Here is a 144,179-nt window from a genome sequence, read left to right on the forward strand (position 1 = left end):
TTGATTCTGAGCATAGCATAGGAATATACAACCCTTTGCCCTAGGTTCAAACTTTCCCCTGTTGTGAGATAAAGTTGACACATAGCATAAACAACCAAAACTTTTGAGGGAATCATAGCTGGGCTGTTTACCAAGCAACTTCTCATAGGGTGTTAAACCATGCAGAACCTTAGAGGGGATTCTGTTGATTAGATATGTAGCTGTCAGAACACACTCTCCCCAGTACTGGAGAGGCACCTTAGAATGAAATAAGAGAGATCTTGCTACTTCCAAAAGGTGTCTATGCTTCCTCTCAACCACTCCATTCTGTTGAGGGGTAGCAACAGAAGAATTTTCATGTAAAATCCCTTGAGATTCAAGAAAAATTGCCTCTAGTGATCCTTTTCCTAGTTCCATGGCATTGTCAGATCTGATCTTCTTGACTTTCAAGTTAAACTGTCTATCTACCATGGATAGAAATGACTTCAAGACTGAAAAAGCATTTCCTTTAGAACTTAAAAGAAAAGTCCAAGTTGCCCTACTATAGTCATCCACAATAGTTAAGAAATATGTGTAGCCATTGTAAGTTACAGTCTTGAAGGGCCTCCAAGTATCAATATGAATTAAATCAAAGATAGCAAAACTCTTAATATGACTTAAAGGAAAAGGCAGTCTGGTCTGCCTAGCTTGAGGACAAATATGACACACACAATCAAAATTGGAGGGAAAAATTAATGAAACTAAAATTTCTCATTACTGAAAAGGGCAAATGCTCGAGCCTGACATACCATTGTTTTACATTAGATGTAACAGTAGTAACTAAAGATACTGGAAAAGAAATAGAAGTAGAAATAACACTGAAATTTCTTCCTTTTTGAATGGAAACTACATCTTTTCTAAATGAAGAAACATACTCTATTCTAGGTGGCTGGAACAGGTACAATCCATCTCTAACTTCACCAAAAACTTGTCCCCTCCTCATTAAAGGGACCTGCAATAGACATCCACTAGAAGTTAGATTTAAGGAGCAACTGAATTAAAGACATAACTTATGAACAGATAGTAAGTTATATTTGAAAGAAGGGACATGAAGTACCCTATCAAGAATCATATCAGGCTGAATAGACACATTACCTATGTGTGTAACACATAACTGAAATGAATTAGTTAAACTAATATGCAAAGGTGCAGGTAGAGGGGTAAGAGTTAAGAAAGAACTAGTATCAAAACACATGTGTTCAGAGACCCCCGAGTCAATAATCCAAGTTTTAGTGTTAAAAATAGCAAGACAAGTTCCTGTGTATTTGAGTATGGTACCAGCTACAACATTAGCATTGATTTCTGATGTTGTGGTCCCTACACTCCCAATCTGCACTTGCTTGATTATGTTTACCAATTCTGACACTTGCTCCTTACTAAAGAATTGGTTTTGATTGCTCATGGTTGCTTCACTGCAAGTGTTGGACTTCTCTTCATTGTCCTGCCTTGCCACCACTGCATTTCCCTTTATTGTAGGCTGATAATTAGTTGATTTTGTGAATTGAAAATCATCAGAAAACCCTATTAGTCTGTAGCAATCTGCTCTCACATGACCTGTTCTCATACAATGACTACAACTCATGTTTGGATTGTACTTTGTTTTCTTTCTGATTTTTTGTTGTATGTTCTGATTGTTCCCCTGTTTCTGAGAGGTTCCCTAGGATTTCTGAATGTTATTCCTTTGATTGAACTTCCCTTGAGATCCTACCATGAAGGATGCACCATCTGATGGATATTGTGGGCTAACATATATTTCCCTCTGACTTTCATCTTGCAGAAGGAAAGAATAGGCATGGTCCATGTTTGGAAGTGGGCTCATCATGAGGATGTTTCCTCTTGTATGTGCATACACATCATTCAAGCCCATCAAGAATTGTATGACTCTCTGATCCTCTAGGAACTTGGCCACCTTTTTTTTCCCTTCACACACACAAGTACATGTGCAACCTAGATGTGAGTTCAGGGAATCTAACTCATCACATAACCTTTTTAGAGTTGTAAAATATCCTACAATACTGCCGTTTCCCTAAACTGTTTTAGCAATTTTCTTTTGTAGGTGATAGAGTTTGTCTCCATTGGATTGTCCAAACCTATGCTCAAGACTGTTCCAGAGTTCCTTTGCAGATTTGGAATAAATCACACTGTCTTCTATCTCTTTAGTTAGAGAGTTTAAGAGCCACGAGGTGACCATGTCATTGTATCTACTCCACTGTGCATGATCCTTTGAATCCAGGGCAGGTTCATCACAAACCCCATTGATGAACACCAGCTTGTTTTTGGCTGATAATGCAATTAGGATCGATCTTCTCCACCCTGAGAATCCTCTTCCATCAAAGGGTGAGGTGACAAGAGTCATTCCAGGTGCATCTGAAGAGTGAAGAAAGTAGGGGTGGTTGACATCATGATTGACAGCTTGACTAGTTAAACCAGAAAGAGAAAGAGTGGGAGCAGAATCTGTTCCAGTCATGATGATAGATGAAGTTGAGAAAGAAGGAGGAAGTTTAGACGAAAAGGTTGAAGGATCGAGCAGAAATCTGCTCTGATACCATGAAAGAATGAAGATGCAGAAATTTTCTTTGTGTATGTCATTAATCAACTTTACATGTATTTATACAAATAAAAGAAATAAAATCTGTTAAGGTACTGTACAGGTGTCCTATTCTTATTTGTCTATTTCTAACTAACTATCCAAATGTGTTAGAATATAAAAATAGAAATCTGTATTTGTCATGTGCCTATATTTACAAAGAATACTCTAGAATGAGTATCCTAAGTAATCAGCTGTAATAATCAATGGTGTTGATTAAATAAATTCTTATGAGATGAACAATTGAGATGAAACATCTTACTTCCTATTTGAACGACTGAGATCTGCTGATGAGTGTGAGAATAAAGGACTTTGGTTATTCCGACCAAAGTCACTTTCATTTGGTCCAAGACCTAATTCCTCTTCTCTTTCATTTTCTCTCTTGTTCTTGTTTGCATGACTGAAAACTCATGGGGTTTCTTCTTCTCATCAAGTTCAAATCTCATTAAATTGTAAACCCAAACGGAATCTCTGTTTACGTCGGTAGAATATTTTACGGTTTGACACATTAATTGCAAAACAACTATTTGGGATCTTATGTCGAAAGCAATAAATTAGAATAATTCAAGTTTCCATGTTTAAACACACATAATAATTAACATAAGGTAAGTTTTTTTAATTTCACGTTCTATGCCTTTTTTAGTTTTTAAATTTTTTTAGTTGGTTTTAAAGGTCTAAATAATACAAATAAGGAAATATTTAATAAACTAAATTTTATTGATTTCAAAGTCTTAAATATTAGGAAAATTATTAAATGACAATGTTGTCCGTTGTAAAATTTAGTTTTAAGGGGTATAAAAGGCGAACAACATTTTGCTAAGGGCATTCGTGCTTTTAATATATATATATATATATATATTATTTAAATCATTATTTGTTTGGTAGCGTAAACGGATAATTGAACAAAACATAATAATGGGCTCGTTGGCTTTCTATTTGGTTGGAACATGATGTCTCTTCATCAATCAAGTTTTGTCTAAACAGGAAAATATATAAAGTATTACGATTGTTTTTTTTCTTCTTTTTAATTGGCTTTTTCTCGACAATCTCTAGTTAGTTATTATTCATAACTTGGCTCAAATTGCACGTTTTGTTCCAATATTAATAAACATGAAAAGAATGCTCATAACTAATCTACTTAACGTCTTTCAAAATTATCAGGACAAGAAACTAAGATAAGACCTGACGATTAAAGAATCTTCGAATTTTCAGATTTATTAACAGTAAGAGGATTAGATTATGTCCAAATGGTTTTGGATTTTATCTTATCATGTTTCTTTTCCTTTAAATTTTGTAAAAATTTCACGGGGCGTCCTATTTGGTCGCCCCCATTTAACCTATACTCATTTTTTTTAAATATTTTAGTTTGTACCCACTTTTTAAATAACTTCAGCCCCCTTTCTCCTCCTTCGTTTTCTTTTTTTCTTCTTCTTTCTTCTGCTGCTGTTGGTGCTGCTATGAAACTTCAGTTCTTGGGATGATTGCCATAAATATGTTTATCAGATTATTTTTAAAAAATTATTACAAAATTAGTAGACAATAATTTGTGAATATTTCCACGTACGTAAGTTAGTAGACAATGATAATTCTGTTCTTTTCACGTTTATTGTTCCAAAATTTATGATTTAGATACTATTGGCAACCTGATTATTTATCTAGTATGTTAGAAAGCTTTTTCAAAAACTTCAGCTTATAGCTGAAGTTTTTACAAATGAACTAAATTACTTCAGCATCTTCTGCTGAAGTTTTTGAAAAAGCTTTATGACAAAACTAATGAATCCAGGACAAAAAATCTTCAGCTTTTAGTGCTCTGCTGAAGTTTTTGAAAAAGCTTATCCAGGACAAAAAAAACTTCAGCTTATTTAGTGCTGAAATTTTTATAAATGAATTAAATAACTTCAACATTTTCTGCTGAAATTTTTGAAAAAGCTTAATGACAAAACTATTGAATCCAGGACAAAAAAAACTTCAGCTTATTTAGTGCAATTACAAACAAAAACTTCAACAAATAGAGAACAAAACTTCAGCTACTATGCTTAAGTTCAGCAATTACAAACAAAAACTTCAGCACACTTGCTACTTCAGGCCCGTCTACTAAAATGCTGAAGTTTTGCGTGATTGCCTTTGCTACTTCAGCCCCGTATGTTGAAGTTACGCGAAAAAGTGGGTACACTTGTAAATTTTTTTTTTTTGCAAAGCGGGCACAAGTTAAAACGTGACCCAAAAGGCGGGTATAGATGCAAATGCCCCTTAAATTTTTAGGGAAATTTTCATAAAGCACTATCTTTTAGTAGTAATTAGCCATCTATAGATACCATTTGCTATATTACGGATTATAGATACCTTTTATGTGGTTATAAGATGTATTTGATGTATTTAAGCTATTGTATTCATGAATACAATAGCAAAAATAGGCGTGAATTAGGGAAGTCCAGCTAATCGGTTGTTGTATTCGAGTGTATTCGACTGTATTCATGGAGTGAAGCATGGGATTACAGCTGGACAAATTATTGTATTCGACTATATTCACAGCGTGAAATAGGGGATGACACTGTTATTAAAACAGAAAGTGAATCAATTAACATAATAGACTCCTAATATAACTCAACAAACTCAATTATAACACACAAATTTTGTATTTTCAGTTATAAAAAAGATTCTCAACCAAAAATACCCCAAAAATATAGCAATCTTCAGAGAAATTATTTAATACATCTGAATAAATAAATTATATCAATTAAAAAAACTTATGAATACATTCATGGCATATAGCGAGACAGTGAATACAATGAAATACATAGAATACAGCGAGATACATTGAAATACAATGAAAAAAAAGACATGAATACAATGAAATACATGAAAATACATTGAAATATATTAACAGAAAATCAAGTTGCTCAGCCGCAACCTCCATCGTCTTTGTTCAAGAACAAACCAACCGAATTATATGTCGGCGACTGCTGTCTTTGCATTCTTTAAGTTGCCAATGCTATTTAGTATAAAAAAATTATCAGGTCTACCATTCTCAGAACAACGAAAGCCTTCATCCAAGAACTTACAATCCTTTGATTTATACAGTGGATAAATCTCATCCCAAACCCAATTCCCATATAAAAGATCACAACTTTCTGCTCCCTTTTCCAAAAAATCCAACTTTTCAATCTTGTTATATGGGACAGACGATCCATTGAGCCCAATCAACGTAGCAAACATCTTGCTGATACAAATGAGGCCCTTTGTTTACTTTTATGTAATCCAACAAAAACAGACACAAGAATAAGCAAACAGTGAAGAAAAAGCAGGCAAGTACACCTGGTGATGGCTCAAAAAGCTTCAAGCGTTTGAATTTCTTGAAAATTTTAAATTGGGTCATTGTGTTGAAGAATCTAGGAGATGGGCTTTGCACAAATCCGGTGGGAGGAGGAGGAGATCGAAAATTTTAATGGGATGGGGGAAGAGAATGAGATGTATCAAAGTAGAGAGAGAAAGAAAATAGTGTAATTGATTAGCGTATTTAGTGGCTTAGGGCTAGGAGGTAACCAAAATTAAATATTTTGCTATAAACCTTAAAAGGTGGTATTTATTTAAAATAAATAAGGTGTTAACCTTTGCTACAGGAGGTAAAAATTCCAAATTTTTTATGCCTTTTGGGCCAAACACAATGTGTACACTCTATGTAGGTCCGTTATTTGCTTATGTTTCGACAGAATTATCGAGTAGCTTGATATCGTATTTGTGTTGAATCTTTTGTTTAATATATACAAATAATTCAAAATACAGTAAGCTTCCTTCTTTGAAATTCAGAATTTACAAACTCAAAATCCTAATTCCGCTACTAAATTAAGGAGAACCAAAAACATTCATCACATTCATACAAAAATGTTGTCTGGTGGTAGTCTCCTCTAAACTCTAATAAATGGTTTACGCTACGATTAAACTAGCAAACTATCCAAAGCCAATTTTCATAATAAGGGCCTGTTTGGCCATATATATATATATATATATATATATATATATATATATATATATATATATATATATATATTTTATTTTATTTTTATCCGAATTAATGTTTTGTCATGAAATTTCATATTCCACTTGAAGTTGAATTTTCGAGTTTCTTGAAAATTTGGAAAACTTCAAAACGTTGTTTTTCAAAATTTTCACTTCAAATCTCTAACAAAAATTCAAAAACAACTCCAAATTGTATTCGTATCAAAACACAACTCCAATTTTCACTTAATTTTTTTATGGAATTTCTCAATTCTTGTGTTCAAAAACCCACTTAGATTAGTCCCGAAAGCGTATACATAACATTTATGAGATGTTTAAAAAAATGTACGTATATTTACCCCCCCCCCCGAAAAAAGAAGCTTAGGTCACCAGAACCAAGGGAACATACAAATCATCCTATTTCTTTCATGGCAAAAACAAAAAGTGTAACCAACCATGAAAGAATCCTAGCCTGTCAAAAACTACAATAAAATAACTTACTTTCACATAAGTAATAAAAAAAAAATCGATTAATTATTCATTCACTCTTTCAAGAAAGTTTATCAGAAACAACATTTTTACCTGCATATAGTAGGGCTAACGCTACGCCATCACTACCCTCCCTAAACTCCACTTGATATGTTGTTGTTGTTGTTGTCGTTGTCGTCTCTCGAGAAAACGGAGGAGGAAACAAAATGACATAGCTTCATTACTTATTTCATATTTGGCAGCTGAAAATCTCCCATTTCATAGTACTCTTCCCTCTGAGAAGCATGCATTTGATAAGAAGCTGCAGCATTTGGCAACATGGGATGATACTGATGAAAGTAGTTATTAGGTGTCACCATTGGTACAAAATAACATAATGGTTGAGGTTGTTGATCAACATTACTTAACATCATATTATTATCTCGAGCCAAATCCCTGTGACACACCTGCTGATTTTCGATAATATTTCCACTAGTATTTAACATCGCTAGATGTGGCTCATAACCGGTAGCGGTGCAGTGAGGTATTCCAGAACTTTGATGATTATCTCGTCGGATCATCTGATGCTGCCCAAATTGCATAATTTCTGTCTCCGTGAAATTTATCGGTGGCACAAATTGCTGCTGCTGCTGCTGCTCAATAATTTCCAATTGCAAACTGCTTTTTCTAACCAAACTTTGCATTACACATTGAGTATTTGGTTGAGTTATTTGCTTTCCAAGAAAACTCATTGCATGCATGTCGTCTAATGATATTGTCTGTGTTCCTTTCAAGAATTCTAACCTGCGGTTAGAAAAATAATAGAAAAAAATAATTGTAAGATGCCTAAGCGCGAAAAATCACTATCTTTAAATAGATCCCAGCCATATATAGTAATCTTTCAGATTAAAACAAAGTCACTGCATAGTGAAAGTTAATTAATTTCGTTCAAAGGGTGTTGGCTAAAATATAAAACTAAAACATACATTTATATTAAAATCAAGTTTTAAATAAAACTAAAAATACCAGTTCTTTTACAATTAAAAAAGACTTCAAAGTCATTTTAAACATGACCCCTCCCACCCAAAAAAAATAAATAAAAGAATTAACCCAAATAGCCGTCCACCCTACCACTTAAACTAAAAATAGCGGTCAAGGTATAATATATGCATAATCTAAGTATTATATGTGTATAATCTATGTATATGGCTAAAAAAATAAATAGTTTATATGGCTGACTATTTGTGTAAAGATAAGATTGTTTTATATTTTGTACAAATCACTCTTTCTGTCACAATTTATATTATGTATTGTTTATTTCGAGAGTAAACGAGTTTTGTATGTCTTAATTTCTTATATGACTATTAAATATTTTAAATATTATTTATTGTGACTTCTAATACGTTTTATGTGTAGTTTTCAAACATTAATTTTATTTTTAAAAATTCAAAATTTTCATGTCCGATTTATAGTCAAAATTAAGAAGTTTGACTCTTAAAATTCAAACATTGTTGCATAAATTGGGACTGAGGGAGTATTTAACAATACCTTTGCTTCATAAACTCGATTTTTGCCCCCAATAAAGCAGAAAGTTGCTTGAGTTGATCAGAAGATAAATTATCATAGAGTTGATCCCAAGTTGGATATTTAGCCTCAAAATTCTTTTTGCGTAATTTTGAAGACTCGATCTCGACTTTTCTCGTTAAGTCTCTGAAGTAAAAAGATAAATCATGAGTTCTCAATCTCTGATCATCGTCTGATCGGGCTCTGTACGAGTCGATTAAGCTCTGAATTGTGTCTTTATCGGGCCAGATTGTTGGTTCGCTATCTTTTGGACCGTATATAATCATGCATAATTTGACTTGACACAAAGTTGATAATTCATTGGCCTTTTTCTCCAAACCTTTTTTTCTCTTTTGATACGTCGAATTTCGAGATCTTTCGTTTTTAATCAGTTCCATGCCAATTTTTCTTCGGCCCATCTGTGGAAGTCACAACAATTTCAGAAAAAAATTGTTAGTTTGGATAATAAAAGAGAAAATGGCTAAGTTAAAGTAGCAATGGGGTGTTCATGATTCGGTTTGGGTCGGTTTTTCCCTAAAAAGAAACCAAATCAAGTAGGCCGGTTTTTCAAATATTGGAACCAAACCAAACCAATTAAGTCAGTTTTTTATCGATTCGGTTTTTGTCGTTTTTTCGGTGTAATAATAAATTTAAATAGCTACTTTTATAGTCGGTTTGGTTCGATTTTTTTCGATTATTTTTTTATTAAAACCAAAACCAAACCAAATTTAATTGATTTTTAAAATTTAAAACCAAAACCAAACCTAAAAAGTATCGAATTTTTTGGTCGGTTTGGTTTGGGTTTCGGTTTAGTTCGATTTTTCGAATTTTTATGAACACCCCTATAGCATGCTTTATATTCAAAGTAATGTATAGAGTTTTAATAAATTTTCCTACTACTACATATAATTAAATTGGTCTTATACGAAGGTATAACATTGTTTTCCTTAAAAAAGAAACCTTTGGGCAAGAACAATTAATTACTCCCTCAGGTCCACTTTAATTATTTTTTTAACTATTTACACACATATTAAAAATTTATCTTTTAACATTAATTAACAATGAAATTGACCATACTAACCTTAATTTGTTCCTTAGAAATATAACAACTACTCCTAGGCTTTTTTCTCCAAGGCAATTTTGAAAAACATAAATTAATTCCTTCCTGATATCTAAAATAAATAAATATTGTGGACCATGAAAAAATAGCAAAAAAAAAAAAAAAAATTAAAGTGAACGAGAGGGAGTCTCATTTACATGCTAGAGGAGGAAAAAAAGCATGTAACTTTAACACATGTTTGTCTCTCGAAATTCAAAGTTTATCACATAAATTAGAACAGATGGAATATTTATGATTAAAAAAAGGGATTATATACATAAACTATTTAACATTTAAGTGCTTGAGTCGGTGGCTATTTAAATTAATTCTTCAAAATTGAAACCATCAATACATCTTGAAGAAATTTCAGTTGATTGTCTTTATGTGACAGAACAATAATAAGAAACTCATAAGTATTTGCAAACATAAAACACATCAAAATAAAGAAACTTTGTACGTAATTGTTCAGAATAATTGTTCGGTAAAGCCAAGAAATTAACAATTACCTCTTTGTAATTAACCTTAAATCTTCAAAATTAAACCCTTTGTTTCTGAAACACCAATGTGGCTGAAAAACGATTAGTAGTCAGCCTAAAAGAAAAGTATGCAAAAGTTTAGTAACTCAAATCTCAAAAAAAAGAAAAATTAATAAGAACACCATTAATTAATACAACTGCTTGAATTAATTAAACCCAATTTCAGGAATAATTGTTAAAGTAATTGGATAAAACAGAGCTAAAAACAGCAAGAAAGAGAGAAATTGAAGAAGGAATACCAAATTAGTCTCTGAGTTAAATCAAAGAAGAAGACTTCAATCTCCTTTTAAGGTATTTTTATACTTACCATTTTTTGTTCTTCGTATGTATTTAGTCTAAATTGTAGTACTAATACGTTTTGAGTAAGAATATTTTTCTTTCCTTTTTGGTTTACTTCGTATATTTTCTTTGTCCTAATTTTGCTTTGTTACCTTTTATTTCATTTTTTAGGTTCTTATATTGATTTTCTTTCCTGTAATAGAAGTTGTACTCAATTTACCTTTTACTCTTTATTTAATTTTCTAGGAACACCGCCCAATTCTAATAGATTTCCACGAAAATACATGGGCTTTTCTTTTAAATATGGTAAAACACAATGTTTATGTCAAATCAACAATAACTTTCGCATACTCCGTTCACATAGGGTCCAGTATTTCAAGAGGTATTTGGTGTAGACAGCCTACCTTAATACAAACATTAGTGACTGCTTTCACGGTTCAAACTCGTGACTTATAAATCACAACTTTCCGTTGTTCCAAGATTTCTCTTCTTTTATCATCTAACTATTGTTAATTAATATATATTTTCACCTCATTTATTATTTAACTGTGATAAAATATATTGATATTTAATGTAAATACGATGCTCACAAGTCTTAACCAAGAGTCACACAATGACTTCTTTTTGCTTTGTTTTGTTGGTGACTTCAGAACTAAATATCATGTGTCACGAAATACATGGTTTGCCGACGTGTTTAATAAAATGTTGTAATAAATTTTATATTATCAGGTTACCTTAATAGTTATTACATCAATCATATAATAAATGGAGACTAATTATAAAATAAGATGAGTAATCTGGTGCAATAAATTAAACTGCTTTTGTACCGTAGAAAGAGGTGTTACGTTGCTATTATATTTATGTCAAAATCTTTGTAAGAATATTACCAACCAAAAAAAAAAAACTTTTTGGGATAACTAGTTCGATTTAACTAGTTCATATTTGGGTCAGCCTAATTTAAGTCTGTACATGGTCATTGGACTTCAGCATTGATACGGGTGGAAATGACACTAGGTAGCCACTTTTGAATATGATAGTTTAAAATATTCATAGTTTATAATATATTTACAAATTAGCTAATTCACCCAAACTTCAGGATACGGTGTCCTGATGTTTGAACTTCATAACATTGTGTTGTAAAGTTCGAAAATTGTGTCCAGAAATTCGAATCTTATGTCCTTAATTTTAAATTAGCAGTTCAAAAATTCAGGACACTTAGTCTTGAATTTCAAATTAGCAACTTATAAATTTAGGATACTAAGTTTTGAATTTCAAATTAGCAGCTCAAAAATTTAAGATACTTATAGTCCGTTTGGCCAAGCTGCAAAAATCAGCTTATTTTGAGAAATGTTTTTTTTTCAAAAGTACTTTTGGTGAGAAGCAGTTTGTGTTTGATTAATTAGTTTGAAAAGAACTTCTGAGCAGCAATTAGTGTTTGGCCAAGCTTTAAAAAACTGCTTCTGAGTGTATTTTTCTCAAAAGAGCTTCTTAAAAAAGTGCTTTTAGAGAAAAGCTACTTTTTTCTGCTTCTCCAAAACTGCTTCTGCTTCTCCTCAAAAGCACTTTTTTTCTTTCAAGAAACTTGGCCAATTGCCTCAATTTTTGGCCAAAAGTGCTTTTGGCAAAAAAAAAAAAGCACTTTTGGCTAAAAATAAGCTTGGCCAAACAGGCTATTAATCCTATATTATAAATTCTGGATATATTTTAAATAGCAGGGTTAAAAGTGGCTACTAGCAACAGGAAAAAGAAGCAGGACAGTAAGAACATAGAAGGCCGATTTACGCAAATATCTCTTTTTAAGTTATTCTTTAGACTTTGTCCCTACTTTCAAAAGTTGTGCAAATATAACCCTCTAGAAATCACCCCTTGCGGAAAACATTAATGTTTACTCATATATTTTTGCTCATAAAGTATTAGATTGTGGTACAATAAAAAGGTCATTTGCTAAACAACAACTAATACAAAAAGAGAATTGGCGAAACAAGATTGAACTGCATTGCTTCTGCAAAATGAAATGTAATAACTAAGTACAGTACTATTTTTCTGGCATTATATACAACATAAGAAGACATCTTTCAAATTTGTGTTGCAACATTGTATTAAGACAATCAATCTCTAAACTGTCAAAAAGAGCTTTTACTTGCAATTGCAACATCTCAGACAACTTACACAGAATAATTCCCATAGCTCTGCCCCAAAAAAGATGAGTCACTATGGAACTTTCTACTCAAAAATAATTAGCTTACAATATTAAATGAACCATCTTGCAGAAATGCTGGGCAAGACTGCGTACAATAGACCTTCGTGGTCCGGCCCTTCCTCTGACCCCGCGCATAACGGACGCTTAGTGCACTGGACTGCCCTTTTCATTAAATGAACCATCTCCCATAGCAAGCATAGCTCTACTTGATAGAAAAACTACATAAATAGTCATAAGTCCCAACCCTAACAACTTGCTCGGGCGCATATCGTTTCGAGGTAGCACGACTAGTGCCCAAACTAGTGCCAACACTAGAAATCCCATTGTGTAATACAAGCTATCATCTCTTGGAAACATATACGATTGTGGCTTCTTTGACAAAGATCCAAGGAGCATTGAGATGCCTAAACCAATAAGTGTGTTGAACATAGGCCCGGCGTAACATCCTGACATAGCAATCTGCACACCATCTGCACTATTCACTGCTATCGCGACATTTGACATTAAGTCACCCATTGAGTTGCCCCATGCCAATACAGTTAATGCTAGAATCGATGGTTTGATACCAAAGATAACACCAAATGCCACTAGCAACGCCACTAGCTCGTTAGCCACGATGTAAAACCAAATGATACTCATAAAGAATCCACCGAAAAGCCATGGAAATAAGCATCTACGAGGCGGATGATCAACATTTGTGTAGATAAATGCAATACCTCCAAGTATACCACCAACTATAGCACCAACAACATATGCAGCGCTAGCAGGGTAGTGCAAATCGTCCTGAGTGTTCCAAAGGAACGCTAAAAGCAGGGGCGCCAACGTAGCACTGGAAACAGCATATACTTTTGACCATCTTTCCTCATCGACAATGGGAATTGTTAACCTTCTTGGAAGTGTCAATGGTATTTCTAGCAGTGAAAACAACTTGGAACACGAAAAGGAAGACGACTGATAATTCACATCGTCCTGTTCATTCCAACCCCACAAAGCCATTGGACTTTCTCCGCGATTGTCCTTCACAACTTCATCAGAGAAAATTGCCACATTCGAAAGCCACATCCAATGTGGCATCTGACCCTGTAGATGCACCAATCCATCTATAGATTCCGACTTAATAAGAGGCACACGTAAAGAATCGTGCTCTCCATCTACACTACTAGACAACATACTTGCTGTAACCGGTAACAATGGAGCAACCGAATCCAACTTCAAACTACTACTACTACTACTACCACGACGATTCCTCAACATCTCATTTACAGCAACAAAAACAGCATACACCAAATAAATAGAGACAAAGGCAACAGCACCTAAAACAGTCACCTTGCCTATAATCAAAAGAGCTAGAAGCGAAACGAGCGCTACAATAAAGAAACACAAATCCCTAATAAAAGATTTCTTATCAATCCTAATACATTGCTCAGCAACACACAAGGACACAGTACCAACTACAACACAGGTAACAAAAACAGCTCCACCAAGAACACTATTCAACCCCACTTCCCCAGAATCACTGCCCATAAAAGCAGCAATACTCGCAAAAACATCAGGTGCTCCATTCCCTAAAGGGAGAAGAGTAACACCAGCTACAGTTGGTGGCAGTTTTAACAAATTAGACAACTTTTCAAGACAACAACAGAAGTAATCAGCAGCGGTATTTCCCAATAAATAGAACAAACCAATCAACCAAATGGCAAGTGTCACATACCCTAAAAAACTCAAACTTTCACAGTCACAGTAAAAGAACATAAGATAATTAAAGAAACCCCCTGAATTACATTGAGGATTAACCTTTAAATACTCACATTTAGTACTGTAACCTTTATGTTTATACAACCCTGCACAGAATTTGAGATTACTAGTTGACACCCCAACACCTTGAATTTCAACAATTTCCCTTCTAACAGTACTAATTTTGAAGCTCCTAATAAAGGAATAAGATTTCTTAGAAAATGGACTTTGAAGAACATTTTGTCTATGGAAGAAGAAAAGAACCAAAACAGACAAACAAAGTCCATTGAAAATTCCACGAAACCTGGACCTTTTCCTACAGTAAAAACGGTTCAAAGCTTCCATTTTTTTTTCAATTCTTGAAAAAGATTAATTCTACAAGAAAGTGACTGGTGAAGAAAAAACCAAAATTTGGGTCTTTCAAGATTTTGAATTCTATTAACCAAGGTTGGAAAATTCAAAGGAAAATTCCTAGAAATTTAGCTGAGACAAAAATTGTCAACTGAGGATGTTATAAAGCAAAAGAAAGAGAAATTTCTAGCTGGTTTGCTACTTTTCTTGTTGAAATTTTGGATATTTTCTTGGGGTAAATTTTGAAGAGAGAAATGGTAAGAAAGGAGGAGGAGAAGAAACTGGGGAGTTAAGGTAAAGGCGCAAAATAATAGGGAGAGGGAGCCATGAAAAATTGACGCGTAGGACAAAGGAACAGAAGATTTAGCATAGGAGACAAGTGGTCGCTTTCTAGGATGAGTCGAATGTTCTTTTCGATAATTTGGGCTCTTTTGAGCCCCCACTTTCTTTTAAAATTGTTAGGTAATACTTACCCAATCATAGTGTCCATAATATTTAAATGATAAAATTTTCTATTATTTTCGTTTATATTGTTATAAATTCTGTGTCTTCTTTTATTTTTTTGGTTTTCTCTTTTGTTTTTAACGGTAAACAATTTAAATTTGTTATACTATTTGATTTAGAGAGTGTCTCGATTACTTTTAAGCTGGTCAAATCAGCTTTTAAGACCTTTTTAGCTTTTTCAATGGTTGGCAAAATTAAAAAGTGCTTAAAATAAATTTAAAACTACATAAAACAAGCAAAAAGCAGTAAGTTGGGCAACCTCAACTTATTGCTTTTTAGCTTAAAAGTTATTTCTGCTGAGAAGCTACTTTTTTAAGTCAATCCAAACGGACTCTTAATTTGACTTTTTAAATAGATTTTTAGTCGAATCATAACATTGTTGTTAGCAAATCGGAAGAGAAATATTTAGAAAACTCGATTTCTTATCTTAAGAACCTGACTCCAAAGAGAGAGAAAAATCGGACTAAAAGAGATTTCTCTTTCGACGATTGAACTTACTTTTATATCCAAATTGAAATGAATTTAAACGTCTTTGGATCCTACTTAAGGACGACTTTCACTTCTCTTTCACTTTCATATCAGGAACGTTGAGTTACACATGCAATATTTAATTTGGTATTTGTTCTGATTATTAATGAAATTCCAGTATGAAATGGATGAATTTCGCACATCAAAATTTTTTGAGAAAAGAGTTCCTATTTACACCTCAATTTTTAGTTATGATTTAAAATTACTCTTGTCAAGACAAAAATTAAAAAAAAAATCTTTAAAACGAGATGAGACAGCAACTTAAAAAATGGCAAAATTGTTAATTTTGAACACATTTTTCCTTTTTATATTTATGTTAGCGTGTCGGTTTAGCAAATAAATGGGAAAGGAGCCAGCTGGTTCTTTTATAAAGTGACTTCTCGTCTAGACCGACATATATCAGAATATTATTTCTGAAAAAAGTAATATTTATACCTGAAAAAAGTCGTTCAGATTTGTTAGGATTACGTATTTAATTAATAATAATAGCATGAATGTTGTCACGTGGATTTGTTTTATGTCGATTAATTTGATGGAACAAGCTCAAAAAGATTGAAAAAATGATACTGTATAGTTACTCTCAAAATATTAGTCGAAAAAAAGTTTTATATATATATATTCAATATATTATATATAAAAATTATATAAATTTTATATTTTTTTCTACTACCGAATATAAATAATTTTTAAACGTAATAATACCCAAAAAGATATATGAATTCTTGAAATGTGTAAAGTCGTCGGGACACTACTATAATAAGGATATTAATTAGCTTCGAGGCTAAGTTGTTGACAATATACATAGGAAAGCACAGAACTTTTCACACTTGCACGAAACAGATAAGAAAAGTTTTAACGTCTTTTTGGCTTTAACTCAGTAGGGTACATCTTCATTAACCTCTTAAACTACCAAAGTTTTCGATGAGAATTTAGCTCCCGTTAGGTAATACTAGATTTTGGCTTTATTTTTTAAAAAAAAATTAAAATATTTATTTGTTTATGAAATATAATCATGTTTTTGGGGAAAAAATTCAAAAAATTTTAAGTTCCCAAAACCTGGTTTAGGGCAGTTTTTGGGCGAATTTTTTTCTTCCACTCACAAAAATTAAAGTTTTTTTTTCAAATAAAATACATGTCTAAACACAACTTCAATTTTCAAAATTTATTTTTCAACACAATTAAAAAAAAATCAAGTTTCAACCAAATTTATGTCCAAACGCTAACTTAACAACAACAACAACAACAACAACGACCCAGTATAATCCCACAAGTGGGGTCTGGGGAGGGTTGTATGTACGCAGACCTTACCCCTACTCCGAAAGGTAGAGAGGCTGTTTCCAGGAGACCCTCGGCTCAAAAGAAGCAATAGGAGATGATACATTAGTTATGTAAAAATGCGTAATAAAACAGCAACAATATATAAGTACCTTCTTCTTCTTGTTGTTGTTGTTACTGTTTGTTGCCACTGGTTTATTTTATCTTTTCTTGAGCCGAGGGTCTATCGGAAACAACCTCTTGCCCTTTCAGGGTATGGGTAAGGTCTGTGTAGACATTACCCTTTCCATACCCCACTTGTGAGATTTAACTGAGTTTGTTGTTGTAATTTGATTGGACGAAACGTATAATTTCGTGAAAACGAACTAATAAGAAAATAATCCCTCCGTTCACTTTTACGTGGCACGTTTTGACTTTTCACGTCCTTTAGAAATAATAAATGAAGTGCATAATTTACCATGATACCCATATTAATTGATGCATATTTTATTGATTTTGAGAAAATGATTTGAAATGAGTAATAAATACTATAGGTATAAAAGGAAAAAAAATTATCTTCTTTTGATATGCGTAAAGTAACAAGTTAAAATAAAAATATATTTTTAGCATACATACCAAGTAAACATGAACGGAGGGAATATAAGTCATATACATTTCTTACGCAAAATCTTTTAATACTTCACCCGACAAGGTTAGTTAAAGTTAGAGATACCAAACTTTGGAATTAGGCAAAATGCGGGAAGTGAAAGGACACCCTTTCTCATTTTTGGAATCCTCCTTTAATTAATTTTGGAGCGGCTAAGATCGACAAGGAATATATTATAAGTAATTTTGCAGCATACGTAATACGAATGATTATAAACTATATTGTTGAAAGGTTTAAAGATAAGATGGAAAGTGACTAGAGGTGGATTTATAGTGTAATTTAGGAATTAATTAAAACTCGATTGCTTTTATCAAATCTTGTATATATACTAAAAAAATTATTAAATATTTATATTATTTGATAATAAATCTAATCATCATATGTTAACTTGATATTTGTTTATTCGTAAAATGGTACAGTTGAATTTATACGTGGTTTCTAGACAAGTAGATTAATTTGATTCTGAAATAATTCAAGAATTAAAGAAATATGTGATATTTAGCCTTGAGATGAAGACGAAATAGCAGAAACATCAACTCGGGGAGGGAAATTTCCGGGCGCAACAGTAATAAAATAAAAAAGTAGGAAGATAAAATTATATAAAGCTTTGAATAGATTATAGCGTCAGTTTGCCAGAAAGTTTGTCCCTTTACAATAATAACATAGCTCACTATTTATAGATGTGCCTAGGGAATACGGTCCTAGACCATGCCCTTCTTTAATGTCAATTATGAAGACCATTGAAGAATGCGTAACGACGAGCATAAATGACAAATTCTTTGTAACGGACAATGTACTACATACTATAGAATATTCCCCATTAAATGCTATCAGGTGGCAGGTATTTGTTGTATCTTTATAAGCGTCATTCTTTCCGGTAACAGATGGAACAATTGTCTTCGATTTTAGCTATCCTCTGCCTTCAGCTCCACGTGTCACTCTCTTATGCAATTACTTAGCATAACATATTTTTACCTTATACAGATAGTCCCTCTACTTTCTGGTAACATAACTTTGTGTCACCGGGAATTTGGTAGAAACGTTCCTTTTGGTGGGAATTTCACTGACCCACTCTTAGAGACTTCTGACGGTTGATTAGATGTGCATCTCTCCGCATTGAATGCCCGAACACGCATCATCCCGCGATTCAACATAACTTTTGCAGGTTATCGAGGTAATTATGGCCACGAGTTTAGCCACCTAAACCTTTACTTATACGCATCTAGTTCCTTTATTTTACACTTCATAACACTCTGAATTTTCTAAGACTTTCTTTACCCAGCTTTAACCTTTCTTTAGCTTCCTTCTTAGTGTTGGAGAAGAAGAAGAGAGGGTGGGAGCGGACGGTTTAGTTTTAGGGTTTGGTTTTTTGTTTTGTTTTTTGTTTTTTGTTTTTTTTTTTTTGAAAAAATGAAGAGGGGTTATGGGGCGGACCGGGTCGACCCGTGTTGAGATGGACCGGGTCATGGGGAAGGTTGGGTATTTTTTGGGCCTGTGGTTTGAAATTGAAGAAGAGGCCCAATTCCGATTTTTTTATATTTTTGCTCTCTTTTCTTCTTTTATTTTCTAAAACTAAATTCTAAAAATCCTTAAATTATTATATAGAACTAAATTAATTTATAAAAGCGCAAATTAACTCCCAATAACAATTAACACACAATTAAGTAATAATTAAGCATAAAATTGTACAATTGGACATTAAATGCTAAAAATGCAAACGATGCATATTTTTGTAATTTTCATTCTTGTAAAACAAACCTAATTATTCCTAATTAAATCCTAAATACAAATGCAATATATTTTTTGTATTTTTTATTAATTTAACAAATAAACATACACAGACAAATACAAACAATACAAGAAAAATAACATAAAAATTCTCAAAATTGCACACCAAGGAAAATCTTTTTATTTTGAATTTTTTGGGAGTAATTCTTTCATAGGGCAAAAATCACGTGCTTACACCAACAACTAAAAATGATGCTTAAACTGTGTGCAATTTTCTCAAGAAAAATATTTTTACCAGGTTTGGTACACCACGAGTCATCATTAGCGACCAAGGGTTTCATTTAGACAATTTTCAGCATTATTATCAAAATATGGCGTGACTCACAAAACAGGAACACTATACAATGCTCAAGCACAAGGGCAAGTTGAGGTTTCTAACCGTGAACTAAAAAGAATACTAAAAAATAGTTGGAATCTCCAAAAAAGACTGTTTCAAAATTAGATGACACACTGTGGGCATATCGAACGGTATTTAAAACGCCAATTGGTACGTCTCCATATCGATTAGTCTTTGAAAAAGCTTGTCATCTTCCGGTTGAATTAGAACACAAAGCTTTTTTGGCATTGAAAGCATTGAACTTTGATTTAACCCATGCTGGTAAAAATAGATTTTCTCAGGTGAATGAATTGGAAGAATTCAGATTAAAAGCCTATGAAAATGCCAAAAATTTTAAAGAAAAAACAAAAAAATGGCACAACAATTTAATCCGATAGAAAAATTTTAAAATTGGAGATCAGGCACTTCTATACAATAGTAGACTCAGGTTATTTCCAGGAAAATTAAAATCCAGATGGACGGGTCCTTATAATGTTATAGATGTTACTCCATACGGAGCAATTGAAATTCAACAAACCAATGGAGGAGACAAATTTAAGGTAAATAGTCACAGGTTAAAATTATATTTTGGAGGGAATTTTGAGCAACAACCATCTGTCACTTTGATAGATTGATGAAGTCTACAATTAATAAGTCGATCTGACGATGTTAAACTCAAAACTATGGTTCCTTACCCGTAGCCATTGAGGGAGAAGCAATGGAGTCTCATAAGTCCAACATAGATTTAAATAATTAAGTGTTTAATCAATTTATCTGGTTAATATCCAGGTTATTGTACAACCAGAACATCTCATGAAGGCCTCTACAAAAACAGAGTCACCTATATAAGAGTAACTCCATGGTGATCGGTATGCCTAATTAACTGGTTGGTTAACCATTTAATAATGCAATTCATATATTGGCACAAGTAATTTTCTAGTTTATATACAAACTAGACTTATTATTTGTATGCAAAAGATGCGTGACTACAGTTTCTTTCAAGCTTTCTTTTGCAGTTGTATATTTGAAAGCCAAAAAGATTTTTACCTATCTATCTATCTATATCTATATCTCTTTCTTTATATATATATATATATATATATAATAGATCTTTTTTTATAATTATGCCTTTTGTAAAGTATTAATTTATCAAAATAAAACTCTTATTATTCTATATCAAATATATATTTTTTATATTTACCACATAACTTTCTTGTTTTAAAGTTTATTTTTATGAAGGCAAGAATAAATATCTTCAATACTTGGCAAGACATTCTGAGATTGAGAAGCATTATGATCAAAAGCAAGCAGAACTTATAATCTATATTAGAACTTGCCCCAAATGTCTTTCGAGGCGAAATACTGGACAACACTAATTTTTGAAATATGAATTTAGGCTTTCTTTGTTTACCTCAGTCTTTTATAGATATTGCACAAAATATTACTACAAAAAAAAATTCCTAACACCTATTTTGAAGCTTGAAGACCTATTTTTTTTCTTTTGATGCCTAAATATGCCCAAATTTAGATATCACATTCATGCTTATGATTTGAAAAGCCCTTTTTCAGAAAATAGGTTTGGAGCTCATTTTGAAAAAGAATCAGAACTAAAGAAAAAGAAAAAGAAAAAAAGAGATTGATCTTATGTACAAGCATTATAAGTACACCAAAAAAAAATCAATAGCTAATATTTGGAAAGTCTAATCTTAGAAATATTTTGCTCCAAAACTAGAAAAAGGCAAGTCACTACAAATATAACCTTTAACCTACCAGCCTGAAGCCAACATTACAGGCCAGAAAAAGTAAAAGATTTTAGAAATCAGTGTTTAGTCTACATTAGTGGAGATGGACATAAAGGGCAAGCCCATGGATAAAAGATGAAGAATACTCAATGCAAGTGATCATAAGGTTATCAATTTCAGAGAAGTCTCAAAAAGAAAGAAGGTACAATTTTTGTTGAATAAAAATAAAAGTAAAACAAGGTAAAGATTTGATGAATAAAGAAAATTTATAAAGTTTGAAAGCATGATAGATTTTATTTGATTACATTTTCATTTTACAAGAGTAGCCATAATTTTAAACAAAAAAATAGTAATATATTTTTCAAAAAAAAATTCCTCGAGGACGAGCAAAAATTCAAATGTGGGGTTATTTGATGGATATAAATTATTCATATATTTTAATATAAAAATATAATATTTTAGATATAAAACATGACCAATTTATATCCTATTCTTGCACTTTTTTAACAATTCTTGCAGGAAAAAGAATACATGAAAACAGAGAAAAAGAAAGAACCTACAGTTCAAGGAAGAAGGATACATCTGTGACAACTTCATCTAAGACTACATTAAGTCAAGAGATACAAAAGTTATGGCAAAATCTCACCAAAATTTCATGACAAATTGCCATATCAATTTCTCATCAATGCCATATGATATAGTGATATTATCTTGCAAATTTTCACCAAGGTCTTGGAGAAATTTTCCTATAAATAGGCATATATTTGTAGAAGAAAGATCATCCCACTTTGTATCCAATTTCCTATCTAGTTTTTTCTAAGTTTCTAAAGAGAAAGAGAAGAGTAATCTTGGTCTCTTCCTCTAGTCTTTCTCTTTGTAGTAAAAATATTCTTATTCTTTTGAAAGTATTTTTTAGCTTTTCTTACTTCATAATAGAGTAATTTTTTTTGTTGGGATTGTTGATGAAGCTTGATATAATTATAATACTATCTCAGTTTCAATACATTCTTGACCTGAAACTCAATTTACATTTCATAATGTGCTGGAATGATGATTTGTTTAGTCATTATTATCACATCTACATATTTTATAACTAAGTTATTCTTATATTAATTTTATAATTTTCACGGAGCAAAATTAATATATAATAACTGATGAATAGAATATTAGAGTAAAAGTAATTTTTGGTAAGATTATTATTTCAAGTCTATAATCTTTCTTTCCTCAGATTTAATTCTCACGGAGGAATTGTTGAAGGCAAGATTATTGATTTTCTAGTAAAAATATTCTCACAGAGTTTTTACTACACTTGAGCACAAAATATTAGAGTGAAAGCAATTTTCAGTAAGATTATTATTTCGAGGCTGTAATCTTGTTTTCCTCAGTTTTAATTCTCACGGAGGAATTATTGAAGGCAAGATTATTGATTTTCTAGTAAAAATATTCTCACAAAGTTTTTACTACGCTTGAGCACAATTCAGGCAAGATATTTCAGTTTAATCGTCACTAGTTTTAAATCAATTAATTGACATAACCTCACGGAGTGTTAATTATTTATTTATTTCTTAGTGTAAAAATATAATTGTATTAGCAATAAGATATTATTCTTTATATAAATACGTATGAAGTTGAGATTTTATTGTAATGATATATCAAGTGAATTCAATGATTCCCAACTCTTTTTAAATATAAACTTTTCGGAAGAAATTTGTGTTACTTTATAATTCCAAACACACCTTTCATCAATTTGGTTCTCTCAAATAGTAGTCAAAATATTACAAGTCTGTAGCTTAGATTGTCCAATCTCTGTGGGACGATATCATAAATATACTAGAATTTGACAGAGTACGAGTAGAAAATCCTATACACACAAGCTTCGTCAGCTTCTTCTTTAAATTCTGGATGTAGAAGACATCCGGTGCATTCTCCGTATTGAACCTGAACCGGTCCATAAATTCTGATGCCATGCTCACCCAATTGGCCCACTTCTTTGGGTTCTGGCTTATGTACCAGGACAGGGCATCTCCGGTAAGACTTCTCATGAAGATCTTCATTCGGATCCTTTCATCTTTTCAGACCCTCTCGAGCTTGTCACAGTAAGTTCTCAAATGAACCTTGGGATCACCCGTTCCGTCAAACATTTCGAACTTGGAGGTTTGTAACCCTCCGGCAGTTCCACGTCTGGTTGTATGCACAAATCCTCATAATTCAAACTTTCTACCTCTTTGCCTCCTTCGACACCCTGAACTCGACTTGTCAATTTCTTGAGTTCCTCGGCCATGTTCTTGATGAGCAGGTCTTTCTCAACGAATTTTGGTGCATAGGAGATTGGTTGAGTAGAGTGAGGTACAATTTCCACATATATAGGGCTATTTTTCTGAGTACCAGGGACTTGGGTGTAGTGGTGGTCGTTGGTTGAGTCTTGAGGATCGGGAATGGGTTGTGGTGTATTCTGAGGAGTGTGATAGGTAGTGGCTTGTGGGTACTGGATTGGTTGATGATGGTGTTGTGGTGGAGTTGGTATTGGCAAATGATTGGGATTTTGAGGTGGAGTTGCATATTGATGCGGTGCGGGAGGAGGCTGGTTTGGTGTGTTTTAGGGAGGTGCTGGATTTTTGGTATTTTGTTGGTTGATGTCAGGGACGTTGAGGTGAGGGAGAGGTTTGCTAAGTTGCGGACCTTCTCAAGTTCTCCCTGTAACTCCAGCATCTTTTGTTCCAACCGCAAAACCAAGTCATTTCGTGCCGGAGTACTCCAACCATCTGAAGTTTCTGCATTCTCAGTATTTTCCTTTCGAATACCACTTAAGTCATCCATCTTAGCATTTCCTCTGCTTTTCGGATCACTCAGAGAAGGGTGTGATATGCTGATGATGCCAGTATGTGCAAACCAACCTTAGGGGATGGGAATAATAAAGAACAAAGAAAAACAAAAAGGTAAATAAGTTAGTAAAGGTTCTGAAATGTTTGTGGCATTTAAATACATATTGTGGGAATGTAAATTCGCGTCCTAATTTGGGAGCCCCGTTGTGCCCGAGGTAGGCCTAGCAACAAATAGATTTGGAGAAATTTAGTGCCAGTAATTGCCTCATTTCATTAATGTAAAAAATAGACGACCCAAAACGACACTAAATAAGATAATGTCACTAATGGCACTTGGCCTTATTACATTTTGAAACCAAAAAAACAAGTAAACCTAATCTATTTGGTCCCATAAAGACCCTATCCAGACTGGATGCTTTTGTCGATCAGTTCCCCCAGTTTGCGCAGGTTCAACAATAAGAATGCCTTTGCCAAATGTCCTTCTTCGTTTCCCTCGGCGTTTTGGCAATCAGTGACTCTCTTTCTCATTTTCCCTTCCAATTCCATCAGACTGTACTCCAGCTATTCCAACCCTTCGCTGGATTTAACAGTCCTCTCCTTTTACTCATTGATCATTTCCATGTCGGCCTTATGCTGCTCCATATGCTCAGCTTCAGACTCGCGAATTCTTTTGCACAATTTGTTGTACTTCACCTGTGCTTCGGCAACTTCGTCTATGACCCTGTTTCCTGGACCAACCCTGGGCTCAAAGATTCCTGCTATGTTATCATCCAACCATAAGGGGTAGAAGTATGTATGACCCGCACGATATCGATCTAGCTCGATGGTATCCTTTTTCAAGATAATCTTCAAGTGCCATATGTGTTGTGCTTCATTCTTATATGGGATGGCGTCACCCTGAAAATTGGCTATGAAGTGACTCAATTTAGCGACTCGCAGTATGACCTGTCTCCTACCTGCTTGTCTCATAACCCAGAGGGGAGCATAAGGGTATATGCCCCTTAACCCAATCAACACCAAGTGTGGAACATCCCTGGATCTGATGATGAACTCGTCGGTGGGGAATCACTCGAACATCTATTGAACCTTGTCCTCAGTTAACTTGTTAAAAAATAACACCCATCCTACAGCATCCTTAGGTTGAGCAAACATGTCTAGAATATAAGTGCATTCTCTTGGGATGATGGAAGGCTATGTGATCATTCCACGGCCTTCGTGGAAATTCCTGACAGTATTGACCCTTTTGGAGATGTTTTAGCAGCCAAACTTGCAGCAGCAAATTGCAACCCTCGAAGAATATGAACCCCTTCTGACAACGTTCCAAGGCCCGGTACATATCTGCAATGATCATAGGGACAACGGTATATGTTTGCCCCTCGATCTTGTCCATCAAATTTTTGGCCATCATGGCCAGCCTGATGTGGATTCTGTCCCCTTGGATCGGGAACACTAGCATACCCAAGAAACACACAATGAACACAAAGACCCTATGATAAATCCAACCCAAGGAGATGATGGAGAATTCATTATCAAAAATAGGGTAAGATCTGTTGTAACCACATCATTCATAGAGGAAGTCGAAAGGTATGTAGGAGTTTTTCAGGCACTCCAAGTCATCATTCTTCTTTAACCCCATCATCTTCAGAAACCACCTAGTGGTGCGGTTTTTATGTTCCAATAAACTAGGGTTGTCCCAAGGCAACCCAGCGAATCCCCCTATTTCTTCCAAGAGATGGGTCATTTTTATGTTTTCAAAGCGGAACACAGTCCTTTCTTTGTCCCAGAACATGGTGGCAGCTTCGATCAACATTTTGTTTGGCTGAAGATCCAACAAATAAGGCAAATTTCCTAAGACCCTTTTCACATGATTTTGGTCACTTGAAGGAAGATCCCTCCACCAATCTAGCAAAAGTGAAGGTATGCTACCGACCATGGCGAACCTGGGGACTTCATACCTCATTTTTTCTGCAAAAGAAATATGGTTAGGCCCTTTCCCCCCTCCAGGTTCGTCTATTTATACAACAGTGATTAGTACATTGGTACTTATTTCTCCAAAATTAATGTATACAGTCGTGGTTGAGTCCGTTGGGATTATGAAAAAACCAATGGATTTTTGGACGAGGCTTGTCTTAAAGGGTTATTATGTGGACAACATATTAACTCGGCTAGGTTTGACCATGATGCATGTACAATTAATTAGAGTAAGGTTGTTATAGAGGTCTAGACTAGGACCCTCAAGCGGACAACTTGAGAGGGAAAGGCACGGAACCGTCGAATGTACCGCTGATCGACTAGTTTTACCTAAAATACGCCTTTCCAAATTTAAAAGGGTAATATATAGGAAGAACGCAAAACTTCATCAAGTGTTGCTATAGGATTGATACACACGAGTGGAATATGATGTTGAGCATGATTTATGCAACAATAAATAACATTTTGTCAAGTATTTGTACGTTTAAAATGATAAATACAGTAGTTAAATAATTAAATACAGTTACAAAAAGAAAAAAGGAGACAAGTCAGCTTCAGTAAATAAAGGAAATCGTAAATGCTTGAGAAATAGCAATTAAATCCAAATAAAGGGCAAAGGGAAAGGGTGCACATGTATTAACAAAATAAAGCATGCTTAAGACTAATTCACAAAATAAGTTCGTTATGGTAAGAGCCTAAAATATCCCGAGTAGAGTCATCATGCTGTCACGCCCCTTTTTTCCTCGCGGAGTCCAGGTTTCGATATTCGTTGGAAACAACTCATTTCCTTTTGGGAATTGGATATTTTAATTTTGAAGAGTCGCCACCTAACGGATTAAGGTGCATTAGGGCACCTAAAGCAAGTAACCCATAAAACCGGTTTGCATTACCAGAGAATGGGTAAGGGCTCGAAATAACCTTGAGGGGAAGATGTTAGGAACCCCTCATGGTCTACAATGGTAGGTCCCGACCAAACTCAAATTATGTGAATTAGTCTTATAAACAGATAAAGCAATTTAGATAAATAGGTATAACATTTAAAACAAGGGGTAAAAGGGGTCCTAGGTTTTTTAGCCTAAAGGATCACATATGTACAATACCCGGTAAACCTTCCTCAACTAGAGGGGTTACACGTGGCATTAGCGCACAGGTCATCGTATCCTTTTACTACCCAATTACCCCCCCCCCTTAGTGGTTATATAAGCGCTTTTAATTGAACGAACTCTATGCGTGCATTACCCGTACCTTCCTAGTGGCCCCAGAGGTATTTAGGACCTCTAATTTAGGCGGTTCTAGACTTTTCTAAGGCACTTAAAGGAGAAAATCTAGGTAACAATCAGAACAATTAAGGGTCTCATGTTTACCTCCACAAATAAGCAAACAACCGCACGTCTCAAACAACAAGATTTCAGACATTTCCAAAGGTCCTGAATAGGATATCTAGGTGAGCAAATAGAATGTATGCAACATCGTGTTAAAGCGAGGTGATAGAGACCTAATTAGTTTGCCTACTGATTTTAAGGCCTGTTAAATCTGGGCAGTTTACAAACAACGAAACATAGTTTTACAATTTACAGAATTTTTGTCGCCTTACAGGCTTGCCTAGGCGTGTAACAGTGATGTCCTATAAGCATGATATCTAATCATTAATCAGGAGCGCAGTAAACCAGTAAATAATTTTAAGCTGGCAGTTTGGATCCTATAGGCATGCTGGTCTAGGTGCTGAATATTACATTACAAAACTGGTTTATACACACTTATCTCTATGACATCTAAGTGTTGGGATTGTTTTTAAACATTTTTTATAGACAAGATAGTTATTGATTTAGGCAATGTAAACATGGTTTAAATCGAATACAAATACAGTCCTAAGGCAGGATCTCTATTGCACAGAAAGAATGGACATTTTTATTAGGCAGAATTATAGCAATAACTTAATAACAGGATTCCTAGATGATCATGATTATGCAAAAATAGAATTTTGTAACAAATAAGGTAGTGAGCCTATAACATGTTGTCTAGTATGCCAAGTAATCCTAAAAGCATGGTTTCTAAGGCAGGTAAACATAGTATAAACCTAAAGCATGATTTCTAATGCAGGTAAACATAGTATAAAACTAAAGCATGATTTCTGATGCAAGTAAATATAATATAGACCTAAAGGCATGATTTCTACCCGGTTTTTCCAACAAAAATCATATAAGAATTCCTCCCTTTTACTAATTTCCCCAATATCTATTTACAAAGATGATATTACAGACCATAAATAAATATAAATTATGCTATAGGGAGCTGGAAATAGGCCCAAAGTGAACCTGGAAATACCAGGCTTCAAAACAGTCCAAGATGTCATAGTCCATATTATCCAATGAGGTATCCTGGTGCGTCAAAGTTCCCAAGGGACTCAAGAAACCCGGGCAATGCTCACACCAAGATCTTTATAAATAGAGAAATAGTTATGTGCGGTGTGGAAGCGCCAACCCAGTGTACCAGAGTTCGGAGGAATCTCAAGGATTCCTAGGTAGTACACACACTGGAGGGGCAGAACTTAAATAATCTAAGAGTAGAAGTGAGAGTGCTTGACATAGTTGGAAGAACTTTGTAAAAACAGTATAGAGGTAAAAAAAATTTAGGAGTGAAAAGGTATTTCAGGAATGGAAACAGTTTTAAGAAAAAAAGTATTAAGAGTGAAAACAATTTTGGAAGCAATTCTGAGAAGAACAAAGATTCAACAAACAACCACACAATCACAAAAACTTAGAGTTCCCAGATTCAAAGCCATTTATTACTTAATTCTAAGTGAAGACAAACAAGTTGACAAACACGGATCAGTGGGGTTGAGAACATAGGGAGCTTAAATCAGAAACACATGAACATGGATAAAGGGGAAGCATATTGATCAACAAGTACACAGAACAAGCAGGGATTGATTGACAACCAGTGACCAAATTCATAGCATTAGAATACAAACTACTGATTCAGAGTATTAACAAGGAAATTATACTTAAAGCTAAAGTGATAATAGACATTAGAGCATAGAGACATAATGCAGGAATATCCATATTGAGGACAAGGGTCTACCACACAGAATTAGTCATACCAATTGTGGTTAATATGATAAATTAGGAGCCTGAACTACTTAAAATGAGCATGCTAGTTGAAGGAAACAGACAAGAGCTCAAGTAAAATGCTGACTAAAATAGCAAACAAGAAAATTGAAACCTAGACATACTGATTAAAACACTGAACAAGAGGGGGTAAAACTTAAGTATACTGATCAAAGCAGTAAACAAGAAGAACAACTAAGTACATAATCAGTTAAACTAGTGCGGAAATAGGCATGGATTTAACAACTATGGAGCACATAGATTTGAATTTCATAATGATATTGAAATAAGACCATACCGGTTAAGGAAGAAAAATGCAGAAAGTAAAGCAGGTAGAGTTCCACAATCTAGCCTTGACTTTTTGCCGGCTAGACGAGCAATGAGCACAAGTAGCAGAAAGAGAGATGAGAGAAAGTTTTGAGTGTGAGTGTGTTTTTTTGTAAACTGTTGTCCGTGTTTAAAGAAGTCAGAATGAGAGTTTATATAGCACTTAGGGAGTAGAGCAAATAAGGTAAAGAGAATCAGAAGTCAGTCAATCAGGGGGCAATCAAATAATCATAGAATCAATTCATGTAAGGGAGTCCGGAATAGACCCCTTAATTAGGGGTAATCACCTAACGGTCACAGCAAAAGGGGGTTAATTAGGGTAAGGAATCCAAATCATACCAAATAGGGAATCAGTAAGAATCCCAAAACCATACGGATAACTTATTAAGGCAAGTGTGATCAATTAAAGCACAAATAAGGGAACAAATAAGATCTGTGCACACAGATTTTAACAGGGCAAAATAATAGGAAAAAATCAGTAAAACGTTCAAAAGAATATTGATTTTTGGGAAAGAATTACTCAGATTCCATAAATAGAAATTAAATAAGTAAATCTTCACAGAAATACAGTCAGCAAGAAAAACAGGTTCAAACCATAAATAGAGATTAATTAGGGCAAAATCCCAAAGAAATACTAGATTTTAACAAGGAAAACATTTAAGCCCAAAAATGGAGTAAACTAATACTACTGGTATCACAGAAATAATAAAGTATCAAAACAAAATCGAAAAAACCAATATATCGCACAGAATCAACTAGGGTTTGAACATTCATGCAAAAATCAGTTAAGATGATGAAGAAACAATTAACTAAACACTGAGAACTTGGAAAAATCGTTGAAGAAAAGTTTGAGACGAACCCTAGTTTAGAAAGAGTGATTAAAAATTGAAATAATCAATTAAAACAAGAGATTTTTTTGAAGGAAAACACTTAATAACATTCGAATCACCTCAGATCTATAAAGATCTGAGAAGAATCAACAGTATCGAACTAGGGTTTTCAGAAAAATAGCAGAGGTGAAGAATAGGTTAAGAACCCGTAGATTCGTAATAAAATAAGGAGAGATCCTTACTTACAAAAGAAAAATGGCCTTCTCAAACGGATGCAGATCAAATGACACTCTTTGCTAATTTGAACGGGTCTATCTTATTTATTTAGTGGGAAGACAGTTCACGGGTCACGGGTGGGATACGGGTATGAAATGGGTGATGTGGGGTTTTAATTTGGCGGGACCGATGATATGGCTGCTGACTTGGATAAAATTCATGTGGTCAGCTGCCACAGTGTAAAAACGTTAGGGTTAGGGGTATTTTTTCAAACTTCATTAACGGTAGGGACGAAAATGGCCAAAAAGTGTAACGGGTGGCACAAGCAACCAATAAACAAAGTAGATGGGCAATTTTGACCCTTTTCCCTAGATTTTAACATGTAAATTTGTGAAAATTATGGGTTTATATGAAAAACCTAAGTTTTGATAAAAATTGGATTTAACCATGAAATTTGTTATGGAATTGAGTGAAAATCATATATTTGAGTTTTTGAGGTTATGGGTAATAACTTTCTTCGAAAATTTTTGGAATCTGGACATGTGTGCCTCCCTGTGAACTCTAGGAATCCTTCAATTGGGGTAGGGTAATCACTTTAATAGTTAGAATATGAACTTTTGAACATGTATTGATTATTTTATATAACATTTGACTAGTTTTGAGTCGTTTGGTACCAAGTTGAGGATTTAAAGCATAGTTGTAGATCGGAAGTGAACTTGAGGACGAGGTAAGTCTCTTGCCTAACCTTGTAAGAGGGAACTCATCCCCTTAGGTGTGTTTTGTTGTAAATTACTTGTGTGGGGAGCTACGTACACACTAGGTGACAAGAGTCCGTGCGTAGCTATATAATTTTATGTGATGTTCGGGTATTCTTAGGCTTACATCATGCTTTGTTGGCACCATTATTTGATTATGCATATTAATTGTCGTAGATAGATCTGAGGTTGAGGATTTTAAGATTTGAAGTCTCCGGTCTAGACTTCTTATTTTTGGAAAGAATTGAAGAATTTTATAATAACTTTGAGAAATCTATGTTCACTCACGTCGCAAGCATTTCCGCGAGTGAGGTAAATTCCTCTACTATCATGGGAATGGGTCGTTCGCCTCAGCAGATTAATAGATGCATATATGGTTCATGTCGTTCGACCCTAGACAGTGCAAACAGTATATGTATATGTATTATAGATTGGGTCGTACGACCTCGGCATAATTCTTGCATAATAATACTTGGAGCCCCACTTGTACCTGATATCGTTTTATTGGCTTGAGAGGTTAAAATCGTTAAATGATGGGAATTGATTTGGGATTTACTAGCAATAAAAGAATTATTTATTTATTGCTTGTTGTTGAGTTTTCATTATCATTTATATAGCCCATGCTTATTTAGAATTGTGGTATTTTATTGTTAGCCCATAGCAAGTGTTGAAGTCGATCCCTCGTCACTACTTCTTCCAGGTTAAACTAGATACTTACTAGGTAAATATTGTTTATGTACTCACGCTACACTTCTGCACTAATCGTGCAGGATCTGAGGCAGGTGCATCTGGTTATCATCCCGGTGCGTACTTCGAGACTTTGCGGTGAGCAGCCTTCCGAACCTGTTGTGCAGCACCCGAAGTCTTTCTTTTGCTTTTACTTTCTGTCTATTTCATTTCAGACAGCAGTTTAGTATTTTTATATATTCCACTAGTAGCTCATACACTTGTGACACCAGGTGCTAGAAATTTTGCTAGTAAGACACTTGACGATTTTCGACTATGTACTCCATCTCATTGCTTTTAAAATTGTATGTTTCTCATTTTATTTAGATTATCGCTTCTTATTTATTCAATAACTAAAATCAACTATTTCTAAATTGTTAAAAGAAACAATCACCTGGTTAGTTCACTGTTGGCTTGCCTAGCGATAATGTTGGGTGTCATCACGACATATAGAAGAAATTGGATCGTGACACCCCGGACCTACCGGAGCCGACCTCTCCCCTCGGGGTGTTGTTGTCGATCCTTTGTGTTGTTTGACTTGCGGGAGCGCCAGGAGGAACTGGACCTCGTCAATTTACGTTATTGGAAGCACTCGATAATGCATGTTTTATTCCTGTCATAACTTTGTCTTGTCATGTGAGATAGTGCAGAATGACCTCTTGTTGCTCTTGCAGAACCTTCACAGCTTCAACAACATTCTCCTCTTCAACATCATCGGGAGCCGCCTCCCGAACATGTCGTGGGTACCGCCTATCGTGGATTGGCGTAGCATCATTTCCCTCATTGCGGGTTTCACTGATTGAATCTTCGTGCTGAGGCTGGTCTTCTTAGGCCTTAAGATTGTGTATGTTGTTAACACCATTATCTACCATTTCCCGTGATTTTTGCTAAGAACAAACAATCGAAATACATTAGTAAAAGAGGCAAGGACCAACTTAATTACACGACTGTCTAGGTCCTACAGTGAGCGCCAAACTATTTATCCATAAAATGGCACAGTTGAATATATACGTAGTTTTTAGACAAGTGAATTAATTTGATCCTGAAATAATACAAGAATTGAAGAAATATGTGATACTTAGCCTTGAGATGAAGACAAAATAACAGAAACAGTAATTCCAGGAGCGAAGCTTCCGGGCTCAACAGTAATAAAATCAAAAAGTAAGAAGATAAAATTGTATAAAGCTTTGAATAGATTATAACGTCAGTTTACCAGAAAGTTCGTCCCCTTACAATGATAAGAGAGCTCATTTTTTATAGTTACGCCTAGGGAACAAGGTCCTAGGATCATGCCCTTCTTTAATGTCAATTATGAGAGTCATTGAAGAATGCGTAACGACGAGCATAAATGACAAATTCTTTGTAATGGGTGTACAAAATGCTGTAGAATATTCCTCATTAAATCTATCGGGTGGTAGGTATTTGTTGCATCTTTATGAGTGTTATTCTTTCCGATAACAAATGGAACGGTTGCCTTCGATTTTAGCTATCCTCTGCCTTCGGCTCCACGTGTCACTCTCTTATGCAATTATTTAGCATAGCATATTTTTACCCTATATAATATTGTTATAACAACTCATAAGTTTCAAATTGAAGTAACGTCAACATCTTGGGTCGTACAACGTGTGAAACATGTACACACCCCTTACTAGTTTTGAGGTTTTTAGAGAGTGAAAAATACATAAGAGGACCCATTTATGTCTGCAAATGGAAGTAGCTGGCTGCTGCTTCCCCCAAATTATTGTCGTGGCTCATAATTCATATGCATTGCTACAGGGAAAGATTCCCTTACTTCTCCATTGGACCATTTACTGCTGTCTTTACGATAAGATCGTCCTTTCATCTGCTTGTCCTTTGGTTCTTATATCATAGATACTCCTGCCCGTTTTGTCATAGGATTAGTGTTTATCCCGGTATAAAATTTGGGGTTAATTTTGTTCCGTGTTTAGTTGTGTGAGAATTAGCTAAAATAAAAATAAAATTTATGCTAAAACTATGAGATTGTAAATCCCACATAGAAGATGAAGTTGTTTATCCTAATTATAATCTTGAGATAATCTTGTTGTGAATCGACCCCTTAAGAGTTAGTTCAGACTCGATACTTGCAGATACAACCCTCTTCATAACAACTTCATTTGTTCCAGACTTTTTTAGCTGTTATAGATAATTATGACATAGTATAAAAATTGATTCCATAAAAACTTAGCTTGCATTAACTGGCTATTATTTAGCGATACTATTACGAAGCTATTATTTAGCGATACTATTACGGAGAGATCTGCCTGTATTTCTTATAGGCGGCGGCTATCTCTTCGTTGCCACCTTAAGCCTCAATATCTGGGTGTTATTTAAATTATAACAAGTGGTGACTTTTGTGGCCCTGTATTTAGAAGTTATAATTAGTCACTTTCTCAAAATTAAAATGTCTTCAGACCAAGTGGCCATTTCAGAAGTTCAGATCATTAATTTAATATTAAAAATAGATGGCCGACTTCTAAAATACAAGGTTATCAAAACTACTTGTGCAAACTGAAAATCAGTCCAATTTCTAGATCATGTGATCCTTGCCTAAAGGACTAGTCTCAAAATCTGATTTCTGTGGTTTATACTTAAAGCAGAAGATCAGAGAAATTCGGTTAGAATTTAAATTCTTATTCAACATGTGAACAATCATACTGAATTTATCATCATCTACAGTGCATTACTGCAGAGAATGGAAAGAATTGGAATTTTAGTACGATTGGCATGACCATTTTATCGGAAATAACCTCTTTGTCCTATCGGGTAGGGGTAAGGTCTGCGTACACGTTACCCTCCCGAGACCCCACTTTGTGAAATTTTACTGGGTAGTTGTTGTTGGCATGACCATTTTATCTGAAGTCTGAATAATTTACTGAACATTGTAAAATGCTTTTTTTTAGTTTATTCATTAAAAGCAAAGTATTTTTTTTTGGGTTTCCCACCCGGTGTCTGATACCCGCATTGGGACCCGACTAACCGGAAAGTTCTACATTGGGTAAAGCGCTTCTTAGCAAAGGCGACTCCATACCCAGAGCTCGAACCCGAGACCTCTGGTTAAGTATTAAGGAGTACTTACCATTCCACTACAACCCTCGTTGGTAAAGCAAAGTAGTTCATCAGGTCTACAAGGCTAGTCATCTGAAAATGAAAAGTGGACTTAATTTATTCTAAGACTACTAGTCATCAAATGAAAGCCTCCTCCAAACAGAATGTAAGTTACAGGAAAATGCAAAGAAAATTGTGCTTAATATACAGGAATTTACTCTGCCAAAAATCTGCCAGATTTCTGAAAAATCAAAAGTCTATTGAGATCTCATCCTCTTCTCTAAGTTCTTTTTACCTGTATCTGGTGAGTCCCTCTTTGAGACTGATGCACTGTTTCCCTTTGCCTTCCCGCTGTTGATAAACTGAGAGAAAGACAGGATAGGTGGTAACTCTGAACTCGCGGATCCATGTAAGGGTGAGACTGATGGCCTTATTGGATCTTCTGATCCAGCGTTATCATGGATTTTTTTGTCGCTAGCCTTTGGTGATACAGGCACCAAAGGATTTGATAATGCCGGAGAGCAGTTAGGTGTGAAAGTTACATTCTCAGGAGTAGAGCTGCCGAGCTTATTGACTAATTCCGTAGGACCTGCTGTAGAAAGCCACCGAGCTGTACTTGCCATTTGTGATAAATAGAAAGATTTTCCACTTTTCCCATACTTCTTATAACATTCATTTTCAAGGGAAACTGCAGATTTATCAACGTCAATCCTGCAAATAGGCAGCCAGTAAGAAAGGTGATGAGAGAGCAGAGTTTTTATATGAGAAGAAACCCCTTTTAGCTACAAATTCTGAAGGATAATACAGAAAACTCACATACCTTGAATCACTGACCAGCTGCTGGCTTTGCTTTATTGCATTTAACAATCTCTGCTTGCCTGCTTGCCTGAGTGTTTCAGCTATGGCATTCTTGTCATGTTTATTAACCTATTATTAGTAAAACAAAATGTTATCATATGCAGACAAATGTTAGTTATGCCAAATTTGGTTGGGGTTAAAAGAGGTAGCATAGAAGAGAGTGCTGGCATATGCCATTTTCCTCATTGTTAAAGCCCCCCCCCCCCCTCCCACACACACACATACACACAAAGAATGCTTTCATTTATGGTTCTCAACAATGACATATTGGGACCAGGAGAAATGAAAACCAACAAGGCCAGTTGAAAAAAGTATCAACATTATGGACACGTTTAATTAATACTACCTTAATAACAGAAATTCAAAGGAACATAAAAGGGTAAAAATATCAAGTTAAACAAAATTAACTGGTGTTTACAGTCATGAAATTAAAGGAAAGGAAAATGTGTATGCTACAGAGACTAGGATTTATATTAAGAATGGAGCTTTTGGTTATAAATACTTTAAATTTTGCGAAAATGCTCCAGAAAGTGCTAATTGACATGAGAGATGCTCCAATACATTTGTTTTCAATATAGCAGTACTTCCTACCAAAACTAAGTTCAGAAACAAAGAAGCCACCATCGCTCGAATGACCCATAAGCACTTTTAGTATAGTTTCTGCCAGTTATAACCTTGAACACAAGCAGTAGATAAGTTAGTGAATGGACCTAACCGAATTCAGAGTTAGCACAAACGGATTTCACAAGTTGAACTTTGTTACTTCCCTTTCCATCACTGAAAATCCAATTATATAGCTTAAAACAGAAAAGAAATCAAGCAAAAACTGCAGAATTTTCCAAGTTCTTTGTAGAAGGATGATTTGACTTTGTGCATTGTGAAATCGTAATGCAACCCAGTGAATGAGAAGTACTTCAACATGTAAACTAAGAACACCCTGTCAATTCAACCAAAATGTATTTATTACCAAAAAGACTTTAAAAAGCACCTGCTTATCACGGCTTTTGTTCTGATAATAATTCTCTTCTGCACGCTGCAGCATATCAATTTTATCTTGCAGCTTGAGTTTTGCAGATGTTTTTGATGAAGCGGCATTCTTTGCAGCATCCAGAGCATCTAAATATAAGTAATTCCGACTTAGCCAAGATTGAAAATCAAGAAAGGAAACAAGACAAGAAAGCTTCCAAGTGGTTTCAGTGAATGGGACCCAAAAACCTCAGTAATCAATGTACATACCATCGGATTCAGATATATCTTCTTCTGACCCACTAGCTTCAACATCACGATTCCAGAATTCTGACATTTGTCCTTCGGCATTGAAACTTGAACCGCTGAAAAGGATATAGTAAGAAGAAAAACTCCCACTATGCCTAACTGCTCAACAGTTTCATAAGAAGTTTATAATTTTTATAGTGCAAGCGACAAATAAGCAGATTCTCATACCGAAGAAGCAGTGTTTTATATTTAAGGCAAATTTGAGGTGAATTCAAACTCGGTGTTCACTAGAACATGAAACAAATTAGTCAGGTGCACAGTTCTTCTATGCCCCTGTACATAGTGTGGCACATTTGATTTTCCTTCATCTGTATTAGACGATATTGTTCTGTATGTACCTTATGGTGCTCTTGGGTGACACCATATATAGACGGGGCTTCAAAGGTGATGTTCTAGTTTCCAATATGTATAGCAGTATCTGAGGCTAGTATATATCCTAGAACTATTGAGCAACAGCAATAGACTAAAATCTAGTAGACTCACCCACTGGATGTTCTTTAACAAGCAGAGTTTTATCTTCTACCATGTAACATGAGATCGTATTCACTATATGTTGATTTACCTTGCAGAAGTATAGATTTCCATTTGGCACATATGAAGCAATGAGCATTTAGTGAAGATGATAGGAAATGCAGCAGATCCCAATTAAAGTGGTAATCCATGTTTCAGCAGTGAGATGAATGCAAAACAAGATACCTGGTCATATATATTCTTGAAGATCCAGTTCGCTGACGAAAAGCAGTTGCAGTTTTAAGTTGCTCCAAGTAACTTGTAACTAGATTAGGATGCTTGCACACATCGCACGATTTTTCACATAAAGAAGCAGGTACCTACTTTTAAAGACAATACAAACATGATGTACATAAGACATTAAAAACATCATCTTGCAGTTACCATTTGAAAAGGACTGTTAATAATCACGATGAATATACCATCTCTCCAAAGCTTTCAAGTATCATTTTCCTACGACAGCCAGACCCTTCACAATACTCAACCATCTGAACGCATTTCATAGACAAGATTATATAAAGTCAATGCAAGAAGAATCATGTTAGTTATAATGTATGAAAAGCTCATCAAAAAAATTAAATTTGAGTTTACAAAAGAAAAAGGGACCTGGTTGAAGTCGTCAAGGGACTTCTTAGAGGATTTATCTTGCAAACTTGAGGAGTCATCCTTATTCCTTTTAGTATTACGTAAGATAAACTCCTGCAATATGGTTACAACATGTGACTAATTCAAATACTAGTAGCAAGATTGAGAAAGAAAGATTAAAAGGAAAAATCAACTCAGTTTAGGTGATTCAACCATTTTCCTACGGTCGTCCATTCCATAATACAGTACACTTCTGGAAGGCAACTGATCACGTCCAGCTCTACCTGACTCTTGATAGAAGCCTTCCATTGACTTGGGAATATTGAAGTGACAGACCACTCTGACATCCTTTCTATCTATACCCTATAATAATGAAAAACATATAAGCTCTGTATAATCGTTGTCAAGATTGCTATCAACAGTTATCCTGGAAAATGGAATCAAGATATTTTGAGCTATTACATGCATACCATCCTGCAATGGAATCAAGATCTCAGCAGTTGTTTGTGCCTCAGGTGCTCCATTGTTTTCCAGAAGCAATAAAACAGAAAGGCAAGACACCCCGAATCAGAAGGAACGGGAAGTATAGAGAATCATGTGACTCAAATCCATTGCTTAGAGGCTACTTAAAGAATTATCTGTTTCTGCAAGAGAACTCTTACCCAAAAGCTACAGTTGCTACCACCACTTGTGTTTTTGAAGAAATCCAGTCATCTAAGACAGAGCTCCGCATTTTACTGTTCAACCCGGCATGATATGCTAGTAGTAAGGCAATGTACATCAGTAAAACGCATTAAAGACAATTGCATAGAATTTAACTGAGCCATTCCTTACCCGCACAAGAAATGCCGCTGCTGGTTAGATGGATCGCAAGATCATCACACATAGTACGTTCCAGGCAGTAAATAATGGCGCAAACATTTCCACAAGATTTTAGTAATTTACACACATCATCATATGGATCATCTAAAAGGTCTTTATAGCGAACTGCAAAATAGAGATATATGATCAGGTATGTAATCGCAAAAGTGATGACAGATACGGTAGATAACCTGATAGTTAAAAGTAGGCCCCAATAGAAAAGTTTGAGGTATAGTATGGTGATGACTCATGAATGATACAGTAAATAACCTGATACTTAAAAGAGTGATGAGTGACACGGTACATAACCTGATAGTTAAAGGTAATAGGATACATGATTTCCCCAGAATTTAGAGCATATAAATGACCATAGATATTTTATCTGATACACACAGCTGCATACAACATATAAAGGATAAATGCAGCAAATTAGGTTTACACAGCATTTGGTCCCATGATTTTAAACTAAAAGCTACAGAATCATATATGGCCATTTTGAATCCCCCTTCCCCTCAGTTTTTAAAAGCCAGAAGAAAATTTAAAGAAGTAAAAGCAAAAAAATGAATTGTACTATATACTGTTGAAAGCTGATTCCTCATAGATTTAAGAGTTGGCAGTCAAAGAAATTGATTGGTGACTGGCTGTTCATTAATTACATATCAAAACATTTGCACTTTGTCAAGGAATAGAGATCCTTGGAGCTGACCTTCATAATAGATATTTGGCCGGTTGAACGACGATTTCAAGACTAGAGGGCTTTGCAAATTCAATGATTCTATGACATCTTTCTGAACTCTGCAGAGAAAGGAAAAGGTCCGAGAAAATGAACAGAGCATGGTTCTTCAATGATCATTTCAAAATAAGCAGCAAGGAACTGTTAATTAGAAAATCGTTAAAATTATATTTGGCAGGGGGAAAGAAAAAGCCAGAGGAAGTAAGATCACATATAATTCCTGTTACAATGAGATTGATCTTCATTGACATAAATCGTAATTACAGTCAAACCTCTCTATAACAGCCTCGTTTGTTTCGAATATTTTTGGATGTTATAGCGAAGTGCTGTTATATAGAACATATATTATAACATAACATGAAATTTGGTTCCGGAAAAACTTGGCTTTTATAGTGAAGTATTGTTATATAAGGATGTTGTTATAGAGAGGTCTGAGTGTACTTCCTTCTCTAGCAAAATGCACATAAGCAAACTTACTTAGGGACAGCAGTTGCTGTCAAAGCTAATACTGGTATATTTGATAGGTGACTTCTCAGGGAGGAAAGCTTCCGATAGCTAGGCCTAAATGGGAGGAGAAAAAGTCAAGGGACCAAAAGAATTATGCAAGGATTAAATGCATAAACTTAATAAAAGAAAATGAAGATAAGAAGTTAAAAGTTGAAGAATCAAAGAGAAATGACAGCTCCAATATAGGAAACTTCCCGTTTGGCCATAGATTTTGGCTACCTTTTTCAAAAAAAAAAATTGAAAACATTGTTTGTTCATGGAATATGATCAGTTTTTTGAGAAAAAAAAAATCAAGTTCCCCAAAATTGATTTAGGGCAGTTTTTGGGTGAATTTTTTTCTTCCGCTCACAAAACTTCAACTTTTTTTCCAAATAAAATGCATGTCCAAACACAACTTCAACTTCCAAAAATTATTTTTCAACGCAACTTCAAAAACACTTTTTTCAAGTTTCAACGAAATTTATGTCCAAACGCAAGCAGTTATAGCTAAAAGGTAGAAAGGATAATAGTGAGTAGTAACATTAAGCTAAAGATCCCACTTGAAATGAGTATATGCACATTATAACGGTAAGGCCAATGGGCCTTTGGATTGGAAAGTGTCATTTTGGAACTAGAATGCAAGCATCAAAGAAAGCACTAAATGGCATAACCTTTGTTGTGTTTTTTTCCAATGCACTTGAACATGCAAAATTTGAGGATGAGAAAGGAGGTGAGATGTCTCAGGCATTTAACACAAAGAGTACAGTGGCACTGGATGTTCCAGAAAAATGATCTTAAAATCTATTTTTTATATTGGAACATACTATCATGGGAAAATTATTCTAATTTACAAGCTCAGAGAACCATTAATAAAGCCCATAACATGTCCATAAAATAAACCTTATATTAGCCAAAAAGGACAAAAGAGTGTATTAAATTAATCGCAACTACCAACAACCACGATAGAAGGAGACATATGTGGATTGGGAATTCACCTAAAGTCATGGCCCCAGGTAGAGATGCAATGTGCCTGGATTTTTTTAAAGGAATGATATTAACAGATAAATAGTAAGAGAAACTTCTGACAGAAGTAAATGGAGATGGAGTTAAACCTCATCAATGGCAATGAGATTCAGCAATCCTCTGGCATGAATCTTTGTCAGCTTTGACATAAATCCGGATGTTGCAATTAGTTCTGGTGTCACATACAGTAACCTTACAGCTGGCTTCCCAGATTCCAGGTCCTCGTATATCTAAGATTCAAGAAGAAAATGCAGTTATATACATGTGTTGGACCCTTATGTTTCGGTCCACGGTCTGAAATGCGTTTAAAAGCATTGGCCACACTTCAAATCGTTGATGACTGATACCTCTAGGGCACCTTTATAGTGAACCTTATGAAACGCACATGGAACTTTTGAATCGACACCAATAAAATAGAGCAATCATCCTTAAAGGTATGAGGTGGATGATAAGGAAATTAAATGACCTGTCCAAACACTCAAAAACAGCAAGCTCGTATTATGGTTACAGAAGTGGTTATAACAGAGTAGCTTACTCCAAAGATGGATGTGAGGACAGATGTTCACTACTACTACAAGAAAGCCGCCCTGTATCTTCTAAAGTGGCCCGTCACTTCTCATAAGTAAGGTTAGATATGTTTAAAAGAGGGAAAAACAAAAGGAAAGTGGAAACTCTCAGAAGATATATCTTTTAATTCCTTTAGTTTATCCCCTTAAGAAAACTTCAACACATGACTGATACTAAAGGATTTCCCAGAAATTGTATTCGCAAAATCACCCCTACGAGTGCTTTTTCAAGCATAAAGAGATATGAACATGCAAATAACTGAACTTCTAAAGGAAAAGAGAGCTCACGGCTAAGGTCATAATCAACCAGGACTCATACTCCACCTGTCCCATTTTAGGGATTATTGTGTAACTGCAGACGAATTTAATAAGGTAATTGGCTTGTATATTGCTGAAGTATAAAAATAAAAATAATGGTTGACAGGTCAGTGTAAGGGGATAAACATCACATCGTTACTGAAAACAGTATCACTTAAGCACATAACCTAAATTACTAATCCTTTGTATATCTTGGTCTTCCTGACACTAAATTCCAATCATCTTAGCACATCCCAAAAGCATGTGTTCAATATAAGTTGATGGAAAATGATCAAATATCTAGGCAAATGGGATAGGAAGAAAGTGATCCCTGTCAATCATGCTGATTAAAGGACTCAAGAAATCAGCAGCACTATAAAGCCTCAACCGTAAGCTACACCTCTCTTTTCTCCATTATAATGTAATGTATCAGAAGGTTCATACAGACTACAAATAACTTTGTTTTGACTATTATGAAACTGGCATGAGATTGTAGATAAAAACATAATTTTTATCGAAAGAGTATTTTCAAAATCAACTATCAGTCACTAATCTCACTCCCACAATAACTTGACCACGCTTCAGAAGCTTAGACTTGAAATATCTCTACGAATGTATTAACTTATCCCTATTTACCTTATTTTTCACTTGTACTGTCTGGGTTGATGAAAGAAATTCAGCAGGAATCCCTTTTTCTTTCAATGTTGACACTTGATTTTCCTAAGCAAGAAAAGGGAAAATTAGAAGACAAAACTATGAAAGTAAATAAACATAAAACCAGAAGCAAGATTCTTATATCATACTTACCATGAGAGCTGAGAACAAATGGCAAAACGATGAAAGGAGTCAGTAATGTGTACTATAATTTGCAAGTGAACGAGAAAAATAGTATAGCTTGTGCTTTCTTCATAAGGTAAAGCCAAAAAAAGATAATAGAAAGCACCTATCAAAGGGCTAACAACAAGCACAATTCCTGGTTTTGCCAAAGCGGGGATCTGATAGCACATGGACTTCCCTCCACCAGTTGGCATAAGGCAAAAGCAATCCCTTCCTGTGTAATTTTCACATATTATTAGCACAGTAGAGAGATATCAGATCACACTACATCCCAAATGATAAAACCATACTTAACCAGCAGAAAACAAAAAGATTAGTAAGAGAAAACTAAGAACCAGAAGGAATACAACCAAAATAAAAAGAGTACAATGAGTACAAAACGAATGCCACACACAAGAAAATGCTTAAGGTAGAAATTCTATAACTATAATATTATACCACAAAAATCATGGTTTTCTAACTCAATGCAAAAAGATGCTCAACTTTGCGAATGTGAAAAGAACCTTACCTGATAAAACAGCTTCAATAGCATCCAATTGTTTCCCCCTGAAATTGGAATGTCCAAAGTGCCATCTCAAAAGCTTGACTAAAGCTTCCTTCCCAATCACCTGCTTCTGAGGTCCACAATTACTTTGTAGTGGTAATGGTGATTTCTTCATTTCCACCACCAAACCTGCAACAACACCCAGTGCTTTATTACAACTTGTCTTGTATCTTAATACTCTTGCCCATAAAATTCACTGTGGAGCTAGCCCGAATACCCCCATATTTATTTATTTATTTATTTATTTTGAAATAAACCCTAAAATGCCCAAAATTGTAACTGTGAAATTATTCACCTCATATTGGGCAATAACAGACAGCACCAATACACACACACACACTACAAGCACGCAAAACCAAGGGCGGAGCTAGAGTGCTGGGAGCAGGTTCGGTCGAACCCATTAGTTTTGGTTCGAACCACGTATTTGTCTTAAAAAGTATATTAAATATGTATAAATTATTAACTTAGAACCTAGTAACCTAAAATGATTAGAATTTCAAACCCATAATATTGAAATACGGACTCCGCCTCTGCGCAAAACGCACAATTTTTAAATGAAATAGAAACACTCAGGCAATGCCTAGTAGAAGAGCTAGAAAATAGCACTACATCGAAATGAGACATTAAAATTCTATATAGATTCTAAAGAACTAATAAATGGACAAACAAAAATTATTGAAGTGTAAATGATAATCAGAAGATCGTAATGGATAATTCAAACATCAATTTGCATGAGATGAAACTGAACCTTGATTAGATAAACTCCAGCAAAAGAAGCCGAACGGAGGGTTTTGCCGGGAAAACGGAGAGTATATATATAAATGAGAATGGAAGAAATGGGGAATTTGAAACAAGGGTTGTGATTTGTAATTCGGCTATTAATCAGGGGTACTTTAGACAATTGGAATTTCAGTATAGCTGGCTTTGTCCCCCGAGGGCAACTTGGTCCCTTGAAAACGGTTATTTCCAATTACAACCCCTAAAGTTAGGACAAACTAAAAAGTGAGAGTAGAATATTTTGAATTTAGTTTTAAATTTAACAATAGCAAATTGTAATTTGAATAAGGACCTTGAAATAATTATCAACGGTTTAGCAGGTGACTTATCTTTCCTGAGCCGAGGGTATACTGAAAAAATAGTCTCTTTACCTTCTTAAAGGTATGGGTAAGGTATGCGTACTCTCTACCTTTCCCAGACTCTACTTATGAAACTACACTGCGTATGCTATTATTGTTATTGTTTAGCATGCGACTGAGCAATTGAAAATCTTAGATATACTTCTAAATAATTAAAAAGGTCTAAATATATCTTGATATGGCTTCCTCCATTAGCATGAGAAGTATGGGCTTATGCAAAATATTTCGAAATGGATAAGCTGTCACTACACATATAGGATGACATTGAAAGTATGGTTTTAGTTTCCTAGAGGTGCTTATCAAGGCGAGCGCCAATTTTTTTAGGTGGTGATACCTGGTTTCCGCCTCACCTAAGGTCCGACTAACATAATAGATAGGGAATTGTGTACCTTGTTCTTCTTGGACCAAGACTCCACTCACCACGACCTCCGATACTGCTAAATACAAGTAAAGTTGCTCGTCCGCCTTTGGCGTGTGAAGCAGTGGCGAGCTCGATAAGTACCATTTTTGTTCTTCCAAGGCCTATTGGTATTCCAGAGTCCACGTGAAGTTGTTCTTCTTCTTCAGTAACAAGAAGAATCAGTGACTCTTTTCTGATGATCTCGAGTAGAATCGTCCCAGGGTAGCTATGCACGCAGTTAACCTTTGCACGATTTTTACGTTGTCCACTACTGTGATGTCCTCATTAGCTTTGATTTTATCGGGGTTGATATCGATTTCTCGATTGGATATCATGAAGCCAAGAAACTTGCATGAGCTGACCCTGAATGCATATTTTTCTAGGTTGAGCTTTATGTTGTACCTTTTCGGTATATTGAAAGTTTCCTGCAAATGCTTCAAATGGTCATCTGTTCGCAGGGACTTAACTAATATGTCATCAATATAAACCTCCATTGATTTTCTTATTTATTCTTCGAACATCCAGTTTACTAGGCGTTGATAAGTTGCACCAGCCTTTTTTAGTCTGAATGGCATTAAATTATAGCAATAAGTGTCGTACTTAGTAATAAACGAGGTCTTTTCCTGTTCTTCAAGGTTTATCTGTATTTGGTTGTACCCAGAGTAGGCATCGAGAAAACTAAGGATCTTGTGGCCGACCGTGGCATCGATCATGCGATTGATGTTAGGCAAAGGAAAAGAATTCTTGGGACATGCTTTATTCAGGTCTTTATAGTCTACGCACATTCTAAGTTTATTCCCCTTCTTGGGGAGTATTACTACGTTTGCTAACCAGTCGGGATATTTTACTTCCCGAATGGATCCTATTTTAAGAAGTTTGGTTACCCCATCCTTGATGAAAACATGTTTGACCGCGGATTGGGGTCTTCTTTTTTGCTTCATCGGATGGAACTTTGGATCCAGGCTTAGTTTATGAGTGGTGATTTCCGATGTAATCCATGTCATATCGAGACGGGACCAAGCAAAGAAATTCATGTTAGCTTTAAGGAATTGAATAAGTTTTCCCCTGATCCCGGGGGCTAGCCCCGTGCCCGGGTATACTTTTCGCTCAGGCTGATATTCGGCCAATGTGATTTGCTCCAGATCTTCGACCGTTGGCTTGGTGGCATCGGAATCATCGAGGACAATGAAAGATCGAGGGACCCCATAGTCATCATCCTCGTCAATCCCCTACTTCTCCGATTGGGTCGAGGCCGGTGTTCGTGGTTGTTATTTAACCTCATGCTTTCCCTCCGAACTTGACCTTTTCATTGACGAGAGCGCCGATATCGGTGTCACTTTGTTGATGGCAAACATTTTCTTGGCGGTGGGTTGCTCCCCGTAGACTGTTTTGACTCCCTCTAGTGTTGGGAACTTCAGAACCTGGTGAAGGGTTGAAGGCACTGCCCTCATGTTATGGATCCACGTCTCCCGAATTAGGCATTATACCTCATATCGCTCTCAATCACATGGAACTTCGTTTCTTGGATGGTACCAGCCACATTTACTAGCAAAGTTATCTCGCCTTTGGTAGTTTCACACGCCATATTGAAGCCGTTTAGAACTCAGGCCGCGGGTACAACTTGATATTGTAGGCCGATCTGTTCTACGACCCTCGATCGAATTATGTTGGCCGAGCTACCTGGATCAATCAACACAATTTTATCTTGAGTCTTATTCATAAGTACATATATTACCAGTGCATCGTTGTAGGGTTATTCGATCCCTTCTGTATACTTGTCATTGAAAGACTAGGAAGGTCCCTTCTAGTAAGTAATCCCGAGTTCGCTTCTCCCTTGTGATCGACCTTGGTGCGTTTAAATAGTGGTCCTTGAGGATTATAGACCCATCCAATGACCATGTGAATCACTTGTTATGGCTCTTCTTGCTCGTTCTGTCTGTTTAAATCTCTGTTTTTGAAGTGATTCTTGGCCCGATCACTTAAGGATTCCCGAAGGTGCCCCTCGTTGAATAATCGGCTACTTCATCCCTTAGTTGTCTACAATCTTTTATTTTATGGCCATGGGTACCATGATTCTTGCATATTTGGTTTGGATTTCACTGGGCCGGATCGGTCTACAGAGGTCGAGACCATATGGTATCTTTGATACGTCCGATGGCCGATACGATAGCGGATACATCTACGTTGAAGTTATATTCCGATAATCGCGGTGCTTCTTTGGGACCAGCATCCCTGTCGAAACCCCTTGCTCATGAGTCCCCGTGAACTTTGACCTCGATCATTTCTCTTCTCATTCCATGCAAAATTTCGCCTAGATCCGGTGCCTCTACAGTCTCCATTACACGGTTGGTATTGATCCCTATTCGACCTTGGCTCTCAGTCGATATCCCTTTTAACTCTATCCACGAGCCTGCTAGGATAAACTGACCCAGGAGGAGCCCCCAGTTGATCATCCTTGTGAGCACGTGATTTTTGCTTCACGAAAAAACTACTCCAAAAGAAATCGAAAATTAAAACAATTTTCCTTGGTGTACAATTTTTAGAATTTGCGTGGCATTTTTGGATAATTATTTGTGTTTTTATCTGTGAATGTTTATCCTGTTTTAATTAATTAAAATACAAAAACAAAAATATGTTGCATGCATATTTAGGATTTGATTGTGCATTTAGGAACTAATCGAACCATAATTTGGTTTTAAAAGAAGAAAATCACAAAAATATGCATTTAGTCTATTTTATGTCATTTAAAGTGTGCCATCGTGTGATTTTATTTTAATTAAATGTTTTAACTTGTGTGCTAATTGTTGTTAAGAGTTAATTAATATTTTGTAGTTTAATTTTGGTTTTACAATTTATTTTTAGAATTTTTGTTAATTATTAATTAAAAGAAGAAAATGAAAAGAGTTCAAAATATAAGGCAAATCGGATTTGGGCCAAAATTTTAGACCAAAAATCAGGCCCAAACATTCAAAAGACCTGGTCCATTTCAGCCAGTCCCTCAGAAGACTCGAACGACGTCGTTTCTGAGTCTCAAATCTGGGCCGTTGATTTGTTTCAATCAAACGGTCTTGTTCAGCCCCTGCATAATTGAAACGACGTCATTCTAGGTGATCAGTTCTGAGCCGTTCATCTATCTTGATCCAACGGCCTCAAGGCCTCCTCTATACCCGACCCATTTTCACCCAAGGTCGGCCCAATTTCGTATAGAGACCAAACGGTGTCGTGCCATTAAATGAAACGATCCAGGACGTCGATCGTGCTTGATCGAACGGCCAAGATCAAACAACCTCGCCCCTATATAAACTCAACCTCCTACCCCAGCCCCCCTAACCAAACACCCTCCCTCGTCTTCCTGTTCATCGTCTCAACTCAGAGACTGAACCAAACACCCCTCACCGAAACCCTAGCCTCCATGACACCCCACTGCCTAAAACCCGGCGGCAACAACGCCGCCGGTCACCAAATCAACACCATAAGACCATCAGACCACCCTTGCTCCAAATATGTTAACCATCTGGCTCGAATCTTCCTGAAACTCCTCGAATCTTCATTTGAAGATTCGAGCCAAACATGAACCTACCCCAATCCACTCCAAATTCATACTAGGCAAACCCCAGATCTCCCTCATACCATAAATGACTTTGGTTCCGTTCAAATCTGCCTAAAAACGTTCGAACCCTAAATCGAAAACCAGGAACCCTAGAAATTCCGAATCATGGAATCCATCCAAATTAAGTGAGGATTTTGGGTCTAATCGACCTTAATCGAAGTGTTCTCAGTTGAGAACACTTCGACTAAGGTCTGTTCGACCTTAAAGTGTCCGAGTCCGAGTTCGAGCCTGGGTCAGTATAGTTCTGATGTTCTGAGGTATTTATCTTTTTCCCTTGTTATGTGTTCATGTTATTTTTTATCTGTGTATCTGTTTAGTTTTGTTTTGTTGATTTTTCCATTCTTTATCAATTCATCTTCTTATCTCTAGTGACCTTTTTATTTGGTCGATTTTTCTGTTTGTTGATTAATTGTACCTGTTATAAACTACACATTCGATTTGATTAATATTGTCGATAATTAGTTTCATAAGTCCCCTGTTTTGTCCAAAGCCATGAATCACTTTGTTTGTATGTTTGATTTTGTTTGTTGTTACCAATTGTGTATGTATAATCGATTAATAAGTTGCGTCGATTAATTAGTTTCCTGTTAGTCCCTGTCCATGTTCTTGTCATTGTTACTTGAATGTTGTCTATTTCTGAGTAATTGTTGTCAATTGTTGTAGGCAATCGTTTAATCAGTTATCATCGATTAAGTCAAGTTTTATCAGTAGTTTCGTAAAATGATTAGGTCGAATGTTGTGTGTGCTTGATCTGTGGACATTTAGCTTCAGGGCATTGTCAATAGGCTGACAATGAACCTGCATTCATGTTACCTATATTCATGTTCATTTTTAGTTCAATTTTCAGTTTCAATGTTAATGGTTCTGCTGAGTTCTGTGTGGTGTTAATATGATTTAAATTCAGTTCATTTGTGTCAATTGGAATTCAACCTTAATCATTCAGTTTGTTAGGAGAATTGGTTATAGCTGTTAATCAAATTAGTTTTAGTTAATTGTTAGTTGAGCAGATTTTAGAATCAAAAGTTTTAATATATTTGAATAGTTGTATTAAGGGGGGCAGTAATATTAAGTGGTTTCAGGGGTGATTTGGGAATGAAACAGTTAGAATAATATGTTAATGTTAGTGTTTTGTTAGTGGGATGTTGGTGTCTATAAATTATTGTGGTAATGGGGAACAAAAGGGAATGGGGGAGGGGGGGGGGTTGAAAATAAGGAAAAGTTTTCCTTAGTGGATTTTAAGTGAAAAATTTCAGATTTAGTGGGAGAAAGGGGGGTCGGGCAGTAGGTTTAAAAGGTAAGGCATGTCTGTATAAGAGGGGGACATTTTTTCAGAGAAAGGAGAGGAATTTTGGAGAGTTTAAGAGTGAATGAAAGCGAAACTTTGAAGAAAGGAAAACATTCATAGTTCAAGTTAAAAACCTGCTGGATTTTATCATCAGAATTCAGTAATTTTAAAGTTGAAATAGGCTGACTTTCAAACTAAAATAATTGTTTGGCATTGTTGGTTTTCAAGTAGTATTTCCTGAAGTGTGCTATTGGACATCTGTTACTGTTTTATTGCTATTTCAGGGTTTTGCTCCATTGGTTCTCGGGACTGCTGGTTGACGGATTTTGTTCCGTTGGTTTTAAGTTGCTTGTTGGTTATTGTTGCTGTTGTCTGCTACTGATCTACTAATCCTCACTTTTTTCTTCTGTTCTATTATCAGGTACACTACTTTGAATCACCTCGATGTTTGATTATTGAAGTTGAAATAAAATGGACAGAAGATTTCTGTATTTAACTATAGAATAATTGTATTGTAGTTAGATATTAGTTATGTGTTTCATGTTGTATGAAAGGTAGAGGCATGTAGTATTAAAACTATTTTTGTAAGATCACTGATTAACAGCTAGATAGGGCATAACGTTAGATACAGACCTAAGATCCTTGAAATGACGTGAATATTAGTCAATACAGTATGCATGTTTAATTTGAGCAGAATTGTTAGATTGTTGAACTATTGGACGTATTTCTGTAAGAATTGCATAGTTATCAATTTTAGTTTTGCTAATTCATATATTTAAAAAAATGTAGCTTCAGAATCACATCCAACTCGAATTGGTAATTAGTTAATGTGGTGAATCGATTTAATTGGTTGGTAAAATCTAGCTTTGAACTTGTGAATATTGGAATAGAAGTAACTTGAAGTTTGTGATTTTTTTTTTTTGGATCTTGTTAGTAACAAAGATCCGTAAGTGTTAGGCAAATATAATTGGTTAGTAATTTCGTATAATCCGTAGGCTTGATATATTTGAAGTGCGATTCAATGTAGTAATGCTAAGAACACTAATCCAACAGGTTATTTAAGTTAATGATCAAGCTTAAGTAAACTTTCGTAATCATTAGTAATTAAGTTTGGCTTAGTTTCAAGTAATTGAAAACAATTAGTTCCAACGTTTCATTTCATCTAACAGTGTGGGTTTAAATTAGTTATAGGATAATTAGTTTCTTTTGAATATATATATTGTTTGTCAATTCCGTATTTATTTATAATTTCAATTTCAGTAGTATTGGCCTATAGAATAAGGCATGAAATAATCTCCTTTTACGCAAGTTTGATTGCAATTTTCCGGTTGCGTTTGCTTTAATCCGATAAATAAGTGATGGCCTTTTCAAGCATGTAATTAACTATGATTTTTCTATTTTATTTTAGAGATAAACTTAAATATAAAATGTAGACACTTTAGGAATGTCCTTTTAAAAATAAAAGAGGCGTGCCTTGCCAAAATAAAATGTACAAGCGGCGAGGCCCTCTATTTTTAATAACTATCTAGCTTTCGGGAGAGGCCGTTTAGCGAATATCCACGGCCTTCACCGAATTTAATAACACGATAGTCTCTTTAGGCGCATATTTAATAAAATTAATTTTCTAAATTCGGGTGCGCATTTATGTGACCCAAATCAAATCTCAACGACGTTAAATATGTTAAAAACTACGGGTGTATTTATGTGACGTGGTTCGAGACGTGCTTTAACAACGTTGTAATTCTCTTTTAAAATAATAATAATAAAAGCGGCTAAAAGTTAAAATTTGCACAAAGGTTCAAAATGTATTAAAATCAGATATATATAAGTCGAATATGACAGTTGAGCGACCGTGCTAGAACCACGGAACCCGGGAATGCCTAATACCTTCTCCCGGGTTAACAAAATTCCTTACTCGGGTTCTGGTTCGCGGACTGTTAAACAGAGTCAATTTTTTCCTCGATTCGGGATTTAAACTGGTGACTTGGGACACCATAAATCTCCCAAGTGGCGACTCTGAATTTTAAATAAAATAATCCCGTTTCGATTGTCACTTAAATTGGAAAAACTCCCTTATACACCCTTTCCCGGAGGTGTGGGCGAAAAAGGAGGTGTGACAATCCTCGACCCTAATCTTCGACTGATATTGATTATGTACATCGGCCCAAGTGATAGTTGGATATTCGATCAAATTCTGCTTCGACTGTTGTGCAGCTATGGAACTCCGAGCGTTGAGACCTTGAGTAAAAGCTTGAACAGCCCAATCATCGGTGACCGGTGGCAAATCCATTCATTTTATTTGGAATCGATATATGAATTCCCTGAGCATCTCGTTGTCTTTCTGCCTTACCTTGAAAAGGTCCGACTTTCTTGTAGCGTCCTTAATGGCTCCGGCGTGTGCCTTTACAAAAGAATTTGCAAGCATAGCAAATGAGTCAATAAATTATGTGGTAAATTATGATATCATATCATAGCACCCTTTTATAGAGTCTCCCTGAATTTCTTCAGCAATACAGATTCAATATCATTATCTTCTAAGTCATTTCCCTTAATGGCGCACGTGTATAAGATGACGTGTTCGTTTGTATCTGTTGTCCTGTTATACTTCGGAATCTCGGGCATGCGGAACTTCTTGGGAATTGGCTTCGGAGCCGCACTCGGGGGGGGGGGAAGGTTTTTGTACAAATCTTTTGGAATCTAGTCCTTTCAATATCAGTGGTGCCCCCAGGATTTTGTCGACCCTGAAGTTATAAGTTTTCACCTGCTTATCATTTTCCTCGATCTTCTTTTCCCCTGTCTTGATTTGCTTTGTCAGTTCTTCGAACATCTTTATGATAGCAGGGTTGGTCTCCGATTCTCCTCTATTCAATCTCTTTGGCATCGATTCAGCCCTATGAACAACTTCCTGTGATGGCTCAGGCTTGATCCTGCTTGGTGTAAGGTTCTAATTTTGGAGTTGTGCTATTGCAGCTTGTTGAGTCTGTAACATTTCGAATATCACTCAAAGGCTGATCCCGCCTTCTTCACTTCCCTGTGCATTCTGATCAGCTGGTCGAACGTCTCTGCGGACGCTACTTTTAAGATCGACAGTCAAATTTCCATTAATGGCAATATGGGAAGTGACATCGATTGGGTCCACGACCGGGGCTCCATCGAGGTTAATTGGAGGTACTCCATTTCCTAGGGCAGCTATGTTATCGTTCTCGCCATGGAAACCAAGGCCATTGTCTGTGTGTGGGGGTTCTGCTTGAGAGTTTGACATGTTGATCTTGGAATCAAAGATACTCACAAGAACAAGTATAAAATAGTGTGTGTTATGAAAGTTAGTACCAGGTAATCATTATTATTCTTAGCCCCACGGTAGGCGCCAAACTATTTACCCTAAAAATGAATAACAATTTAATTTATACTGTAGTTTTAAGGACACGTGATTTACTTTGCACAAACTGAAAGAAATGCAATATTGATATTGAAATTGACTGAAAATAGGAATAAAGCAAACCAAATGAGATGTCTGCCTTTGATCCTTGAGCTAGGTCACCCTCGAATCAAACAAGTACTTTACTGGAAATTATGAACAGAATAATAAAGTATTTGAGAGCTTAAGAAGATGATGTATTGCTTTATGTAACGTGAATATGATCATCTATTACAAATGATCAACCCCCATTTATATAGGTGGGGAATCCTACCTTTGGTACAATTCTAAATACAATAAGAAATCCCATGATTGGCTAATTAATCGGCCTCTTCTTGATACGTGCCGAGATTTCCGCCGTAAAGCTCGCTTGATTGCGGATTTTTCGGTTTTTTGTTATTTGACTCGGTAAGCTTTCCTCGATTTTGCTCGATCTCTTTCCTGTCCGGCTCTTATCTTAGCCGACCTCGATCTCGATCAGTCTCTGAGTTTCGAGCTCAGCAGTCTAACTTTGCGCCGTGATCCGATATAACATAGGGTCGAACCTTGACCTACCTCGTTTCAGGTCAAGTCCGATTTTGATTGTATACAATATATTTGAGACAAAAGATAAGGGTAAAGGCTTTTTAATCATATATCTCTATGTATGTGTTGTTACGTTGGTTGGCACTTGTTAAAAAAATGTTAGAATTAAATTAAAAAAAAAATTAGTGATGATTTACACACAATTTCTTGCTGAATGGTACACAGATAACTAAACAAGCACAATACAACTCCGACATAAAATTAATCACCACTGAAATGTAGAGTGATTATATTTGTGTCACTTTCTAAGTTATTTAAATCATATATTACATAAATACTCGGACTTAATGTTTACATTAAGCAAATATATACAAGACATATGTCTTGTAGATATATTTTATCACTTAAACATAATTGAACGATAGATATTTTTAACTTAATTTGTAATTTTTCTGATTAAATTATTTAGCTTATTGCCAATAATATTGGATGCAAGCAAGTTTGTCATGGAACCTTCAATTACATTCCCTTGAATTGATAAGTTAGTGTAAAAGTAAAATCAACAATATTATATATTTTATTTTACATACTTTATTAGGTAAATTACTTTGATTTTCTACATAAATATGAGAGTTATTGAATTTGGTAAGGAAATTTAGTTCCATCTCATTATACTCTTTAGGAAAAGATTCTCATCATTATTTGGCAAGTGGTAAAAACGCTCACACGTGGCCACTCGCGATGGAGAGGTGCCACAAATTTTGGAATCATCTCATGTGAAACTAACCCATAAAATATTATACTATTATTTTCGTACGATTTAAGGACTATAGTATTAATAAGAAGCCAATTATTAGGAACAAAAAGAAAATTTTGTTAGAAAAAAATAAATAGAATCGTGATGCATCATAATTTATTTCGTACGTACTTTTGTTTTTTCCAGTACAACTTTTGAGTATCTACTTTAGTTTTAGGTAAATAAATTGCTTTTGAGTATCTACCCACAAAACATTTTTGTTGACTTCCATATGGGTAATAATAATTTGATTAGAACGGGCAAGAAGTAGTTTAGACTTTAGTCCAAAGTGCACTGAAATAATTTTCTTTTTTACAACATCAATGTCAAATACTTATTTTGCAAACTTACTCAAATATTGTCCAAATACCTATTGAGAGTTGACCATTCAAATTTGCACTACAACGTATGAAACTGGAAAAAAAATGGTGGTTTTCAGCTTCTTATTTAAATAAAAAAGGCCTTAACAATAAATAAAATGATTCAATAACAAGTGCAAAATTAGCCATAAAAGTAAAAACAACTAATCTTTGAACTTTCCTTTTTTCAGACAGGGTTGAACCTATGATCTCTTTGATTTAGGAGGTAATTGGTTGTCATTGGACGAAAATTCAAACCGAAAAATATTTTTGCAAATGGTAAAATTTTATGAACATCCCTAGATGTCCAGTTAACTGCTGCGCCTCAACGTATTTCGGGGAGAACCAGCTAGCTTTGAGTGCGAGTGGCATTTCACCTCTAACCATAACTCACCCGCTGATTCTTCAACATCAATCGGTCGGACCTCCACTTAATTTTACCCAAGCTTCATCCTGGTCATGGATAGAACACCCAAACCAAGGACAAGAGTTCAAACTTGAATATAACATAAGATACACTATCATTGCTAATATAAGACTACAAATTAATGGATTTCCCAACAGAAAAAAAAAAATAAAAAAATTCAAGACATCTTCTTTTGCCATGTCAATAAACAACGACCAAAACTTCATTAAATGATAATCTAAGTTTAACTTATTCGATTATAAGCATTATATTTGTTGTGGTCAGCACGATGGTTAAACTAGTGGACCCCTCCCCAAATTTAAGTATTAATACTAATTTTCTTTTAATTTTTATACACTATAAGATTTCTTGGTATTATACTTATCTCTACCATTAAGAACGAATTCATATTGATAAACTTAAGAGCCCATTTGGTCTAACTTATAAAATAAGGCTATTTTGAGATTTTTTTTTCCGGAAAAAAGATTTTTTGATCCGAACCGGTATGTGTTTGGTCAATTAATTTGAAAAATACTTTTAAACAACAATTAATATTTGACCAAGCTTTTAAAAGACGCTTTTAAGTCTATTTTTTCTCATGGAAAAAAAAATTAGTCAAACATCTTAACTTTAGAAAAAACACTTTGGCAAAAAAAAAAAAAAATATTTTGACAAAAGAAAAAAAATTGGCCAAACATACTATAAAGTTACTATTATAACTATATTAGATATGTTTATACCATCAACATATCTAATTTGAATCTAAATACGATTAATTTATATACACTAACATATATTTTTACGTTAGTTTAATATAATGGAATGTGACAAGTTGTTTATTATATTTGTACTTATATTAATAAATACTATAGTAGTTGTCGGTGAAAAAAGATTAATAGTAATTTGATTGCATAACTATATTTTAGAATAAAAATTAAATTCTATGTATAATAAATAATTTCCTTCATTTTCCTGTCTCCGCGATCTCCTCCTCTGTTTCTCATTCATCCTCACACTTTCAGCTCCTTCCTTCTTCTCCAGCATTCCTCTTCAAACTTTACCCTCATTGCATTTTGTTCTGAACTTCAATTTTGCATAAATATTTCGAAACTGAATTTAATTTTTTATTTGCTAAAGAATTATTGTTCCAAGATCAAATCCGAGGATTCGGAGGTTAGATTTCAGTCATTTTAAGGTATACATTTATAGATTGTAGTATTTATCTTAATATCGACGTAATTCAGTTTGTTTTTGTATGTTCTTCTATTTGCCTGCTTTTTTAATTGCTTAAAGATCCAAACTTTTTTGAATATTTCGTGCTGCGTATGTATTTAATCTATGCAATTTTGTGTGTGTTTTTTTTTAAAATTTTCCTGTTAATGCATCTTTTTATGCGTGGTTAATGTTCCTTGATTTTATTGGACTTCACAATTGCATCAACTTCCTATTTGGCTCTGCACCAATTGAAACTGTTTGACATTAGTCCTTGATATTGGTAAAGCAAGGGGCTTGTTTTTTACTAGCATCGAACTAGCTTTTACTTAATAACTAACACTAGTTCTTTAGGGAACAGAGATATTGAATGGATCTGCCTCAATATGAAATTTCAGTAGTTGACGCGTCTATATGAAAAAGCAGCTCTGTGTTATGTCCACAACTGAAGTATTAAGATGCAAGGTTGGACCAATTTTATGAAGATAATTATAGAGGGTCAAGGTAGGGGCAGCTTGGTCATGATATTAGGTGGGGTAACCCAAAAAGGGGCTCTTGAATCTGGAGAAGGAAGCTAAAGGATAGATATCTGTCTTAGTCCAAGAGGAATCTCAGGTATTGACTATTTGATTGTAGTTTCCTATGAAGGAAGGTATCAGGCATCTCGAACATTTAGAGGTTTTTTCATCCCATATCTATACTATTTAATAATGAAGGGAGATAGAGGTAGTTTTGAACTTACTGTACTGTAAGCCTATTAACAATATCTTTTCGTATAACACCCTCATCACCCCAAACAATATCTTCTTTTTCAAGTTTGTATTTGTACTTGTTTAACTTCTGACACACTTTACAGCACAGTTGTGTGCCTTGGTGGCTAGTAGAGAATTACTGTCTATCATGTTGTGATGAAGGTGTCTTTTTGTTATTTTTCTGTTGTCTATATCATGAGTGTAAAAATTGCCCTCTGAATCTCTAATCAATCTTCTTACACCCGAAACACTATTTCTCGGTCTTGCCTCAAACATTTTCCTTCAACAATTTCAGATATTATCTGAAGTGAACAAAACATCCATTAAGGTGGAATGACTTCAAGTATATAAATTCTATGCATTGAGGATGAAGGGAGGTTTAAAGGTGCCACGGATCTCTCTCATCCTTATTGGATTAGTTTGCGCCACTGTTATTACTTTGGCATACGTGAAAAGCCCGTTCCTATCTTCTTGGGCATCATCTCAAGATCGTGTCTTCCAGATTTCTCCAGGTTTGGCATAAATTCTCTTTTGATATTTTCCATACCATTAGTAATTCATTTTCCACTTCGGAGTAGCAAGTATGTTGAGCCATTTAAAGATAAGGTAGTATATGAGGCTGTAGAAGCTGCTGCTACTTGGGTTCAACCTTTTTTATTTTTATAAAAAGAACTTTTTGTATATGCTTAATGGAATGGATCACTCTTAGATTGAGACGCATTTATGTGCTAGTGTTTGCTTTAAACCAATACCACCGGAGCAGGCATTGTAGATAGCGGGTACCAGAACAAAGCATATCTAAACAAAAAAAAAGAGGTGTTTTTGCGCTGGATCACATTGCTGTATTCGAGTTTAGATGACAGGAAACTTGGCAGAAGCTGTGATTCTTGCATGTTTTGTCTGGTTCTTTTGCGTAATGATCTTCTTTTGTTGTGGATACCTGCTCCACATTGATCTGCCTGAATTGTGCATTTGTGCTAAATCATGAATTTTCTTTTCTCAACTTTTTCTCCGTAAATAATGATATCATCTGTTTCTTCAACAACTAAGTAATAACCAATATGGCTACTAATTTAAAGTCCCCCTTAGTGGATATATCCCATTAAAGACACCTATTTTGTTGTTATTGAGAGTGAAATGCTTGGACAGGTTGTCTTATGCAGTTTGGTGGGATGTGTTTGGAAGTGTTTAACATAATGTTTCAAATAGAAAAAGTTGAAATGTTAGTTGGTAAGCTGTCACGTTAAGTTTGAAACAATATGTATTTGGCACCAGTTATAAATGTTTGAGGGAGAAACTTTCCTCTTTAATACGAGTAGCTGTTTTGGGACAAACCAAAAAGGACAGCATTATTATGACAGAGTAAATAGAACTTGATGGAGACGTTGCTGAATCCTGTTAAGTTACTTATCTATTCTCTGTTCTCTTGCAGATTATAAAGTGAAAGATGAAGAAGTTTTAAGAGAACGAAATAGATTAGGGAAATCAGAAGAAAGCGTGAACTTTGAACCCACCATTTCAAATTCATCTACTAAGGGGTCTTCGACAAAGGATAAGGTGACTGAAGAACTGATTACTAATACTGAGATAGAAGGTATGGTATGTTTGAGTACAATCTTTCATCTTTTGTGAGTGCCTCAAATTGAAAAATTAGTGCTATAGTAAAGTCCCTTTCTTTCTCTGCTCCATACATCAATGTGTCTGTTTTCTGTCCTTCAAATTAAAAGAAAGAGAAACTTCCTTTTCCTGAGTTTTATGAATAAATAGCTCCTAATCTGCTTACTTTGTACGGAATCTGTTGCTTCAACTCCTCAACTTGATTTATATTTGCCGAAAGTGTCAGTTTCTCTGCATTAAAGAACTACTTCCGCTGGTACCTATTCATGTTTTATAATATCTTTGTATCCTGAGATGTTATTGAGGTCAAGCAATCTCTAGTCTCTACAGCTTGATGTTTTAATGGTGTTTTTCAGGAAGTGCGGGTATTCCTCCCAGCTTTCCCCAAAAAGGAGATTTAAAAGGAGCTTTGGAAGAAAAAAGTAGTTCAAGAAAACAAGAAAATGAAGTTGCTGGTCCAGTGAATTCTGCAGACAGCCCTATAAAAAATTTGACATCTGCCTCAAAAGATCATGGTGATCATCTTTCTTTTTTAATTTTCTGTTTCTTTCTCGTTGATGTCCTTTAGCTGTAGAATTTTTCTAGGTTTGTAAAACAAACTTCTAATGTTCACGGAAGTCACAGCCTGATGGATTTGATTACATTGTCATTGAACTAATTCCTAATTTCTTTCTTTTTTCCAAAATTTTTTCACCCTTTCTTGGGTTCTGGATAATCATAAAAAAGGCCTTGTTTGCCAATCGACCTATCCTTAAATTGGTTGGTGAATTGGTACAATGGTTAGTACGAAATTGGTTACTAATATCCTTATCTTACCTTCCAGGTTGTAACTTTGCTAAAGGTAGATGGGTCACAGATGATAGTAGGCCTCTATATTCTGGATTTGGCTGCAAGCAATGGTTGTCATCCATGTGGGCGTGCCGCTTGACACAGCGTATGGATTTTGAATACGAGAAACTACGTTGGAGACCAAGAGATTGCGCGATGGAAGAGTTTACAGGTGCTAACTTCCTGAAAAGGTATGCTTTCCTTTTTCTGCAATTGATTACTTTCTGATGCCTGGGATGTGTATAACCTTAAAATAATTCTTATGAACTCTATTAACACCTTCTCTCTTGTTCTGTCTGGCATTAATAGTACTCTACCTATCATGTCTTGTAATGTATTTTCCAAGAGCAGAAGTGTAAGCTTGAGTAAACCCAAGACATTAGAACATGTACCTCACATTAACTGCAAGAATTTGACTGTGAAGCTCCCCTATGTAGTGCATACTATCTCTCTTGAGATGATTCTGTTTGCACTATTTTTCAGTGTCTAAGTTTTGTTGTTGCATAGAATATGGCGTTGCTTTCTCCCTTCTTCAATTCTTCAGGTGATATTTAATTGATTTTACATACAAGGAATTTTCTGAACTTGGTTGTGCATCCAGGATGGAAAACAAAACTCTGGCTTTTATTGGGGATTCCCTCGGTAGACAGCAATTTCAGTCACTTATGTGTATGATTACTGGTGGTGAAGACAGACCTGATGTTCTCGACGTGGGACGTGAATATGGTCTTGTAAAGGCTCGTGGTGCTAAACGACCTGATGGATGGGCTTATCGATTTCCGAGTACCCAAACAACTATTCTTTACTATTGGTCTGCTAGTCTGTGTAACTTAACACCCATTAGTGCTTCTAACCCTGCTACTGATTACGCCATGCACCTGGATCGTCCGCCAGCATTTTTGAGTCGTTTCCTACCCAAATTTGATGTCCTTGTGCTAAACACAGGACACCATTGGAATAGAGGAAAGCTTAATGCCAACCGGTGGGTCATGCATGTTGGTGGCGTTCCTAACACGAACAGGAAAATTGCTGATATCGCTGGTGCCAAGAATTTTACAATTCACAGTATCATTAATTGGGTAAATTCCCAGCTGCCAAAATACCCTGGTCTTAAAGTATTTTACCGGTCTATATCGCCCAGGCATTTCTTTAATGGAGATTGGAACACTGGAGGCACTTGTGATAACACTACTCCGCGTGCTGGTGGAAAGGAGGTTCTACAAGATGAATCCAGTGATTCTACTGCAGCAAGGGCAGTAAAAGGAACAGCTGTAAAGCTTTTGGATATCACAGCTGTATCTGAGCTGAGAGATGAGGGTCATATATCTCGATACAGCATCAAAGCAACACCTGGGATGCAGGATTGCTTGCATTGGTGCTTGCCTGGTGTTCCTGATACATGGAATGAAATTCTTTTTGCTCAACTTTAATATTGCAAGATCGGCAAGGGGACACTGCTTGAACATTGTTCCCTCCCATCTGAGCAATCAGGGTTGCCAATTGGCGCAAAATACAACATGAATAGAACAATGTCTGGTGGATTGCCTATTGGAGCTTCACAGATTGGATTCAGCTCTGATTCATGGGAAATGCTGAACGTGCAGTTGCATTTGCTTATCCACCATGTTTTAAGAGTACATGACTTATACATTATTCTTAGAATTTGTAGATTTGGTAATATAAAACTGCCATTTGTTAGAGACTAGATTCTTTGTGGGGTTGGGATACAGGAGAGACTTGACCCTTGACATGTACGGTGAATTCAAAATGAGTTTGTAAGACATAAGTGAGTGTGTACTTGGAAAGATGAAAACTATACAAGTGATGCTTAAGTATTTACACTTGGTTATTATTAATATCAATAAGTCTTCTTGTGAATTGTCTCATTTTTGTCATAGCTAGATGAATTTCAATTCTCTCCCCCGCCCTTTTTCTGGCAATGCAGAGTAGCTAGTTTCAGTGGCAATTGAATAGGACATAGGACAAGAGGGGTTGCTCACATGGTCAGCACTCCTCATCTGCAACCCCAAGGTCATGGGTTTGAATCACCAAAGGAGCAATAGCTCCAAAGAAGGGGATCAAAGGAGAATCAGAAGTGGAGGGGTATAAAATAAAATAAAAATAAAATAAAAAAAAATATTAGGACACAGTATCAAATTCTGCCTGATAGTATGTGCATGGATTGAATCAAATTCTGCCTAAAGTTTTCAGGCAGTATGTGTTGCAATAATAATCTTTTTTCAAATTCAAACTCCATCTTTAGATTAGAAACATTCTGCCCTCCATGGGAAAGATTTTTTTTATAGTTATCAGATATAATGTCCAAATTTGATCAAAGAACTAACATATGATCCTTACATCAATAAGTAATCACCGGAACTGAGGCAGCAAAATTCTCCCAGGTAAATATTCACAATTATTGCTACAAACAAAGAAATATATTATCCAAAAAGACAGGGAGAACTTCCTTTTTTTTTTTTTTTGATAAATAGGTAATTTTATTGATTGAACAGTACCAAGGAGGTACTGACATAATACACAAGTCTCTAGTTGACTCCTATGACTGAAAGGAGTGAAAAAATTCTAGGATTCTATCTAAGCTATCTTCAATATTTCTCTTACACCGAAATTGTTTGAATGCATTTTAGATTATACATAAGAAATATTCCTCTTTTTTTCCTTCAAAAAATTTTGCTCCCACAGTCAAATAATATGCATAAAGGTATGATCTTCCAATCTTGTCTTCGTCTCTTTTCCACTGTCTGCCCTTGCCAGCACTGCAGTATCACTTTCAGATCTCCAGGCATCACCCACTGTATTCCATATAATAACCTCAGGAAAATGATCCATATCTGCCATGCAAATCTGCAATGAATAAACAAGTGGTTCACGGTCTCAATTTCTTCCACAGATGAACTGTATCTGCTAAATAAAAGCCAAGAATGTCTCAAAAAAGGAACTCCTTAAAATATTTTGAGAATAGCAATTACCCTCAAAGTTCAAATTATATAAAAGGACTCTACTCCACATCATTCACAGCCCCTCTAGTTTTATACCCAGGGAACCAATAAACTAAAATATGAGCATCTCGTTTGCTTCAATCAGTTCTTAACATTCTACAGGAAATACTATCATGAATCAATCAATCACTACATAAGCAACTGCTATACCTCTGCACAAGCAGCTATCATGATAAACGAACCGTTCAAAGAACTCAGCAACAATATATAACAGAATATAAAGCTTTTACCCAATATGTTTTATGAGGCCTGACAATTTCCGTATATGCTAGATAACCATCTAGAAAAGTAGCTGCATAAGATGGCACCTAGCAAACTCCTGCTAAGCATCGTACAAGGCTACAAGCTAACGAAAGTACAAGCTAGCAAGAACTGTCTAGCAATTTACAGTGAAAAACTATATCAATTCTCCTCAAGGACTTCACTAACTTTTGGACCATCTCATGCAGGGAAGTATTATCTTGATAGGTTTGGCAAAAGGCCGACCACACATGACTGAGAAACTCTATTTCGCATCAGAAACAGCAAAAGTACAGGATCAATTTTGTGATCCACCCACTGACTAAAGACCTTTATTGCTAAAACTGAGCCCCAATGGTTATCATGCATTGTTAACCTGTAGACATGAAGTTGGTATCGTTATGGATGGCCTCCAAAGCAGGTTAAAGCCCAATGATATAAACTGCTAAGCAGGTGAAAGCAGACATCACTGCTTGAAGATGGGAGGAGACAACCACAATCGTAATGCAGGAACAACGCCTATCACACTCAAATGCTCTTAATGCACTTATGCAGAACCCCTAAAAATAATAATGGTGATGATGATAGAAATAAATGAAAATATGATGCATAATCACTTGTTAAATTCTTAAACATATTCTTCATCAAAACAATAAAGAATTTTCTTGATAACCGTGGTGTTGGGGCCAACTTGTGCACACCTTGACTAAATACACGCGGTACATGTTACCTCCCACCAGCACAGGTACCGGGTACTCCGTCCACCGGGGCTTGGATAGATGGGAAGAAATCACCTAGTATTTTTGCCTCCGCTAAGAACCAAAACAATAAATAATTGTAATGACTATTATCATTATTATTAATCCATCTCCCAATTTGTTTAACACTATTTCCTTTTCCCTCCCAAAGATTGGCATCTCTCTATAATTAGAAACCAATTAACTTTTATTCCCATTTTGTGATTGACATGCTTGTTGTAGGCCCCGGTGCCCCTACTGAGATGAATTATTTGGTATGACAGTACCTTTGGTATTTTATTTATATCTAAGTGTGAAAGTCTTCCTTTCTTTCTTAATCTTCGTGTCTAATACAAATTGGGGGACACGGGGAATGTTAATTATTTCAATCCAAACTCTTCAAAATCTAGTAGAAATCGAAAATCTGAGCCGGAGATAACAACAATACCCATACATATTTTGGAAATAGATGCATTCAGAAGGACATGATCAACACTTTATATACTAGTAAATTACTTTGTTGGTGCACCAAAGTTTTCCATGAAATTTAGTTTTAGGAAATTATTAACTAGAATAGTCAGAGTTCCAGCTAGATGCCACAACATGCCAAAGATATTAGAACAGCTCATTTACAACCCAGAATTCAACAAGATGAAAATAAGCCCAAAATCTACAAACTGCTAAAAGTATTCCTATAATCATTTCAAATCAAGTGGTTTCAAACCTGAAGCAGGTAAGCTTGTTAATCGGTTGGCTATCACAATCGTTGAGGCTTTTCTCCATGGTCCCGATACCACTTCTCAACCTTTCGGATTCATTCGGAGCACAGGACATGACATCTCTTATATGGCCACTTCACTGCTCATGAGTTGAATCCAGAAAATTCTTCCGGCCCACAACCACAAGTACTCCATCTTCAAATGCACTAATATTTCCATTTAGGTTTCATGTGCCACCAACTTACTTCCAGACAGCCACATCAGTAATCACATCCAAGCAAACCAACCTAAAATGCAGAATTTCAAAGTCAGGTTTTTAGATTACACGAAAGAAAAGGACAATGCGAGCGCTGCTTCTTCCCTTCAGTAGTTGAATATTGAATATGAATGAAAACACAGAAACTCCAGTGGCCCTAGCAACAGTTCTAAAGGCAGTTGAAAGACCATAAGCTAAACAAGGGTTAGGGGCGAGCTCCCATGAAAAAACTTCTAAAGAAAAGAGCTCCAGAGGCAAGGCGAAGCACACTAATAATATAGGAAGTGAGCAAAGTTTACAATGTGAGAGGAATTCCCCCTAAGGCTTCATAAGAGATCAAATTTTGCTTTCATAGGTAACACTTCCATACCAGAGAGATACAAGGTGAAGTTAAAAAAACTTTCCTGGTCATTGCTCATAGTTTTCTCCCGGAGTTGCAATTATATCCTCCCACTTAACTTAAGATCCTAGATTACTTCTATTGTCTTTTAGTCATAGGAGTTGGGTTTTTAAAATTAGTAAAACAGCCAGAATCCTTTTACTGTATCTTTTGAGGGGAGCCTTGACGTAACTGGTAAAATTGTTGCCATGTGACCAGGAGGTCACGGGTTCGAGCCGTGGAAACAGCCTCTTACATGGACCCCGCGCACAGCGGGAGCTTAGTGCAAGGGGTGTGGATAAAGCTAAAAGAAGCTGATGTTTTCTCTCCTTACAAGAGGAATACAACAAAGTAAAATATCAAACAATCTTGCATTTCAATACCTGAATGAGGGACCCCATTCCTTCTAGAATGAAATTCAAAGTGAGTTTAGACAAATGTCTTTGTAGCCTCAGTCAGATCAAAACCTTTACTGAACATTTCTTCCATCCACTTTCTAGCCTCAGAAGATCGACCAACTTTTAAGAAGCCGTGAACTAATGTATCATAAGTCCATCGATTTGGCTCATATCCTTTCTTGCATAATCTGTCGAAATACTTGCAAGCAAGGTCCATTTCACTTATGGTTAGTTTTCTCAACAACAAATTGTAAGTGTATACGTCAAGTGGAAAGCATTGTCGAATCAGTTCTTCCATTTCCAAAATATCTCCGTCCAGATTACTACCACCAGAGAAAGTCTTTATCAGCTCCCCTAGTGCTAAGCTGTGATCCTTCATGTTGCGCAAATCTCTTGAGTGCATCCATGCACTGAAGACTCTTGGAGTTTGTAAAGAGTGTAACAAAAGTACATTGCCAATGAAGGATGACATCTGACGACCAACTTGCATCAAGTCTTCCACCAGAAGAATAGCCTTATAATAATCTCTTTGCGAGCAAAGCAATTTAACAAGTTCCTCATAACATTCCATACTTGGCCGCAAAACAGTTGATCTCATCTCCCAGAACATGTTCCATGCATTTTCGGGCTTGTTAGCTTTACAAAGCCCAACAATCATGGTGTTCCATAATTTTCTTCCTAGACTACTTCTATTGGACAAGTCACGAAAGTAGTTTAAAGCATCGGCAATTTTTCCAGCTTTCAAGTAACTTTGCAATATTAAAATGTCAGACTGCAAATTCGGTGTGATACCATTTCTCTTCATCATCTCATAAACATCTCTGGCCAGCTCAGCCTTTCCGGCATGACCAGCTCCATCGATGAAGTAATTATAAATGAGGCAGCTAGGTTCATGCCGAGACAATTGAACCTCTAATAAACTGTAAAATAGCTTCTCTGGATCCTCCATCTGACATAAACAACAAATAACCGCCCTGTACAATCTCCGGTCTGGACTATGACCTTTTTCTTGCATTTCTATTAACAATCTTGCTGCAATATCTCCCCTACTTGACTTGTTAAAGCCACTAATCAAGTGAAAATAAGTATTCCTGTTAGTAACCCTATCCAATCTGCTGAGCTCTCCATGTACCAAGTATCCATCTTCCACCCTGCTGGCCCTACATAAGGCTGATATGAACTTGTTGTAGGTCGAGTCACTGGGCATGCAATTCCGGTCTAGAGCAGCAAGAACCAACTCTTTCACTCTATCGAGCTTCCCTTCTCTGCAAAGAGCATCAGCAATAATAGAAAATGTCCTCCTACCAGGGAAATAACCTTGTTCAATGGCATTCTTCAGCACGAAATACGCTCCATCAACGCTTGCATCACCTAATAGAGTATTTATCAGATAGTTATAGGTCATACTACTTACAGAGAGTCCAAATTCAGCTCTCGAATCATACAACTCCAAGGCAATATCAGCCATCCCCACCTTGCAGAAGAAGCACAAAGTTACATTCATGGTGACATCGTCAGGTACTATATCTTGATCCTTCATGTCCATCAACAAGTCATAAACCTGCTCTAACCTGTTCTCTCTTAAAAGCCGACACACTAAGCTGTTATAGCGAAATACATCAGGAACATACCCATCAAATAGTTTCTTGCCTTTCAGAAATTCTACTGCCTCACTTAGCTCCCCGGCCTGAGCAAGGTCCTTAATCCACACACTATATGCCTGTTCCATCGGAACCAAACCAGACTCTCTAAAATCGCGCACCAAACTTGCGGCTCTCATAAACTGCTTACTTTTACACAAAGCATCCACAAGATTAGCCACCACAATGCCACTCAACCCTACCCCTCCATTTCTCAACAACCCTCTAAGATACTCCTCAGCTCGATCCAGCTCCGTTTGCTGGCAAAGACTCTTAACGAATATAGCATGTGTTATCGAATCCTCAAAACCCCTAAACTTAATCTGCTTCAAAACCATCTCAAACGCATCATAAAAACCATCCTCCACCAATGCATTAAGCAACACATGATAAGCAAACGCATCCAAATCAACACCCTGAAAACGCATTCTACCGAACAGTTGGAGTGCAAGCTCAGGTTTGCCAGCCACGGCATACCCAATAACCAAAGTGTTGTAAAATCTCGCTTTATGAAAATACCTTTGCTTCATATACTTATCCAAAAACTCAACCATCAAAGACATCAACTTTGCCTTCGACAAAATCTTAAAAATGGCATTAAACGTCGCCCGGGTATGATGAAAACCCAGCTGTCGACCCGCCCAATCAAAGAACTTCAAACAGGATAAAACATCCTTGTTTTTCTCGTAATTTAATACGTCAAGAACCAACGCCTCGGAAAGTCTAAGGTTAAATCGAGACAGTGATATATCAGCTGTAATATCATCTTGTGTCTTCAATATCTCAAAGATCCGATCGAAAACTGGGTTTTTTCTGCTCATGAACCACTCCTTTAAGGACAAAACAACATCTTTGGGATGTAATTCAATTGTTCTAGAAGTTGACAAAACATTAGAAGAAGAAACCGATACAGGTGAAGGTAAAAATGGATATGCAGGGATTGAATTGGCGGCAGGAGGAGGAATATTAGTGGAGTATAATACATATAGAGGATGATTGAAGAGAGCTCTAGTTTTTTGCCTCGCTTGTCTGATTGTAAGCAACATGTTTGATGAAATGTCTCAGTTAGCTACTAAATCAAATATTGTACTTGCAAAATCGTGTTCATGGGACTATGAAATCGAACAAATCTTAGCTTTGTTCAGAGTGGCTTCCTCCTCAACATGATGAAGCTGGCTCCTATGGAGATATGAAGCCCCGTAGATAATGTCACCGGAGCCCCGAGAATGGTAACGGCCCAAATTTGTAGTATTAAGTTGACAATCTCGGCGGCACTGAAATTGAATACCCTACGATGCTGTTTTCCTTTTACTTTTTTTTTTTTTGGTTTTTTCGAGGTAACGTGCACTCACTTCACTTCACAATTTAGTTTTCGTTAATTTTATTTAATTTTTTATTTTTATTTGACTTTTTATTAAGTTTTTTTCGATTATGTATTTTCTTTGTAGGAATCATTTTTATCCTCTAAATTAGAATTAGTCGAGAAAGGAGAAAAATAAAAGAAAAACATAGTAGTATGTTTTTTTTGGACATTGGGATGATAAAGAGCCTCCTTTTACTATTGGACCCTAAAATTGACTCTAAAATTGACTCTAAAATTGATCCTCCTTTTCACAGGAGTTGATATAAAATATATGGGTCTTTTAGATAAATACATGACAAATTTAACTCATTCACACTCCGACCTATTAACCAATTTTTTTTTTAGAGACACCAACATTTTATCCCTTTATTCAAGAAGTAGACAAAGAAATTAATTTTTTTCTTACAGTAACTTTCATATGCATATTCATGTGAGATTCATAGACAAATGATAAATAATCTAACATCAGCCGGGGAAATTAATTTACATATCGCAAAATACAATTCATAATACTTTACCACACACTAAGTACAGAGTTAAAATGCCTTTGGTATATGGTTGTACTAGGGCTATGAGTGGCTCGATGGCAACGGTAGTAAACGTTTGCTTTAATCCCCCAAAATTTTGGGACCCCAAAAAATATTAATGATGGAATGCAGAATAATATTTTTGTTTAGATAGCAAAGATTATAGAAAAAATATAAAATATGTCTAAAAACGAAAGAAAATGCCTACTTCTTAACATTAGAAATATTTTAGAACTTTGAATTTAACTACTCAAATTTTTATATTAGCAAATAAAGTTTTTTACGGCAAGATTCAAGGTAATATATTGCAAACATATGGCTAATATCTTATTAACCTGCACTAACCCTTGCTAATATAAATAAGTGAACTTAAAAGTCTTATATCTTGTAAGAATACTACAATTTAAAATAAGTACGATTTTTTTTTTGTCTATATTTATACAAGTGTACAAAATTTGGATTCTATTACAAAGTATCGAGCAATACTTGTTGCAAAACATGAACCTGTACCATGATAATGGAGCAAAATTCTTGGTTATAAGCGTCACGTGCACCCAATTAATCATGTCAACAAATTGCAATCTTAAATGACACATTTATTAATGCGAGCATCCTCCTTTAGATTAATTATTTGCAAGACTAATTTTGTTTCAAACTTATGTCGGGTTATTTGCGGTATTTTTTTCATGGGTAAATGATGCAAATTACTGATGCTATAGATAAGGAGAAGCCTATTGTCACAATTAAAAAATTGAAAAGAATCCTAATAGAAATATGGGTATGTTTTTTTTTTGGTTTCAAAATTTTGTTGAGTTCTAAGCAATGAATTCTTTCTCTTCCACAGTGACAATATAATTTTAATGATACACTGATCTATAAGATAGCATAACCAATACTTATAGGACAGCTAATCCTTAAACAATAGCGTACACTTTCAAAGATAATTTTTTTCACTCACAAAGAATTGGAACAAATGTTTACTACTTATTCTAGAGCTGGGTCCATTGAGTTTTTTTTTGTAACAGCTATCACCATTAACTCCAAAAAATCGTTACAAATAAAGAGCTCCCCCTTCTGCTATGCAAAAGAAAGGCTCTAACAACTCAATTATCTAGTTACAAAGCAGTTGTTGTACTAATGCTCTGTATCTACTGGCTCTTTTCAAATTTCTCGTAATATCTACTCTACCTGTAATCTCCTTCTTAATATGTACTACTGCCTCATCTATATGTACATTTATGCCTTTAAATAATTTTCAGTTTCTAGCTCGCCAAGTGTGATATATTTAAGCTCCATAGATTGCAGTTGCCAGCTTTTTCTTGTACTTCTTCCAGTGCTTCCTATGTATGATTTTCAGTACTCGTTTGATGTCTCCTTCTAGTAGTTTAATGTCTGTCCATAAGTCTATCTTATGTCTTAAGGTCTGAAACCAACTACAAGTGCCAAACAGGTGAGCCATTGTTTCTGTTGCCTCAGCTTCACATAGACAACATCTTTTATCAGCCACTGGTATTTGAATCTTGAGCACTCTTTCTTTTGTGAGAAGCCTTTCTTGCATTGCCAGCCACACTGTAATTCTCTGCTTTGGTATTGCAACAGAGGTCCACGTTAAGTCTGCTATCTCCAGCCTTGGTTTGTCTCCTAAGAGTGCAAGATAACTACTTGTAATGTAATAGTCACCTTTCTCTATTTGAGTGTACTTATCTTGTATGTGCCATCCCTGCATTTGATCCTTTAGACTATTAAGTTTCTTCCAGTACAAACTACAGTCTGTAGGGGGCTTATTATCACGTCCTTAGTCTTTGACTAAATACACGTGCGACACCTAACAACTCTCTCACAATTTTGCATAACTTGCTCACGTTCTTGCTATGCCAAGTCAGCCTTACTATACTAAAGACCGCTAAGAGAATATTAGATAAGAAAGACAAGAGAAATTTGCCAAAGGGAGTTTTTGTATTAGAGAGAACTTGATTATTTTGCTTGATGAATTACAAATAAATGGCCCTTTTTATATACTAGTCTCCTTGGTACTAGTATGCAAATACTAATTGTTACACAAGTCCTTAATATTTACAAGAAAAAGGATTTTCTCTAGAATTCTCTACAAGCCTAGAAGATTCTAAGAACTTTCCTAGAAATTCTATAGGATTCTAAGGTTTTCCATGAGAAATCTCCATATTTCTTTAGAACCTTCCCACATTTTTCTAGTATATTTCATACGTAAGCTTTCCATATGGCAAAAATATATTCCAAGTGTCACCTACGTGGCATGATGATGTGGCGGACCATGACACTCTCCCCCATCCAATTTTGTGCCGCCCTCGGCACAAAGTATCGACACGTACGTGCGCACCTTTCCTTGGCATTGCCGGAGATCTTTTCCATTAGCCATGATGCCCTATGAAGTGGTTCACCTTCCTATGTCATAAGGTACTCGTCACCTTTCTTTTTGCCCCGTTTGTACTTTGAACGGCTAGCAATGATGGCAACGATCCTCCGCCCATCAGATGCCTCTCCTTGCTCTTAGCCTGAATCTCCCCATGAGTCGACCAAGTCTATCAGCTTCTCAAGCATTGGGTCTATGCTTGCACTCCCTATATGGCTGCCCACCGTGGTCATAGCCTTGCTAGCAAACTTGACCCCTCTACTCGATGCATCATCTAAGTCTGATAGTATGCCATCACTTTGTAACTCGCCATCCTTTTCAACTATGTCTGCCCAACTTTTCTTGCTGCCACCATACTCTATTTGTATGGCACGAAGGTAGGCTTTGGAATCCCTTACCTTCGTATTAGATTTCAAGTGCATCCCTCCAATATAGGCGGTCTCTCCTGTGTCACCCTTATGTGCTTGAACAAAGTTCCCGATCATTGCTGCAAGCTTCCCCATCTATGGGCATTCACTTGCCCGATGTGATCCTTCACAAAAGTAGCACCCTTACTTAGGCACGTACTCGCTACTATTTCTGGCCCCTTGTCGTTTCTCTTAGACCCCTGTCCATTATGGAATGACCCTTTGCCATTGCCTTTGCATACCTCGGCTATGCCTTTCCCATTGTCCTCGTCATAATCTCCCTCATCCTCTCGGCATTGCCTTCTTTGGACTTGGCAGGCTCCATCTTGAAGTCAATAAGTGACTTGGCTAACCCTATGGCTTTGTTCACGTTGGCTACTTGATGTCTTCTTAACTCCTGCTTTGCCCAATTTTGCAACCCATCCATGAAGTAGAAGAGGAATCTTCCTCGAATAATGACGAGATTTACAGCATTAAGGTAGTGAACTCGCGTGCATACTCCCAAGTTGTGGCCTCTATCGGAGCTCCATTAGCTTCTTCATAGCCCCATACACCACATTCATCGGGTAGAATTGCTTCTTCAACTCGTTCTTGAACTGCTCTCACGTCTCAATCTTGCATAACCCCCTTTTTCCATGATGGCAAACTTCTAACGCCACCATAATGCGAAAACCTCGGTCAAGTACATTGAAGCGTTGCGTACCTTAACAACATCATCATCATCCTTGACTACCTCAAAGTACTTGTACATCCTTCAAAGTAAGGTTGCCGCCTCACGTGTGTCACGTTCACCCCCATACTGCTTTCGCTTAGGGACCTTCACGTTGGTCCCTTCTGCAAGTACCAAGCACTTGGTAATTCCGACCATGGTTCCCTATAAAATCTTCCTTCTAGCAATCTTTTGTATTCTTTCTAACATTTATTAGTCATAACCTTTGCTCTGATACCACGTTGTCACGTCCTTAGTCTTTGACTAAGTACATGTGCGACACCTGATAACTCGCTCATGATTTTACACAACTTGCTTATGTTCTTGCTATGCCAAGTCAGCCTTGCTATACTAAAGATCGCTAAGGGAATGTTAGATAAGAAAGACAAAAGAAATTTGCCAAAGAAAGTTTTTGTATTAGAGAGAACTTGATTGTTTTGCTTGATGAATTATAAATGAATGGCTCCCTTTATATACTAATCTCCTGGGCGCTAGTATGTAAATATTAATTGTTACACAAGTCCTTAATATTTACAAGAAAAGGGCTTTCTCTATAATTCTCTACAAGTCTAGAAGATTCCAAGGACTGTACTAGAAAATTTATAGGATTCTAAGGTCTTCCATGAGAAATCTCTATATTTCTCTAGAAACTTCCACATATGCTAGTATATTTCTTATGTAAGCTTTCCATATGGCAAAAATATATACCAAGTGGCACCTACGTGGCATGATTATATGGTGGGCCATGACACTATGGTCCCAAAAGTTTGTTGATGTCTTTACATATGTCCTATGAACCCATTTAACCCACAAAGACTCTTTGCACATAAGCAACTGCCATATCAATTTTCTTACTGAAGCTATGTTCCAGGTTTTGCTTCCTTTAATGTTCAGCCCCCCTAGTTTCTTGTGACAACAAACTTTTTCTCAAGCTACTAATGGTATGTTCTTCTTCTTCTTCTTCTTCTTCTTCTTCTTCTTCTTCTTCTTCTTCTTCTTCTTCTTCTTCTTCTTCTTCTTCTTCTTCTTCTTCTTCTCCTCCTCCTCTGAACTTCCACCCAAGTAATCCTTGCATTTCTTATACACCTCCTTAAGTACACTTTGAGGGAGGATGAATAATGTACCCCAGAAGCTGTGGTATTGTGAAAAGTACTGCAGTAATGATTTGCAATCTGCCTGTATATGATAATTGCTTTGAATATATAACTTTTATTCTCTGCATGATTTTCTCCACTAACACATGACAATCCAGCTTATTCCACTTTTTAGGAGAAAGAGGAAGGACCAAATATTTGATTGGAAGTTTTCCAAGAGTGAAATTTGTTTTGGCTAGTAGTGTTTCCTTTGTGCTATTATAAAAATACTAGACTTCTCCATATTTACAACCAATCCAGTGACATTACTAAAGTGATTGAGTGCATCCATGATTCTAGTTACTAAGCTTTCATTCCCTTTGCAAAAAATCATAGTCATCTGCAAAGATTAAGTGAGTAAGTTTCACAGGCTTGCACATAAGATGATATTTGAAATCTGGTAGCATACTAACAGTCTTCAGCATTCTTGATAGATACACCATTACAATGACAAATAGTAGGGGAGAGGTAAGATCCCCTTGCCTCAGTCCCCTCTTTCATGCAAAGTACCCATGATTTTCTCCCTTGATCTTGACTGAGAACCTGGTTGTTGATACACATATCATAATCCACTTGATGAATTTATTTGGAAACCCAAATCCTCTTAGTGTTTCTTCAAGAAATTCCCAGCTAAGCATATCGTATGCTTTCCTTAGGTCTATTTCATAAGGTATTTAGGAGATATCTTTCTATTGTAGTGTCTCAAGATGTCATGACATATTAGGACATTGTGTAACATGGAACTCTCCTAGACAAAGGTTGATTGATTATCTGCTACCAACTGTCACACCTTCTTTTTACTACCCCCGAAAGGGGTATAGGGGAGTTTTTCCAATTTAAGTGACATTATTCGAAATGAGATTATTTAATTTAATTTTTTAGATTCACCACTTGGAATAGTTTATTTGGTGTCCTAAGTCACCGGTTTATTTTAAAATCCCAAATTGAGGAAATTTCGACTTTACTTTATAAGTCTGCGAACCAGAAATTTTCGATAAGGAATTCTGTTAACTCGAGAGAAGGTGTTAGGCATTCCCGAATTCCGTGGTTATAGCACGGTCACTCAACTATTAACATTAGCCTAATCATCTGATTTTAAAACACTTTTAAAACTATTGTGCATTTTCAACTTTTTAGCCGCTTTTAATATTTCGGGAAAATTCAAGGTTATTTAAAAATACATCATAAGCCATGCTACATGAAATGCACCCGCGGTTCACGACACGTTCTATCTAACCTTGTTGGAAATTAGAATCAGGTCACATGAAATGCACACCCGAGCCCCTTTAATCTACTTTGACATAGTTCAGTTGATGAATAGCAACCCAATTTCTATATTGTGACAAAATCATGTCCAGCTATAACCAATTCGAGTAAACATACGAGCAGGTAACTAAATGAGAAAATTCAAAACTATGAAAAAAAACAACTACTTAGGAGAGGTGTTTTGATCCATAAACCATTCGGAGGCCATACCCGTAAGGCTTTCCCCAAAATAAATCATCAATAATTCTTCCTTTCCTCCCGTACCTCTTAGTTGATTACAATACTTTTTCAGGTGGGCTATGGGGTCTCCATGTCCATTATACTTTTCAAATTTGGGAGTCATGAAACCAGGTGACAAGTGGACATCGGGGAACAGACATAGATCCTTGAAAGCAATACTCTTCTGACCTACCAACCCTTGCATATTTTTCAACTGTTGTTCTAAGCTTTTCAGTCTTTGGGTCATTTCTTCTTGTTCCATATTTCGGGCAGGCTTCTCAATGTTTGCAGGAAGATCAAACAAGTACGAGTGGTACTTAGGAGAGTGGTACTACTCTTGCTGGGTAGCAAATTGTGGCTCATGACAAGGATGTCCTTGGCCGTTGGCCCATGCTTGACACATTTTGATTATTTGTTGTTTCAGTATTCTATTTTCCTCAACCACAGTAGACTCTTGTTGAACCCTCTGACCCTGAGTCTCTTGAGCACTTGTAACAGCTTATGTCAGTTATCATTTTTCCTTAAATCTTGTGTTGTCAGCTTACCACAAACTGACCACCTCAAACTTTCTTCACAATTCAAAATAAAAGACACCTTAAAGTGGACTCAGTCAGTCCTTATTATTATCACATTTTTCATTTTTTTCATTTTTCATTTTTTTGGTTGATCGAACCTGATGTGGGTTGCCTACGTATCATGTGGAACATGAATCAGATCTTACGTAGTTCAGCAAGATTATGAATAAAGTAAATAAATTAACTCTTTTTTTTGGATTTTGGACTTTTTCGAAAGAAAGACTTAAAAAGAAGAAACAAAACATATTTTTTTGGATTTCGATTTGTTTGGTTTTTTTTAAAAAGAATTTTTGAAAAGAAAGGCGTCTAAAGAAGAGAATTTTTTTTTTGAATTTTAACTTCTTTTTCTGGAAATTTCAAAAGAAAAACTTCTAAATAAGAAAGGAAATATTTTTGGATTTTTGGACTTTATTTTGAATTTATGAAAGAAATACTTCTAAAGAAAAAAGAAATTATTTTTGAATCTTGAATTTTCTTTTCAATTTTTGAAAGAAGAATGAAAATATTTTGGAATTTTGAGAAGAAATTAAAAGAATATATTTTTGTATTTTTTAAAAAATTGAGGTCTAAAAGCAAGTAATGGAAAATATTTTTGGATTTTTTGAAAATTGTGGGCCGGAATCGATGAGGTTTGCCTACTTATTTCATATCCGGTGAGAATTAGACCCGCGTAGTTTGCCCAGTTTTGATATAATTGAAAAAACATGATATTGACTCACTTCATATTTTTTTGAAATACATTTTCTTTTCCTCTTTTTTTTTTTCAAAAATTTTGGCAGAGTTTGGGGGTATTTTCAAATACCGAGGTTTTCAGTACCGCGTGAATTTTCTATCCTACCTCACTCTTGGTTTTCTGTTGTTTTTCTTTCCTTAGCCGGTCAACATACAAGCCGAAGCAAATAAATGTACAAATAGCACGTAAGATGCATCAGGATGGTCTTCCATTTCGGGTATACTTGTCCTAAATGGACCCAACCCCTGTGTTGAGTCCCCTAAGTCAAATGCACGTAATGCAAACAAACGTTACTACTAGGGATCCGGCATGAGGCTATGTTATTCTAGGTTTAAAAACCTTGGGTGTATCGTTCTAGACATGGCTTACCCGAGCGGACAACTCAAGCCGAGGGGGCAGCGTACCGGGAATACAGAAGTTTCACCGGCTTTGCAACTTATCCGAACCTCGTTCTAAAATTAGGATATGACTCTAACAGAAAAGAAGCCACACGAAGTGCACGCTTCCCAGACGATTTAGAAGACTTAGAGAGAAGAGGGTTTCGTAATAGTTTATATATAGTTCAAGCAATATCAAAGCGGTAAAAAGCGACATTTAGCACATTAGACTCGAACACTAAAAAATTAGATAATAAGAAAAAGCCAACTATAACAGTTATTCTAAGCTCGAATTCTGAACCCTGAACCAGAGATTCTAGGTTCTTATCCCCAGCAGAGTCGCCAGAGCTGTCACATCTCCTTTTTACTACCCCCGGAAGGGGTATAGGGGAGTTTTTCCAATTTAAGTGACATTATTCGAAATGCGATTATTTGATTTAATTTTTCAGAGTCGCCACTTGAAATTGTTTATTTGGTGTCCCAAGTCACTGGTTTATTTTAAAATCCCAAATCGAGGAAATTTCGACTTTACTTTATAAGTCTGCGAATCAGAAATTCTAGATTAGGAATTCTGTTAACCCGGGAGAAGGTGTTAGGCATTCTCGAGTTCCGTGGTTCTAGCAGGTCGCTCAACTATTAACATTAGCCCAATTATCTGATTTTAAAACACTTTTAAAAGTATTGTGCATTTTTAACTTTTTAGCCGCTTTTAATATTTCGGGAAAATTCAAGGTTATTTAAAAACACATCGTAAGCCACGCTACATGAAATGCACCCGCAGTTCACGACACGTTCTATCTAACCTTGTTGGAAATTATAATCGGGTCACATGAAATGCACACCCGAGCCCCTTTAATCTACTTTGACATAGTTCAGTTGAAGAATAGCAACCCAATTTCTATAATGTGACAAAATCATGTCCAGCTATAACCAATTCGAGTGAACATACGAGTAGGTAACACTCAAAATGTGACGAATCGCGGACGGAACCCGAATTAGCACCAGAAACTCAACCAAATACGGATTCATATCCACGTTTTAATCACTGTTCACGCTGGAATTGAAGCCAAAATAAAGCTTTCTAAGGAAAAGGCATTTGAATGTTCTCTCAGCTTTAACAAATCCAGAAACCATGGAATAAGGTTGGTCCGAAATTCAACATTGATAATCTTAGTTCAAATAATAACATTATTTCCTTATACACATTTTAAGTATATTTTTTCAATTCAGAACCGGATAACTCGGAATAAGATCATCCAAGCCGTCAAACCAACTGAAACGACAACTTTAAACTCAACGACAAACAGTGAATGCCGGTGAATCCGAACCCACCAGCTAAAATGCTACAACCAAAAATCGAGCTGGCAACTACAATTCGAACAACGACAGAGCAACGTAAAGTCGAATAGTAATCGAATTTAAACAGAACCACAAACTGAACCACGCACGGCGAACCTCAGGCATCGCCGGTGAACAAAATCGATTCAACTAAATTTCATCTTAAAATCAAAACTAGAATTGAAAAATAGAAACAGAAAGGTTGAAATATTTTTTGGCTATACTTTTTCTGATTTTTTGAAATACCAAAGAAACCGAGAAGAAAGTGTCCAAAATCCCAAAACTATTTTACATCCATTTCTATCGAAAATCTTGTCTGGAACCCCTATTTTCTGTCTCTATTTTCGCTGACGTACGTGCGTTTGTGGTTTTGTGGTGAGGGAGCTGCTCAAAACGAAGCAGAAGGGGTTCAGTGGGGAAGGGAGAGGGATTTTTGGTTTGGTTATTGATAATAGGCTATATAGTTGTTATTTACACCATAATTACCCATGCTTTGTTGTTGTTTTATTATGTAAGTTGCCAATAAAATGCTTTAATTAATGCTATTTGGTTCCGCAGGGAATGTAAGATATGAGGAAGCAACATGAAGTGTTTGGAGGCAATAACGTGAAGAAAACACCCACTCAAGGAGTACCCGAACACAAAAGAGCAGAAAAAGAGAGAAAGAACGCAGAGCAAAAAGGCCCAGCTACTCACCGCGGTTGGAGGCAGTATCCTCCACGGTCAGCATCGCGGTCGACGCCGCGGTCGCGGTGGCGTGTGTACAGTCCAGAAATTTAAGGGGACAAAGTGCCAATTCGGGAAAGCTTCTGTAAAACCCTTATAAGATGTAGGAAACTCACCCAAGAAAAGGGGGCTGATTTTGAGATTATTTTGGCAAGAAGAACAAGTGTGAGAGATCACCCAAAACATCATAGTTCTTATTCTCTTCTATTTTTCTTGCAAAAATTTCGATTATGAATATTTTCGTAGTTTATTCTTACGTCGCCATGAGTAGCTAAATACTTTAATCTAAGGTTTTGGTGAAATTCGTTGGGGATGACTTGGTTGTTATATTAATATAGTTTGAATTGGTTGTTAATCTATTTATTCATCTACGTTTTGATTGTGGTTAGTTGAAAGGGCCCTCAGTTATCCGTTCCTATTTATTATGTATCTTCATGAAAGAGAGTGCATATTTAGGTAGCTGTTTGAGCAACATCACTCCCGGAGTATAGACGAGAGTCATAACCGAGGGTTTAGAGGTTGGATTAGAGATAACGATACCTCGGGTGCAATCTAAAAGAACGGTAATGAGAATGTAGCTAGCGTAGCTTGAGAGAGTGCGTCTAGTAAATTATCATAATTGTTTGAGAGAGATTTATGATAACTGGAGAGTTCTTGATTGATAGAGACAATTAAGGCATCGCTATAAGAAATATACAACCAAGGAATTCACCAACGGGGGAAACCAATACCTTATACCTTATTTCACACTGCTTACACATCAAGCATAGTTAATTTTCAGCTGTTAATTATTTTCAGACTTTAGTTGTTAAAAATATTATCAATTGTGAATTACAAAGTTTGGGGAAATTGCTTCGGTGAATTTAGTAAATCCGTCAAAAGTAATTGATAGGTTAATTCCCTGTGGTTCGACTCTGGGCAGAATTACTCAGATTATATTTGCTACGTCCGTGTGTGTCTTTGTATAAGGCATAGTTTGGCGTTATCAAATTTTGGTGCCGTTGCCGGGGAATTAATGGTGTTATCAATTACAATTGAGAGAAGTACAAAAATTCTAAGTGTAGTCAATTTTCTCTATACCCAATCTTTTCATTGAAATTCTAACGTTTGAACTCTTGTGGAAAGCAGGTGTATGCCTAGAAGTTCTTTGAGGGCTGGAGAAGTGCTAGAAGGACTCTCAAACCCCGAGAAAACATTCAGGGCATGAACCGTGCCAACAAAAGACTTCAACAATCTCAACAATCACACCAACTCGAATTTGACATGGGTGACGTAGATAACGTCAAGGGAAATGTCCAAAATGAGCCAGCTGACTTAAATGTCAGAGGAGTGGCACCTCTTGTGCCTGAAGCTGCACTTTATGACTGGGCACAACCCACAACTGATAATCTGGCCACTACCATAGCTGTGCCTGCAATTCAAGCGGAGACATTCCAGATCACCAACAACATGCTACATCTACTGCAGAATAAAGGACTGTTCTCCGGGTCACACATTGAAGACCCGCAACAACACTTGAAAAATTTTCTGTCAATTTGTATGACCCAAAGGCAGCCAAATGCGACTCCGGAAGCTATCAAGCTGCTACTGTTTCCATTCTCGGTAACCAGGGAAGCTCAGACTTGGCTAAATTCGCTCCCTATCAACTCTATTACCACCTGGGAGGAATTAGTCAAGCAGTTCCTGAACAAGTTCTCCACCTAGCAAGACTGCAAAACAGATTAATGACATATTGCAGTATAGGCAGCAACCTACTGAGTCCCTGCAAGAAACTTGGGAAAGATTTAAAGAGATGTTAGTGAAGTGTCCTCACCATGGCATTCCAGACCAGATGCTTGGCCAGAGATTCTACATGGGGCTAGCTGACAATTTGAAAGCAAATGTGGATGCGTCAGCTGGAGGTGCATTTTTAAGTAAAACATTCACTGAGTGCAAAATCCTTTTTGATAAGATGTCACAAAATTCGGGGTGGATGACTAGAGGTACAACACTGGCACCCATAGTGCATTCAGTGCCACTTGACCCAAATAATTCGCAGGTAGAGAACATGGCCACACTTCTAACGCAGATGAGTATTTTGACAAAGAAGATAGATGAGATGGGCACCAAACAGGTGCATATTGTTGATACGACAAATGGAAGACTGTGCACACCCTGTGTTAATCAGTCCTACATGTATTCATGGAGCAGGGAAGGCAATAATCAAGGGGCAAGGGAAGATATAAATTATGTCAACAACTATGGGGGTCAGAGGCAAGGAGCACAACAGTGGAGACCACAGCAAAATCAGCAGTACATGCCTAATATGCAGCAGCCTGGGGGTATGCACCCTCAAAACCAATTGGTGCTAGTACCATATCAGAAACCATAGGGCTATCCACAGCAAAATCAGCAACAATTGACATACCAACCCCTCCTCAGCAGCAAGATAACAACATGGTGGAAATCAGGGGTATGCTTCAGCAACTCATTGGGACAAATAATAAAGTGCAAGAAAAATTGGCAGTGCATGATTCAGCCATAAAGAATATTGAAACACAGTTGGGTCAGCTGTCCATGGCTTTGAACAACCGTCCCCAGGGAACTTTGCCTGCAGATACAAACATAAACCCCAAGGACCAAAACCCGAATCAGCTGATGGCAGTAAGTCTCCGGAATTGGAGAGATTTAGACAGAGAGCAGGAAATTGCACAAGCCAGCAAGGATACTACACCAGCCACTCCAGTTCAATTAGAGGTAGAGGAACTAACAAAACTTACTGAAGTGGTGGGTGAGCAGAGTCAGGAGGAAAAAGGCAAAGAAAAGATGAATGAGCAAGTTGCAGTACAAGTGGCACCTCTTGTGCCAGAAAAATTCTAACAGAGAGAAGCCAACAAGCAATGCACAAAGGATGATACCTACACCCTTCCCTTAGAGACCGGTCAAACAAAAGAAGGCAGACCAATATAAGAAGTTCATGGAGATGTTGCATCAAATTCAGTTGAATATTCCTTTGATGGATGCCTTGAGGGAGATGCCTGGTTATGCTAAGATGATGAAAGATCTAATGTCACGGAAGTTTGATTTTTAGGATCTATCCACGGTAACTTTGACACAGACCTGCAGCGCAGTGGTGGCAAAATCGATGGCTCAAAAGATGTCGGATCCATGTAGCTTCACTATTCCATGCACGATTGGAAGTTATGCCTTTGCAAAGGCGTTGTGTGATTTGGGAGCCAGCATAAATCTGATGCCGTTGGCTGTGTACACCAAACTGGGCATTGATAGAGCTAGGCCAACTTCTATGCTGCTACAACTGGCTGACCGCACCGTGAAGAGGCCCACTAGTATTCTTGATGATGTGTTGGTGCAAGTGGGGAAATTCGTGTTCCCTGCAGACTTTGTTATCTTGGATTGTCAGGTGGATGAGGAGATACCCCTTATTTTAGGGAGTCCATTTTTAGCCACAGGGAGAGCACTGACCGACTGTGAAACTGGGGAATTAAAAATGAGATTGAACGATGAAGTAGTCATATTCAATATTCAACAATCTATGAGGAGACACAGTGAATATGCTAATTGCTCTCTAGTGGAAGCAGTGGATGTAATCTTGCAAGAAGATGATAGGACCCTAACTGTAAAAGATCCATTGGAGGCATGTCTGACGAATTTAGAAGAAATGGATGGTGAAGGGTTAGCTGAATGGGTCATGGCACTGGAAGGCCGAGGATTTTGGTTAAGGGAACCTCAGTTCGAGTCCCTTGAGCTAGAAAAAATGGCCACCCCTCCAGCAAAGCCATCAATAGAGGAACCACCCAAGTTGGAACTGAAGCCACTCCCAGATCACCTCAGGTATGTGTTCTTAGGCCCTGATTCGACCTTGCCTGTTATCATATCATCCGATTTGCTAGATGTGCAAGAAAACAAGACTGCCATTGGCTGGACCATGACAAACATAAAGGGTATCAACCTAGCCTTCTATATGCATAAGATTCTCCTGGAAGAGGAACACAGACCTTCCAGGGAACACCAACGAAGGCTGAACCCAAACATGAAAGAGGTTATAAAGAAAGAAGTAATCAAATGGTTAGATGCGGGAATCATCTTCCCCATCTCTGATAGTAATTGGGTCAGCCCTGTCCAATGTGTGCCGAAAAAGGGGGGATGACTGTTGTAACAAATGAGAACAATGAGTTGATCTCAACTCGTACAGTCACAGGGTGGCATATCTATATGGATTATAGGAAACTGAACACAGCCACCCGGAAGGACCATTTCCCCTTACCTTTCATTGACCAAACATTGGATAGGCTGGCTGGGCGATCGCACTTCTGTTTCTCGAATGGATATTCGGGGTACAGTCAGATATCAATAGCCCCCGAAGATAGAGAGAAAACATCCTTCACCTGTCCGTACGCCATCTTTGCCTTTCAGAGAATGCCTTTTGAGCTTTGCAATGCACCCGCGACTTTTCAACGGTGCGTGTTAGCCATCTTCACAAACATGGTAGAGGTTATTATGGAGGTCTTTATGGATGATTTCTCCGTGGTTGGAGATTCATTCGAAGACTGTCTTCACAACTTAAGGAGAGTGCTTAAAAGATGTGTGGAAACAAACTTAGTGCTAAACTGGGAGAAGTGCCATTTTATGGTACAAGAAGGTATAGTCCTGGGGCATCGAGTGTCCAGTAAGGGAATTGAGGTCGACCATGCTAAGGTTTACGTGATTGAGAAGCTACCACTGCCCGCTTTAGTCAAGGCGGTGAGAAGTTTTCTTGGACACGCTGGGTTCTACCAGCATTTCATAAAAGATTTTTCCAAAATTGCTAACCCATTATGCAAACTCCTTGATAAGGATCAGCCCTTTGTGTTTTCTAATGATTGCAGGTTGGCATTTGAGGAACTGAAGAAGAGGTTGATAACTGCACCCATCATTGTTGCACCCAACTAGCAGCAACCATTTGAGCTCATGTGTGATGCCAACGACTATGCTATATGAGCAGTCTTGGGGCAGCGAAAAGATAAGCTGATGCACCCGATTTACTACGCAAGTAGAATGCTCAGCGGTGTACAACTCAATTACACAGTGACGGAGAAGGAGATGTTGGCGGTGGTGTTTGCTTTTGACAAGTTCTGATCATATCTGATTGGTTCCGAGGTAATTGTATATACTGACCATGCAGCTCTCAGGTACCTAATCGAGAAAAAGGAGTTTAAGCCGCGCCTGATTCGTTGGGTGCTACTATTACAAGAATTCGACCTCGAAATTCGTGATAGGTCACAGAAAATTAAGTTGCTGACCATCTATCGCGACTTGAAGGAGCTGAAAAATCAAACGAGGTCGAAGAGATCCTGGAAACCTTTTCAGACGAGCAGCTGCTCGCAGCCAGTCTTGAGGATGGACCATGGTATGCAGATTTTGCAAACTACCTGGCCTGTGGTATTGTTCCCTATGATCTTTCATCTGTCCAAAAGAAAAAGTTTTATCGTGATTGCCGCATGTATTATTGGACGAGCCTTATTTGTTTAGAATCTGTGTTGATAATATGATCCGAAGGTGTGTCCCCGAGATAGAACAATCTTCTGTTTTGTAGGCTTGTCACGCATCAGCATATGGAGGACATTTTGGAGGAGCCAGGACAGCGACGAAAGTGCTAGAGGCCGGGTTCTTTTGGCTAACAGTGTTTAGAGATGCACACCTATGGGTGAAGGGCTGCGACGAATGTCATCAAACCAGGAGCATTTCCCATCGCCATGAGATGCCCATGAACCCGATTCAAGAGGTAGAGGTGTTTGATGTTTGGGGGATTGACTTCATGGGCCCCTTCGTCAGCTCATTTGGCAATAAGTACATACTTGTTGCTGTGGATTACATGTGTAAATGGGTAGAAGCTGCAACATTGCCCACTAATGATGCAAGAGTGGTGATAGGTTTTGTGAAAAAGAATATATTCACCCGATTTGGGATACCAAGAGCGATCATCAGTGATGGAGGCACTCACTTCTGTAACAGAGCCTTTGAAAAATTGCTTGCAAAGTATGATGTACGCCACAAGGTGGCTACCCCTTACCATCCGCAAACCAGTGGGCAGGTTGAAGTGTCCAACAGGGAGATAAAAAGTGTACTAACCAAGACGGTGAATGCCACATGAACTGATTGGGCAAAGAAGCTTGATGATGCACTCTGGGCCTATAGAACTGCGTTCAAAACACCAATAGGTATATCACCATACAAGTTGGTATTTGGGAAGGCCTGTCACCTGCCTATGGAGCTAGAACATCGAGCTTGGTGGGCACTGAAACAATTGAACATGGATTCCGAAGCAGCTGGACAAAATTCGACTGACAGAGTTGCATGAGCTGGAAGAATTTAGATATCAAGCCTTTGAAAGCATGAGGCTCTACAAGGAAAGAATGAAGAAGATGCATGACAAGCACATTGTGGACAGAAATTTCAACCCCAGTGACAAGGTATTATTTTATAATTCAAGGTTGAGATTGTTTCCGGGTAAGTTAAAGTCCCGATAGTCAGGGCCATTTAGAGTGGTACAAATGTTTGCAAGTGGAGCTGTTGAGATCGAGTCAGAAGATGGGACAAACAAGTTCTCCGTAAATGGGCAAAGGTTGAAACATTACCTTGGAATAGCTGAAGAAAAAGGGGATACAGTGGTGATCAATTTAAAAGAACCCCAGTACGCGAAGGAGAAGTGATGGCTTAACCACTTACATCGTGGCGCGACGTTAAATCAGGCGCTACGTGGGAGGCAACCCACGAATGTGTTGTAAGTGTAGTATGTAACTTCGTGTTAAAAAAAAAAACCGTGACCGCGGCCATGACCGCGGAAGACACCGCTGGTGACGTAAAGACACCGCGGCCATAACCGCGGAAATCACTGAAGCAGTGCAGTTCCTCCACGACCGCAACGCGGACCGCGGGAGACTTTGTCCCAAACCATGGCGCGCACAGCGGAAGCGACCGCGGTCGGGTACCAAATTTTTTTTTTTTCGTTTTCTTCAATATTTTTTCTTATTCTCTTCAAATTAAAAATAAAACACACACCCACCCCTCTTCCCCTCAAACAAGCGCACTCCCCCCCCAAAATCCCCACTTTCCCCTCTCTCTCTCTAAACCCTAACCCTTTCCTCCATACTCTCTTCTTCTTCTTCTTCCTCCTTCACAACATCCCTCATCTTCTTCCTCCAAGGTATTCTTACGACACCCTCTTCTCTTTTATTTCTATTTTTTCTTTGTTTTTGTTGCATTATGCTAGTTAATGTTGTTCTACTATAGTGTTAGTGCTAGAATTTTGTTCTGTTTAGTTCTTCTTCTTCTTTTTAGTGTAATTTCATTTTTAGCATATGTTTGGTGAAGGGGCTGTGTTTTGAATGTTTGGAATGGTGTTGTTGGTGGGTGATGGTTACCAAAGAGTGTGGAATGTATGGGTGTAGTAGATAGTTGAATTGGGGAAGTTTTCTTGATTCCCTTGGGGCCATGCATATAAAGAAAATGCCTTGCCCACAATGTGTTTGAGAAATTGCCTCAATGGTGATATAAGGAGATGTTGTGAAATGGTCGTGGTGAAGTCTGAGTAACCACCTATAGTCACACACTTTAGGCTCATCCTAATATGTGTTTCTCTGTTTTGACAAGTATTATGAGTTCAACCCGGAAGAGACGAAACACCGGGTCCTCTGCTAGTGGCCCAGGAGGCTCCTCACGAGCTAGGGGCCAAACCAGTACACCATGGTTTGATGCCACTCGGTTCGTCTCTGCAGAAGCAGAGGCAAGGTACAATCAGAAACTTGCCAGGAAGTTACTCCATGAGGTCCATATCGACGGGAGGGCTTTGATGAGGGAATGCCCCAATATGTTTGATGAGCTACAGAGGTGTCAGCTGGACATCTTCTTTGAGGCTCCCGAGGAAGCCAATATTAAGTTAGTGCGGGAGTTCTATGCCAACCTGCCAGAACACGAGGACAAGGTTGTGACTGTGCGCAACACACCGGTTTAGTGCTGCTATAGAGGTCATCCGCAAGGTGTATCGCCTCCCTGCATTCACGGGCGATGATCATTACATCATGGCTAGTCGCCCGATGGTTGACTGAGACAGAATTCTGGAGGTCATCGTATACCTGGCAAACAACCCAAATGGGTAGCACAACCGATGACTCTGCACTCCAAGTATCTTACATGGGAGGCCAAATGTTGGCTCACTGTCATCACCACCCGGTTTCTACCATCCAGCAATACCACCGATGTAAATGGGCCACGAGTCGCTATGATTTACTGCTTCATGACTCACCAAGGGTTTGATGTCGCTCGAGTCCTCTCTGGAGAAATGTTCATCCGATCGCCCGAACTAAGCAAAGGCCACTACTTCCCTTCACTTGTCACCTGTATATGCCGCCTTTCTAATGTTCCTGAGAACTCCCGAGTTGATGGGAAAGTACCTATAAAAACCCCTTTCCGGGCGAGAAAAATTGGGCAAGAGGGAAGAGAGCCAGTTCGACGCAATGATGACTCGTCTGATGAGTTTGAGTCTGAAGATGATTCTGATGCTGCTGAAGCTACTGAGATCACGGCCCCTCTTAGAGGGGACGAGGCAGGATCGTCACAGCCACGCCGAAGCACTCGGATGGATGCTTTAGAGCGGGATATGACTGGACTGCGAACCTCCGTCGCTGACTTGAGTACCGCATTGATGTTGTGGCTAACCAACAAGTGAAGTCGGAAAAGAAGTTCATGGGTTTATTGAGAGCACTGGGTCACGCATGCAACGTGAACCCAAACACAGTTTCAGATCAAGAGTGACCCTTCAGGGAAGTTTCTTTACCTCACTGCTTTTTATATTGTCAAGCCATGAGGACATGTCTTAATTATAAGTGTGAGGTGGAGGACTTCGTTGTATGTTGTACTTGTGAATATTATCTATTTGTTGTTCTTGGTTTTGTTTTGTGTTAGTGACTTTAGGAATAGAGTAACAGTTTTTTTTAAGGAAGTGAAAATAGAAGCGACATGTCTCGACGATGGATCTCTTTCGGCGGGGTTCTTGAGGGACTAAGTCGAGAGAAAAAAAAATTTGAAATATAAAGACTCTTCCTAAAGACGGATTCTTTAGACAATTTTCTTGAGGGAAGCTAGTCTATAGAAAACACCAAAAAGATTTTTTTTATTTCTTAGGTAGTGTAGTAACTCCCCCTTGGTTTTTCTTTGGGCCACGGTTCTTTTCCAAGGGTTTAGCTTAAACCGGGTATAGGTAGATTTTTTTGTTTTAGGTTAAGATTAATGGGTGACGAGCTTAAAATTGAAGAAGAAAAACCCTTAGCTTTCTTACACCTGAACACGATAGACGCTAGAGTGTAGCACTTAGCTTCAAGGGTTGAATCTTGTTTAAGTGCCTTAAAAATTGTATGTTTGTACCTAACTTGAACACTCAAAAGAGAATGTTTTGATAAACTAATCCGGAGTGAGTCATGTGCCATGTGGGTGTGAGTATCATTATATTCCATGCTGTACTTTTGATGCCTAGAACTTGACCTGTGTGTTTGCAAAGCGAAGTAGTAGCTTCATTCGGTTTTAAAAGTGATATAGGCATTTCTTTGTTGATCCAGACATATAAAGTGAACCCACCCGAATGCATTACATCTTAGTTAACCCTGTTGAGCCTATAAGCCTGTTTCTTTGGCAACCACAATGTGAACCTTAACCACTTGTTTGAATAGCCTGCTGTTTGAACCAATTTTCCTCCCCCTCACTAAGCACTAGATTGGTATTGAGATTATGTAAAAACAAAAGTGTGGGGTGGTGGTTTGGTTTTTGAAGTGGAACCATGGAAATAGAGAAAAGGTGTAGAATGTGAAGCGTAAAAAGAAAAACACCACGAAAAAATAAAGTGGTAGCTTGTACAAATTGCACCTAATGTATGGGGATGTATAAATAAATGTGGTGGAGTGTTGGCTTGCAAAATGATGATTTTTAAATTCAACGTAATTGTATTAAAAGTGCTTAGGGAAGTTAGTCACTATATCCAAATGTATCCTACCCGTCCCTTAGCTTACGTTACAACCAAATAAAGTCCTATTGATCTTAGACTGAGTGGGGCTCGATTAGTCGAGTATTACACTAGGGGCAAGCCTATGGTGCATCTTTGTGGCATGTGAATATTTTTTTTGGAGAGTGGGTGAATTTTGTCTAATTGAGTTCCTAATTGTTATCACTATCATTATATATATGGAACTACTCTCTTGTGTGATGTGAGGGCATGTGATTCACAAAGGAAAGGTGCATCTTGACTGTTGTGTAGAGTGGTTTGAGTAAGTGCAAATGTTACAGGGTACGAAAAACTTGATTCTTGAGGTAAAAGCTGCTCACTACTAGGTGTAACTCTTGTGAAATGTTCATGGCGTGAGTCGTTGAGGGAAAAGCATAAGGAATGAATTTTTATGGAGTGTGGTGAATTGCTCGAGGACTAACAATAATTTAAGTGTGGGGTATTAATAATAGGCTATATAGTTGTTATTTACACTATAATTGCCCATGCTTTGTTGTTGTTTTATTATGTAAGTTGCCAATAAAATGCTTTAATTAATGCTATTTGGTTTCGCAGGGAATGTAAGATGTGAAGAAGCAACATGAAGTGTTTGGAGGCAATAACGTGAAGAAAACACCCACTCAAGGAGTACCCGAACACAAAAGAGCAGAAAAAGAGAGAAGGAACGCGAAGCAAAGAGGCCCAGCTACTCACCGCAGTTGCCACAGCGGTCCGCGCCGCGGTTGCCACCGCGGTACGCGCTGCGGTTGGAGGCAGTGTCCTTCCCGGTCAGCTCCGCGGTCGACGCCGTGGTCGCGACGACGTGTGTACATTCCAGAAATTTAAGGGGCCAAAGTGCCAATTCGGGAAAGCTTCTGTAAAACCCTTATAAGATGTAGGAAACTCGCCCAAGAAAAGGGGGCTGATTTTGAGATTATTTTGGCAAGAAGAACAAGTGTGAGAGATCACCCAAAACATCATAGTTCTTATTCTCTTCTATTTTTCTTGCAAAAATTTCGATTATGAATATTTTCGTAGTTTATTCTTACATTGCCATGAGTAGCTAAATACTTTAATCTAAGGTTTTAGTGAAACCCGTTGGGGATGACTTGGTTGTTATATTAATATAGTTTAAATTGGTTGTTAATCTCTATTTGTTCATCTACGTTTTGATTTTGGTTAGTTGAAAGGGCCCTCAATTATCCGTTCCTATTTATTATGTATCTTCTTGAGAGAGAGTGCATATTTAGGTAGCTGTTTGAACAACATCACTCCCGGAGTATAGACAAGAGTCATAACCGAGGGTTTAGAGGTTGGATTAGAGATAACGATACCTCGGGTTCAATCTAAAAGAACGGTAATGAGAATCTAGCTAGCGTAGCTTGAGAGAGTGCGCCTAGTAAATTATCATAATTGCTTGAGAGAGATTTATGATAACTGGAGAGTTCTTGATTGATAGAGACAATTAAGGCATCGCTATAAGAAACATACAACCAAGGAATTCACCAATGGGGGAAACCAATACCTTAGACCTTATTTCAAACTGCTTACACATCAAGCACAACTAATTTTCAGCTGTTAATTATTTTCAGACTTTAGTTGTTAGAAATATTATCAATTGTGAATTACAAAGTTTGGGGAAATTACTTCTGTGAATTTAGTAAATCCGTCAAAAGTAATTGATAGGTTAATTCCCTGTGGTTCGACTCTGGGCAGAATTACTCAAATTATATTTGCTGCATCTGTGTGTGTCTCTGTATTAGGCATAGTTTGGCGTTATCAGTTGTTGATGAAGAAGATCGATGGGGAAGGGTGTTTGGATTTTGGGGTCTACGGCGCTGCTTCAGCTCCTCTATCTAAGGGTCTCTAATGGTGATGAAGAAGAAGAAGAAGCGTGAGGAGAGGGGTCTAGATAAAAATGACACTCATGTATCCTTAGGTCTAGGGTGTCAGCCTTAGGGTCTTATAGGCGTTACTCTTAGGGTCTGATTTTCAGGTCCTTTTCATTTATATTTTTTTTATAATTTTTTGGCTCTAGGTTAAGATTTTTTAGGTGGGAAAAATGGGCGGGTCAGAGAATTATTTGGATTCAAGTCCGGTTTTTCTTGGGCTGGGTGAGGAGATAGGCTAGTTTAAGTGAAGAGGGGGTATTGAAAGATTTGGGCTCGCTCATTACATGTCCCAATTTTGAGTCTTGTTCAAAGTTGCCCCCTTTTTCTATTCATTTTTCTCTTTTTCTTAATTTTTTAACTACTAAATTTAATTAAAAATACTAGACTAAAATCTAATTTTGTACAACCATACTAATTATTTATTTAAAACATAAAAATAATTGAATTAACTTAAAGCTTAATGCAAAGAAATTACTAATTTGAGACTAAAAACTAAAAATGTAAAAATGGCCAATATTTTTTTAATTTTTTTTATTAATGCAGTTAACTAACAACTTAAGCCTAAAAATGCAAATATCAACCTAAAAGTGCAATGCATGAAATTTGAACATTTTAGTATGGACCAGGGCCTTGTAAAAGCCACTACCATACCCATCTGGACCAGGGCTTTTATTGCCATCAATTTGAAATATTGCTTCCTCCACCTCTTTCTATGCAAAGGGCCGTACTAATGTGATATGTTACTCAATAGTGAGAACATGGCCATTCCTCAAAATGCTTTTGAATGTTGGCACTCTAGTATGTGCTCTCCTTCCCAATAATTACTTATAATAATTGACAAATAGTCCTGCAATAACTTCAGGATCTGTCTGCCAATTTCTAGTTGAGTTCTTTAGTTATGTAGTTGCTTGTTTCAGTTTTCTATGCCTTATTACTGAGTAAAAATACCTTATTCTATCATCCCACAATTTTATCCATGTAGCTTTACTTCTTTGCTGTAAGTAAATTTCAGCCAGGTAGGAAGTCTGTTTGAATTTTTCATATGCCTGAGCCTCTATTTGTTGATGAGCAGCACTTGTTGGATTTCTCTGCAACTATATCTGATCTTCCTTTAGTGCTTTCCTATCCTCCTTAGCTTCTGCTACAGTTGAGTGACCATATTAAGTTCTAAGAGTCTTGGGCTTCTTCTTTAGCAATTTTAGTTTCCTCACTACTTCATACATTTTGCATCCTTCAATTTTTGTATTCCACCCCTAAGCAATAATAGCTTCAAATTGTGGTTGTTAAGTCCACATATTGCATAAAAGAAAAGACTTCTTTACTTTGACTCTTTCATTAGCTAGAGTTACTTTAATAGGGCAGTGATCCCTTATACCTTTAGGTAGGAATTGAGCCCTACATGATGTCATTAGGTCCAACCACTCCTTATTAATGAACACCCAATCAATTTTTGAAAACACTCTATGATCCTCATGTTTGACATTCCAGGTATGTCTACTACCTTGAGTGGGTAATTCCAATAATCCACTCTCATCTACATAGTTGTAGAAATCAACTATCTCTGCCCAAGTATTGTCGCACCCCGTTTTCTCGCGAAAGCGGGCTTTGACATGTTACAACTCTTTTAAATGGGAGATTGGGTGTTAAAAGATGAGTCGCCACCTAACAATTTTAAGGTGTGTTAAGGCACCTGTTATGCAGATAACTCTGTTTGACCAACCAACGCCACCAAAGATCGGGTAAGAGCTCAAATTACCTCAAAAAGAAGGTATTAGGTACTCTTCGAGGTCCACAATTATGGGTCCTGGCCGAACTTAAGTCTATGTGGATTATAATTAGGCAAGATAAACAAAGAGGGTACAGGTCAAAGGAATTTATTATAACACAATGAGAAAGAGGATTACAAGGATATACCTACAACAATCTATATTAGACGCTTGCATGAATAAAGAAGAGCGGGGGGGGGGAGGGGAGATTCTAAATTTTTTAGCCTAAAGGATCACCCCGTGCAATATAAATAATACTTCGCAACTCCCTTAAAGTAGGGAGTTACTCATATTATTCAGCGGGCGCAGGCTATCATCTCCTGCTACCCTACTACTATGTTAAAGTTGTTTACCTAAAAGCGTTCTAATTCAATTCTAAGTCATGCTCTATGCGTACACTACCCGTCCCATGCCTATGGTCCAGGAGGCATTGGACCTCTATTTAGGGTGGTTCAATACTTAACTTAGGCTGCTCAAAAAGCTTGCCTCCACACTTAGACAACAAACACACGCAAAACAGGTTTTCATATTAGGCGTTAGGCAGTTTCAGAACTGAGACCAATTAAAGTTCTTAAGCCTTATAAATATGATTTCTATATGACCTTGGATTCAAACGTGTAGACAGTTTCAGATGCAAAATGCTACTTATAGACATGATTTTCAAACAACTATATGGTTTAGGAGTATCGCATGTTGATTATTGAGATTACATGTTATGAGTTATTAAACCTGTAGACATAATTTCTAAGTGATTTACACAGTAAAGGACAGTGAAAACTATTGGAAGTGATCAGAATTACTCATGCTTTCTAATAGCGGCGTGGCTAAGCAATAAAACAACATTTGAAGAGTTCAACATTAACACTTTAGAGCGAGTAATAATATCCTATAGGCAGGATTTCTAAAGATTGGCGATTGAGACTGATTTTTTATATTTTAGCCCCTATAGGCATGTTTTCTGGGTGAACAATATGATACAATAGCATATTAAATAATTTAAATTCTATAGGCATGATTTCTAGTGAATATGCTGCAGTTATGCAAATTGAGAAAATAGTCATTGTCATTTTTTCTTTTCCTATAGGCATGCTGTCTAGCCGTAAACATAGGAATAAATAAAGCAGGTATGTTTGATAGTTGTGAGTGTGTGATTTTCCTAATGGCATGATTTCTACCAGTGCACATGGAAATTAAATGATATATATAGCAGGTTGGATAGCAAGTAGATCATATGAATCCTATAGGCATGCTTTCTACCCTTTCATGCAAACATTAGAATATACTCATTTTTCCAATTTCACTAACATACAAATTGTTTATTACAAAATTATTACAGACTCATTAATGAATATAATTACAAAATATTACACAAGCAATAACGGTAGGCCCATACCAGGCCCAAAGGAAACACCCAGCATTGTCTAGGCCTTCTTTCTTCACACATAGCATACCCAGATTCCAACAGAGGACTATATTTATCATTATGGCCCAGAAACCATAGAGTAACTCAAGCCAAACCAAACAACCGTAGATTGACCATATGATCCAAACATTGAATCACTTAAACAAACCAGATTGCATATTCAGTAGATAGAACGAGGAAAGAACCGAGTGTTAGAGATAACTCAAGTCTTAGTAGTAGGGAGAGTGGCCAAAGAACCTCAAATCCTAGTGCGTCAGAGTTCACAAAGGTCTCAAATGGACCCCCAGCAGTGCTCACACTAGGGAGGTCAATAAAGAGAGTCTTAGTGGCATTGGCTTTCAGTCGGCCAACAGTGATGGATTCAGAATAATGTAGGTAACAAAACAGAGTGAGAGAACAATGATTAAGGGACTGAATTAGAAGAGATAGACTTGTATTTATAGAAAATAGACATAACCAAGTTAAAACACAGAACATGTCAATTAAAAAGGTCAACAAGACTTAGAAACAGGTTCAACACTTAGCAAAAAGTAACACATTGGCAGAAAAGTATTGAAAGAGTTAAGGGAGAAACAAGTTTGAAAGATTAACAAGATTATCATACAGAGGTGCATAATACCAAACAAGTTTAAGTAGGGCACTAATTTAGAAGGTTTAAACCTCAAAGGTCCAAATTATGCTAAATGTCCATCACAATATCAAAAGATAGACATGTTAACTTGCATTATGAAGCGAAAAAGTATTAAACATGGCAGGGAAACATAAATTAAGATAGCCATTCCAAAGGTCTCGAACAATTACTAAGGATATATAATTAAGCAAACAAAGACATGTCGAGTGACACAATAGTAGGGGAGCAGGTCATAGTTAATAGTGAAGGTATTAACACAGGTTATAACATATTACAAATGTAAGGCATTCGTTACAAGGATTCAAAACAAAGTAGGAAAGCATACTTATGCCCAATAGCAAATATGAACATTCATGCACCAACACATTAGCCAAACCAACTTAAGAGAGTCCAAATTATTCAAATTAGGCATAAACATGTCCCAGAACTGGTAGCATTAGGTAAAATCAAGTGCTAGGAGAGGTTCAGATTACAAACTAAGTTCATTGCTAACAAGGTTGCACATAGAGATAGCCTAGAAACACACTAAGTCATGAAATTTTAGAGGTATAAATATGCAGGACATAAAAACAAAAGAATGAAATCATAAAGCCAAGTGACTTACCAGTTAAACAGACAACAAGAAAAGAACAACTTCCACAGTACTCTAAATATCAAAGAGCAAGAACCCAAAATTTTAGTGCGTCAGAGTTCCCAAGGGCTTCAAATGAACTTCGGGTAGTGCTCGCAACAAGAAAAGGTTAAAGAAATCAAATCCCGTTGGCTTTGGCTTTCAGCCGGCCAAGAATCAAAATATAGAACAAGAGAATGAGAAAACCATAGAACAATAACTTCAATTTTTGGTGAAATCTAACGATTAAAGGTCTGTCTTAAAGAGGAATGATGAGAGGTTTATATAGTAGTAGAAATTGAAAGAACAAATATGGAAAACAATCAATTAAGCAAAAATAACGAAAGAGAATATCACATGCAAATCGAAATCAGTAAAGGAGATAGAGAGCCTCAAACCCTAATTGGGTTCAGTCGTCTCAAACTCGAACCAAGAGTGCAAATTGCTCTTTGTTCGATCTCGGAAGTGATACTTGCCAAACTTAGGTAAGAACCTAAGTAACACCATAAATGAACGACCAATAGTTAGAGAAGATTAATAAGGTAAGTATATCATAGGTGGATTCCATCTCCAGGATGGAATCAGAGAGGAACTGGGGTGTGACGGCTAGAGTTCGTGAAAGAAATAGGAGTGGAGAGTGTTTTAGGGTGGCCGAGCAGAGTGAATGTGAGGATTAGGGTTGGGGTGGATAATTAAAAGAGGGCGTTAATCGTAGGCCGTTTATCTCTTAAGATCAACGACCAATATTTTAATGAGAATGGGGCGGGTTATTTCAAAGGGGCCGCACCCAGATTTTAGAAGGGCTACTTGGATTGGGCTAAAGATTTGGGTCAAAATTGGTTCGAAAATTAGCCTAAAGTGGGCCGGTTTTTAAATAAGAGATTAAAGGGAAAATAATTTAATTAATTAATTAAATAAACTATAAAAATGCCATTTATGCAAAGTAATATTTTAAAATAATAGTAGAAGATTATAAAAATTTAAGATATTATTTTGACCTTGAATAAAATAACAAATACAATACAATTGTAAAATATAGGCTATTATTACAAGATTGTGCAAATAGCCTAAAATACTAATGTAATTATAAAAAATAGAGTAAAATATCTGAATGAAGTATTATATATGCAAAATAATAATTTTAGGTAATTAAGTCATCACAAAATAACTGAAAGGAGTAATTAATAAATTATTCAAGTAATTTAAATGTAGGAAAATCAATTTTAAAGCTCTAAGAATTATGAAAAATTATAGAAACAATACTTGTATAGATTTGTAAACTAAATAATGATGCAAAGTGATGTTTTTAAAGTGTTTATATTATTTGAAAAAATATGAGGGCAAAATTGGTATCAACAGCTGTCTCTCTTTACCCGAAAATGATGAAAGAGTTGTCGGGTAAAGAAAATGATGACCAATTTTAGTCGAATATGATGAGGAATGATGTGATTTGAAAAAATGGAGGCCGAACCCTAGTTCCTGAGTTGCCTACATATCCCTGGTGTTACGGAAATCAGGCCGTGTGTAGTTCTGGATCCAACGAACAAAACAGATGGAGTTGTTATAAGAATGGTCGTATGCTTCGGAAAGGGTTCTTTTGGGTAGGATAATATCGGATGAATTTATGTGAAGTCCTGAATGTGAATTTGAAACGTTATGGATGTCTCACAGAGCAGATATTTGAACGGTCATAAAAGGTAGGAAACTATTGATGGTCGGTTACGTTTGAAACAATTGAAGGATGTGAACGTTGTGAACGGAAACCCGAGCGAAGATTGCTCTCGTTTGCAGAACAGTTACTTCTTGGATCACCTGCAAAAACTTAAAACACGGTGCATGCGCATATACATATATATACATACATATATATAGATACACATATATACGTACATATATACACATATATACGTATATATATATAGATACACATATATACATACATATATATAGATACATGTTCCGAGCGCTTCATGTTCTTATACATACACACACACACACACACACACACACACACACACACACACATATATATATATATATATATATATATATATATATATATATATATATATATATATATATGGGGTTATTGCGAGAATTTAAACGTGATGCAAATTCCCTTTGAACTATGAAGGTTTTCTTTGGACGGTGAGAATGATGTCCTTAGACCATGACGTGCTGGGCCATGAAGCGCATGATAAGGGATTCGCCGGCCATGAAATGATGTCCTCGGGCCATGAGGATGGTCCTCTGGACAATGACGCCTTTGAATAATGATGTGCAATTTTGAGAAATCCTCAGGCCATGGCATGGTGTCTCCCTGCTATGAGGATGATGCCTTCGGACTGTGACGCCTTTGGACAAAATGGTGATGTTTCAGCCCATGAAATGCAAATATATGATGCTTGGTCATATACGAGTCAAGATAAGACAAGGCTTAGTCTTATGTGAGATGAGGGCAGCGCTTAGCCCTAGGTGAACAGATGATAATGCTGGGTCTTAGATAGCGCAATGGAGATAGTGTTTAATCTTATGCAAGGAAAAGGCAATGCTTAGCCTTAGGCAATTAGGGAGGCAGTGCTTAACCTCATGTAAGAAGAGGAGACAATGCTTAGTCTCAGTGCAGGGAAATACAGTGCTTAGCCTTATGCAATTAGGGAGGCAGTGCTTAGCCTCATGCAAGAAGAGAAGACAATACTTAGTCTCATGCAAATAGGGGAGGCAGTGCTTAGCCTTATGCAATTAGGGAGGCAGTGCTTAGCCTCACGCAAGAAGATGAGACAATGCTTAGTCTCATGCAAATAGGGGAGGCAGTGCTGTCACGACCCTAAACCCGAACCCAGTCATGATGGCGCCTCTCGTGAAGACAAGGCCAGTCAACTATTCCCAATTTGATATTAAACAGTTAAACAACAAGAAAAAAATCTTAAACATGATTTAATAATACTAAGTAGCAGATAATTTCATAAATATGCGGAAGGACAACCCAACACAGTTCTAAACCGGGGTGTCACTAGTCATGAACATCTATAAATCCCACTACAAATCCGATAAGTCTATAAAACTATTACAATTGTCTGATCAGAAATAGAAATGATAAAGAGGGAGAAACACGGGTCTATGGACGTCAAGCAACTACCTCGTGAACTCCGAATGTCTACTGGGAGCTCTCAACTCGCACTGGCAGGATCAACAATGCCTGAACCTGCACACGGGGTGCAGGGAGTAAAGTGAGTACTCCAACTTAGTGAGTAACAATTGTAAATAAAGACTGAAAGCAAGAAATCATGTAAGGCACAAAGTATTCTATAATGAAGCAGTAAAATCATTTAAAATCAGTAAATCAGTGAAAGATAAGTAAAAACCTTTAACTCAAATGTAGTTTCATGAAAAGCCTTTTTCAATAATTAAGCAGGTAATTAACAGTCAATTATGAAAAGTAAACACATAAAGGCTCGCCCCTCGGGCACAGTATCAATAAATCCACCCCTCGGACAACATCTCAGAACAATACCAGCCCCTCGAGCAATCATATAGAACAATACCAGCCTCTCGGGCTCAATCTCACATCACAATGGGTACCCGCGCTCACTGGGGGTGTACAGACTCCTGGAGGATCCCCTTACGGCCCAAGTGCAATATCAAGCCACCTTGTGGCATCATCACTAGGCCATCGTCCTCATATCAATATCAGTGTTTCCTCACAACATAGGCCCTCGGCCTTACTCAGTCAAAAATCCTCACAAGCCCCTTGGGCAATAGTACAACAATGTTTCTTAGCCCAAACATCATTTAAACTATCATTTAAGTCTTAAAACTGAGTAAATATTGCTAAGTAGGAAAACAGTGGAACATAACATGACTGAGTTCAAGTATAAAGTCAAAACAGTAAGGAAATATCAATAAAAAGCCCCGAAGGGTTCAAATAGATGGCACTAGGCCCAAATATGGCATTGAGCCCACATAATAATGATAGCAAATAGTTTTCAATCAAATACGCGGTAAAATCATCAATCGGGACGGACCAAGTCATAATCCCCAATAGTTCACAACCCCATACTCGTCATCGAGCGTGTGCCTCACCTCAATCGAGCACTACGATGTGCAATCCAGGATTTCAAACCCTCATAACATCATTTACAATTATTACTCACCTCGAACCGGTCAAATCTCTAGCTCGCGACGCCCTTGCCCCTCGAATCGGCCTCCAGTTGCGTCGAATCTATCCAAAATCAGAATGAGGACATTAAAATAGGCTAAGGGAACGAAACCCAAGCAAAAATAATCAAAATACTACAAAAATCCTGAAATTACCAAAACTCGACTCCCGATCCCACATCTTGGAATTTAGTATTTTTTACATCAATAGATTCCTCATCTCCCCACCAGTTCATACATATTAAAAATTCTAAAATCCGACCTCAAATGGTCCTTCAAATCCCCAATCAAAGGCCTGAGTTCCCAAGCCCTAGTTTCCTCAATTTTCACCCTTAATTTCCAAAATGTCTAGCTCTAATCCATGAAATAATAGCATAGGAATGGGTTTTAGGTCCAAATTCCTTACCTCAATGAAGCTCCCTTGAAATCCCTCTTTCAAATCGCTCAAAAAGCTCCAAAGCCGAGATAAAAATGGTGAAAATAGCTAAAATTTGCGAAGGCCACAATTTATACTTTCTGCCCAGGCCTTTTCGCACCTACGACACAATACCTGCTTTTGCGGTACCGCATATGCGGCCAAATTATTGCTTCTGTGGTTCTTCACTTAAATGGCCCAATCCGCATCTGCAGTCAACTCTCCGCACCTGCACCTTCGCAGGTGCGGTCATACTACCGCATCTGCGATTCCTGACAATCCCTCCAAAATCCGCTTATGCGGCTTCTCTTTCGCACGTGCGGCGTCGCACCTGTGGTCCCCAATCCGCAGGTGCGGAAATACCAGAAGCAACTGAGATTCTGCAACTTCACAAGTCTCAAATCTTTCCGTTAACCATCTGAAATCACCCCGAGGCCCCTGGGACCTCAACCAAAAGCACAAACATAACTTAATACCTTATTTAAACTTGTACCAATCATCAAAACACCTCAAACAACATCAAATCACCCAAAATACATCGGATTCAAGCCAAACTTTCTAAAATCTTCCGAATTTCACTTTTGATAAAAAATCCAACCAAACCATGTCCGAATGACCTAAAATTTTGCACACACATCCCAAATGATACAACGGAACCACTACAACTCTCGAAATTCCATTCTGACCCCTATATCAAAATCTTGCCTACCAATCGGAAATCGCCAAAATATCAACTTTGCCAATTCAAGCCTAAATCTACTCTAGAACTCTGAAAACCATTCCGATCGCACTCCTAAGTCCCAAATCACCTCCCGAAGCTAACCGAACCACCAAAACTCACATCCGATCCCTCTAACACAGAAGTCAACATCCAGTTGACTTTTCCAACTTAAACTTCCTTAAAGGAGACTAAGTGTCTCAAATCTTACCAAAATCATTCCGGATTTGATCTGACCAATACGATACCACAAAACACGGATGAACAAAGCATAAAGAAGCAGAAATGGGGGAAACAAAGCGGTAACTCATGAGACGACTGGCCGGGTCGTCACAGGTGCTTAGCCTCATGCAAGAAGGGAGGCAGTGCTTAGCCTCATGCAAGAAGAAGAGACAATGCTTAGTCTCATGCAAATAGGGGAGGTAGTTCTTAGCCTTATTCAAGAAGGAAGGTAGGGATTAGCCTCATGCAAGAAGAGAAGACAATGCTTATTCTCATGCAGGGAAAGGCAGTGCTTAGCCTTATGCAATTAGGGAGGCAATGCTTAGCCTTATGCGATTAGGGAGGAAATGCTTAGCCTTATGCAATTAGGAAGGCAATGATTAGCCTCATTCAAGAATAGGAGACAATGCTTAGTCTCATGCAAATAGGGAGGCATGCTTAGTCTCATGCAAATAGGGAGGCAGTGCTTAGTCTCATGCAAATAAGGAGGCAATGCTTAGCCTAAAACTATTAGGGAGGCGATGCTTAGCCTCATGCAAGAAGAAGAGACAATGCTTAGTCTCATACAGGGAAAGGCAGTGGATTGCCTTATGCAATTACGGAGGCAATACTTAGCCTTATGCAATTATGGAGGCAATACTTAGCCTCATGCAAGAATAAGAGACAATGCATAGTCTCATTAAAGGGAAAGGTGATGCTTAGCCTTATGTAAGCAAATGAAGGCAATTCTTAGCCTTATACAAGGATATAGGTGGAGCTTAACCTCATGCAAACAATGAGAAGGCAGTGTGAAAGTAAAGCGTTTCTTAGATGGATGTGTTTGCTCTAGGTAATTTATCGTCATGAAGGTAGTGACTTGATGTATCTGTAGATAATGTTGTCTTATCGTGCTTGCATCCAAAGAAAAATTATGAGTTTTATGGGGGAAGGTCGGTTCGTGCCTTCGTCTTCTTGCTCGGCCTTTGCTCATGTCTTAGGATCATGTTTGAGTTACCCTGGGCAACATTTGGTTGTCATAGAAACAAAGTTTTTAAAAAATATGCTATGCATTTGATAAATATAGTTATAAAATATAGTAGTATGCAGTATAAAATAATTTAGATGAACCAGTGACTATGAAACATTTATAGACATTGCGACCTTCTTGCCTTAAAATTTTAAGGGTCCCTCTCAAAATTCTGCACCAGTTTAAATGCATACTTCTGACAATACTTTTGGCTGTTCCACTTGCGATCTTGCCCCAATTTTTGATCATGGGAAAAATGAAGATTTTATTAAGATGTGACCGAACCCACATGGCTGCCTATGTATCCCCTCTTAAACGGGAATCAAGTCAAGCATAGTTCAGTTATATCAAGTGAAGAAATGTAAACAATCCTAAACATAGTATCTCTTGACTGCGTTTGAGTTAATAGGTTTTGGCCAAATCTTTCGGTCCATTTCTGCAAGTATGAGTGCTCCTCCTGCTATTGCTCAATGAACCATGTAGGGAGTTTGCCAGTTGGGTGAGAACTTCCCCTTGGCTTCGTCCTGGAAGATCCGCTTTAGCATTAACTGCCCCAGTATAAATTGCCTTGGTCTGACCTTTTTGTTTAAAGCTCTTATCATCCTATTCTGGTAGAGTTGACCATGACATACCACATTTATTCTCTTTCCATCGATGAGAGCCAGTTGTTCATATCGGCTCTGTACCCATTCTGCATCGCTGAGCTCAGCTTCTTGTATGATTCTTAGAGAAGGGATTTCTACTTTGGTGGGAATAACAACTTTAGTACCACAGACTAGCAGGTAAGAAGTTACCCCAGATGATGTGCAAACCATTGTACAATACCCGAGCAAAGAAAACGACAGCTTCTCGTGCCATTGTTTGTAATTATCTACCATTTTCCTCAATATCTTCTTGATGTTTTTGTTGGCAGCTTCTACAGCTCCATTCATTTGCAGCCTGTATGTTGTGGAATTCTTATGTTTGATCTTGAAAGTTTCACACATGGCCTTTATTAAATCACTCGGCTTTGTCGATGATGATTGACTCAGGTATTTCGAACCGACAAACAATGCGATCCCAAACAAAATCTGCGACGACCTTCTTAGTTATAGCTTTGTAAGATGCAGCCTCAACCCACTTTGTGAAATAGTCTATGGTCACTATAATGAACCTATGCCCATTTGAAGTAGCAAGTTCGATTGGACCGATGACATCCATGCCCCAATCGGAGAAAGGCCAGGGTGCGCTTGTTGTAGTGAGTTCATTGGGTAACACTCGTATCATATCAGCATGTATCTAGCATTGGTGACACTTATGGACATACTTGATGCAGTCTGTTTCCATAGTCATCTAGAAATATCCTGCTCTTAGTATTTTCTTAGCTAAGACAAAGCCATTCATGTGCAGTCCGCAAGTTCCGACACGTATTTCCTCAAGCAATCTGGATGCCTCCTTGGCATCAACACACCATAGTAACGTTAGGTTAGGAGTCCTTTTATACAAAATTTCTCTGCTTTGAAAGAAGTGGTTGACTAACCTTCGGAGTGTGCGCTTCTTAATATGGGTTGCGTGCTCCGGATACTCTCCCTTTGCCAAGTATTCCTTGATGTCATGGAACCATGGATTTCCATCACTTTCTTCTTCAACATGAGCACAATAAGTTGGCTACTTATGAATTCCTATTGGGATGGGATCGATAAAATTCTTGTCGGGGTGTTGTATCATGGAAAATAAAGTGGCCAATGCATCTGCGAACTCGTTTTGAATCCTCGGAACATGTTTGAACTCTATCTTCGTGAACCTCTTGATAAGCTCTTATACACAGTACATATATGGCAATATCTAGGTGTTCTTTGTAGCCCATTCTCCTAAAACCTGATGCATCAATAGATCGAAATCTCCAATCACCAGCAACTCCTGAACATTCATGTCAATGGCCAACCTGAGTCCCAAAATGCAAGCCTCATATTCTGCCATATTGTTGGTACATGAAAATCTGAGTGTTGCAGACACCGGATAGTGTTGGCGAGTTTCTGATACTAAGACAACTCCGATACCCGCTCTTTTGAAGTTTGCAACTCCATCGAAGAATATTCTCCAACCATCATATGCTTCAGTGATATCTTCTCCTATGAAGATACCTTTTCATCAGGAAAATACATTTTCAATGGTTCATATTTTCCATCTACAGGATTTTCTGCCAAATGATATGCCAATGCTTGCCCTTTGACCGCCTTCTGAGTTACATAGATGATGTCAAGTTCACTTAGCAATATCTGCCATTTTGCTAACTTTCCCATAGGCATAGGTTTCTGGAAGATGTATTTCAGTGGGTCCATCCTTGATTTGAGATATGTGGTGTATGCACAGAAATAATGCCTTAACTTTTGAGCTATCCATGTCAAAGCGCACTAGATGCGCTCCAGCAAAGAGTACCGGGCTTCGTAAGGTGTGAAATTCTTACTCAGATAATATATTGCCAGCTCCTTTGTTCCAGTCTCATAATGTTGTCCTAGAACACAACCAAAAGCCCCATTTAGTACAGACAAATAAAGCAGCAAAGGTCTTCCTGGTTCTGGTGGAACCATGACAAGTGGTTTAAACAAATACTCCTTGATTTTGTTGAAGTTTTTCTAACATTCTTCAGTCCAGCTTGTCGTAGCATCTTTCTTCAGCATTTTGAAAATTGGCTCACAGATCACAGTTGATTGCGCTGTGAAACGGTTGATGTAGTTGAGACGCCCTAAGAAACTCATCACATCTTTTTTATTTCTCGGAGGTGGCAAGTCCTGGATAGCTTTGACCTTTGATGGGTCCAATTCAATCCCTCGACGACTAATGATGAATCCTAGTAATTTTCCTATAGGGACTCCAAAGGCACACTTTGCAGGATTCAGTTTCAGATTGTACCTTTGAAGTCGATCAAGAAATTCCTCAAGTCTGCTATATGATCTGTGCTTCTTTTGGATTTGATGATGACGTCATCCACGTACACCTCTATTTCCTTGTGTATCTTGTCGTGGAAAATGGTTATCATGGTTCTTATGTAAGTGGCTCCAACATTCTTCAAACCAAACGACATCATTTTATAGCAGTACATCCCCCACGGTATGATAAAGGCTGTCTTTTCCGCATCCTCTTCTTCCATCCAGATCTGATGATACCCCACAAAGCAATCCACAAAGGACTGGAGTTCATGCTTGATATAGTTGTCGATCAATATGTGTATATTGGGAAATAGGAAATCATCTTTGGGACTCACCCTATTTAAATCTCGGTAATCAACACACACTCTGACTTTCCCATCTTTCTTCAGAATGTTGGTCAACCAAGTCGGATATTCAACCACTTTGAGAACCTTGGCTTTGATTTGCTTAGTGACCTCCTCTTTTATCTTTAAACTCATATCTGGTTGAATTTTCTGAGCTTCTATTTTATCGATGGACACATAGGGTCGGTAGGTAGCTTGTGAGCCCCTATGGATGTGCTCAAACCAGTCATATCATCATAGGACGGACCATGCAAAGATATCCTCATACTCTTTTATGAATCAGACATACTCTTCCTTCTCTAATGGTGATAGGTGAATGCTTATACGTGTTTCCTTGACAGTTTCGGAGTCCCTTAAGTTAATTGTCTTAGTCTCGTCTAAATTAGACTTAGTTTTGTTTTCAAAATTTTCCACTTCTCTAACAATTTCCTCTGGTATTATATCGTCTTCCAGATCTTCTAAATCATTATCCTTATGTTGCATTGTCTCATTACATGTCACAGTCGTAGGTTCATCGGGATAGGTGATAATAATGCTGTAGAGAGAAAAATGTAAAGAATGACAATAAATAATAAAAATAGCAATGCATTAATAAAATCTTGAAAAACGTCAACAAGTACGGCTCGATGACTCGATCAATTATTTCAAAACAAAATACATTCAAAACAACATACAAAAAATGTCTTAGATGCTCAAAAAATTGCTTTAAAATAATTGATTGTAATTGCCAGGCTATCCAGGAACTCGACGAGCCTGGGATGGTGTAGCAGTCCAATTCTTGAGAACAACTCTCTTTTAACGGTCTGAATGGTAAGTTCTTCCTCCTCCTCCTATTCAACTATCGCACTGTAATCCATGTCTTTATCATCCAGAAATAGCTTCCTTATACCAGCTAAGGCTTCATCTTCCTCAGACCCCCACATCATGTCAGCTTGCTGAAATGTCTGGTGCAAACAATGTACCGGTTGTTCCAGCAGATAATAAGGACCATGCCATGGTGGCGACAATCCTGGTACTCTTGCCAAGTATATTCGTACTCAAGACCGAAAGTCGTACCATGACTCTTTGTTTGTACCAGCTTGGTGATCCCTTGGAGATTCTTGCCAAGACCTTTGCCAGGCTTATACCATGTCCATAGAAGTATGCTTTCTATTTTGTTACTCCACCATTTGTCCTTTTCAATTGCGTTGATGCACTCAATGCCATGGTATGTTTCTCTACCCAACTTCTTCCTCTTCTCGATGACTGGAACAATCTAATTGGTATAGATGGATTACTCCCGTCTCCATGGATGATCATCTCGTGATAGTTTCATTCAAACTTCATAGCCTAATGCAGAGTAGATGCCACTGCTGCAGCGGCATGTATCCAGGGTCGTCCCAATAATAGATTGTATGTAGCAGGTATATTAAGCACTTTAAACTCAACATCAAACTAGGTTGGGCCCATTTGTAGGCTAAGGTTGATTTTTTTGATTGTGGCTCTTTGAGATCCATCAAACGCCTTCACATTCATGCTTCTTTCTTGTATCTCGTGCATGCCTTTTCCCAACCTCTTCAGAGTGGTCAGTGGACATATATTGAGACTCGAACCCCATCTATTAGGACCCTGACAATGAATTTATCCACAAATTGCACTGTGATATATAGTGCCCTATTGTGACTTAGTCCTTCTGGTGGCAACTCGTCTTCATGAAAAGTGATTTTGTGGTTTTCCAGTACCTGGCCGACCATATTGGCCATTTACCTACTAGTGATGTTGGTGGGTACATAAACTTCACTCAGCACCTTCATCAAGGCATTCATGTGAGTCTCAGAGTTTTGTAGCGGTGACAAGATAAATATCTGAGCGGGAGTTTTGTTCAAATGGTCAACCATAGAGTATTCTCTTGCTTGTACTTTTCTCTAAAGTTCGTTAGGGCCAGTCTCAACAACAGGCGACTTAGATGCAGCTTCTTTGCTTGTTCCTCCCAAGTGTTCTGGTGTATAAACCCTGCTAGTTCTAGTCATGCCTTGTGCTGCACCTATTTCTTCCATTTTTGCTTTTCCTTTCCTTCTCGCTTTCGCAATATAATCCCATGGTATAACATCAGACTTGTAAGATGGCATGGGTGCTACTATCATAGTGAAGGGTGTGGTTACCTCAACTTCAAATGGTGCTGGTACGGTTACTTCGACCTCAAGTGGTACTTTGGTTTGTACCACAATGAGCATGATGGTTGCTTGAGATGTTTTAGGATCATCCCCCTCCGAAATAAGTCCAATTGACCCCTCTGGATCCCATCCTTCATCAGTCTCTATCACATTCACTCCCTCACCTCTGTGATCCGGGAGAGGGTTGTTACGAACATTCGATGAAACTTCTTTCTCATGTATGACCTTGGTGTCGATCAATGTCTGAATCTTGTCCTTTAGAGTGCAACACTCATCAATGGTATGGCCTTTCATGCCTGAGTAATAAGCACATGTCTTGTTTGGGTTAATCCACTGAGAAGAGTTTTCCATAGCAACAATAGGGATGGGAGTGACATAACCAGTAGCCTTCAGTCTCTCATACAATTGGTCTATGGGTTCAGCAATTGGATTGTACTATCTAGGTAGTCTGTGGTCGAAGTTTGGTCTTGGTTTTTGGTAGTTTTGGCGGGCAGGTGGTGGTGAGTGTTAATATACGGGTTGGGTGTTATAGGCATGGTAGGCGGTAGCGGGTTGTTGGTATCTAGGGGGTGAAGGCTGGTATGTGGGTAGAGGTGTTTGGTATGTGAGAGGATACTTAGGACCATGGGCCACCATTACAACACCCACTTCTTTCTTTTTAGAGATACCTCCTAACCGTAAAGCTTTGTTTGTGGTCTGTAGTGCTTCAAAATTTGTCACCATTCCACTTTAGATCCTTTCTTCTATTCTTTCTCCCAGCTTGATGATGTTCGAGAATTTATGGTTTTTAATAACCATCAGCCTTTCATAATATTGTGGGTCTTGAGCTCTGACGAAGAACTTATTCATCTATTCTTCTTCAAGTGCTGGCCTTACTATTGCAGCTTCAGATTTCCAACGAGTAGCATATTCGTAGAAGGTTTCCGTTGGTTTCTTCTTGAGATTTTGAATATAGAAAATGTCAGGTACATTTATTGTGTTGAACCTGAATTGGTCCATGAAGATGCTCACCCAATTAACCCACTTCTTCGGGTTCAGACTGATGTACCAAGACAAAGCATCTCATGTGAGGCTCCTCATCAACAACTTCATACAAATTCGTTCATCTTTGCTAACTCCTACAAGTTTGTCACAATATGTTTTTAGATGCACTTTCAGATCATCAGTTCCATCGAAAAATTCGAACTTGGGAGGTTTGTAACCTTCCGGCAGTTCCACATCTGGTTGAATGCACAAGTCCTCATAATTCAAACCTTTAATACCCCTACCACCTTCGACACTCCGAACTCTGCCACTGAGCTCTTGAGTTTTTCCACCATGTTCTTAATGAACATGTCTTTCTCAATTGATTCTGGTATATATAGGGTTTGTTGCGGGATATAGGGTAATGTTTCCACATGTATGAGGTTGCTTTGATAAACTCCGGGAATCTGGGCATAAAGGAGGTCATTAGTTAAGTTTTGGGGATCAGGGGTAGGTTGAGGTGCATTCTGAGGGGCATGATAAATGGTGGTTTGTGGATATTGAGTTGGATGGTGATGGTGTTGTTGATAAGTAAGTACCGGTGGAGGGTTATGCTTCTGAAGAGGTGTGGTGTATTGATGTGGTGCAAGAGGATTCGACGGTGGATTTTGGTTCTGTGTGTTTTGGGGTGGTGCCGGGTTTTAGGCATTTGGATTTTGTTGGTTGATATTAGGGACGTTTAGGGTGAGGGAAAGGTTTGCCAAGTTTCGAACATGCTCAAGTTCTCCTTGTAGCTCCAGTATTTCTGTTCCAAGTGTAAGACTAATTCATTCTGTGCCAGAGTACTTCGACCATCTGAAGTTTCAATGTTTTCTGCCATAGTAGCATTGTCTTTTCTGATACCGCTTAAATCATCCATTTTTGCTTTCCCTTTGCTTCTGCCTTTAGGATCACTTGGTAGAGGAGGAGATGGAGCACCTCTGGATCTAGTGTGATATGCGAATGATGTCAGTATGCATGAACCAACCTTGGGGAATGAGAATAATCAAAAGAAAGAAAAACAAACAAAAGGTAACCAAGTCAGTTAGGGATATTGAGAGAATGCTTGCAATATTGAACATGCTTTGCAAAATCATGTAATAAATTTGCGTCCTAATTTGGGGGACCTCGTTGTGCCCGAGGTAGGCCTAAGAGACACATAGACTTGGAAAAAATGATGCCAATAATTGCGTCATTTCATTAATGCTAAAATGAATCAAGTCCTTACTAAATTGACAATAATAAGAAAGTTACTAATGGCATTTGCCTTATTAAAATCGAAATCTAAAACTAAGCTAGAAAGCAGTAAAGAACATCATTTCCTAATCTACTTGGTCCCAGAAGGACCTTCCCCGTGCTTGGCTCTGTGGACTCCATCAATTAGGTTCCCCAAGTCGTGCATATACAACAGTAGTTAAGCCTTTGCTACGTGCCCTCCTTCATTTCCATCTTTGTTCTGACAATCTAAAAGTCTCTTCCTCGTCTTTCCATCAAGCTCCATCAACCCTTGCTCCAAATATTCTAATCTTTCTATTGATTTAGTGGCAATTTCCTTCCATTTGTCGATCGCTTCCAAATCCACTTTGTGTTGTTCCAGATGCCTAGCTCCAGACTCAAAGACCCTTTTGCGTAACCTCTTATACTTCACCTGTGCTTCAGCAGCATCATTTATGACCCTGTATTTCAGATTAATTTCCGTCTTGACGTCTCCTGCTATATCGTCTACCAGCCATGATGGGTAGTAGTACACATGACCGACGTGATACCTATCTAGCTCAATAGTATCCTTTTCCATAATGACCTTCTGATTCCACATATGTTGTGCCTCGAACTAGAATGGAATGACGTCCCCCTTAAAATCTGCTTTGTACTGGACCATGTTGGAAACCCGAGGTATAACCTGTTTTCTTCCCACTTGTCTCATTATTCTTATGGGAGCATAAGGATAGATACCCCTCAACCCAATCAGTACCATATGAGTAGTCTCTCTTGACCTGATGATGAACTCACCACTAGGAAACCATTCAAATATCTAATACACCTGCTCGTCTGTCAGATTGCTGAGGAAACACACCTAACTCACAATATTTCCAAGTTGTGCAAACCTGTCCGGGATAAATTTCATTTTCTTTGTGTGATGTTAAGCTATGTAGTCATTCATTGGTCGTCACAGAAGATCTTGGCGATATTCTCCCCTCTGAAAATGTTCTAGTAACCAAACTTGCAATAACAGATTACAACCTTCAAAGTGCCCGTCCCTATTTGCACCAATCTAGGGCGCAATACATTTCAACTAAGATCATGGGGGTGATACTTGTCCCTCGATGCCTTCCATCAAAGTTTTGGCGACCATGGCTAAACGAGTATGGATCCTTCCCCCTTTCATTGGAAATATCAACAACCCCAAGAAGCAGACAATGGACACGCAAACTCGACGGTGCGTCCAACCCAAGGAAGTAATGGAAAGTTCATCATGATGAAGGCGATATGACTTGTTGTGCCCATAACACTTATAAAGGAATTCGAATGGGATGTATGACTTATGCAAACAAAGAAACTCATCATTTTTATTGAAACCTAGCATTTTTAGAAAACTGCGGGGAGTGTAATTCTCTAGCACTAACAACCCCGGACTATCCTATGGAAGCTTAGAGAAGCCTCCTATTTCTTCTAGGAGAGGAGTTATTTCTATGTCATCAAAGCAGAAGACGACCCTTTTCTCATCCCAAAACATGGTAAAGGCCTCAATCAATGCCTTATTTGGTCGGATGTCTAGCAAGGACGACAAATTACCAAGGACCCTTCTCACATGATTCTTTTCACAAGGTGCGATATTTTTCCACCAATCAAGTAGCAGAGGTGGGATGTTTTGGACCATGCCGAACCTGGGGACTTCGTGCTTCATTTTTTGCAAGCAAATAAAGTTAGCCCTTTCCCCCTCCAGATCCAACCATCTACATAATAATGATCAATATATTGGCATATTTCTCCAAGTAATGCACATAACATGGTAGTGTCCATTGGGATTGTGGAAATCCCGTTGGACTTTGGACAAGGCTTATCTTAGCGGATATTACATTAATAATGTCATAAACCATACTAGGTTTAACATGATACATGTACATTTGATGTTGGAGTAAGGTTTCTAGAATGGTCTAGACTGGTACTCTCAAGTGGACAACTTGAGAGGCAAAGGCACGAGACTGTCGACTGCACCACTGATCGAATAGTCTACCGCGAATAAGCCTTTCCGATTTAAAAAGGGGTAATTTTAGAAGAGAGAGAACACTCATTAAGCGCCGGTATGTTGATAATTGGCACGAGTGAAGTATGATGTGGAGTATGCTTTATGCAGAGATAATAATACGTTGCCAAGTATTTGCATGATAAATATGTAAAAGTAGTAAATACAGTAAAAAGGTAAACATAAAAAACATAAGAAAGAAAGACAAAGGAAGAAGTTAGTTCATGGAATATATTTGAGAATGTAATAAAGCAAGTAACGGAGTAAGGATGGGAGAGGCATGATATAGCAGTCGTTAAACAAATGAAGAGCAGTCATAGCAAATAATGGTGAACAAGGAAAGGATGTGCATGTTATAACAAATTTAAATAAATAAAGGTGTAGAAGGGAAGGGATGTGCATGTCATGACGGATTTAAACAAATAAAGGTGGAGAAGGGACATGATGTGCATGTTTTAACAATGAAAATAATCCACATAAGCCAAGTTCATTATGGTAAAGCCTAAGTATATCCTCAGCAGAGTCGCCATGCTGTCGTGCCCCATTTTTTTGTGAAGGCGGGCTTTGACATGTTACAACTCTTTTAAATGGGAGATACGCTGTTAAAAGAAGAGTCACCACCTAACAGTTTATAAGGTGTGTTAGGGCACCTATTATGCAGATAACTCTGTTTGACCAGTCGACGCTACCAAAGATCGGGTAAGGGCTCAAATTACCTCAAAGAGAAAGTGTTAGGCACTATTCGAGGTCCACAACTGTGGGTCCCGGCCAAACTTAAGTCTATGTGGATTATAATTTGGCAAGATAAACAAAGAGGGTACGAGTCAAAGGAATTTATTAAAACACAATGAGAAATGAGGATTATAAGGATATAACTACAATAGTCCATATTAGACGACTACATGAATATAGAAGAGAGGGAATGGGGGGGGGGGAGGTCCTAAGTTTTTTAGCCTAAAGGATTACCCCGTGCAACATAAATAATATTTCGCAACTCCCTTAAATTAGGAAGTTACTCATATTATTCAGCAGTCACAGACTATCATCTCCCGCTACCCGGTTACTATATTAAAGTTGTTTACTTAAAATCATTCTAATTCAATTCTAAGTCGTGCTCTATGAGTGCACTACCCGTCCTATGCTTATGGTCCATGATGCATTGGACCTCTATTTAGAGTGGTTCAAGACTTAACTCAGGCTGCTCAAAATGATAAAACATAGCGACGCACAAAACAAGTTGGACTTCGAGTGAGGGTAGTTAAGGGCTCAAGTTAGCCTCCACACTTAGACAACAAATGCACGGAAAACAGATTTTCATATTAAGCGTTAGGCAGTTTCAGAACTGAAACCAATTAAAGTCCTTAAGCCCTATAGACATGATTTCTAAAGATTGGCGATTCAGACCAATTATTTGTATTTTAGCCTTTATAGGCATGTTTTCTAGGTGAACAGTATGATACAATAGCAAATTAAATAATTAAAATACTATAGGCATGATTTCTAGTGAATATACTGCAGGTAGGCAAATTGAGAGAATGTTCATTGTCATTTTTTTGTTTTCCTATAGGAATGTTGTCTAGCCGTAAACATCAGAATAAATAAAGCACTTATGCTTTGATAGCATACACGTTATATGAGTGTGTGATTTTCCTAATGACATGATTTCTACCAGTGCACATGGAAATTGAATGACATATATAGCAGGTTGGATAACAAGTAGATCATATGAATCCTATAAGCATGCTTTCTACCCTTTCATGCAAACATTAGAATATACTCATTTCTCCAATTTCGCTAACACCCAATTGTTTATTATAAAATTATTACAGACCCAGTATTAAACATAATTACAAAATACAATAATAGTAGGCCTATAGCAGGTCCAAAGGAAATACCAAGCATTTCCTGGGCCTTCTTTCTTCACACATAGCGTACCCAGATTCCAATAGAGGACTATATTCATCATTATGGCCTAGAAACCATAGAGGAACTCAAGCCAAACCAAACAGCCGTAGATTGATCATATGATCCAGACATTGAATCTCTTAAACAAACCACATTGCATATTCAGTAGATAGAACAAGGAAAAAACCGAGTGTTAGAGATAACTCAAGTCTTAGTAGTAGAGAGAGTGGCCAAAGAACCTCAAGTCCTAGTGCGCCAGAGTTCACAAGGGTCTCAAATGGACCCCGAGCAGTGCTCACACTAGGGAGGTCAATAGTGAGAGTCTTAGTGGCCTTGGCTTTCAGCCGGCCAAGAGTGATGGATTCAGAATAATGTAGGTAACAAAAGAGAGTGAGAGAACAATGATTAAGGGACTGAGTTAGAAGAGATAGACTTGTATTTTTAGAAAATAGACATAACCAAGTTAAAAACACAGAACATGTCAACTAAAAGGGTCAACAAAACTTAGAAGCAGGTTCAACACTTAACAAAAAGTAACACATTTGCAAAAATATATGAAAGAGTTAGGGGAGAAATAAGTTTGCAAGATTAACAAGATTATCATGCAAAGGTGCATAATACCAAACAAATCTAAGTAGGGCACTAACTTAGAAGGTTTAAAGCTCAAGGGTCCAAATTATGCTAAGTGTCCATCACAATATCAAAATACAGACATGTTTATTTGCATTATGAAGCGAAACAATATTAAACATGGTAGGGAAACATAAATTAAGATAGCCATTCCAAAGGTCTCGAACAATTACTAAGGATATATAATTAAGCAAACAAAGACATGTTGAGTGACACAATAGCAAGGGAGCAAGTCATAATTAATAGTGAAGGTCTTAACACAGGTTATAACACATTACAAATGTGAGGCATTCATTACAAGGATTCAAAACAAAGTAGGAAAGAATACTCATGCCCATCAACAAATATGAATATTCAGGCACCAACACATTAGCTAAACTAACTTAAGAGAGTCAAAATTGTTCAAATTAGGCATAAACATGTCCCAGAACTGGTAGCATTAGGTAAAATCAAGTGCTAGGAGAGGTTCAGATTACAAAACAAATTTTTTTGGTAATTAATTGACTATATTTACCAAGTAAAATATGTACATGCAAACAACAGAACAAAAACTAACTCTACTGGACATGCAGCCCCAGTTTGGGTCCTTCTACATTTCTAATTTCCTACCTTCCAGTCCTCTATCACTGTTCTATTGGATCTGGGTACCAGTTTACATTGGTCATAGTCCTTTCTAAAATAGGAAACATGGTGGCTCTAATGTGAATTTCCTGAATGATCATTCTAACTATGCTTGCTGCTGTTCTTCTTTTCTATTTAAAGATGACACTGTTTCTTTCTTTCCATATATAGTAAACTGCAGCAGCTAAAGTCATTCTACATAAAGCTTCTCCTCCACTTCTTCCTTTTGCTACTCTTTCTATCCATTCCAGTTCTTCTTGCCATTTCAGCTTCTTCCTCTATATTCTTTGCCAATGTAGCAGTTGCTGCCATATTGTTCCTGTCATTGCACAATCAAAAAACAAGTGCTGAACTGTTTCAGTCTTTTGTTGACATAGTGCACATGTGGTTTCTATATTTATTCCCCATCTTGCTAATCTTTCCTTTGTTTCTAGCCTTTCCAGAATTGCAATTCTCAATATGATTATCCATTTTGAAAGTCCATAATTGTTGCATATTAATTTCCTCCAAGTTACCTTCTGAAACTCCCCATGCATGGTTTTATATATTTGTTTAATTGAGAAATTGTCCATCCTTTGTACCTCTTCTTCAGTGTAACCAACATTTTCAAAGTAATTCTTTGCCTTCAAGATCTGTTGAATGACCCAAGACGCATTCTTAGATATTGTACTCCATACTGTATTCCCTTTTATATAGTAAGCATTAACCCATTGTATCCATAACTTCTCCTTCTGCTTGCATATGTTCCATAGTAACTTGCAAATAGCAGCTTTGTTCCACAATTCCATATTAGTAAAATTCAAGCCACCTGCTAATTTTGGGCAGCATAGTTTTTCCCAAGCAATTAGTGCTTTCCTAGTGGGCTCTACATTCCCTGACCATAGGAACCTTCTACATATTGTATCAATGAACTGAATAATCTTCTTTGGCAAAATAAAGATCCGATCCTAGAAATTTTGAATTGCAGTCAAAACACTCTTTATAAGCACAACTCTCCTTGCATAGGACAGAAATTTTGATGTCCATCATTGAATTCTATTTAGCATCCTATCAATCAAAGGCTCACATTGGACAATTGATTTATTCTTTGTGCTCAAAGGTACCCCCAAATATCTGAAGGGTAGCTCTCCCTTTTTGTATCCCAGCATATCCATAATCTTCCTTTGAGTCACAAGATATACTCCTCCAAAGTATATACAGCTCTTGTTTGGGTTTGCAATTAATCCTGATGCCTCGGAAAAGATTTTAAATTGTTGATACAACTCCCTGACAGATTGTATATCACCCCTGCCAAAAAGTAGAAAATCGTCAGCAAAACCTAAGTGTACTAAATTGACTTTAGCAAACTTAGGGTGGTATTTGATTCTTTGTTCCTCTTTAAGGTTTTCAACAACCTGCTCAAGTACTCCATTGCCATCACAAACAACACAGGAGATAGTGGGTCACCATGTCTAAGCCCCTTTCTTGCCTCGAATGGTTTTGCTGGTTGCCCATTGATAATTACTGTATAATTCACAGTACTTATGCATTTCATTATCCACCTTACAAACTTCTCAAGGAATCCCAGTAACTTCATCATTTGTTCTATGTATATCCATTCCACAGAGTCATATGCTTTTTGCATATCAATCTTTAGCATACACCTTGGTGATATGTTCTTCCTTCCATAGCCTTTTACCAACTCATGGCTCATGATGAAGTTATCAATTATCATTCTTCCTAGAACAAAAGCTGTTTGGCATTTGTCTATTAATTCTGGCATGACTTCCTGTAATCTTGCTATTAGAATCTTGGAGATTATCTTATATATTACTGTACAACAAGAAATAGGCCTAAACTCCTTGATATTTGTTGGATTCTTCACTTTAGGAATCAAAGTAATAGTAGTGCAATTTATGGACTTGCACAAATCTACACTTTCAAAGAACTCCAATACTGCTGATGTAATTTCCTCTCCTATTATGCTCCATGTCCTCTTGAAAAAATAGGCATTGTATCCATCATAGCCTGGTGCCTTGCTATCATCTATATCCTTCAAAGCTGTCTACACTTGTTCCTTTGTGACTGGCTTTATTATCAGCATTTGTTGGTTCCTGTTCAGAATACTCCCACTCTTTATAACATTTGGATTCGCTACTAGCTGAGCAGAGGCTGCTGTACCTAGTAGTGTTTTATAAAACTGTAGAATCTCCTCTTCAACCTCCTTTGTGTTCTGCAATATGTGCCCTTCATTATTTGTAAGTCTGCCTATGTAATTCCTTACTTGTCTGTTTTTCACACAAGCATGAAAGTATGTTGTGTTAGAATCTCCCTCTTTTAACCATTTGACTCTCGCCTTCTATTTCATTATGCTTTCCTCTACTTCCATCCATTTAGCCAGATCCATTTTAGTCTTCTTTTCTTCATCTATGACTGCACTATCATCTTCTGGAGATTTCATATCCTGTTGAAGCTTCATCATTTTATTTTTTGTTTCTTGTATCTTATTCCCCACACTACTGTATTCCTGAGTGTTTAGCTTCTTTAGTTCACCTTTTATTTCTTTAAGCTTGTACCATAGATTTTGCATCTTGTTTCCACTATGTTTCCTCCTCCAACAATGACTTACTATTTCCTCAAACTTCTGATGATTAGCTAGGCAGTTAAAAAATTTGAAAGGTCTCTTACCCTGTACTATATTCTCAGCCATAGTTATCTTCAAAAGGCAGTGATCTGAAAACTCAGGTTGCATAATGATCCCCTCTATTTGAGGCCACTTCTATATCCATTTTGCATTGACTAGGATTCTGTCAATTCTACTATGCACATTGTTATTTGTCCATGTGTAATATCTCCCAATTGTTCTGATTTCAGTCAAACCAACATCCTCCACAAAATTTTTAAAATCTCTCACTTCCACTTCTTCTACTGGATTCCCTTGTATTCTATCTCAATGGATATGATACTATTGAAGTCCCCCATTAAAACACTTGGCCAATTTACTCCATTCATGGTTCCTTTGAGATCATTCCATATATTCTTCCTATCTTGAATATTATGTTTGCCATATACTGCAACAAAAAAGAAATTACTGTTACATTGCCTCATAGTTATCTGCCCTGCTATGTATTGATCATGTACTTGTTTCACTTCAAACTCCACCCTTTTTTGGTCCCAAATAACCCAAATTCTTCCAGCTGGTGCTGCTTCATAGTTGGCTACCCGCTTCCAGTCACCAAACACTTTTCTCATTATTGCATCAACATTACTCTCTTTTACTTTATTTTCCAGAACTGCCATTACTGCTACACTATTCTCCTTGCAGAAAATTTTTAGTAGTTTTTGTTTATACACATTATTCATGCCTCTCACATTCCATGTTATAATGTTCATCATGATATATTTATTATTTTGGGATTGTCTTCATTTCCTTGTCTACTCCTTCTGCTTCTTATCTCCTGTTCTTCAGAGAATTGCATTATCTTCTGGGCAGTGTCAACTAGGACTTTAAATGCATTGCCTATATCAACTTCATCTCCCCCTTTAGATCCTATTTGTTTTTTTTGATGCAGACCTCCCTCTAGCAATCTGCCATTGGTTGTCATTCTCTTGCTGATTTGGAACTAATTCACCTTCTCTTTCAATCTACTCCATGAATCTTCCATGGCCATCTATCTTATCCACCTTTGGATCAAGCTTCCTTACTATTCTCCATTCCTTCTTTGGTTTTTGGTTATTGGTCCTCTGCTACCCCTCTTCTCTATGTTGTTGCTGTTGTTCATTACATGAGTGGCCAAATTGACAACACACTTGGCAATATTGTGGCTTCCAGTCACAATATTCAATCATTTTCCCAGTTGGATCATAGAGCTTTATTGATCCTGGTAGGGGCCTTGTAATGTCCATCTCAATTAGTACTCTTGCATAAGAGACTCTGTAAGCCATAGTGGTACATGCATCAGCATATAAAGGTTTACCTAGCCCACTCCCAATCTTACTTAGAGCCTTATTACTCCAGTAACTAAGTGGTAGTTTAGGGAACTTAACCCATAACGGTATAGTTCTGAGAATCTCATCCCCAAAATCAAACCCCTCCTTCCATGGTGTTGATACCCAATTTTTTCCTATGTATTTTTATATAAAAAATACTTTCAAAATAGTATATATATGTATACATAAGCATACCCAAGTGTTTTAGTATTTTTCCAATCTTTTGAAGAGTTTTTAAATCAATTTACTATCCATTTTAGCAGTACCAAAATCCATAATTATTTCCAAAATCATCAATTTTGGTGAATAATTTATTTTATTACCATATTTATACCAAAATATAGATAAGATAATTTTGTATATTTCTACAAATTTATTTGGTATTTAAAAGACTAAATTGCATATAATTGCAATTATAGCCTATTTTAAGATTAATAGCATTTCTATAATTGTAAAATTGGTTTCAATATTTTTAAATCAATCTTTATGCATTATTAGTTGGGTCAGTACTTTTAATTTGTTTTAAAGTCTTTTTCACTATTTTTATAAAATAAAAGAGGAAAATTGGCTATTTAACATTTTAGCCTATTTCTATTTCAATTACAGCCTCATTTCCTTTCAATTTTAACCTCAATTTGACCCCAATTTCGCCCAAATTAAAACCAACCCACGACCCAATTACAAACGACCCAACCCGTTCCCCACCTACCACTTAAATTTGGAGCGTTGATCACTCAAGATCAACGGCCAAACTAGCCCTTTCCTTTTTAACTCTTAAACGACTACCCTAATCTCCCTCATTCTCACCTGACCTGCCGCCTCGAAACCCTTTGTCACACCTCCTTTTTCCGCACCCGAGAGGGCGCAATGGAGTTTTTTCCAATTAAAAGACAATCTAAACGGGATTGGTTTAATTATTTCAGATTCGCCACTTGGGAGATTTAGGGTGTCCCAAGTCACCAATTTTAATCCCGAATCGAGGAAAAGAATGACTCTATATTACGGTCTGCGTACCAGAAATCCGGATAAGGAATTCTGTTAACCCGGGAGAAGGTGTTAGGCATTCCCGAGTTCCGTGGTTCTAGCACGGTCGCTCAACTGTTATATTCGGCTTAATTATCTGATTTTATACAAATATGAACTTGTGTGCAAATTTTATCTTTTAACCGCTTTCATAATTATTATTATTTTACAAGGAATTGCAACGTCGTGGAAACATACCTCGAATCACGTTACATCAATGTACACGTGATTGTTGACATATCTCGACTTGGTTGAAATTTGGATTCAGGTCACATAAATGTGCACCCGAGTTAAGGAAAATAAACTATTAAAGGCGCGCTTAAAGCAACTAGCGTATTGTTATTTTGGGGAAAGCCATGAAATTCGCTAAACGGCATGTCCCGAATTCTAAGTATTTTTATACATATACATTTAGAGGGCCCCGCACTTTGTACATCTTTGTTTGTCGAGGCTCGTGTCATTCCTTATGAAAAGAATTTGCAACGTCATGGAAATGCATCTCAGACCACGCCACAATCAATGTACCCGTGGTTAGAGACACATTTCGATTCCGTTGAGATTCGGATTTGGGTCACATAAATGTGCACCCGAGTTTAAGGAGATAACATTATTAAGTACGCGCTTAAAGAGACTATCGCGTTATTATTCTGGGAGGGCCGTGAGATTTGCTAAACGACCCATCCTGGAAACTGAATGCTTCGATAATATACATTTAACGAGGGCCCCGCAGCTTGCGCGTTTTTATTTATTTGTCGAGGCTCATCTCGTTCTTATTTTAAAAGGGTATCCTATAGCAACTACGTTTCTTGTCGCGTTTGTCTCTACTAATCGAAAACAGTAGATAGTCCTAATTAATTACATGCTTGCAAGTTATCTATAACAGAATTCCGAGTGCTTGCACAAAATCAAAAGCACGACCACGTACACAGTCAGCCGAGCAAAAATTAAAGGCCCAAATCCAGCCCACGCGTGATGGGCCAGACCTGGGCCATTATTTGTCCGGTGCAGGCCTGCTTGGTCTGTTTTGACCTGGGCTCAACCTTCGTGGGGTTGAGATTGCAAACCCTGTGTTCTTTGTCTTAAAACATGGTTTAACAGTTATATATGGCAATTTATCGGAAAGGAAAGAACTTAACTAGTAGTGTACGATTTTCATGCTTGGCATACATTACAGACTTATACTACACCATTGAACTAAATCTGAGATACAACCTACTGCCTTGGGCATACTCTTATCACCAACCTATATACACAGTCTAACATTCAACTACCATACATTGACATTTATTAGGCATGAAGACTATCTCCAGCATCCAAAACAAGAATGTAAACTATTACACATTACATGAATATTTAATGTAACAATCTATGTATAAAAGACATTCTTCAGGACTTTTCATTTGTATTCATGCTCAATTTTTCCAATTACATTTGACAGTGCATTGGTTGTGTACCTGGTATAGAGGACAAAGAAGAAAGGAATGATCAGCTGGGCAGTATGCAATAAACATAGCAACAGCAGATACACAACAACCACACAGCAACAAACCAAACCCACAAGTGTTTTCCACAGCCCACAGACAACCAGCAACAATTTCCAGAACAAAGAGAACCAGCAGATGGTCGAGCACCAAACAAGTAATCCCAGAAAAGAGTAATAAGATGCAGCCAAGAAAACCCAGAATGTTCAATGCAGTAACAGCAGAAAATCAATAACCACAAAAGCTGAGCAAACAGCCAACAACAATCAGCAAAGACAGCTTGAACAACTTGAACTCTTACACAGTTTTCAAATGATACTCATTCACAGTATTCTGAAATCTCTTTCTGTTTTGTTTTTTTTTCTTTTTTTTCTGAAGACTAAAAGTCCAGCCCTTTTTTAGTTCTGCAACAGCTTATTTATAAGCCAACAACCCAGTGCAGTCAAGCTGCCTGGATCCTGCCAGTTGCAATCTGCCCATACCCCTTAACTCCCCATGCCTAAAGGCATCTTTCTCGGTAAACTTAATCAGCCCCCCATGCTTTGTCCTATTGCTCTAATCAAGGATTATGGGTGCAATAAAGTATTCATTTGAACCCATGCTCTTATGTTTTGTTCCCCATTGTTAATAGTATTTTAATTAACACTTGACATATTCTTAAGTTAAACCCCTAATCAGACTTTGTCTTATGCCAAAACTACCCTTAACCTGGCATGTTACTGTATTACCATAACTCTTAATAATTAGTATATAAACCTCTTTGATTTCAGCTAACTACTGACTACTTAACTTAGACTCAATGCTGCCTTCAGGTGAATCTGTTAGCTTTCCACAGTTAACAATCAATTTTCAGCCTAAATTCAAGCCAATGATTCCAATTTAATCAAACAGGGGTGCCAATTAAAGGGTACAAGTTGGTCATGCCGATACAAGTAACACCAACAAGAAACAAGCATAGTAATCAATACTGAAATTCAACTCCTGATTTTCTAATCTTTCAAGTGAATTTAGTTGACGACGCTTATTTAAACGACTAAGCGAACTATAATATACAGCAAACAACCAACAAAATCAACAAACAAATCAACTTTAAACTCAAAATGTACACACATGTATAGACGAGTCAGAAACCAAAACAAACCAGAACATGTACGACAGATAGAGTTTAGGATGACAAAAGAAAAAAAAGGGAAAATACCTCCGGGACCTGAAACTAAGACTGACTCAAGCTCGAACTCGGGCCAGGTGATTTTGGGGTCTAATGGACTTTAACCGAAGCGTTCTCAACTGAGAACACTTTGGTAAAAGTCTGCTAGGCCCTGATCCTGCCACTGATTCGGACAAAACCCATAGATCTAAATCCTAGGGCTCTTGAGGTTCGATTTGGGAACCGTTCAATTCCAGTCAGATTCGAACGGAACCAAAGCCATTCAGGGGTGGGGGAGGTCAGGAGGGGATGTGGTGTGAGTTTGGGGTCAATCGGTGTAGATATGGTTTTTGCTCGAATCTTCGTTTGAAGATTCGAGAAGCTATGGGTTGATTCGAGGTGAACGGTTAACGGATTCATGTTCAGGGTGGTTGGGTGCATCGGGGATGTTATTTTAGTGGTCATCGGAACTGTGGTTACCGGGCTCACGGGGGGAAAACCTAGGCTGCTAGGGTTTGGGAGGAAAGGGGTCCTGGGGAAGATGGTGAACAGTGGCTGAAGGGGGGTTTGGTTTGGGGGCGTGGGGTGTAATGGAGAGTTTATATATGTATTGAGGGTTTAGATCCTGGCCGTTGGATCAAGTGAGATCAAGGGCCAGGATCTACTCATTGAAGAGAGACGACGTCGTTCGGGGGCTGATAGTGGGTTAAGACCGGGTAGGGGATTGGATCGGGTCATGTTGACGGGTTTAGAGGAGGGCCTGGATCCGTTGGATCAATGGGGTTGGACGGCTTAGATCATCTTGCCTGAAACGACGTCGTTGAGGCGAGTTGAACAGCCTGATCTGGACCGTTCGTTTGAATCAGATCAACGGCTTTGGTAGGGATGCCGATACGGCGTCGTTTGAGTCCGTGTTTGGGCAGGCCTGTTTTGGACTGGATCTTGCATTGGCTTTGGGCCTCATTTGGGGTCCAAACCGATTTTCCTTTCCCTTTTTAATTTCAACAAATTAACCAAAAATTCCTAAAAATAATGCAAATAATTAAAATAAACTTACACACATATTGGGTAACACCTACAACAATAAACACACATATTAGAATTTTAAAAATGGTTAAATCACAGCCTAGAGTAAAAGCTGCATATTTTTTGTGAATTTTCTCTTAAAACCGGACTACGGCCTGATTACACACGGCGTTCTTATTTTTTTTTGTTTTTTTTTGTAAGATTAATTGCAACACGGGCCGAACCACAAATGACTAGCAGCACATGTCCCGTGAAAATTGTACCGCGATGCCATTTATTATTTTTGATTTCTTTTGGAGTGATTGCTCGTGGAGCAAAAATCACGTGCTTACACCCTTCATCTCTCAAAACACTCTCAAGCTCTTTGAAACCCTAGCCACCTCCCACCTTATTCTACCATGTTTCCACCGGAATCCGTGGCTTCCCCAGCCATGGATGGTTGGTACTCACCCCCTTCCACCATCAAACCATGGTTGTTCGAAGCTTCGAGGCTTGACCTCGATGGTTCTCCTTCAGATCCTCTCAGATCTACAGTTCTATGGCTTCTCTGGCCATGCTCCGGCCTATTCAAGCACTAGAAACCTTTTCTAACTCAGCCGACTCTAGATCGGACCTTGTTCCAGGCCTTTCTTATTTCTAGGGTTTCTTCGAAATCCAGAGCTATTCGAGGTTTTTCTCTGTTTGTTTTCCTAGATCTATGATATATTTGCGTTCTACTGGATGTTTAAAGTATTTTCCCCAATCTTTCTTTCAAAAATTGCTTCTCTTCGATTTAGGGTTTCTGAAAAGTTTTCAAAACATCTTTTTGATTCTTCCTTTTCTTGTCTTTATGTGTGTTTGTCTATATTATGATCGTGTGTTTTCATTTCTACCACGCATGTGTTGTTCTTCTGTTTTCTTTCTACTCTACATGACTCTTCTGTACCTTTGTACTCTACTGTGCCTCTAGATTAGGCTCGCATGTTAATGTTTGTTATGTTTTCCTACATGTTCTTTGCTATACTTTCCAATATTCTTCTACTGTATGTGTTTCTTGCTGAGTTTTTTAACTTTGTTTGTTTTACTGGGCTCTTGTTAGAGTTCTAAGGATGTCTCACTACTATTTCTTAAGCTTATATCACCCTTTTTCTCTTCTGAACTTGCTTAAGTTCCGACTTTTCTTGAACATATTCTTTATGCTCCTCAAATCAACTTTTTACTTTGTTGCTTCAAACCTGCTATCATGTATGTTGGTTTCTCATGAGTCTCTGAAAGATACCTCTGAGCCTGTTATCTGTCTTCTCGTCTCTGCTTCTGATTAAAGTTGAAAACCCTAGGATTTGGGTTTTGGCAAGTTTTATTTTGGACTAGGGCTACTTTGGAACCCTGGACTCTTAGACTCATTATGAGTCTACAAACTGAACTTGTATCCCTTTTTGACTCTGAACTCTTTCTATGATAGTCTTTTCTAATCAACATGACAACTCCTTTTTGCTTGATATTTGTGTGCTTTATATATGAGAAATTCTTCATTCAAAAGAGGTTTTGCCAATTTGTGATTGATTAAGAATTCCTTTTAATAAGGTTCGATTGATTGTTACTGATTTTCTTTGATTAAACCTTTCTTCACCTTTTCTGGTTAGATTCATTCATACCAAAACTCAATTTCTGATTTTTACTGGCTGATGATTGATTGCCTTTCCTTATTTGCACAAACCGTGTTTCTATCAAACTCTTTCCTTAAATAGTTTCTATGTATTTGCCCTTCTTGTACTACCTTGGAAAAGATTTTAATCCAATTCTTTCCGTAATTGTCCTCTACCCGTTTGAAATCAGAATCCTTTAACTGAAGGAAGATTCTATGTGATTGATTGCAAACTATTCCCTTACCTTTTCTTACTTGTTTTCTGCACTATAAAAGGGGCACGACCCTTCTGCACTTAGACACCTCGAACCTTCAGTTCAACACTTCGAATTCAATACTTTACACACACACCTCTCAATTACGATACTCTTCCAATACTCTACTCTCTTCTGAGATCTTTTGTACTGTTTGCTTGCAATTTGGTTTACAAGACTTCAACTTTCACTTATTTGTTTCCCTGAAACTAGTATACCTTAATTTCGATTTCAGCACCATCCCTATGTGTTTATTTTACAGTTGCTACACTCCTGTCTATTTTGTTGTTCATGTTCTGTATTGAATATGCTACTCTCTCTTTGCATCTGCTATTTGTTATGAACTCCCTATACCCCCACTCCCTTCTATGTGTTTGAGTTAAGGTTCATGGCCTGACATCATCCAAATTGCTACTTAGGTCTGAACCTGATCCTCAATGGATCCCAACTCTCAAAAGGTGGCTAATAGGCTAGTCAGGGGTGTGCCAGCACTCCTGATTGCTGGGCATGACCACTAGCCTTCCATGGCTCTCCCTAATTCCCCTTGTGCACTTACACTTATTCTTAGATTCTAAGTTCTGCCCCCCTCTTATGAGCCTTGCTTTGGGACCTTGAGTTCCCTCTGAACTTGGACATCTGAGGGCTGGCATTTTCACACTGTACTATGATCTTAATTCTGCAATGTGTTTGGGGTGTAAGCATTGCCCGGAGCCCTTTGAGACTTTTGGGAACTTTGATACATCCCAAATATGAGAAAGTCTTTGGAAACCTGATCCTGGAAGTTGGTTCACCTCATATTGTTAGACCTTGAGTCTGAATTAGGCTCCTTGGTTGTAGCTTAATTTCTGATGTAATTTTACTTTTCTTAATTCATTCTGGTTTGTAATATGTTGTAATAACTTATGGGGTTCTAGTGACAAGGGGAGGGTCACTTATGTATGCAAAGGGTAGACAACATGCTCATAGGCATTACTATTTACAAGCTCTGCACTTACGTATATCATGTAGAAATCTTGCCTATAAGTTTTTCGCATTCATGAACGTCATATAGAAATCCTGCCCATAGGTTTTCTGCACTTTCGCAGACCATATAGAAATCCTGCCTATAAGTTTCTGCACTTCTGCATATAGAAATCATGACTATAGGTCTTCGGCACTTCTGCATTTTACATATATCATTAGGCAAATAGTTATAGGTTAAGTAATAATAAGTTTCATTCTAAGTACCATGTCTATAGGACTCCTGCCCTTTTATAATCGTCTTAAAATCAACAACGCCTAGAAATCATGCCTATAGGAGTAACCAGTTGAATCTGATTCATTTATTTCATCTACAAGTCTAAAATCAGTAGTAATGTCGTTTAACATCTGCAGAACTTATGTGTTTTCTACAATCAGTAAGCCTTCTTTAAAATCGGAGTAAGCACTGTTAGATATCATGCCTTTAGGTCTCACTTAGGCAAACTATTAGGTAATTAATTAACTGCATCAGTCTTTGATAAATTACAACCAGGGAAGGCTAATTCAGACTCCTCATCTGAGAAATATGTGATGAATCAGCCTATCCTACGCTTTAATTTGATTCAGACCATAACCAGTACTTGTAAGTCATGCTAGCCAATTTGTTTCTTTAAAAGAGGAGGCCTGTTTGAGCCCTTTAACTGTTATGTGTTCTCCTATACCTGCCTTATATGTTTTGATTGTCGCCCTAGAATTTTATCCTTTTAAAACTCTGAAAAGCCAAATCTCCCTCCCCTTTAGGATTACTAGTCCCAAATGCCTCCGGGACTGATAGGATTGGGGCGGGTACTAGCATGCAATAAGTAACGACACCATTCTGCACTTTAATACCTTAACGAGGTGGGAAGGGTAGCTATGGATATGATGACCGGTGCGCTAATACCATGGGTAACCCCTCTTTTGAGGAGTGATTACTGGGTATTGCATTGATGTGATCCATATTGTTTGTAAACCTAGGACCCCCTTTCTTTTTAACTTGTTTTATTGTCCGAACTATTTCCTTGAAATTTCTACTTTCTTTATTCTCTTCAAACATTCAATTTGCTTGCAATAATATGTGAAAATCCCCTTCTATTTGAGGCCCTTAATTGCTTATTTGATTATGTGAAGTCACAATTATAACATGGCCGACAACCAGACTAGTGGATCTTGAGGGGTGCCTAACACCTTTCCCTCGAGATAATTTCTAGCCCTTACCCAAACTCTGGTTCTTCAAACTCAAAATCTTCTTAGTGTCCTAATGAACTTAATCATTAGGTGGCGAATCTTCAAGTTCCAAAATACAATTTCCAAAAGGGAACGAGTTGTCCTCTCAAATGTCACAAGCCCGATTTCGCGAGAAAATGGGGGCGCAACACATGATCGTAGGATAATTGTTTTATTTTCAATGTGTATGGGCCATTCATTTTAACATCATCCCTTTCTTCATTACTACTCATCGAAACTATAAAATAACCGTCATTGTGAAACAACACCTTTGGCTTCCTGATTTTTCCCTATTGTTGAGCTATGAAATGCTCAATTGCTCCAATTGTTGGGATGTTTCCTACTATATATAGAATTAAGGTTCTATTCCATTCATGTTGTTCCTCCGCTATGTCATCTTCCAGCAATTTCACCACTATTTCACCATCTTGTATCACTGGTGAGATATATGATAGATTTATTCCTTTAGCTGCAAGTTTATTCTCACTAAACAATCCAGCCCATGATCTTCCCCCATCTCCCTGCGTTTGCTTCTCCTGCATGCTCTTCTCATTTCCTTGTGCTTTGTTACTCTGTTCCATGGTTGCCTTTGGAGTTACTGTTCCATTGCTTGGAGTTTTACTCGTACTCGCATCTTCAGCTCCGATCTTCCCTGCATGTGTGTTTTTTGTCCCAAAACTCATCATTGGTGTCACACTGGTTACTGTCTTCGCCGGCGTTGCCAATTTCAGTTGAGCACTACTCAGATCTGGCCAAATCAGTTCACTGTCACTTTCTAGATCTAGATCGTCTTCCTCATTCGCTTTCTTTGGCTTTTGCTGATTGCTTTCCTTGTTCCTTAACACTGACATAAGTGAATTTGCTAGTATTCTTCCTAGGTCATCCTCTTCCTCCCATTTTCCGACGAGGCGCTGGTTAGAAACACTTAATGTGCTCCGAGAGAGAATAAAAGACAATGATTACAAAACAAGTTCAATGCTAACAAGGTTGCACATAAAGATAGCCCAGAAACACACTAAGTCATGAAATTTAAGTGGTGTAAATATGCAGGACATAAACACAAAAGAATGAAATCGTAAAGCCAAGTAATTTACCAGTTAAACAGACAACAAAAAAAAAGAAAAACTTCCACAGTACTTTGAATATCAAAGAGCAAGAACCCAAAATCTTAGCGTGTCAGAGTTTCCAAGGGCTTCAAATGAACCTCGGGCAGTGCTCGCACCAAAAAAAGGTTAAAAAAAATCAAATACCCGGTTGACTTGGCTTTTAGCCGGCCAAGAATCAAAATATAGAACAAGAGAATGAGAGAACCATAGAACAATAACTTCAATTTTTAGTGAAATCTAACGATTAAAGGTCCGTCTTAAAGGGGAATGGGGAGGGGTTTATATAGTAGTAGAAATTGCAAGAATAAATATGAAAAACAATCAATTAAGCACAAATAAGGAAAGAGAATATCACATGCAAATTGTAATCAGTAAAGTAAATGGAGAGCCTCAAACCCTAATTGGGTTCAATCATCTGAAACTCAAACAAAGAGTGCAAATCGCTCTTTGTTGAGCGTATATAGACAGAATAATGCCCAAGATCAAAGATTCGATCCATTTTAATTTGATCTGGGAAGTGATACTTGCCAAACTTAGGCAAGCACCTAAGTAACACCATAAATGGACGACCAATAGTGAGAGAAGATTAATAAGGTAAGTATATCATAGGTAGATTCCATCTTCAGGTTAGAGTTACAGAGGAACTGGGGTGTGACAGCTAGGGTTCATTAAAGAGAATGGAGTGGAGAGTGTTTTAGGGCGGCCTAGTAGAGTGAATTTGAGGATTGGGGTTGAGTTGGATAATTAAAAGAGGGGTTTAATCATGGGCCGTTGATCTCTTAAGATCAACGACCAGGATTTTAAAGGGACTGAGGCGGGTTATTTCAAACGGGTCGCTCCTGGATTTTAGAAGGGCTACTTGGATTGGGCTGGAAGGTTGGGCTAAATATTTGGGCCAAAATTGGTCCGAAAATTAGCCTAAAATTGGGCCACTTTTTAAATAGTAGATTAAAGGAAAAATAATTTAATAAATTATAAAAAATGCCATTTATGCAAAGAAATATTTTAAAATAATAGTAGAAGATTTATGCAAAATAATATTTTAAAAAATATGAGGGCAAAATTGGGTATCAACAGGAATGACTATCCAGGTCCATTGAGTTTTCAAGCATTTTATCCAATATTATGTGGTTTTGGGACGTTCAAATAAAAAATAGTTTTTTCTTAACATTATTAGATAATGCAACATATTCTTGCATTATTGTAAGACAATCCGTTTTTACACTCAGCTTATGGCAAGAATATATTTAGAGTAGTGAGATGTGCCACCTTGTGGACATGCAATGTTGTTATTGTTGCAAAAATTAAAAGAATAGCCTTCTTAGAAGTCTAAAGGTTTGTCCTGAAAAGTGAATATTTTTGTGCATGTGCGTAAATATCTTAAATTCCTTAAAGTCACTTTATATATTTCTTTTTATAAAATTCCACACTATTTTTTAACCTCTTCGTTCTCCATTTTTCTGCCACTCACTTACAAAATCTCAGTATTATCTTTTATTCCTCTTTTACTTCTCATGAAAGCCCATTCTGATTTCAATTATACTATCTTTAAAAGAAATCACGCCATTTTAAATCTATTTTTCTGATTTTTGTGTTTTTTTTGCTTCATATTTTTAGTGTTATTTTTGTTTATATTTTGATCAAGTTAAATTTTATTGCTTGTGTCTTCATGTTTTTTGAAGTTTGATCTTGAAGGTTGTATAGGTCAAAATCTGCCCTAAAGTATTTAAGACAATAACGCTAAAGGAAGAGTCTTCAAGCGTCATCAGTCGAGGTCGACCAAAGAGTAGCAAGACTCCTGGTCGAAATGCTAATACCCGTCGAGGTTGAGCACCACAGATATAACCGTAATGACTAGTTTTTGGAATATGAATTTAAAGAGAATATTCTAGCAGATATTCTCTGCACTTGTACTATTAGAGTTTATTAGGGATATGTTCCATATAAATAGGAAAAGAGACAATGAATGGAGGGTGTGTGATATTTATTTGATAATAACAGACTTTTGATAAAAGATTCGCTCTCTCTATCTCTCTTATAAAGATACAAACACTACTTTTTCATCAAGGATCTTGTCCATACTATTCCATACTTCTCCATCAGATCCGAGATTAATTCGAACATTCAAAGATTTGTGTGTCACTCATCATTGTCATGTGGGACAATCATTTACTTCATCCTTTATTGGGTGAACCACTTCTCCTATTCACTTAAATGCTATTTATTGTTATTTAATGCTAGTTTTCCCCCATTATTGTTTATACTTTTTGGAACAGTTAATGCATGTTGTTATCAATCCACCATCAAATTTGTCTTACGTTAATGACATTTTTGGAACTTACATTTAGAGATATTATTATTAACTTAGTTTAACCCATTATTATATAAACTCAACTGTTCCAGCCGAAAATCATATTTTTTGGCCAAACAAAGATCTCTCGCATCTTGGACAAACTAGATAAACTCTTTGGTAAAGTTGAATTGCCACTCGTCCTCAAGATTTTTTAGTTTTTTGGTATACCAAGTTTCAACTCTGAAGTGTCTCTTGTCCTCAAGATATTTCGGTGTTTAAACTTCAAGTTATCTTAGATTTTTGCCTTCATTATCTTTCGGGCTGAAGTATTTCAATGAATTAGTAACAACCTACAAAATTTATCACCAAACATGATGTATAAAATTGCCACAACTATACTCTAGACATGTGATGATCTTGCCAAACTTTGAAGTTTTAAATATGAGAAAATGCATAAAGACTCCATTCAACTTGTCCTTGAAAATTATTTACACACCTAAACTTTACGAGTGTCCTAACACCCCACTATTGTTTAAAAAATTGTATTTATTTACTCCCTCCTAAGCCCTGGCTAGCCGCGCGTCTTAGAAAACCAAATTGAGCGCGTCCTTACTCTCTTTTAATCGTTGAAAACACCCAAAAAGAAATAAAGAAATTTTTAACGTTAATATTACCTACAACCAACGGTAAAATCCCCTCTTCCGCAATATTTTACCAAACCCAATTGAAGAACCCTAATTTCTTCTTTTCTAACTTCTGCCGAAATTCCATCAAATTGCCCTTTGAAGTTTTAATCTTTGAAGGTAAAGGTTAATCTTTCTCCTTCTTAAGGACCCTAATTTCTTTCTTTTATTATTGTTATGTCTTTCTCCTAAAATCCAATTATCTAATCTTTGAAAGCAAATGCAAATTATTTGACTTTGATATTGTCTTTTTGTGTTGTATTTGTGCAATGTCTTCAAAAGGCTTGAATTTGACAAGGCTTTGCACGAAAGAGGAAGAAAATGAGTCAAGTGGAGAAATTCGATGCAACCATGGCTATGTGTTGCCTTTGTTAACAACTTGGACCCCTCGGAACCCAGGAAGAAGATATTGGGTTTGTCCATACTATGAGGTAAATGATAGTAAAAATTCTTTCACTAATTGAGTTGTGAAAAATTATCATTCATTAATTTCTTTTGTTATTCATCTTAGGGTCCACGATCTTGTGATTTTTGGGTTTGGAAGGATTCTGAAATTGATCCTAGGTCCAAATTTGTTATTCCAAAATTGCTTGACAAAATGGGTGAACTTGAGAATGCATTAGAAGGCTTTGAAAATCTTGCCAAGCCGAGGATAACTTTAAAGGTTGAAAACACCATAGAAGAGGACAAGATGAAGAAGATTGAGGCTCAATTGGTGAAATTGCAAGATGATATGGAGAAGATGAAAGAGAAGAAAAAGAAGTGGAAGAGTAAATTGGCTAAGTCAAAGGCTAGGGAAAATGTACTTTGGTTCGTTATATTGAGGATGTGTATTATTCTTGTTGCTTGTGGGTATCCAGGAATGTCATTGAAAGAGGATGCAATGAGGTTGCCATTGTAACTCTAGTTCTGTCATCTCAATATGAATGTAGTTATTGCTTGTAGGTTTTATTTTGTATGTTTACAATGGACCTTTCATTTGAATGAAAGCCTTTTGTAGTCATCTTAATATTTTGTAGTTTTCTCATCTCAATATGTATGTAGTTGTTGCTTATCAATTGTTGTTTCTAAAGAAGCACTGTTTTTACATTGTGAAGTAAACTACATACTGCATAAACTTTAGAACCCAACAATCAACAATAGACACACAACAATACTAAGTTTCCTTGTCACCAACCAAAGTATTTCATTTCATGGCCAACACACATACTATCAACCTTGTGATCCCATCACATTTCTGACTTGTACAATACATAGATCACCAAAACATCATATATGTATTTGTTGCATAAAAGTCACAAAATGAGTTAACAAAATAGTTCTTTGTCGTCATTGTAGCAGCAGCAAAACAGACACCAAATGTAACAAAATGTGAAATGCAGTCTATAACTACCTAAAAATCCTTATCAAAATACAAAATTCCAGTCTATAGCTGCTTAAAATTTTAGCATAATGTAGTTTATTGAAATATAGTCATCAACAAAATAATAGCTTTATCAATTGGGTTGATTTGCAGTGGTGCTTTCCTGACTCAACTTAGCAGCCCTAGACCTTGTTTGAATGAGTTTCTTGCTTCTTAATTTTTGAAACTGCCTTGATGTCATAGCTTCTTTACCTTTCCATTTAACACCTCGTGTTGGTTGATGGCCTAGATTTTTCAGTTACTTCTGCCGAAGACCTCACATTCTTAAAGTTTGTAGATGACATTCCAGGCTGCCAAAATCCAACAGAAAATCAGACAATGAATTCACCTAAATATGAGAGTTTGTGTTAGACTTACATTTTGAATTTTGAAGCCACTTTGAGTGTGTAAAACTCCCATCCCAACCATCCTTGGTTTCTTATATTGTGTTCTTACATCAGTGCTAGTACCAACATCCTACATCAAACAATCAAAAGTAATAATCTGGTAATTATTTAAAAAAGAGAAAGAAGACATTAAAGGGAAGAACTTCACCTTTTCTTTAGAACCTTTTGGCCTACCCCTTCCTCTTCCAGTACTTTACTTTGGTGGCTTTGAACTACCAACATTTGCAGGCACAGAACTTGCTGAAGTAGCAGCAGTATTACTTCCAGCAACTTTTGCACAACCCCTCTTGTTATGACCCTTGTTATGACAATTGCTACATGTCCTTTCTACTCCACTTTTGGACAATTTTCCTGTCTTATTTTCACCTGGCTCTTTTCTACTAACCTTCATTGGCCTTCCAGGCATCTTCTTGATATGAGGTAGTATAACAATTGGGTTTGTGACTCTGGCCACATATTCATACCCAGACAAGCTGAAGAAAGTAATTGTATGTTTTCATGTAAGTGGCATTACTATACCAGTGAGAAATATAGTTCAAAGGCTCCAGATTTTTATAATGCAGGGCAGCAACTGCATGAGCACATGGTATGTATTTTAACATCTAAGCTCTGCAGGTACATGTTTGCCGGTTGATGTCCACCAGATGCTTCACTTCACTTGCACCTGATCCTTGCTTCACTTCAAATCCATACTCACCATTCCAGAAAATGTTACATTTCATTGACCTTTCTGTGTTCTCTTCCAAGACTTTCATGGCCATTGGTGAAAAATCAGTAATCCAAGTGTTTCCAAACTGTCCGAGCTGACCTATTCTGTTCATCATCTTCACCCTTATTTCTTCAAGCATTGTCACTGTAGTCTTCTGCCTTGCTGCCAAAATCCAAGTATTGAAACATTCTGTCATATTATTGTCAACACTATCACACTTGCAGAATGTGTTGAAATACACCTTACTCCATCTTTCAATGTTGTAGTACAACAGCTCATCAACTATCTTATTCCCAATTTCTTCATTTCATCCAGATTTTTCTTCAACTCACACTCATAGGTAGACCTTGCACACCTCCAGAAGCAGTTCCTTCTCTCTATGCCCCTCAATTTCTTAGACCAGTTAGCTAGGATGTGCCTTGCACACATCCTATGCTCAGAATTTGGAAGCAGATCTGCTATAGCATTCTCAAGCCCCTGCAAAATAAACAATGGTAGTTAGTTTTAAGTGAAATAGCAGTAGGAAAATAATAATAAACTACAAGTGCTTACCTTTTGCATGTCTGTTATTATGGTCAGATTTGTACCATCTCCAAGCTAAAGATCACCCTTTAAAAGGTTGACAAACCACCTTCAAGTGTGCATATTTTCAATCTCAACAACAGCCCAAGCAAGTGGAAGCATTTGATTATTTCCATATTTGCAAACTGCTACAAGTAGTTGGCCTCTACATACCCCTTTTAAAAAGCATCCATCCAATCCAATGCATGACCTACAACCAGCTAAGTATGACTTCTTCATTGCATCAAAACAAATGTAGAACCCAACAAACATTTTCTTCCCACCTTCAAAAGTTTCTTCACTAAGCTTCACTATACATGTACTCCATGGATTAGATCTAAGCAACTCATCCCTATAATCTAATATCTTGCCATACTCTAGTTTATGATCACCCATTATTTCATTCAACATAATATTTTTTGCCCTCCTACAAACTGTCCTCCCAACATATAATCCCAGTTTCTTTCTAATCAACTCCACTTCACCTTCATCATCAACATCATCTGGATCTGTCTCAAAACTAGCAGCTTCATCTGAGTGGTAATAAGGCTCATCACCACCTATCTTACCTTCTAAACTCTTCTTCTTCCTAGATTCTTATTCATCATACCCTACATCTGGCCCTCTCTTACCTAGTTTAACATATTCTTGTTCAGGAGCACTTTCTTTCCTCGTCCTTCTCTCTACAGTCCTTCTTTCTGCCCTAAATGCCTTGTATTCCTCATGTGTATCACTACCATAATCAGCTTCTCTTTCTTCAAACAACTCCTCATGCTCTGAATCTGAGCTATTATCAGTGCTGCTACTAGATTCAGATGAGTTTGATTTAGATGAGGAGTTTGAACTATCATCAGTAGTAACAACTGTAGGCACACTATTATTGGCACTATTTTCAGCAGTATTGGATGCCTTTTCAGAAGTTTCCAAACCCTCACAGCCCCCAAATCTTGACCAGATTCCTTCTCAAAAGTAACATGACTATCACCCCCACTTGGTTGACATATTCTAATAGAGGGGGGACCACTACAGCTTCATCAACCATGTGGTCTACATATACCTCCAAAATATCCCCACTTTTTAACTCTTCACAAATACCCATAAGGTCCCTATCAACCTTAATTACTACCAAACTAGGACAATTAGATGGTCTAACATAAATAATAGCAGAAGAACTATTGTAACCAAACTCTTTTACATAACCTAAAAACTCAAAATATGAGAACATATCAACATTGACATCAACACAGTCAGTAATCATCCCACCAACATAATCCTCCACTAAAAAGGAATGTAACTTATCCATGGAGATTTTTCCACCATGAAAAAACCTTAGTGTAACAAGTACAAAAGAGATTGAAATACCTGAATATAGTAGAAAATAAACTAATTAAGGATTAATAGTTACTATTAGACCTCGACATAAGAAGTCACAATACATGCAATGAGAAAAAACTGAAAATTGGTTATTATTACACCTTAAAAATTATATTTCCATTACTCGATTTTACATTGAAAACATTACAGTGAAGAAATTTGAAGCAAGTTCAAAACCCTAGATACGAATGATATTAAACAAACTAAAATAGAGATAGCATTTAGGGTTGATGATAGAAAAGGCTAGGATTGATGTATTTACCTCCAAACTAAAACAAAGATAACGTTTGAACTTGATTCTTCAAAGACCTTCAACTTCTAACGGGTCTTCTACCATCTCGTCAAATGAAACAATTGAGAACAAACAGAACCCTAAGGTATAACGAAATCGAAGAATTTTGCAACAGGTCCCTTTGATTTTGGTCAGGCAAATTGATTTTGGTAAGGCAAATCGAATCTTTGAAGGTGGGGCATTAGGGTTCTTCAATTTGGGAATTTTTTACTAAGGGGATTAACGAGATGAATAAGAGTCTTTGAAGGCTGTTATGTTTATTTACTGAAGAATTTAATTACGTGGCTTCATAATAAAAGCGCATGTTTCCCACTCAAGTTATAATAGTTGGGCTAAGGCTTAGGAGGGAGTAAATAAATATAATTCTTTAAACAATAGTGGGGTGTTAGGATACCCGTAAAATTTAGGTGTGTAAATGATTTTCGAGGTTAAGTTGAATAGGGTCTTTATGCATTTTCTCTTTAAATATTTGGTGGTAAAGGCTTATGTCGATAATTTTGATGCTCTCCAGTTATACTTCAATGCTGGTTGTGAAGTAATTCCAAGTGATCATTCACTATCAACGATTGATAAAAATAATGAAGTTCTTATGGTTAAACATATCTGACAAGAACGTACGATGTTTTGGTGCCTCCTTATGTTTGCTTTATTTTTGGGATAATTAATTCCATTTAGATAATGTATTTTCCAATCGTATTGAATATAATGTCATTAATATTTATAATTAAAAATAAATAAATTAAAGCATCAATGTCTTACAACACATGCATCACTTTAGAGGGAATGAAAAATATTTTATTTGTAAAATACCTTAGTTAGTCATTTTAGGTACATGTATTTCATCAAAGATATACTTTGTTACTTGGTATCAAAGTTCTTTCAAATCATAATTACTTGATATATGTGTGACTGTGTGTGTCTTGACATTATAATCACTTTTAGTTTCACCAAAATAAAGATTTTCAAAGATTTTTTAAAATAAAAATACCCTAATTTTCATCTCTACTTCCAAGACTCCATCTTGAATTTCCTATGTTGTTTCATTCCTAAAGGCTTCTCCTCCAAATTTGTTTATCATTTGATCAACGAGCTTTGCTGATAAGAAATTTATTTTTTTCTTGTACAACTTTCTTCCTTCTCCATTTAAAGTTATTAACAATAGTGCTCTAAAGACCGGTTTGGCTATAGATTTTGCCAAGATTTATTTAGGTATTTTTTGGTAAATACATATTTGTTCATAAATTTTATCCGTATTTTGGCAATTCCCAAAACCCAAAACCCAAATCCCAAAAGCCCAAAAATTACTATTATATTTTTTAAAAATTTCCCCAAACTTTTTTATTTTATAAAAGAGCCCATTATTTATTATTTTGTAACAATGCTGCTTCATCTTCTCGATCATCTGATAGTGTATTATGTAGTTCATTATAAAAATGATAATTGTGTACCAAATTTATCTATCTTCGGGACTATGATTTGCGATAATATAATGAATGTTATTGATGAAGGTATTGTTGGGTATTTGTGATAGTTTTTAGAACTTGTGGGTATAAGTCATGTTTCATATTTTTTTATTTTAAAAAGTGAAATATATTTTGAAAAATGATGTCCAAACACATTTTCATCTTCAAACCAAACTTCACCCAAATCAGATTTTTCAAAATAAATTTGAAAATTTATGGCCAAACCCTAGCTAAGAGTGGTGTAGAAAGGAGCTTTAAAAAACGATATTGTCACAACCCAAAACTCTTACATGTCGTGATGGCGCCTATCGTGGTACTAGGAACGCCGACACCTTTCAAAAAAAATATTCTGATATTTATTTGAAAGTTAAGTCAAAGCTTTTTCTCATTAGAAGCTTCATAAAAGAGTTGAACCCAAAATAAAAATGCGAAAAAATAACCCGAAATCGGGGTGTCACTAAGTCATGGACATCTAAAACCCGTCTAGAATTGGAGTTTACAATAGTCCACAAATGCCAAAACAGAAAGAGAGAGACAATGGTTGCGGACGCCGACAGCTACCGCGTATGTCTCCAATAGTCAACTGCGCACGAACTCAACGACCTCCACGACCGGTCTCACCTGAATCTGCACACAAGGTGCAGAGAGTAACGTGAGTACTTCCAACTTAGTAAGTAACAGAAATAAATAAGGAACTGAGAAGTAGTGACGAGATATACAAATACAGTTTATTTCAATAACTTTTAAATAAGGAACAATCATGCTTTCAAATTTAGTAACTTAAGTCAAATCGGTTCGTGCCCAAGTAAAACAAATAGAGAAATTTGCATAACAAGGACAGATAACAGCTAGGTGCAACAAATAATTGAAAGCAAGTACAGTCTATCAAGACCACAGTCACTCAGCTCATCTCAACAGCTCAATCACTCGGCTCTCAGCCCTCAGTAATCATACTCAATAGGTACCTGCACTCACTAGAGATGTGCAGACTCCGGAGGGGCTCTTTCAACCCAAGGGCTATATCGCTACGGCGTGTAGCTCGACAATATATTGTGATGACCCAAAAGGTTATCACTTATTTTAAAAGTCAATTCAGTGTTCCGAGGCCTTAAAAACCTTTTTTTGTCTCACCTCGATTTGCATGCAGAGTTCAAGCGTAAATCCGGAAAGCTTTTATGTGAAAATTTGAGGAAAATAATAATTTTGACTTTAAAATTGAATTTAAGTTGACTTCTGTCAACATTTTGGGTAAACGGATCCGGACCCGTAATTTGATGGTCCCGGAAGGTCCGTAGAAAAATATGGGACTTGGGCGTATGTCCGGAATTGAATTTCGAGGTCCCTAGCCGTGCCATATTATTGAGAGTAAAAGCACGAAGGGTGATGCCGTGCCATGATTATGAGAGATTAAAAGCACGAAGGGTGATGTCGTGCCGTTTCTGTTGATTTTTATGGTAAGGATGAGAGTAAAAGCACAAAGGGTGATGCCGTACACTTGATTTTGTGTTATTATTTTCGTTGCTTCAAGTTTGATAGTTGTTTTGTTGTTTTACTTTATCATTGTCATAATCTGATATCCCCTTTAGCATGTTTCCCCTTTTTCTCGTCTTATTATGTTTCAATCTTATTATTATTGCTTTTCGTATGTGATTTAATTGCATAGGTTTATGTGGTTGTCGCGTCCTAGCCTTGTCACTACTTCGCCGAGGTTAGGTTCGACACTTACTCAGTACATAGGGTCAGTTGTACTAATACTACACTCTGCACTCTTTTGTGTAGATCCCGGTATTGGAGCCTACGGACCGTAGTTCTAGGTTGCTGCCTTCAGTCTAATGGAGACCCGAGGTAGTCCTACAGGCGTCCGCAGGCCTTGACATCCCCTTTTTATCCTATTTTCGTTCTGTTCTACTTATTTCTGAGATAGATGTGTATTTTCTTTGTTCAGACACTATTTATAGTATTCTTAGACAGTCCCGAGATTGTGACTCCATTTTTGGGTAGAACTCTATTATGGATTCGTATTTGTATTTAGTTAAATTGTTAATTCCATTCTTCCACATTATTATTCTTCTGTTTATATTATGTTAACTTGTAAACTGTTAAAAGATAAAGATGAAAAGGGTAACTTAATCAGAGTAGTTGGCTAGCCTAGCTTTCACTAGTAGGCGCCATCACGATCCCGACAGTGGAAAATCTGGGTCGTGACAAGTTAGTATCAGAGCTCTAGGTTTCTTAGGTCTCACAATTCACGGACAAGCTTAGTAGAGTCTGAGGGATCAGAACAGAGACGTTTGTGCTTATCCCCCAGAGGCTGCAGAGTTTAGGAATGACTTCATATCTATTCTTCTCTGTCGTGCGATTTAATTTCTCAATGCTAATTGAACTTCTACTTTGTCCTTTCGCAGATGGCGAACACATGCTTCTTCACTCGCTAATCAGTAGCCCGAGCCCCTAGTGACATCTCCTACGAGGGGCAGGAGATGAGGCCGAGGTAGGGGTAGGGCTCAGCTAAGAGCAACAACACCAGCGGCGGAGCCTCAGGTAGAGTTTGATACTCTAGCCCATACCATTCCAGCAGGGCCAACACAGGTCCTAGAGGGGTTTATCGCTACTCCGATACTCCAAGATGCTCTAGTCCATCTAGTGGGACTTATGGAGAGTATCGCCCAGGCAGGCTTACTTTCTGTAGCACCAGCCGTCTCTCAGGTTGGGGAGGAGCACAGACTCCCTCTACTCGCACTCCAGAGCAGATGGATCCTCAATTTCAGACTCCGGCAGCTCAGCCAGTTGGGGTAGTCTAGCCGGGTGTTGTAACTCAGACTGGTGATGGAGCAGCTATGTCTGTTGATGTTTTGTGGAGGTTGGACAGGTTTACCAAGCTCCTCACTACTACCTATGGCAGTACATCTTCAGAGTATCTCCAGGTCTATTTGGATAGCTTTCATGAGGTTCTACGGAACATGGGGATAGTGGAGACCAATGGGGTTGACTTTGTTGCTTTTCGTCTGTCAGGTTCCGCCAAGACTTAGTGGAGGGATGATTATTTGGCTAGACCAACTAGGTCGCCTGCTTTGACTTGGGACCAATTCTTTCAGCTATTTCTGGAGAATTTTCTTCCTATCATTCAGAGGGAGGACTATGGAGGCAGTTTGAGCATCACCAGCAGGGTTATCTCATATATGAAGGCTCAGCGTATGGTTGATAAGGGATATTTGACCTATTTGATGTATGTTCGTGATTCTAGTGCTGAGGTTCCTTCTATGGAATCTGTGCCCGTTGTTCGTGAGTTTTCAAAGGTATTTTCTGTAGACCTATGTAACGACCCGACCGGTCATTTTGAGCTTTTGCACTTTGCTCGCTTGTTCTCAGGCATGACTTGTCCTGTGAGATGTATTATGGCCTATGTAAATCGTTGGTTTTGGTTTTCAGGGTAATCAGAATAAATTTGGAAGAACAGTTATCAGTTTGAAGTTTGAAATTTGAAAAGTTTGACCAAGATTTGACTTGTTGGTATGTGATCTCGGATCGGAATTTTTATGATTTGGTTAGCTCCATTAGGTGATTTGGGACTTAGGAGCATGATCAGAATGCATTTTGGAAGTCCGTGGAAGGTTTAGGCTTGAATTGGCGAAATTGAAATTTTGGCATTTTCTGGTTGATAGGTGAGATTTTGATATAGGGGTTAGAATGGAATTTCGGAAATTGCAGTAGCTCCGTTGTGTCATTTGTGATGTGTGTGCAAAATTTCAGGTCATTCGGACGTGGTTTGGTTGGGTTTCTGATCAAAAGCGAAATTTGAAAGTTCTTGAAATTCTTAGGCTTGAATCCGATGTGATTTTGGTGTTTTGATGTTTTTTTGAGCTTTCCTAAGGTTAGAAAAAGTTTGAATGATGTTATGGGATATGTTGGCATGTTTGGTTGAGGTTCCGAGGGCCTCGGGTGAGTTTCGGGTGGTCAATCGGATCATTCCATCTTGTTTGGAGTTGTAGGTTTTGAGTTTTAGCTGTTGCAGAGATTTCTCCTTCGCGATCGTGTAGGGAGTCTCATGATTATGTAAGGCTGTGATGAGGGCAGTTCAGGTTGTTCTTCACGATCGCATAGCGTGAGTCGCGATCGCGTGAGTTGGGCAAGCGGTGCATCACATTCGCGTGGATCTATCCGCTTTCGCGTAGGTTTAAAGTTCTAAGCATCACATTCGCATGGACCTCACCGCGTTGGTGTAGAGTAAATTTGAGGGCCTGGTAGCTTGTGCTTCACGAACACGAAGGAAGTACCACGATCGCGATGTAGGATTTCAGGCCTGGGACAGAATGTTTAAAAAGTGAGTTCGCGATTTTTGGTTTATTTTCTCTATTCTTGAGCAATTTTTGGATCTTTTGAGAAAGATTGAAGAGGGAATCGAAGGGAAACACTTGGAGGTAAGATTTTTGAACTCAATACTCGATCCTATGTTGATTCTTACTTGTTTAATCATGAAAAATGTGGAAATTAAACCTAAAAATTGAGGAATTAGGGCTTGGAGTTGGAGAGTGTAAATTGGGAATTTGAAGGGGCAATTGAGGTCCGATTTTGATGTTCTTGGTATGTACAGACTCGTGAGAGGGATGAGGATTCTACTGATGTGACTTTTATCAGATTCCGAAATGTGGGCCTAGGGGCCGGGTTTGAGCAATTTCAGGATTTTTGATGTAAATTGGATATTTTCGAGTGGGCTTTGTTCCCTTAGCATATTTTAATAGTTATGTACTGATTGTGGCTAGATTTGGAGCATTCGAAGGTCAATTTGTGAGGTCAAAGGCATCGCGGGCTAGAGTTTGGACCGGATCGAGGTAAGTAATGATTGTAAATGCTGTCCTGAGGGTTTGAAACCCCGGAGTTCACATCGTTGTGCACTTTGAGGTGACACACATGCTAGATGACGAGCGTGGAGTCATGCACCGTTGGGGATTCTGACTTGGTCCGTCCCATACCACTGTTAAGTCGCGTATTTGATTTGAAATCTAATGATATTCCATGTTTTAGAGATTGATATTATATTTTGGATTGTATGCCATGTTTGGGGCCTAGTGTCGACCTGTTGAGACCCTTAGGGGCATTTTTACTATTTTTTCTCACTCTATTTGTTTTGAAAGCATATCCTCAGTCATGATTTACCTGTTTTATTGTTTAAACCTGGCTTTTATCACTTTAATTCTTAAAATATGAAAACTATTTGGGCTGAGTTCCCTATTTTACTAATGATCCGAGTGATTGTGAGGTTGATGATTGAGGTAGACCAAGGGTCTTATTATGAGGGTATTGACTGAGATAGACCGAGGGTCTGATTTTGAGGTTAATGACTGAGATAGACCGAGGGTCTGGTGGTGAGGTTAATGACTGAGAGAAGCCGAGGGCCTAGCTGTAAGGATTATATATTTATGGATCGGGCTACACGCCGTAGTAATATATATATATATATATATGGATCTGGCTACACGCCGCAACAATATATATATATATATATATGGATCGGGCTGCACACCGCAGCGATATATGGATCGGGATGCACACCGCAGCGATATGTTGGATCGGGCTGCACGCTGCAGTGATACAGCGCTTGGACTGTAGGAGCCCCTCTGGAGTCTGCACACCCCAAGTGAGCGCAGTCGATATATATATGGATCAGGCTGCACGACACAGCGATATATGGATCGGGCTGCCGCATCGGTTACTATATCGTACCTATTGAGTGTGAGTGCTGATTGGTAAGAGTTGAGTCATGAGTGATACTTTGCCTGAGGGGCTAGTTTATGAACTTACTGTTTTCACTCCTCTTTAAAGTGAGTTTCTATTGAACATGTTGATTTAATTACTGCTTTCACTCATTTTTAGACCGAGCCTCTATTGAAAATGTTGAACAAACATTTTAAATAATCTTTCATTTAAACTAAAGTTTTTAAGTTATGAAGAGGATTGTAAATT

General features: G+C 37.2%; 9 protein-coding genes across 13 annotated transcripts; 3 read left to right on the forward strand and 6 right to left on the reverse strand.

The window, feature by feature from the left end:
- Positions 1-2,044: 2,044 nt before the first annotated feature.
- Positions 2,045-2,485, reverse strand: LOC138872714 (uncharacterized). The gene has a single exon (XM_070151126.1). The coding sequence runs from the start codon at positions 2,483-2,485 to the stop codon at positions 2,045-2,047; it is 441 nt and encodes a 146-aa protein (XP_070007227.1).
- Positions 2,486-7,314: 4,829 nt separating this feature from the next.
- LOC104236138 (agamous-like MADS-box protein AGL70) lies at positions 7,315-9,051 on the reverse strand. The gene is made up of 2 exons (XM_009790017.1): positions 8,618-9,051; positions 7,315-7,873 (listed from the first exon to the last, which is right to left on the reverse strand). Exons 1-2 carry the CDS (start codon positions 9,049-9,051, stop codon positions 7,315-7,317), a joined length of 993 nt encoding a protein of 330 aa, XP_009788319.1.
- Positions 9,052-12,619: 3,568 nt separating this feature from the next.
- Positions 12,620-15,172, reverse strand: LOC104236136 (cation/calcium exchanger 3-like). Its single transcript, XM_009790015.2, has one exon. It carries the CDS (start codon positions 14,823-14,825, stop codon positions 12,891-12,893), a length of 1,935 nt encoding a protein of 644 aa, XP_009788317.1. The 5' UTR covers positions 14,826-15,172; the 3' UTR covers positions 12,620-12,890.
- Positions 15,173-35,544: 20,372 nt separating this feature from the next.
- Positions 35,545-44,850, reverse strand: LOC104236135 (ATP-dependent DNA helicase Q-like 3). The gene is made up of 20 exons (XM_009790014.2): positions 44,774-44,850; positions 43,990-44,154; positions 43,588-43,695; positions 43,452-43,459; positions 43,281-43,364; positions 41,871-42,011; positions 41,754-41,788; positions 40,750-40,833; positions 40,246-40,334; positions 39,513-39,665; positions 39,341-39,437; positions 39,149-39,152; positions 38,892-39,041; positions 38,700-38,792; positions 38,516-38,581; positions 38,280-38,413; positions 37,545-37,639; positions 37,297-37,424; positions 36,271-36,377; positions 35,545-36,161 (listed from the first exon to the last, which is right to left on the reverse strand). The coding sequence occupies exons 2-20, from the start codon at positions 44,138-44,140 to the stop codon at positions 35,708-35,710; spliced, it is 2,181 nt and encodes a 726-aa protein (XP_009788316.1). The 5' UTR covers positions 44,141-44,154; positions 44,774-44,850; the 3' UTR covers positions 35,545-35,707.
- A 12,053-nt stretch (positions 44,851-56,903) lies between these two features.
- Positions 56,904-62,247, forward strand: LOC104236134 (protein trichome birefringence-like 14). Of its 4 annotated transcripts, none has more exons than XM_009790011.2 (7): positions 56,928-57,155; positions 57,527-57,787; positions 58,220-58,436; positions 59,357-59,518; positions 59,898-60,056; positions 60,365-60,560; positions 60,971-62,247. In XM_009790011.2, exons 3-7 carry the CDS (start codon positions 58,292-58,294, stop codon positions 61,797-61,799), a joined length of 1,491 nt encoding a protein of 496 aa, XP_009788313.1. In that variant the 5' UTR covers positions 56,928-57,155; positions 57,527-57,787; positions 58,220-58,291; the 3' UTR covers positions 61,800-62,247. The 4 variants fall into 4 exon arrangements, with proteins under 4 accessions (XP_009788312.1, XP_009788313.1, XP_009788315.1 ...); XM_009790013.2 differs by having other exon boundaries at positions 57,534-57,787; XM_009790010.2 differs by lacking the exon at positions 57,527-57,787 and having other exon boundaries at positions 56,904-57,155.
- Positions 62,248-62,837: 590 nt separating this feature from the next.
- On the reverse strand, positions 62,838-69,052 carry LOC104236133 (pentatricopeptide repeat-containing protein At1g71210, mitochondrial). 2 transcript variants are annotated; one of them, XM_009790008.2, is made up of 3 exons: positions 66,104-69,052; positions 65,091-65,372; positions 62,838-63,234 (listed from the first exon to the last, which is right to left on the reverse strand). In XM_009790008.2, exon 1 carries the CDS (start codon positions 68,802-68,804, stop codon positions 66,150-66,152), a length of 2,655 nt encoding a protein of 884 aa, XP_009788310.1. In that variant the 5' UTR covers positions 68,805-69,052; the 3' UTR covers positions 62,838-63,234; positions 65,091-65,372; positions 66,104-66,149. The 2 variants fall into 2 exon arrangements, with proteins under 2 accessions (XP_009788310.1, XP_009788311.1); XM_009790009.2 differs by having other exon boundaries at positions 62,838-63,291.
- An 11,731-nt stretch (positions 69,053-80,783) lies between these two features.
- On the forward strand, positions 80,784-82,379 carry LOC138872715 (uncharacterized). The gene is made up of 3 exons (XM_070151127.1): positions 80,784-81,122; positions 81,241-81,841; positions 81,883-82,379. Exons 1-3 carry the CDS (start codon positions 80,784-80,786, stop codon positions 82,377-82,379), a joined length of 1,437 nt encoding a protein of 478 aa, XP_070007228.1.
- Positions 82,380-82,644: 265 nt separating this feature from the next.
- On the forward strand, positions 82,645-83,667 carry LOC138872716 (uncharacterized). Its single transcript, XM_070151128.1, has one exon. It carries the CDS (start codon positions 82,645-82,647, stop codon positions 83,665-83,667), a length of 1,023 nt encoding a protein of 340 aa, XP_070007229.1.
- Positions 83,668-102,837: 19,170 nt separating this feature from the next.
- Positions 102,838-103,356, reverse strand: LOC138872717 (uncharacterized). The gene has a single exon (XM_070151129.1). The coding sequence runs from the start codon at positions 103,354-103,356 to the stop codon at positions 102,838-102,840; it is 519 nt and encodes a 172-aa protein (XP_070007230.1).
- Between the last annotated feature and the right edge of the window lie 40,823 nt (positions 103,357-144,179).

This window comes from Nicotiana sylvestris, chromosome 7 (genome assembly GCF_000393655.2).
Source record: "Nicotiana sylvestris chromosome 7, ASM39365v2, whole genome shotgun sequence".
NCBI lineage: Eukaryota > Viridiplantae > Streptophyta > Magnoliopsida > Solanales > Solanaceae > Nicotiana > Nicotiana sylvestris.

Excerpts from the sequence above, each read along its gene's own strand:
- LOC138872715 (XM_070151127.1), top strand. The coding sequence starts at position 80,784 with ATGGGTGACGTAGATAACGTCAAGGGAAATGTCCAAAATGAGCCAGCT. Across the intron at positions 81,123-81,240 it reads TGCTACTGTTTCCATTCTCG|ATTAATGACATATTGCAGTA; the intron begins GTAACCAGGGAA and ends ACTGCAAAACAG. Across the intron at positions 81,842-81,882 it reads TAATATGCAGCAGCCTGGGG|AAACCATAGGGCTATCCACA; the intron begins GTATGCACCCTC and ends GTACCATATCAG.
- LOC104236138 (XM_009790017.1), bottom strand. The coding sequence starts at position 9,051 with ATGGGCCGAAGAAAAATTGGCATGGAACTGATTAAAAACGAAAGATCT. Across the intron at positions 7,874-8,617 it reads ATCGAGTTTATGAAGCAAAG|GTTAGAATTCTTGAAAGGAA; the intron begins GTATTGTTAAAT and ends TTCTAACCGCAG.
- LOC138872717 (XM_070151129.1), bottom strand. The coding sequence starts at position 103,356 with ATGTGTGAAACTTTCAAGATCAAACATAAGAATTCCACAACATACAGG.
- LOC104236135 (XM_009790014.2), bottom strand. The coding sequence starts at position 44,140 with ATGAAGAAATCACCATTACCACTACAAAGTAATTGTGGACCTCAGAAG. Across the intron at positions 41,789-41,870 it reads ATCTCATTGCCATTGATGAG|GCACATTGCATCTCTACCTG; the intron begins GTTTAACTCCAT and ends AAAAAAATCCAG. Across the intron at positions 38,793-38,891 it reads TGGACGACCGTAGGAAAATG|GAGTTTATCTTACGTAATAC; the intron begins GTTGAATCACCT and ends ACCATATTGCAG.
- LOC104236133 (XM_009790008.2), bottom strand. The coding sequence starts at position 68,804 with ATGTTGCTTACAATCAGACAAGCGAGGCAAAAAACTAGAGCTCTCTTC.
- LOC138872716 (XM_070151128.1), top strand. The coding sequence starts at position 82,645 with ATGGCTCAAAAGATGTCGGATCCATGTAGCTTCACTATTCCATGCACG.
- LOC138872714 (XM_070151126.1), bottom strand. The coding sequence starts at position 2,485 with ATGACTGGAACAGATTCTGCTCCCACTCTTTCTCTTTCTGGTTTAACT.
- LOC104236134 (XM_009790010.2), top strand. The coding sequence starts at position 58,292 with ATGAAGGGAGGTTTAAAGGTGCCACGGATCTCTCTCATCCTTATTGGA. Across the intron at positions 60,057-60,364 it reads ATCTGCCTCAAAAGATCATG|GTTGTAACTTTGCTAAAGGT; the intron begins GTGATCATCTTT and ends CTTACCTTCCAG. Across the intron at positions 60,561-60,970 it reads GGTGCTAACTTCCTGAAAAG|GATGGAAAACAAAACTCTGG; the intron begins GTATGCTTTCCT and ends TTGTGCATCCAG.
- LOC104236136 (XM_009790015.2), bottom strand. The coding sequence starts at position 14,825 with ATGGAAGCTTTGAACCGTTTTTACTGTAGGAAAAGGTCCAGGTTTCGT.